Source organism: Pongo pygmaeus, chromosome 11, assembly GCF_028885625.2.
Source record: "Pongo pygmaeus isolate AG05252 chromosome 11, NHGRI_mPonPyg2-v2.0_pri, whole genome shotgun sequence".
NCBI classification, from domain to species: Eukaryota; Metazoa; Chordata; class Mammalia; order Primates; family Hominidae; genus Pongo; species Pongo pygmaeus.
In genome coordinates this window covers 116,856,576-117,000,754 of record NC_072384.2, presented here as the reverse complement: position 1 = coordinate 117,000,754, position 144,179 = coordinate 116,856,576, and the positions used below count along the sequence as shown (strand labels likewise).

General features: G+C 43.7%; 2 protein-coding genes across 7 annotated transcripts; both read right to left on the bottom strand.

Annotated features, from left to right (window-relative positions):
* Positions 1-49,953: 49,953 nt before the first annotated feature.
* On the bottom strand, positions 49,954-52,689 carry RPL37A (ribosomal protein L37a). The gene is made up of 4 exons (XM_054478793.2): positions 52,546-52,689; positions 52,022-52,150; positions 51,390-51,472; positions 49,954-50,080 (listed from the first exon to the last, which is right to left on the bottom strand). The coding sequence occupies exons 1-4, from the start codon at positions 52,546-52,548 to the stop codon at positions 50,017-50,019; spliced, it is 279 nt and encodes a 92-aa protein (XP_054334768.1). The 5' UTR covers positions 52,549-52,689; the 3' UTR covers positions 49,954-50,016.
* Positions 52,690-66,324: 13,635 nt separating this feature from the next.
* SMARCAL1 (SWI/SNF related, matrix associated, actin dependent regulator of chromatin, subfamily a like 1) lies at positions 66,325-136,456 on the bottom strand. Of its 6 annotated transcripts, none has more exons than XM_054478399.2 (18): positions 136,260-136,456; positions 135,024-135,060; positions 133,466-134,334; positions 132,678-132,728; positions 128,416-128,649; positions 125,256-125,306; positions 120,126-120,312; positions 116,015-116,165; positions 113,395-113,553; positions 110,429-110,494; positions 101,763-101,903; positions 97,885-98,103; positions 84,693-84,763; positions 81,326-81,428; positions 73,929-74,111; positions 72,174-72,274; positions 71,084-71,180; positions 66,325-66,640 (listed from the first exon to the last, which is right to left on the bottom strand). In XM_054478399.2, the coding sequence occupies exons 3-18, from the start codon at positions 134,274-134,276 to the stop codon at positions 66,401-66,403; spliced, it is 2,865 nt and encodes a 954-aa protein (XP_054334374.1). In that variant the 5' UTR covers positions 134,277-134,334; positions 135,024-135,060; positions 136,260-136,456; the 3' UTR covers positions 66,325-66,400. The 6 variants fall into 6 exon arrangements, with proteins under 6 accessions (XP_054334374.1, XP_054334373.1, XP_054334375.1 ...); XM_054478398.2 differs by having other exon boundaries at positions 136,305-136,456; XM_054478400.2 differs by having other exon boundaries at positions 136,110-136,418.
* Positions 136,457-144,179: the final 7,723 nt, after the last annotated feature.

Genomic DNA, 144,179 nt, shown 5'->3' with positions numbered 1-144,179 from the left:
ACAATCTAATCCTATGTATGGGCAGGAACATTTTCTGCTGCAGCACCAGCCTTGAAAGAGACATATTACCAGCTATCACAACCTCCTCCCTGGTCACCCAGTTCAAAGACAACACACACACCCCTAGGCCTCTTCCTACCAAGCAAAATTTTTAGACAAACCATGCTTGCAGAAAAATAAATAAGACATTTTCAAAGAGACATCAATCTTAAAACTTGCTCTTAGCTTCTTTAAAAAGAAAAAAGAGTGTTAGAGTAGATCAGTCTGAGATTTAAGCTTTCAGGTTGTGATATAAAAAAAACATGTATGAGTTCAATGCTAGCAATGATATTAAACATATAACAGCTTTGTGCGTCGAATTTTTTTTTTCTGATTCAATGCATTTATGAGTACCCTACACCCCACTTTGGAACAGAGGCATGGAATAGTGAAAGATGCTTCACCATAAGCAGCCCTACTTTCAAATCCTAACTCAGCCACTTAGTGGCTGTGTATGCAAAACTATTTCTCCAAGCTTCAGTTTCCTCATCTATAAAATAGAGACAAAAAATATCCAACTCTTAGGGTTGAAAGAATTCAATGAGATAAAGTCTTAAAGCTCTCAACAAATGTTAATTTCTCCCATATGCACAGCCTTCCATTGTGTGCAGTTAAGAGAGGCTGTAAACAGGCATTACCAGACCCTTACCATCAAAAAGATCACAACCTGTAGAAAGATGACATTTAGCAGTATATAATAAACTGCAGAATTGGTGCTAGGTTGGAAATAGTCAACACGGAAACAGTCAGGGCAGAAAGGAGATGGCCCCTATCAGCAGGGCTTCTGGGAAGCCTATCAGGAAGGCTGCAAAGACATGGTCCATGAAGGGTGGGGAGGCTGGCACTTCAGGCTCAAGTGTGGAGGGAGAAATAGATTCCCATGTTTGTGGGAGCACAGGAAGATCAGACAAGATTGACCCTAAAAGGTGGGGATGATGTGACAGGGAAGGGGCAGCGTCATGGTGTGGGGACACACTGGAAAGCCAGGCAGAGGCAGGTGGCCATGATTTCATTTGAAATGGTATTCATTGTCAGCTTTGACACTGTAAGATCAGAGCTTTATGGAATGGAATGCTAAAGGCCTCCCCTCTCCCCAGACAGGAGGCAACCAGTGGGAGAAGGAGGAGCCAGTGGGAGGGGCATCCACAAAAGAGGGAGGGTGGTGGAGTCCACCCACTGCTCAGATGCAGCGGATAAAAGGGGAGAGGAATCACAGATGCCTCTTGGTTTGCATCAGGAAAGCAAGCAAAATATGCTAACAACACTGGAGGCCCAGAAGTTAGAAAAGGGAGTTGCCTGAAGAAGAAAGAGCCATTTGGTTCATTTTGGACAAGTTTATGTGAGATGCCTGAACAAGAGCGCTGCGTGTGTGTGTCCTCCGGAGAGTGTGTACCCCTTAGCGGGAGGGCCTGCTTCCCCTTCTATTCCATTCTACCCACTCCTCTCACTGTATTCCAGATTCATGTTTCTTAAAAACTCAGCTGAATTCATAGCTAGGTGTGCCTGGAGGGAGGAGGTTATGCAAGCTGTCCCGAGGAAACCAGAGGTGTGTTCGACCTCTGTGTTTCCTGAGTGTTAGTTGGATTCCTGAAGCCATCAGTTAGTGGTTCCCAAATGTTGTGTTCAGGTTCTCCCACCTTTTTTGAAGGAGAATAAGCGTTTCTAGAAAGGATCTGACTCCAAACCAGGCAAAGTCTCATGTCTTAGAGGGAGTCAATACCTTAGAGAATATTAAAATTATTGGGCCCAAAGGTAACTTGGAGATATTCTTTAGATGCCCTTAAGAATATTGTTCCTGGATTATGTATATTCCAAATATCTTCTGTGATTCGTCTCTTCACTTTCTTTAAGGAACTCTTTGATAAATCATCATAGGTACCATGGATGGGTCCTCCTGCGCATGCATTCTGCCTCCAGGGAAGCCCACCCTTCTCTGCTGATGTAGTTCAGCATGGCTTTGGCTGGCAAAGTTGTGTTGGCTTCTGGGCACCAGAATAGCAAGCAGGCCCGAGGCAGCCAGCATCAGGAATCGAGAAAGGGAGTTCCAGATGGAAGCGGCAGAGTGTGAAGATGCTTGACTGCAGTCCAGCCCCATGGTGGGGGGAGAGGTGTGGGGGTTTGGAATGCCCTAAAAGGTTCCAGACCAGTGGCAAAGCTGCTAGAAAAGGCTGAGCCCAGACCCAAAGGAAAGCCTTGTATCCAACCCCTATGTTAAGATATGGGGAATTACAGAACCCCCAGGACTGAAATCACCCTCCCTCTAAGAACATCATGTCCACTGTTCAGCCGTCTGCCAAGATTACCAAAGCAGAATTGTTTTTAACCAAGATGGTAATCCGCCACAACTCCCATGGGTCATTCATTCAGACCCCCTGCCTTCCACTGCCTTCTATGCAATGTTAAGAAAGGAAAGAAGTCCAACTTCAGATTTTTCTGGACAATTTGAAGAAACAAACACAGAGGAAACGGTTTACATCAATGAAATGGATAAAAGCTGGAGAACAGAAAGAACTTCTCAGGAGTCTGAGAAAGTGTGAGAGAACAATCACAGTCTGAACAGTGAGTCTCGGTATTCTTTTGTGAGAGAGCCAACTACACTAGGCCTCAGTTTCCCCACCTATAAAATGGAAAGACCATTCGTTGCTTTGCCTTACTTGACATTGCAAAGAGTAAAGCCCATTTGAGATGTTAAAGGCCTTGGCATGTTGAAAGGAAGTGTCTGCTGAGAGGTTATCCAGCCATGGAGATGGGAAAATGAGGACTGTTCACCCTAGAACATCTTCCAGAGGGACCTAATGAGTAATGGGCCAGAGTCATTTGTAATGTGCCACCGGACTGTGCTCATCCTCTTGGCTGCCAACACTCCTCCTGCTTTCAGATGATAGCCCACTTTTTTCCATCAAAGGAACCATGACTTGACTACTCCCAAGGCTTGGTGATCCCAAGCATTCCAAGACCACCTCCTACAAGCCTCCATCAGAGCTATCAAGCAGCAACTGCAGACTCCTCCTGGAGGCAGGAAACAGTCACAGGCCCAGAGGGAGGTGAAGAGAGAACACTGAGGCACTAGCTTAAAGCCTAGGAAGCGTGAAGCACCATCTCAACATGTAGGTTTCAACTGCAGCCTCAGTGAGCCCTGGAATCCCACTGGGGTGTCTTGGTCAGAGATTGGAGGAGGCCAGAAATGGTTCCGCATCTCCCACCCCTGCCTCAACCACAGCATCTCTGATGTTATTGGTCTTAAATATTGGGATGTTTTGTTTGCAAAAAGAGTTCTATGACTCTAAAAATGTTTATGAAACACTTGTCTGCACTAGTAAATTTTATTTAAAAAAACAAAGCATACAGAAGAAAAACTAATTTCACTTAAGACCTTAGAATCATATATCACATCCAACAGAAGAATTCTACTAGGAAAAATGCCCAAGCTGTTGCCCCCAAACTAATGTAACATGCTCATAAATGGCATCTGCCTTTATATTCTTGCTGTTTCTTTATTTAGCTTTCCCAATTCTCTCAATTCCTAAGTACTCCTAGAACAGGTAGAGATGCTGCTATTTAGGAAAATAGTCCCTGAATATCCTCCTCTAGGCCACTGCAGACCCTTCTCGCAGTTCTGTTTTGTGCATCTTCCATACTTAACACTTGGTACTGCAGGTAGATCTAGACTATGAACACCTTGAGGACAGGGATCATGTCTAATTCCATCAATCTATGTGGCCCATGTTTAAGCACAGTGCCAGTAACTCAGGAGGAGTTTGAGAGACCTGAATGAACGAATGAATGAATGAATGAAGACACTTCTGCACAAATATATAATTTCCTGGTTTCTCTTCTGTAAGTAAGTTAACATCTTCTATGTTTTGTTTTTTTTTCTTCTAGGTCACAGAGGGCTAATGCTGTAAATTCTCTCTCGGGGGAAAGCTGGGCAGACGCACTTGGGAACATTTAAAAAACTAGGTTGGCATTGGAGAGGAAACAGCCAATATATTTAGCCACCCATGGCATGCCAAGGCCTTATCGAGACAGAAATAGGCACTGTAGGAGGAATCTCAATTAAATATTTTTCTAAGCAGTCAGCTCTGGGCTTTGCCTGAACATGGATAGAGAGCTGGGGTGAAGCATAGGACAGAAAGCCAAGAAGATCTCAGTGGGGCTTTTGAATCATCCTGGGGCTTAGCTGCTAGCAATGTAAAACTGGTGACCCCAGGGGGCAGGGGTGCTGGCCTACCTTCCATGTCCAAGGAGCAGGACACCCTCCCTGCAGGCACTTTCCAGAATCCCACACATTTGGGGGACCCATCCTCTCCGCCATACCTACTCTTAAGTGGCGGCAAGTATCCGGAATATTCTTCCTGTGAGCTTTACCCAACTATTTCCAATAGTCAACACTCCCTAAGAATCCGTCTTACCCAGAAAGTATTCCTGGAATGACTTGAGGAGAAACACAATGATACTTTGAGCATAGAATTCCACCCTGCAGCCTGGTTATCTTTTCTTTGTTAAAATATGTAGCACTTCAATCCAGAGACACAGGGACAACTGCCCTGAATTGACTGGGGTATGAGGATGGGCTCCAGTGCTGGGCAGGGTGAGAGTGGGAGGGGGTACCTGGCGGGGGCGCAGACAGTCCAGTGCAGAATGCACGTATGAATAATAACAAATCTCTCTTTTTTTCATATGTGGGCTTTTCCAAATATGGAAAACAGCTTTTCCCACTTAAAAATGTATCATCAACTTTTTCCCATGTCATTGCGTGTTCTTTTACAATGTGATTGTTAACATCTATATGGCATGCCCTCATTTGGAAGTCATTTTATTTAGCCCATCTCCAGCTGTTAAGCATTTAGATTGTTTCCTGTTATTATCACACTATGATGAACACGCTCAGGGTGACCGTTGTGTTAATTTCTAATCATTTCAAGAAGCAGGCCAGCTGGGGGTTAAGAACAAGGGTCTTGCAGCTGTTCTTCCCGATCTCAATCCCAGTGTCATGACTTGTTCCTTGTTAGACCTTGCTCACATGACTTGGTCTCCACATGCCTCATTTTCTTCACAGTAAAAAGTATCTATTAATACTTACTTTATAGGGTTGTCTTAGGGATTAAATATGTTAATAAATATTAGTGCTTAAAACAATGCCACTTTTACACTGTTTATGGTTGAGAAAGTACTCAGTAAACTTTAATTATGATATCTTTGGATTATATTCCTTGAAGAATTTCTGGGTCAGCAAATTTGCATATTTTAAGGTCTTTGAAACATATTGCCCAACTGGATTAGGCCAATTTACATTCCCGTAAGCAATCTATAAACACATCGGGTTGTTCACAGTCTTCTAAACCTCTTCTTTTAAAATACCCAAAACATTTACTGTAAGCAACCTGGACTTCTCTGTAGTGGTAGGATTTAGCACTATTGATCCCTTTTTCTTGAAACTCTCGACTCCCTAGTTTTCTTCCCCTGCCTTCTGGGTTCCCCTTTTACATCTCTGATCTTCTCTCCACTTCGTTGCCTCCCATTTCCTGAGACCTCAAGATGCTGGATGTTTCCTGAGGTCCAGATCACAGCGGTCTTCTCTCCTTTCTCTACAACCCATTTCTCGGAGGTCTTATCCATTCCAGCCATCCCCTCAGCTTCCTGACACCTCTGGTTCTCATTCATCACAAGTGTTGCAACCCTAGTCTCCAATTACTAATTAATTCCATGTGACTGTCCCATGGTTTCAAATCTCCAAATCCAACACCAAATCTACCACATCTGGTTCCCTCCCTCCACCTTCACAGGCAAGCTCCCAGTTTCCATATTCCCATTACCAAAGCTTGAAACTTCAAAGTCACCTTGGATGCCACTCTCTGACATCTAAGCAGTCATCAGATCCAACATGTTATTTTTTCTCAGTATCTCCTGGGCTGTTTCTTCCTTTCCACTTCTAATACTGTCGCCCTTATTCACACTTTTATCATAAGGTAAGTCCTCTTGCCAACCAGCTCTCCCTGGCACACTCCTTCCTTTGATGGGCTTGAAGATGGATCTCTATAAATGCCCCACCACTTCCCTACTCAAGGCTCCTCTGCAGACCTCATCACCTGAACAAAGCCCATACTCCTCCCTCTGGCATCAAGAACTTCAAAGACCTGACCCCATTCTATATTTCCAGCCCTATCTTCTGGACCTGACCTGTATTTCTCTTAGCCTGTAATGTCCATTCGCTCTAAATCCTATCTATTCTCCAAATAGTTCTCCTCCCAGAAGGTTTTTCTGGCCACTCCCACTTACAATAACCAGTTGTACTTAGGACAGTTGGGCTACAAATAATAGTCTGAGAAACACTCAAATTGGCCTCAACCATACGGATATTTGTTAGCTCGCATCACAGAAAATCTACACACAGAAGAGCTGAAGGGCGAGGCTATAGCAAACACTACTGCTCAACAGCATTTATTTTCCCCTTCTTCTTTCCTAACGGAAGTTCAGTTTTGCTCAAATCTCCCACTCCTCTTTTTGTTCAAGTCTACATAGTCTCGTGCTTCTGGGAGGCTGACCTCATTCTTAGCTCTAGTGAGTACTTAAGGGCTTGGGTGCTGGAGCCTGAGTTCAAAACTTAGTTCTGCCACTTCCTAGCTGTGTGGTCCCTGGGCAAATTATTTAAACTCTGTGCATCCCAGCACTTTGGGAGGCCAAAGCAGGAAGGTCACTTGAGCTCAGGAGTTCAAGACTAGCCTGGGCAACATAGTGAAACCTCATCTCTGCTAAAAAAAATTTTTTTAATTAGTCAGGTGTAGCGGTGCACACCTGTAGTCCCAGCTACTCTGGAGGTTGAGGTGAGAGGATTGCTTGAGCTGGAGAGATCAAGGCTGCAGTGAGCTATGATCGCACCACTGCACTCCAGCCTGAGTGACAGAGTGAGACCTTGTCTCTCTAAAAAAGCAAGCAAACGGCTGGGCACAATGGCTCACACCTGTAATCCCAGCACTTTGGGAGGCCAAGGTAGGTGGATCACTTAAGCTCTGCAGTTCAAGACCAGCCTCGGCAATGTGGTAAAACTCTGTCCCTACTAAAAATAGAAAAATTAGCCAGGTGTGGTGGTGCACTCCTGTAATCGCAACTACTCAGGAAGCTGAGGCACAAGAATCACTTGAGGCCGGGCGCGGTGGCTCACATCTGTAATCCCAGCACTTCGGGAGGCCGAGACGGGTAGATCATGAGGTCGGGAGATCAGACCATCCTGGCTAGCATGGTGAAACCCCGTCTATACTAAAAATAAAAAAAAATTTAAAAAAAAGAAAAGAAAAATTAGCTGGGCGTGGTGGTGGGCGCCTGTGGTCCCAACTACTCGGGAGGCTAAGGCAGGAGAATGGCGTGAACCTGGGAGGCGGAGCATGCAGTGAGCCGAGATCGCATCCCCGCGCTCCAACCCGGGACATAGAGTGAGACTCTGTCTCCAAAAAAAAAAAAAAAAAAAAAAAAAAGAATCACTTGAACCCAGGAGGAAGTGGTAGCAGTGAGCCGAGATCACACCACTGCACTCCAGCCTGGGTGACAGAGTGAGGCTCCGTCTCAAACAAACAAACAAAAACTGTGCTTCAATTTTCTCATGTATAAAATGAGGATATTAGCAGTACTCCCAGAGCATTAAGGTTGTTAAGCGAGATAATACATGTAAAGCACTTAGAACAGTGCCTGGCACATAATAACAGTTGTGTTTACAGGGCACTTGCTGTTTTTACCCGGACTGGGGTAAAACAATAATGGCACTCCCATGCTCTTCGCTATTGCCTGGTTTGGAGTAGCCATGGGATCCAGAGCTGGCCAGAAAGCCATGAGGGGAGTCCACTGGGGACCTTCTGAGGATATTGTCTTAACTCTTAAGGAGACTTGAGATTGTCTGACCCTTTTATTTTCCATACTGTGCCATGTCGGAAGTCTGAGCATATTGCCTGGCCCATGCAGCCTGGACAGCTGGGGCCTCAGTGTTGGCTGGGTGATGCCATCAGAGACCTGGATGCTCATCTCCTTGTGCATCCCTCTTCCGTGTGCTGGCTTCTTCCAAGCGGCAAGTTGGCGACAGCAGTCCCAGTCCTCATGTTCTAGGCACAACAATCAGAGAAGGAGACACTGCCCTTTCCTGTGGCTCTCTTTAGAAGCGAGAGAGGCTTTCCTATAGGCTCTTCAGCAGACCCCATTCTTACCTTATCAGATATAACTGTGTCATGTGGCCTTTCTTAAAATGAGTGCCAAAGTAAATAGAGTTTTGTATAGTCCAGTCAGGGCAAGCCTAGAGTTGTGATGGGGTCACATCCCCGGAGACAACAAGGCAACTTCTAGCAGCATCTCTACTGGTTCCTTTGTCCATGGACAGTTGTGTCAAGATAAAGGATTTCCATGTAGGACTCAAGAGACCTAGGTTCCGGCCTTGGCACTGCTGCTAGCCAGCTGGGTGACTTTGAGCAAGTCACTTAACTTCTCTGAGTCAGTGTTTTCATCTAAAGTGAGAATGATAACTTTGCCTTCATATTGTAAGAATCCAATGAGAAGATGAGGCAGCACCTTGCAAGCTGGAAGCTGCTGTGCAAATGGAAGATGCTATGGATTTTAAGGGCTGCTTTCCTCCTTTAGGAATCCACTTTTAGGCAACTGAACTCTAAAGCCAGCAGCCAACCAGCAAAGTGAGTCAAGAATCTTCATCTCCTTCCTCTGGACTGCTCTTTTGGGCTGCCGCATCTCAAAGCCTACTCTTGGGTCAGCAGCCCCACCACAGGTCCTCTGTCCCTCTCCACACCCCGTAACCACAGGCCTCTTTTGGACTGAAGAATTTTCAGGAAGAAAAATGCCTCACTTCCTTGAGATGCCCACACCTACCTGCCTCAAGACTCACTGTCAGGAGAGCTGGGATGTTGCATTTTTATCTAGAAATTCAAGGCCATCTATGTATCTTTTTTTTTTTTTTTTTTAAGATAGAGTCTCATTCTCTTGCCCAGGCTGGAGTGCAGTGGCATGATATCAGCTCACTGCAACCTCCGCCTCCCAGGTTCAAGCGATTTTCCTGCCTCAGCCTCCTGAGTAGCTGGGATTACAGGCGTATGCCACCACGCCTGGCTAATTTTTCTATTTTTGGTAGAGACAGGGTTTCACCACGTTTGCCAGGCTGATCTTGAACTCCTGACCTCAGTGATCCACCTGCCTCGGCCTCCCAAAGTGCTGGGGTAACAGGCATGAGCCACCGTGCCTGGCCAAGGCCATCTATCTTTTGACCCAGACTCTTGAGATCTGTAAAGGCCAGGTAAGACAGGTTTTAGAAAATTATTGTTAAAAGCTTGAGCTCCAGAATGAGTCTCTGCATTAGAATCTGGGCCTCATTGCTCAGTGGCTGGTTGATCCAAGGCAAATCATTTAGCCTGTGAACCTCGGTTTCCCCATCATTAAGGTGGAGATAAGGATGTCTACTTCATAAGGCTACTCTGAGATAAGATAAACCATGTAAACTACTTAACGCTATGCCTGACATAGAGCAAGAACCCACCAAGCAGAAGTTAGGCAATCTATCACATTTATAACACCTGTTGGGTGTTATGAAATTGGCCTAATTCTAGCTCCTCTCCAGCCCTTGAGGGGCTGAGAGCCTTGGAAAGAGAACAGGAGACCTGGGTTCCAGTCCTGGTGCTACCACCATGAGCTGTGTGGTCTTGGTCACCTCTAAGATTCCGCTTTCTTGTCTATAAAGTGGTAAGGCTGCATAAGGTGGTTTCTGAGGCCCCCCCCATACTAACAAGCTCATGTTTGTGGCGTCCCAGTTCTTCCATGACAACACTTCCAGAGTCTCCTCCTGTCTATCTGCTTTGCAGAAGTGGCTCCTGGAACTGTTCATGTCCAGGCATTTACTCCAGGGGACTCCTGGTCATTTTCAGGCATAGACACTGCATCTCCACATCTGTCCTGCTGCTGCCCTTTCCCTTTCATCTGGGGGTCCTCCTGGACTTCTGGGAATGCCATCCCTCCCTGCCCCCATCGTACTCCCCCAAGGCATCTGTGTCCTCTCACTTTCTTGTCTTCTACCCAAATTCCTAGCTCCCTAAGCCAGGTAAAAAAGCGGTTTAGTTCGACCTAAACTGGCACTTTCTCAGAACCTCCCCTGCCTCTGGCACATTCCTTGTGTTTCGGCAGGACCCAGAGAGCTGGAGAATTCCTCTCCCTCCTTAGCGTGGGTCCCCGTGTTGGCATGCCAACAGCCCCAAATATTTAAAGCAATCATGAAAATGAGCTCAGAGTCCCATGCCAGAGCCTTGAAAGGAATTAGGCTAAAAACAGGACAAAGGAAGAGGTGAGGCCAAACAGAAAATGCCATGAAAGGCACTACCCAGCATGGCCGGATCCCAGAGCCCTCCTCTCTGGCTTCACTCACCTATAGCCAGGCACTGTGCTAGGCACTGGGGATGCAAAGTTGAATGAATCATCCCTGCCCTTGAGGAGCTCCCAGGCCAGCTGAGAAAGCTATACAAATGGACAATCACAGTACAGTATGGTAAGTACAGACAAGATGCCACCAAAGGCACAAGGGAGCCATCAAAGCAGAGGGTCCTGGCTGTGCCTGGGGTCAGTGATGCATCTCCTAGAGCGTTGATCTAGGCCTTAGGACAGGCATTCACCCAGGGACAAGGCAGAAGAGGTGCTTCCAGAGAAATGCAGATGCAAAGGCACAGAAGCATGAAACAGGATGAAGGAGGGAGAGAAAGCGCACAAGTGTGACTGCTTGGTAAACTTGGTAATGATCCAGCCTCTCCATTGGGCATGTTTATGTATATGTAATGTACGGAGAATGAAATTAGACTCAGCCTTATAATTGAAGATTTTTTAAAAATGTTAAACTAGATGAACACATGGACGCTTGTGGGTACAAGGAAATTATTGGGCAGAATGCCTTTATCGGAAGGTGCCTGGAGTGCATGCTGAGCACGGATGTGTATAGCGAGAGGGTGACATAGCTATGTGCCCACAGCACCTTTCCTGTGATCAGTCCCAGGAGACTCCCTGCTGGAGGGGAGATGGGGTTTCCCCAGTCATTTGAGTGAAGGAAGAGAATCAGCTTGGCAGGCTGGGAGAGCTGGCAGTGCCCCAGGCACCTGGCACAATGCAGGGGAAGGTGTCAGGTCAAAAACGATGCCTGAGTTGTGACTAACCGAGCCCCAGGGCTTCCTGGTTACCAAGAGGACATGGGAGTGGTGGGCAGGCCCCGGGCCTCTCCTGCCAGAGCGCTTTCAAATCCTCACAGCAGGCACAGAGAGTGGCTTTGGCTTGAGTCTTGGGGAGCTGGGCAGCCGCACTCAAGCCTCTTTTGGAAAGAAAGAAGTAAAATGAAAGTGACACAAGCAAAATGATCATCAGGTGCTATTGAAAGAAATTCGTTATGACTAAGACATCTGCAAATAATAGTGGTGCTCATTTTCATCATCATCACCATCATTATCATCACCATTTTTATTTACTTAAATGGTTCTAACATTTACTAAGCACTTACGAGCCAGGCTATATTAAACTTCACATGCACTTAACCTTCATAACAATTGGAAGAGATCAGTATTCTTGCTCACATGTTACAGAAGAGGAAATATCCCCTAGGAAGGCTATATTAAGGTTCAGAGTGCCCTAAAACCAGGCAGTATGTATTTAAAAAGCAGAAAATGTTATGGGTTGAACTGCGTTTTCCCCCAAAAATTCTTATGTTGAAGTTCTAACCTCCAGCACTTCAGAATGTGAATGTATTTAGAGATAGGGTCTTTGAAGAGGTGATTAAGTTAAAATGAGGTCATTATGGTGGCTTTTAACCCACTATGACTGGTGTCCTTGTAAGAAGAGGGAATTTGGACACAGACATGTATAGAGGAAAAGACCATGTGAAGACACAGGGAGAAGACAGCCATCTATAAAGCAGGGAGGGGAGGCCTCAGAAGAAACCAACCCTACTGACACCTTGATCTCGGACTTCCAGCCTCCAGAACTGTGAGAAAATAAATTTCTGTTGTTCGGCCCCCAGTCCATGGTGCTTTATTATGGCAGTCCTCGCAAATAAATCGAGAGAGCAATGACCCAGGAGTGCCTTAGAGAAACTAGGAGAAACAAGGCTGCAGGGACCGCATGGCACCCATGCGGGGGAGCTGACTGCCTGCACGCCTTTGCCTTGCCCTCAGCTGTAGGACACCTGAGGACCCCTTAGCATCCTCAGCTCAGCTCTGAGAGCGATAAGCCCCAGAAGGTTTGGAGTTGTACAACAACAGTGCAATTGACGGTGTCTTCCTTGACAAGATCAGGACTTGACAGCATCAGGATTAAAAACTGGGGTTTAAAGAGATTAAAACACAAAACCTAAAACAAAGCAAAGCCAGCATAATCTTTCTACTCTATAGACCTTTAACCACCAAGCCACTATGAGAAGTAGGGTCAAGGGGGTAGGCCAATATTTCCACCTGGCTTGAGAAGCAAAACCAGTGCCCAAAAGGAGTTCACTTTCTCACACGAAATGGGCCAGAGCCCGGAGGATGAACCTCTGGGAGAGGCGTCATTAGGATGGGTCAGTAACTAGGTCAGCAGTCACTGTGTCTGGGTTCTCTTGGATTCCTCGAAGCAAGTTAATTATTAAAGGGAACAGGTGAAAATATAGTCTTGAGGTTTGATTAAACTAAAATCGGTCTAGTCAGAGAGTGGGGTGGGGAAGAGGGTTTCAAGAATTCCAATCAGCCCCCGATGATACTGCGGAGACCCAAGTTGCCTTGGAATCTGCAATCAATACGGAAATCACCAGAAGTATAGAGGAGTGATGGCTCCAGGCTCCAGTGCAGCAGGGCCTAGAGAACGAGAAAGGCATCCTGAAACTTTAAGAAAGTTGCATCTCTGTGTTGACAGCAGACTTTAAAACAGGTACAGGCCACTAGGGCAAATAGAAGGCTGGCCAAAGATGGAGAAAATAAGGAGGACTTTCTGGAGGAGGTGCTCTGGAGGAGGAAGGAAATAGAGCTCAAAGGACACAGGAGAGTGCTTTGTCCCATGGAAAGTATGAAAGAGAAACTCCAGTGGCTGGGCGCGGTGGCTCATGCTTGTAATCCCAGCACTTTGGGGGGCAGAGGTGGGTGGATCACCTGAGGTCAGGAGTTCGAGACCAGCCTGGCCAACATGGTGAAAACCCATCTCTACTAAATACACAAAAATTAGCCAGGCATGGTGGCACTCACCTGTAATCCCAGCTACTCAGGAGGCTGAGGCAGAAGAATCGCTTGAAGCTGGGAGGCAGAGGTTGCAGTGAACCAAGATAACACCACTGTGTTCCAGCCTGGGTGGCAGAGCACAGTCTCAAAAAAAAAAAAAAAAAGAAAGAAAGAAAAGAAAGAGAAACTCTAAAGGTTCAGTGGAGAGCAGAAAGTTCTCCATGAAGAGTTTAAAGCTAGAACGGGAGTCCTGCGTAGCACTTAAAAGGCATGTGTGTTTGTGTGGGGGGGATGTATGTGTGGTGTGTGTGTGCGCATACATGCAGGTATGATGTATGTATGTGTGGTATATGTGGTATGTGTGCATGCATGTGTGTGGTGGGTGATGCATGTAATTTTGTATGTGCATGCATGTATATGGTGTGTGGTGTGTGATGTATAGTATGCATGTGGTATGTGCTTATGTATATGCATGTGTGTGTGTGCAGTGTGTCCATGTACAGGTGTGGCATGTGCATATGTGTGCACACGTGTGGTGCATGTGTGTGTGATATGTGTGCACATATGTGATGTGTGGTGTGTGTGCACTTATGTGCACGCATGTGTGTGGTGTATATGTGGTGTGTGTGTGTGTGCTCGTGCACACACATCCTGGGGCTTTAATGGTAAGGATCATCTGGCCGAATATCTCTGGTGAGGAGAAAGCAGGTGGCCCAGGCCAGAGCTAACAATAGCAGGATTTAGGGAGAACTGGGCAAGTTTGTCAGGCGCCTCCTGAAGCAAACGAGGAGCCACAGTAAAGGGTCTTGAAAGGCCTGCTGGATTTTCAATCAGACCTGCAGTGTCAAGTTTCAGCTCAAGTGATATCCAAATGTCTCGTATTTCATCATTTCCATATTTTCAGTGAGCAGAGCTTACCATCTGCACACTGTTGGGCCAAAGAAATAAAAACCAAGAGGAAATTGCACTACAGTGCGGCATAATCAGTCTGATCCGCCTGGGATGTTAGTGGAGACATGTGTGTCTTCACTCATCTGAGTATTAATGTCCTGACTGTTTCTAAGCAGGAAGTTTCCCATTTGGCCAGGCTGAAAGGCAGCTCCAAAATGGAGCGGCAGTTTTCTGTTCTCCATGAGCTCCCCTCCCCTGCTCCTAAATCACGTCACTCCCCAGTCGCTGCAAATGATTCTCATGTGTTGACAGGTTACACAGTTCAAGACAAGACATCAGCAGGAGTCTGGGTTGCAGCAAGAACCAAATAGCAGAGCGGGGAGGCCATGTGAGCTGGCTATTAGGTGACAGGGGCAGGCAGTGACCTGCCCGCTCTTTCCAGCCTCTCCCTCCTGGGCCCTGCTGACGTGTCTGGTTGTCTTCTGCAGCCTAGTCCGTGGCACATCTCAGACAAGGCATGTCAACTCTTCAATCCTTCATTTCTTCATATGAAAAGCAGGCTCATAACACCTACCTTGTAAGGCAGCAGGGAAGAGTGCTATGTTTCATAGAAAAAGCTCCTAACAGAGCATCCAGCACACACTATTACTTAAAATATGCTTCAAATATAACAATAATAGTACACACTTATATCATGCTTACTACATGCCATGAGTGGTTTTAAGCACTTGATATTTTATTATGTGTGTGTGTGTGCACACATGAACTAATTTAATCCTCACAACCCTGTAAGGCAGATTCTACTGTTAACCCTGTCTTACAGAAGAAGAAACTAAGGCACAGAGAGGTTCTGTAACTTGACCATGGTCACAGAGCTGGTAGAGCCAGGATTCAAACTCAGGCAGTCTGGCTCCAGGGACTAGGTGTAGATAAATAAATGAATTCATTAAAAGTTGATGTGTTGGTGGATGGATGGGCAAAGAATATGGATTCCCATGAACTCCAGTAAGGAGCAAGTTCTCTAAGCAGCACATTGACAAGTTAAAGGCTCAAAATTCTAATCCCAGCCCCCACCAAGTCCAGGAACTGCAGTTGTTTAATGTTGCTACAAAGTGGCATCACCTACTCTAAGCTAGAGGTGAAGGCTGCTTCCCTTACTGAGACAGGCTTAGTATGCCATAATTTGGAAGGTTATCACTGGAAAGAACTCAGGTATCATCTAACTCCTAATTTTATGTTTGCAGGAACTGAGGCAAGAGAGGGAAAGTGACCAGCCTAGGGTCACACAGTGCCTGTTCAGACACGTGCCACTTCTATGCCCAGCGCTGTTTTTATGACATAATTTGGCATCTCCTTCACACTAGGAAAGCTGCATCCGGAAGTTGGGGGAGGAGTTATGGACGGAAAAGCAAGATTGAAGAGTTGAATACACTGCCTGGCAAATTGTTTTAAAATGAGAAAGTCATACTTCGTTGCAAGGAAGTTCCTGTTTATGTAAGTCTGGTGAAGTCATCAGACCTTTGCCTTTCCCCCGCCCCTCCCTGAGGCATCCGGAGGTCCACGGAGGGAAAGGACACTGGTACGGAATGCACCCTACACTCCCACGCTGCTTGCTGTTCCCCCAACACGCCTGAGAGCATTCCACATTCCCACCACAGCATATTTGCTCACGCTGTTCTGGGACTGAATCCTCCCACCCCTACTCCCGTCCATGCCTGGGGTAACCCTCCCCAGGCTTCAGAGACAGCTTGAAAGCCCCCTCTGTGACACTTTCCCAGCCGTCAGAGCCAGGATGGACTTCCTGAGCTCCAGGGGCACTTGAAGCCAGTGGGGAAAGTTTTGGCTCCTGCATCAGCCAGGTCTGGATCTCTGTTCTGATTCTCTGTTCTCTGCTCGCTTAAGTGTGACCTTTGGCAAGGACCTTCATGATCTCCCTGTCTCCATTCTCCCACTTATCAAATGGGAATAATAACAGTCCCCTCCTCATGAGGTTATATAATAAGATCAACATATATAAAGAAAGCATTTAGTAAATGGGAGACATGATTGCCACTCTTGGAGGTCTTATTCCACATGCTTTTTTGATTTATGGTTGTTTGGATTTGTATCTTATCTCCCCTTCTAGAGAGATACCTATCTTTTGGCAGGAACTGTGTCAAGTTCAACTTTCCAATCCTGCTGCACTCTGAGCCTTGTGCAAAGTTGTGCTTTGTGAGCATGTGTTAAGTTGAAGTGAATTGGAACAAAAAAGATGAGTTAATTGTGGCAAAAAGCAGGGCATTACAGTTTTTGTAAAAAGCCTGTGATGACTGCCTTTATAAATAGACTTCAGAGGTTCTGGGTAGATATGCAGAGTAGAATATTGCTTTCAGCTCTCATTACTAGTGTTCATAAGGATGAGGTTGAGAGGAGCAATAATAATAACATCCTCCTATCAAGGACTTCAAATGGTCCATGTTAGGTTCTTTGTAACTTCATTTATTACCTACTAACAACCTCTAAGGTAGATGTTATTATCCCTATATATGGATAGGAAATTGTCCCTATATATGGATAGATTCAGAGAGATTAAGTCACCCAACAAGGTTGGATAGCAAGTATAGAGCTGAGGCCGGGTTTGAATCCAAGCCTGTCTGACTCCCAAGGCCATGCTGTACCCTGAGCAGGTCTGCAGACCGCCTTCTGCCATCTGACCTAGGGCTTGTTTTGGTATGGCCATCAAGCCAAGGTGGGTTTTTACACTTCTAAATAGTTGAAAAAAATGAAAAGATTAATATTTTGTGACACATGAAAGTTATATGGAATTTAAATTTTAGTGTCCATAAATAAAGTTCTACTGGAACACAGCCACATCTGTTCATCTATACATTATATAATGTATAGTCCTGCCAACTATACATTGGCTGCTATAACAGAAGTGCTGAAATATTTGCAGGAGACACTGCATGCCCCTTAAAGCCTATATTCCCTACCTAATTTTTTCAGAAAAAGTTTGCTAGCCCCTGCTCTAGGTCATACTGACCCTTACAGACAAACTTAATGCAAAGAAAACTGCCCTTTCCATAAAAGTCATGCTAGAAAAAGGGCACCCATCTCTGCAGCAATAAATCTTGGTCTCCAGATTCTGACTTGCCTTTATGCGTGCTGAGCCGCCTTGGTTCTTGCTTTCATCCAGCTCGCAATGTGATTTGAAATGAGAGCAGCCACCAGACTCTGCCGGGCAGAGACAACAGGCCACAGCAAGCCTAGAAGCAAAGCGAAAGGAATTTAGAGCCAGAAGTCAGCTCAGCTTCATTAATGCCTTCACCCCCTTGATTCAGGGTTTCCTGCCACATCTTGTTCAGCTGTGAACGTGCCCAGGCCCCAAGCAGGGGCAGGAGGCTGGAAATGATGAAAGCACAGGGTCTTCAGGCTCCCTGATTCTTTATCCAGCCTCCACCCTGACCACTGGGCAGAGGCCTGGCTCAGCATATCTCCCTGGGAAGCCTCAGGCAATCCCTCTCCCTGAAGAGTACTCAGTCTGAATGTAAAATGAGCGCTTGGCCCAGCTGTTCCATTGCCCATCTGCCTCACTCACCTGTTTTCCTTCTCCTTCACACTGCACAAACACCTTTTGCCCCTCCGTTGTCTCCCTATGGGGTGAGCTTTGTGGCATTCCTTCATCCAGCAAGGGCTTTTGAACATCTGTTGTGTGTCCAGTTTTGTAGAGACACAAAGGAAGTAAAAGTAACCCGGGAGGTTTCTATTTGTTTCAGGATACCAGGTATACACATGGGAAGCCACAGAATGATCCTTGAAGAAATGCTGAGCACCAGTTATGTGCTTGGTATGCTCCAGGTGCCTTCATAACCATGCTTTTGCTGAAGCCATAAAACACACCTGTGGCCCAGGCATCCTTATTCCCATTTCACAGATAAGAAAACTGAGAATCTGAGAGATTGCCTGGAGATCAGACGGCTGTTAAGGGATGGAGCTAGGCTTTCAATTCAGGTCTCACTGGTCCAAAATGCATGCATCTTTGAAAAACTGGGCTGCTCCCTCTACCAGCATGTCATTGGGTGCCTCGGGGCTACAGGTTGGGGATTTTAAGACAAATTTCTTAGGGAAAACAATCTTAAGTCCTTACACAGCAGCAGAAAGCGCACTGGAACACCAATAAAGAAATTCTAGACACAGACTGGCCAATCCTATAGTTAAAAAAAAAAAATTCTTCTAGACCCAACTCTTCCTTTAATGAGTTTCATGAGTTATATGTCTCTGGGTATGATTTCTTCCCTTCCCTGGGTCTTAGTTTCCACATCTGTAAAACTAAAGTAGATAGTCTGGACATAGTGATCTCAAAGCATTGCCCACCTTCACTGCTTCTCTCTGTTCCTGCTTCACAAATGCAATGCTTGGGCACAGGATTCAAAGTTCAGCTCTGGCCCTGAGTCACAAAACTTAATCCAGGTGCCTCCATCTGAACCTTGAAAAGACAAAAAAAAAAAAAAAAGCCCTAATAAAACTGATAGTCTGGCTATCTGGGTTCAAACCACAAAACTAAATTTTAAAAAAATGGAGACAAAAGATATTATATAGCTGCTATATTCCTTTCTAAATTCCTTCCTGCTTGGTTTTCATGGAACTGTTTCCAAGAATAAATCAGGCTTCTGTTGCATTTGCATTGCTGGAGCCTCCTGAAGCAGGAGATAAGAGGCAGCAATGTCAAAAAGGAAGCTGGGGTGGTAGGGTGGGAGGTGGTGGCAGAAGGAGGCCTGAAGCTTGAAGGACAGGAAGGATTTAAACAAAGTGAGGACAAATCTTAAAAAACAAACAAACAAAAAGAGTAAAACCCCAAGGCCTTTTGGGGAAACTGTGAGGTGACCAGTTAGTTTTAATAGGAATTATCAGGGAATTAAGGAGAGACTAGAAATATAGGCAATCTTAAATGTTTTCAGCAAATTAAAAATGTGACTTAACATCCCAGTAGCTATAAGTACACTTAGCATCCAGATCTTGGTTTCTAGTAACACTGTTCAATATAAAAAGAACTAGCATTCTTTGAAGAAATGTCTGATTCTAGTAGGACTGTAGCAAGAAATATACAAAATGAGTTTGGAATATCTTGAAATACCAGAAAATAAGGAAGTGATCAAAAATGAATTTTTTAAAAAACCTACAATACAGCTGGGCACAGTGGTACATGCTTGTAATCCCAGCACTTTGGGAGGCCAAGGTGGGAGGACCATTTAAGCCCAGGAGTTTGAGATCTGCTGGGCAACATAGCAAGACCACACTAAATTATGTATAATTTACCCCCTGCAATTTTCTTTTTTTTGTTTTTGTTTTTGAGACAGGGTCTCACTCTGTTACCCAGGCTGGAGAGCGGTGGCTGAATCTCAGCTCACTGCAACATCTGCCTCCTAAGCTCAAGCAATCCTCCCACCTCAGCCTCCCAAGTAGCTGGTACTATAGGGATGTGCCACCATGCCTGGCTAATTTTTTTGTATTTTGGGTAGAGACAAGGTTTTGTCATGTTGCCCAGGCTGGTCTCATTCCTGGTCTCAAGTGATCCATCTTCTTTGGCCTCCCAAAGTTCTGGATTATAGGCATAAGCCGCCATGCCCGGCCCCCAATTTTTTTTGTAATTAGCCAGGTGTGGTGGTGCATGCCTGTAGTCCCAGCTACTCGGGAGGCTGAGGAAGGAGGGTTCACTTGAGCACAGGAGTTTGAGGTTGCAGTGAGCTATGACTGTGCCACTGCATTTCAGCCTGGGCAACAGATGTATGCTGTCTTAAAAAACAAAACAAAATGGGCCAGCCGCTCTGGCTCACACCTATAATCCCAACACTTTGGGAGGCCAAGGTGGGCGGATCATGAGGTCAGGAGATCGAGACCATCCTGGCTAACATGGTGAAACCCCTTCTCTACTAAAAACACAAAAAATTAGCCAGGCATGGTGGCACTCACCTGTAGTCCCAGCTATTTGGGAGGCTGAGGCAGGAGAATGACGTGAACCCGGGAGGCGGAGCTTGCGGTGAGCCAAGATTACGCCACTGCACTCCAGCCTGGGCAACAGAGCGAGACTCTGTCTCAAAAAAAAAAAAAAAAATCGTACCATAATGGGGATAAGTCAAAGGGACGCAGGAGCCAACTGAAAGAGCTACCAATGAACAAAGCTGGAAAAAATTAAGCAATAAAATGAAGTAGTGTTGATTTGTAACCCAAAAATAATGTAAAATAAATATCCACAAATCCATACTGATATAAGTAACTGAATAAATGGAAAGAGACAAAATACACCCTATAGGAGAATCCCAAATAATTGATGTAGATATTGTACCCTCCAGAAGAGGGAACATAACTCTCCATTCCTTATGTGTGGGCTGGGCAGAGTGACTTCCTTCTAAAGAGTAGGAAAGCGGGGAAAGAGTACCTTAACAGTGGAGAAACCAGATAAACACTGCTGAACCAGGTGATCAAGGTCAACAGTAACAGTGATAAATCATGTTGGTAATGTGTGCCTTTGATATGATATCGTTAGAATGGCACTTTACCTCTGTGGTCCTCTTCCCAAAAACCCAAAACCCCAGGCTAATCATGAAACAAAACATCAGACTAATTCCCATAAAGGGGCTTCCTACAAAATACCCGGTCAGTGCTACTCAAAACTGTCAAGATCATTAAAACCAAGAAAAGTCTGAGAAACTGTCACAGCCAAGAGGAATCTGAGGAGGCACCGCAAGTCAATGTACTGTGGTACCCTGGATGAGATCCTCAAACAGAAATAGACATCAGGTAGAAACTATCAACTTTAGTACATAATAATGTTATCAATATTGGTTCATTGATTATAAAAATTGAGCACACGAATGTAAAATGTTAATAATACGGAACATTATGTATATATGGAGGGCACATGGGAACTCTCTGTGCTATCTGCTCAAATTTTCCTTAAATCTAAAACTATTCTAAAAAATAAAGTCCACTAATTTTTTAAAAGTCTAAAAAATGTGACTTAGGAAACTACCATTAGCAGGCACTTGGTCAGAAACTAGGGTAAAACTCCTGCTCCAGAACCTTCCTCCCTGGGAAAATACAAGAGGCAGGCACCTTTCTCCTTACTGGGACATGGCCAACATGTGGTGAGCCTCAGGGACCTGCTCACTTTTACCCAGTGAGCCAGTAAGCAGGATCAAGCCTTCCTTGTGCCCATCCAGACAGCGATGTGTGTTGCCAAACTAAACTGGGTCTGTTTGACTGCATGCAATGAAAAGCCAAACATGGCTGGGCGTGGTAGCTCACGCCTGTAATCCCAGCACTTTGGCAGGCCAAGGTGGGAGAACTGACCAAGATGGAGTTCAAGACCAGCCTGGGCAACTAGTGATACTCTGTCTTTCCAAAAGAATTTTTTAAAATTAGCCAGGCCTAGTGGCATGCACCTGTAGTCCCAGCTACTTAGGAGGCTGAGGCAGGAGGATTGCTTGAGCCCCAGAGTTCAAGGCTACAGTGAGCCGTGATCGTGCCACTGCACCCCAGCCTAGGTTACAGAGCAAGACCCTGTATTTAAAAAAAAAAAAAAAAAAAAGTTCCAAACACCAAAGCACTGGGTTTTTGTAGAAAGAAAAGTTTATTGCAAGGCTGCAGAGAAAGACAGGAGCCTGGCTCAAATCCGTCTCCTAGAGCTGGGGGATGGGGCAGGTTTTATAGGCAGAAGGTAATGAGGCATGATCTTGGATCCTGCAATGAGGTGATGCCAAGAAGTGTAATCTAACTGGATCTTGCCATGGGATGATCTTTCCAGGGCTCAATCTGATTGGATCATGCCATGTGGTATCCACTCTTATTTCAGTCCCCATTCCTTGATCTGAGCACTTAGATTCCATCAGCGTTGCATTTGGTCCATTTGGGTTTACTTAGGTTACCTGCAACATGGAGGTAACTGAAAAGTAACCATTTTATAACACAAAGTTGAACCAGATTGGGCTGGTTTTGCAGTTATGCATGTAGAACCACCTAGCTGATGGCTCCCTTGGCTTACCTAACACATTATAGCCTCAGCCACACAACAGCAGATTGGGCGGGATGGCAGAAGGTAAGAGACTGTGGGACCACAGTCAGAGTGATTTCCACTGTTGGATTACATCAACAAGAAGCCTCAGTTTCAACCTGTCATTAACATCCCTTTAAACTTCCTGATTTCTCTTTTTAACAAGAAAGAACACATCTCAGACTCAGACCTTTCTATAGGCAACAACATCCAGCACAAATTTAATACTATTTTTTGTTTTTATTTTGACAGTTACATTCAATATGTGAAAAATATGCTAGTATTCAATTTACAATAGTAATAGAGTTATTTCCTTGGTAAATAAGATAGGTTAAGAATATAAAATAATCACTTTCACCTTTCAGTTTAGGGGAAAAAACTAAGTTTGAAAACAATTTGATGGTGAAGCTGTGGGTAAACATGCACTACTGTATACTGCTGAAGGGAATTAAAGTGGGTATCCCTTTCATTCAGTAATTTGGCAACACCTATCAAATTTGTAAATGCATTCACCTCCTGACCTAGTAATTCCATGTTTCTATTTCTGGCAATTTTAGCCTTCAGATATGCTTACTGTACTAGTAAGCTCAGGCTACCATAACAAAATACCAAACACTGGGTGACTTAAACAACAGAAATTTATTCCTTACAGTTCTGGATGCCAGAAAGTTCAAGATGAAGGTGCTGGCTGATTTGGTTCCTGGTAAAGTATGTCTTCCTGGCTTACAGACAGCCACTTTTTTACTGTGTTCTCACATGGCAGAGAAAGATCTCTGATGTCTCTTGCTCTTCTTATAAGGGTACCAGGTATAATGGGTCAGGGCCCCACCATTATGCCCTCATTTAACTTTTATTACCTCCTCACAGGCCCTATCTCCAAATAGAGTCATATTGGGAGTTAGGGCTTCAGCATATTTGATGGGGGAACACAAATACTCAGTCTATAACACATGTATAAACAAAATGACATATGTTCAATCTTATAGACTGAAAAATTAAATCATAAAAGAAAACAGAAAGATTATTCACAGACTTTTATATATATATCTATATAAATCATATTTATATAGATATATATATAAAATAGCACTATTCGTAATAGCAAAGATGTGCAGGTTAAAGCAACTCCATCTTACATGCTAATCCACCATGTTGACTTCTGATTAATCCCAGTTCAGGGAATACCTCTAAGATTTCTATTTTATCTACTGTTCCTTGTGTAAGAGCAAGTACTTACCATAAATCCTGCACTTAGATCAAAACAACCTTGACCATAAATCCTGCCCTTAGGCAGATTCACATAGCATTCTTGCCTTTCCCTAAGGGGCCAACTTCAATTATCCTACACATTCCTTCTCTAGGGTATAGAAGCCCTGGGTCTGGGGGGTAATGGCCCAGGATCTACTATCTCCTGCTGAGATGATGGCTTCTGTTCATAAATCCCTATTAAATGTGAGACACTGGATTTATCAGCCTCTTTGGTCTGTCAGCTTTCTCAGCCTTTAGGAATACATTTACATAAGATCTGCCCACCGTGCAACAAAATAATAGTAACAAACCTAAGTATTCATTAATAGAATGTCTGGTTTAAATAAATTCTGGTAGAAGCATACAATGAAAATTCTGGCCGAGTGCAGTGGCTACACCTGTAATACCAGCACTTTGGGAGGCTGAGGCAGGCGGATTGGTTTGCTTGAACCCAGGAGTTCAAGACCAGCCTGGGCAATGTGGTGAAACCCTGTCTCTAAAAAAAAAAAAAAAAAGAAAAAATTAGCCAGGTGTGGTGGTGCATACCTATCCTATAGTCCCAGCTCTCTGGGGACCAGGCTGAGGTGGGAGGATGGCCTGAATGTAGGAGGTAGAGGCTGCAGTGCAGTGAGTTGTGATCACACCATGGCACTGTAGCCTGGGTGACCAAGTGAGGAGGAAAGAAAGAGAGAAAGAGAGAAACAGAGAAACAGAGAGAGAGAGAGAGAAAGAGAGAGAGAAAGAGAAAGAGAGAGGAAAGGTAAGGAAAGGAAAGGAAAGGGAAGGGAAGGGAAGGGAAGGAAAGGAAAGGAAAGGGGCAAGAGGAAAGAAAGAAAGAGAGAGAGAGAGAGGGAGGGAGCAAGGGATGGAGGGAGGGAGGACAAAACAAAGAAAGAAAAGGAAAAAAATTCTATGCAGCTAGTAAAAACCAAGAATGAACATGCTCTGTATGGAACACTATGGAAATATCTCCAAGGTATATGGTTAAGTAAAACAAGTAGGTCCATATCTATTTAACCTGCAAAACTTTTGTGTAAAGAAAGATGAGAGCTGGAGATAAGAATATTTGCATGGGCCAGGAGTAGTGGCCCTTTGGGAGGCCAAGGCAGAAGGATTGCTTGAGTCTAGGAGTTTAAGATCAGCATGGTAACACAGTGAGACCACTTCTCTACAAAAAAACTTAAAAAGTAGCCAGGGTGGTGCACACCTGTAGTCCCAGCTACTCTGGAGGCTGAGAGGGGAGGATCACTTGAGCCCAGGAACTGCAAGCTGTTGCCAACCGGACCTGTTTTCAATAAAACAGCACAGCAGCTTTCCTGCAGCCTCATTTTCATTTAAGATTAAGGTGGGGGAGGAGGAGCACATTGGAGTAGGGGTTTGGTGCTGAGAATATACATACACTTCCAGGACTGGAAGTGGCCACATGGCCAGTATGAAAAGCTTTACAGTCAGAGTCACTCCTCTTTCCCTTGAGGGACCCAAGAGAGGACTGTGAGGCAAAACAGAGTCTAATTCTGTCTGTTTTACAGGATGTGGCAGCACATGGACTCCTGTGTGACTGGCCCTACCCCTACCTCACAGACAGCACACAGAAACAGAACAATCCAATCAGATCTGTATTTGCCTGTCTATGGTATGTACAAGTGTCAATGCATTATTCATTGATTGCATTGGTTTATCAACTTAATTAATTCTTCCACTTGCTCAGTGCCTAGCCTGTGCCTTTCAGGCCCCTCCAGCACAGGCCCTGTGACCACCCAGAAAAGCACTGACCTCAGCTTAGTCCATGCAGTCAAATATAGTAATAAAAACAGCAGCTAACACTCATGGACTTCTTTCTTGTGCCAAGTATTTTGCTAAGCACTCCACTCTTGTCTTATTTAATTTTCAGAGAAATTTCTTGAGATAGAGATTGTTATTATCTCCATTTTACAAACAGGGAAACTGAGGTTTGGAGAAGTTAAATGTCTTCCCAGAGTCACATAGCTAGGGAGAGCCAGAGTCAAGAAGACCGAGGTAGTCTGGCTGAAGCCCACCCTCTGAACCAGTCCCCTCTACTGCCTTATTAGCTTCTGATGGCTATGACAGCTTAGCTGGTGACCCTTGCTCATGTTCATGGCAAGATGATCCAGTGGAAATCCTCCACTGGACTCAGAGCTGTCACTCATAAAGACCTGTCCTCAGGGGCTGCACACCTCCATTCTGACTCTGCACAAGTCCCCCAGGAACCTTCCATGCTGGGCAGCTGGCACTAATTCACCTCTGCACAGCTTCTCCTTTGAGTATCATAGACACTCTCAGAGGTGGACAGGGCGGGCCTTTCTATATCCACTCAACAAATGGGGGAACTGGGCCTAACACGGGTAAAGAGACTTGTCAAGGTGACTGCAAGTGTTTGGTGGAGCTGGGATGCTAGCCCAGTTTTCTAAAGCCAAAGCCATCTTCTATTGCTGGTACCACAACAAAGAACTAACACAGAAGGTACATAACAAAGAAAAGGAAGGAGACTCTCTAGGGTCTTTGGTTTTTTTCCTCCTTTCACCAGAGGTCTGAAAATAGTTGTCTGGAATTCTCCCTGCTATGGTCAGAATGTTTGTGGCACTGCAAAATTTCTGTGTTGAAATCCTAAACCGCAAGGTGATGTTTTTGGAGGTAGGGACTTCAGGAGGGGAATTAGGTCATGAGAATGGAGCCATCATTAATGGAGTTAGTGCCCTTATAAGAGGCCCTAGAGCCAGGCATGGTGGCTCATGCTTGTAATCCCAACACTTTGGGAGGCCGAGGTGGGCGGATCACGAGGTCAAGAGATTGAGACCATCCTGGCCAACATAGTGAAACCCCGTCTCTACTAAAAATACAAAAATTAGCTGGGCGTGAGTGGCGCACGCCTGTAGTCCCAGCTACTCGGGAGGCTGAGGCAGGAGAATCGCTTGAATCCAGGAGACGAAGGTTGCAGTGAGCCATGATCGTGCCATTGCACTCCAGCCTGGCAACAGAGCAAGACTCCATCTCAAAAAAAAAAAAAAAAAAAGAAAAAGAAAGAAAAAAGAAAAAAAGAAAAAGAAGCCCTAGAGAGCTAGCTGACCATTTGCATCATGTGAGAACATAGCTAGAAGGCACCATCATCTACGAACCAGAAAGCAGGCCCTCACTAGGCATCAAATCTGCCTTGTTCTTGAACTTCCCAGCCTCCAGAGCTGTGAGAAATACATTTCTGTTGTTTATGAGCACCTAGTTTATGATATTTTGTTACGGCAGCCTGAATGGACTAAAACACTCCCTAATGACAGACAACAGAGAGATTCCTTCCCAGCCAAGACTCTCCTCCTAATCATCTGTTCCTTAGGGTTATACAGCTCCCAAAATTGGCCTTGTGTTCAAAGCAAAAATATGCCCCTGAGTAACACACGAGCTCCCTAATTTTTTCACTTTGAGAGAGTGCACAGTCCCATTGGGACAGAAAGAACACCAAGCTAAAAGTTAGGCAAGGGGCCAGAGGTGAAGGAGACAGTTGAGAGGAGATGAAGAGGACTGCAAACCACATAAAACTTCTTTTTGGTTTTCCTAAAGTTCATCTCATGGGCTATAGACAGCCTGCTGGGTTTAGGGAGTGAGAGGAGGCCTCCATCTTCTAACCCTTCGTTTGGTCTTTTCTGCCTTCTCTCCCTCACACTCACCTAGACCACCACAGTGTTAAGGGCTGCCAGAACAAGGGGGGGATCAAGTGATAGGTGTGGGATTCATGGAGCTTTTTTGTAGGAGTGAATTCTCTGCCAGAGGTAGTCTGGGTACAAATGAGGCCAACTGCTCATTCAGAGTTATTAGAGATGATGGAATAGTCCCAAAGACAGTTCTCAACAAAGCCCATCTCAGCATGGCTAGTTTATCAGTCACCTTATATGACCTTGGGTAGGTTGCCTATCCCCTCCAAATCCAGTTTCCTCAACTGAAAAATGAAGCTAATAAGAACACCTATCCCCATGGTATTGGTAAATCAAATGAGACAGGATGGGTGCTGTGGCTCACAACTATAGTCCCAGCATTTTGGGAGACCAAGGCAGGAGGATTGCTTGAGGCCAAGAGTTCAAGACCAGCCTGGACAACATAGCAAGATCCCATCTCTACAAAAATTTAAAATACTAGCCAGGCATGGTGGTATGCATCAGTAGTCCTAGCTACTCATGAGGCTGAGTAGAAGGATTGCTTGAGCTCAGGAGTTTGAGGATGCAGTGAGCTATGATTGTGCCACTGCCCTCCAGCCTGAGCAACAGAGGGAGACCCTCTTAAAAAAAAAAAGATGGAGACCAATCTAAGTTCTTTGTAAACTGTAAGCCAACAGAGAGATGTCATTAGTCCTTATTCATTAATCACCTTTCCCTCTAATTGGCTGTTGTACACAAAGTGGGTACCAGATTCTGCCATAAAATTGTTTTATTGGAAGAGGTAAAAGGCAACAGAATTTTTTTTAAAAAAAAAAAAAAGAAAGAAAGAAACATGTTAGCACAAGAAAGCAGTTTTGAAGAGATGGTCCTGAACTGAAGTCAACAGCAGCCTTGAAAAAGAAATGCCAAGTTCTCTAACCTTTACGCCACACTTCAAAGGGCATTGGCCTCTGACTCACAGGTAACACAAATATTTTTTACTCCAATGTATTTCTTTGTTCAATAAGCTCAACCCATTTTTCCCTGGGCCCTCTCTACATGCATCAATATTATGGCTATCTTTTGAGCAGTAACCTTCAAACTTCAAGTGTGATCAAAGTATCATAGGCACTTGTTTGAAATGTCAATTTCTGGGTCCCACATCCAGAAAATCTAGGGTAGAACCCACAAGTCTGCATTATGAACAAGCTCCCTGGGAGATTCACCTTTTCTTTAAGACTTATTCTGGTCTTCAAGAAAGACCCATTCTTTGAGACCCTCTGCTTACTTAAGTCCCAAAAGGCATGGACTGTGTCATTTAACTGCCTAGCACATTGCCAATGCCCAATACTCAGAAAAGATGCTCGATAATAAATAAAAAATACTAGGAACCCTAAATACTTGCTTCTAAAAAGATGTAAATGTTTGTCTCCAACATCATCATGATGATGACCAGTTGCATAATTCTCACACCTTCTTAGAATGAAATTCCAGCAACCTCAGCTTTCCCATGCCAAACTTTTCTGACATTCCCAGTCTAGATTAGGTGACTCTCCTTTGTGGTTCCACAGCCTTCAGCCCATACCAGCACTTACAATATATTCTATGTATTGACTTTACTATTAGTCTCCCCCCACTGGAGGGAAGTTTTCCTCCTTTCTTAAAGATAAGTTAAGTGCCCCCTTCTCTTGTGTTTCTACCATCTAGACCAGTGATTAGCACCAAATCATCAGACGTTAATGGAATGAAATGCAAAAGGGAATGAAATAGGATGGGATAGGTTGGAAACACTTTAAGAGGGGAGAGGGGAGGTGAACCCTCTGTGATGTTCTGGTATAAGGACATCCTAGGGTGAGCCACACGACAGTGTGATTAATATTCAGTAAGTGGAAGTTTTTATTTTGTCTGTGGTTTGGGGATTTTGAGAAATTTTTTCAAGGAGTGGGCATCAATAGATGTTCCTGTTAATGCTGCAGAAGGGTCTTCTAGTTTCGCATACCAATTTTGATATCTTGGGGCAGGTGTTTCAATTGGTTAATGCCAGGGGATAGCTCACACTAAGATCATCTTTGCTTAGATAGCAGATGGTCATAAATTATATTATTCTTCACCAATATCTGGTTACCTCCCTGTAAGAAGATTATGCTTACCCACACTGTTGAACTCCCATATGCCATGTGGCTTGCTTTGTTCATGAAATGTAGGCAGAAGTTATCTGAGTCACTTCCAAAGGGCTGGCCGTGTACTTCATCTACCTTGGTCCTGAAACAAGAACAGTAATAGGACCTAGTAGAGCCTACAGCTGACCCACAGTGGACATGGAATGTAGGCAGGAAGTTTGGGAGTTATTACTGCAATATAACCTGGCCTTTCCTGGCTTATGTCCCCTTATTTCCAATCAATGGAAATGTTCACATACAATTAGTTTGCCTTTGTGACTTTAAGAAACATTACCTCTTAGGGCCTTAGTTTCAATGTCTATGAAGTGAAGAGGATAACATAGTGATAAAAAATATCAAACATAAATTGATTGCTTATCATGTGTCTGGCTAAGCATTTTAGAAAAATTATCTCATTTTATCCTTATAACAACCTATGAGGTTGGTATTATTATTATCCTCATTTTATAGACCAGGAAACAGAGGCCTCGAGAGGTTAGGAAACTTGCCCAGTGGGTACTAAGAGTACTTAGATACTAAGAATAATCTAAGATACTAAGAATAATTACTGATAGAATGCTAATGGCCTGACACCAGAGCCCAGCCTCTTAATCTCCGTGTTGTACCAGGTCATCTCTAAGACCTCATCTGGCTGGGATACACCAAGAATCTGTGACATCACCATGTGGTAACGATTGCTCTAGTCGTCAATTTTTAAACCAAGACCTGTTTTCACTACTGCCCTACTCTTGAGGGGTGAAGACAACTCCTTCCTCAGCCTCTCAAGTAGCTGGGACTACAGGTATGAGCTACTGTGCCCGGCTAAGTTGGATTCTTGAGCTTCATTCCCAAGAGATAGATCATCAAGAGAGGGCCATGGAGAATGAGAATGTCCCCTTGAAAATATTTTGGGCTTCTGTCTGCCAAAAGAAGGGCAATAATATGGAAGGATGCACGAGGGTCTGTTTGTTGCGTGGTCTACCTGGGCACAGGATATGGGAAGTTTGGGTGTGTTCCACCAATGCTGTTCCATAAAAGGCGTAGGACTTCCATTCCTGGGACCATTATTGTTCCTTGCTCCTGTCTTAGGGGGCTGATGGGCTCCTGTTGTGAGGCTTAGTAGGATAAAATGAACAAAATTCCCCGGGACCACAGCCTGCAAATCTGAGTATAGAGCCACATCATGAACCCAGCTTTACCTACCTTCCAGCAATATCCAACTCTCCTCCTGTCCACACTACTAGTGTGTACAACCTGTGGATGAGCAAATACAGAAGGAGGGCAGCCGATGCCATCAGCCACTGAGGATGAAAACTCAGCAGCTCCAGCAAAAGGACAGGGTTGAACTGCTGTTGGGATGTATCTGAGAATTTCACTTACCTGCCTTTTCCTTGTCTTCCATTAGCAGAGTTCATGGAGATTTGGTTCCATTTTGGCATCTCTAGAAGAGTAGAGTTGAAGCACAAAAGAGACAAGACTGGGGGTTTTTTTTTAGGGCCCTAGGCAATGACTTGAGTAAGCTCTTGTGTTTTACTACAGGAAAGTGCTCCATCAAGAGCCAATGGTCAACAACATCAGCAGGTCAGAGAGGGTCCTCCTCTGACCACCTCCCCCAGTGCCATCCCTTCAGATGCTCCTGGCTATACCTTCCTTTAGGGCCACTAAATTCTTACTCCAATCCCACAATTTCCTGCAGTACTCCCCACTCCCCGCAGCTGATTTTGGCCCTGACTCATTGGTGCTGACTCAACAAAGAAAAGCAGACCCCTTAGGCAGCTGGACAGTGGACCAGGGCCAGAGCCTGCAGGAGTGGGCGAGAGGGCAGGCAAGGCGAGAATCCATCAATCAGCCTGTCACCAAGTCTTTGCTGAGCCCCCCTGAAGACTTGGACCCATGCCGAGCTACGCAGTGGGGGTCCCAGAAAAAGGAAAGAAGACAGGAGCCTTTATTTTGTGGCAACTATGGATGTGGAATTGGAGCTCCTTCGTTTTGAGGGTCTCTAAGCACACACAGCCTGGCCCAACCCACCATCACTCACCAGAGGGAGGCTGAGTGCTGCCAGGAAAGGCCAGCCACAGTGGAGCTTAGGGAAGGTTGGGAGGTGGCAGCCAGGAAGGGTTTTGAAGCTGTATTTGCAAAGCTTTTGACATAAGATTCAGATAATGTCAGTTTTTTATAAGAGACCAGGTGGGGGTGGTGGTAAATGGAAATTATGGGGGTATTTTAAAGCCCCCATATCCACATCCTGGATACTGCCATTGCCACCAGCCTCCACATTTCTTTTCCCACAAGCCTGCTGGGTGTGGGGTACCTCCCTTGAGTTAATACATTGTGTTTCTGAAATGTCCCTGCTAAAATGAACCTACTATGTTACTCTGAGAGTGTCTTTCTAACCCCCTTTGCATTTGCAGAGGGGGAAAAACGACCATAGATGTGAGGGCACAGAACAGTGACTTTGGCATGAGGATTCACTTAGAATCCCAGAGCCCTAAGAATTGGAATCCTGATTCAATTATGTACCAGTTGTGTAACTCAACTTGGGGCAGTTCTCTGAGCCTTACTTTCTTCATATTGTAAAGAGGAAGGAATAGAGCAGCACACTCACAGAGAATTGTGAGGACAGGCATAATTGCTAGCACATCATGGCCACTTCTGTTAGGAAATAATATACAACCATTATTGTAAAGAAGTAAAGATATAGTGGGGAGAAATAAGCTCATGGTCTGAGAGCACCAGGGAAAATGTCACTCTCCATCTTCTTATCTTGATGGTCAAAACTCATCAAGGGCTCCCTCTGCTGTCCATTCTCTGCACTCATTTTCCTATATAGAAAGTGACACACTCATATTCCTGTTTGGGGCACAGAATGTGCACATGCCCTAATTTAATCAGTGGAATCCTGTTTGTTCTTTATTAACATTATCTTTCAAAAACATTCTTTCCAGGCTGGGCAAGGTGGCTCACGCCCATAATCCCAGCACTTTCGGGGGCCAAGGTGGGAGGATCACCTGAGATCAGGAATTCGAGACCAGACTGGGAAACAGTAAGACCTTGTCTCTACTAAAAAATAAAAAATTGTAAACAGCCGAGTGTGGTGGTATGTGCTTGTCATCTCAGCTACTCAGGAGGGCTGAGGCAGGAGGATCCTTTGAGCCCAGGAGGTTGAGGCTGTGGTGAGACATGATCACACCACTTCACTCCAGCCTGGGAAACAGAGCAAGGCTCTGTCTCAATAAATAAATAAATAAATAAATAAATAAATAAATAAATAAATAAATAAATAATAAAAGTAAAAGACAAAAGAGAAAACATGCTTTCCTTTCCATTCTGTTGTTCTTCCCTTAATTTTATCCCTTTGTCTCATGCCTGGGTTGGCCCTCCCAATCACCAAAATCTGTCTCAATCTGCCACTCTGCATCTGTTTCTTATACTCTCTGAGGTTTTTTGTTTGTTTGTTTGTTTTTGAGACAGAGTCTTGCTCTGTTGTCCAGGCTGGAGTGCAATGGCGTGGTATCGGCTCACTGCAAACTCCGCCTCCCGGGTTCAAGCAATTCTCCTGCCTCAGCTTCCTGAGTAGCTGGGATTACAGGCATGCACCACCACACCCAGCTAATTTTTGTATTTTTAGTAGAGACGGGGTTTCACCATGTTGATCAGGCTGGTCTCGAACTCCTGACCTTGTGATCCCCCTGCCTCGGCCTCCCAGATTGCTGGGATTACAGGCGTGAGCCACCGCACCTGTCCTCGCTGAGGTTTAAGCTAGTAAATGGCAGAGCTGAAGTTGGATAACATAACTTCTAGGTCCAAAGCTCATCCTTTTCCCACATTATTATCCCTTTCTGAAGTGTATAATCGAGACATGACATTTAACTTACCTAAGCTTCTTTTCCTCATCTGTAAAATGGGGGAAACAATCATATTAATCCATGAGTTTCAGGAAAAGAGAAGGGGAGACAGTGCAGGGGGAGACACACTTGCCAACAGAAAGCGTACAATAAATACTAGCTACAGTATTCAGGCATGGTTTGTTCAAGTAACTCAAAGAAGTTCAGTACTGCTGGTGCTTAGAGTGGAAACAGGACGTGACAATAGATGCAGCTGGCAAGGCAAGCAGGGGTCAAGTCATTAAGAGCTTTGTAAAATATGGTCCCACAGCTACCCAGGGCAGAGCTGTCATGAGGATTAAATGAGTTTATATAGCTCAAGTCCTTGGAATGCAGCCTGGCTCACAGCAAGGTGCATGTGTTAGGTATTCCTGATAAAACCCTCCCTTTGCTAATCATGACTTAGAGACCAAAGAAGAGAAGCATATAAACAGAACAGCCTTGAGTTGAAAGAATAGTTATTTTGGGGAGGGGTGTGCAAAAGACTTTCAGAAGAACACCAGGAAAGAGAAGAGCCACATCACCCCTATAATATTGGTCTTCAACATTAACAAATTACATCATTTCATGTGTGAAGGTGAGGCATGCACCTTAGAGTGCCCACTTGACAGAAAGGAATGCCTCTCCTCCTGGCTCCCCTCCAAGTTATGCTTCCACTGAGCATCCCATTGGCTCTGCCCTGTGGCAGTGCCATCAGGATGTCTCCCTCCATCAGTGTAACCTTTTGACCCACTTGCCAGGGTCTGGGCTCTCACTTAGCTTCCCTCGTCAGTTCATGTCTCCATTGGTCTACTCAACTACAAAGTCCAGTGTTTATGATGGTGTATTTAATACTGTCCTCCTATACCAGTTTTCCTTTTTAAAGGAAAAAAATTCTTGAAGACCCTGAAAATGAGGCCAGAGACCTAAAACACTGTAATTTGAGAAACACCTGATAAAGTCTTGGTTAATGAAATATATTTTAATGATACATTGTCACTGAAGTTTTGCTTTTATATCTGATAATTTTTAATATAATCAACAAAATAAAAACACTAAATTCAACTTTTCTAATGAGCAGATCATAGAAAATATACCCAAGTTCATCTTCATTATGTATTCGTGGGTGGTTTGTCCCAGAAGACTATACTTATTAACTCCTTTTGGTCTTTTTTTAAAAGCTTGGTCGTATTATGTTAATTTAAAAAGAACTTGGTATTTACTAAACTGTAATTTTATACAGGCTCGTATCCATTTTATATATGCTCTCAAGATGGATCTTCCAAACCTTACATTTAATTCTTGTCAGGCTATTCTCCTTCCTCTGGCTATGTTCTATCACCCCCTAGTGTTATATATGATGCTTACACAGTGAATACATGTTGACAAATTTCTCTGCTTTGTTGAAGGAATGAGTATCTGCAGATAAGTACTTTCTTGGTTTACAGGTTAGGTTCCCCAAAAATGTATGAAAATGAAGTAAGTTCCAAGGCTAAAGTGCACTATGTAAATCTTCAAAAACTAGAGGACCTATTGACTATACTGTGACACCTAGGTCAGTACACAAAACAAATTGTGAATATGGTGATATACATGCAACAGTAACTATTGTATTTCCCTCTTGACATTGTTATGAATAGCCAGGCACGGTGCCTCATGCCTGTAATCCCAGCACTTTGGAAGGCTGAGGCAGGAGGATCGCTCAAGCTCAGGAGTTTGAGACCAGCTTGGGAAACATAGTGAGACTTTGTCTCTACGAAAAATAAAAAAATTAGCCAGGCATGATGGCGCATGCCTGTAGTCCCAGTTACTCAGAAAGCCAAGGCAGGAGGATCACTTGAGACCAGGAGTTTGAGGCTGCAGTAAGCCGTGATCGTGCCACTGCACTCCAGCCTGGGCAACAGAGCAAAACCCTGTCTCAAAAACAAAAGAGACATTTTTAGGAATACATCAATGTTTAATGGAACAGGCAGGCTTCAGGAACAGAAAACAAATCACAAAGATGTTGGTTCTTGCACAGTGTGAAAAGTCAATTTTTTAAAAAACAGATTAGCATTGGACAGGCGTGGTGGCTCATGCCTGTAATACCAGCACTTTGGGAGGCCGAGGCAGGTGGCTCACTTGAGGTCAGGAGTTCAAGACCAGCCTGACTAACATGATGAAACCTCATCTCTACTAAAAGTACAAAAAAAAAAAAAATTAGCTGGGTATAGTGGTGCATGCCTGTAATCTCCTGTAATTGAGAGGCTGAGACAGGAGAATCACTTGAACCCAGGAGGCAAAAATTATAGTGAGCCAAGATCACGCCATTGCACTCCAGCCTGGGTGACAGAGCAAGACTCCATCTCAAAAAAAAAAAAAAAAAAAAAAGATGGTTAGCATCTATTACTGCTATCTCTTGAGTGTTGAAACATTTCTTAACATTTTAAGTTTTGCTTGATAGAGATTTCTATTATTTAGAAATTAACAAATTCACGTTTTCCAGCTTATGATGATTCCAACTTGCTGGGTCGTCTTGTTCATTGCCATTGCTTTTTTTTTTTCAGATAGGATCTGGCTCTGTCGCCTAGGCTGGAGTGCAGTGGTGAGATCTCGGCTCAGCTCACTCCAATCTTTGCTTCACGGGCTCAAGCCATCCTCCCACCTCAGCCTCCCAAGTAGCTGGGACCACAGGCACATGCCAGCACACCTGGTTAATTTTTCTATTTTTTGTACAGACAGGGTTTTGCCATGTTGCCCAAGCTGGTTTTGAACTCCTGGGCTCAAGCAATCTGCTCACCTCCGCCTCTCAAAGTGCTTGGATTACAGGTGTGAGCCACCATAGCCGGCCCCTTGATTTTCTCTAGTCAGTGTTTCTCTTAAGTTCTTCAATTAATTGTTCAATTTGCACCTCAAGAATATTTTCAGAGCCATTGCCACCTACTTATCTAGTGTTTCATATCTTTATCAATGCCCCAGAATTGCTGAAAAATCATGCACACGTTTTCCATATGTTTAACAATATATATGTCCTTCTTTGTCTCTAGTAATGCTTTTTTGCCTTTAAGTCCACATTGTCAGATATTAACACACCTTTCATTTCATGGATCATTATTTCTTAAATGCCTGTTATATCTTTTTCCATCCTTTTACTTTCACTCTTTCGGTATCTTTATAACTTTGGTGAATCTGTTTCCTTATATTTTACTTTTATATCTGATTCCTTATGCTTTAGGCTTTTCTTTAATCCTTATAATACTTTGGGTATGTAATCCAATTAGACTATATCTTTTAATTGACACACTTAGTCTATTTGTATGCAAAGTTATTACTGGCACATTTATATATATAATACGTATATTATATATGTGTGTATATATACATGTGTACACAGGTATGTTATATACAATATGTAATATTGTAATACATATGTAATATGTACTATATTATATATATTACAAATGTATAAATGTATTTATATATATAAATGTGCCAATAATATATATATGTGTGTATGTGTATATATACATGCGTGCACAGGTTATGTTTAAATCCACCTTACTAGGTACTACTTGTCTTACAAATTCTTTTTCTCTCTCCTCTGTTTTTCAATTCTATTTCCATTGTATTGTTAGTTATATATTACTTTCTATTCTTTTCATGATTATCAGAGATTGCAACATATACTAACTTTGTAGTTTGACTTCTTCCTGAACAATGCAAGAACCTTCGAATATTTTAACACTATTTACCCTTTCCCAATTTATATGCTGCTCTAATACATTTTCGTATCACTCCCCAAAGTTGTTGCTGCTACTATTCATGTGGTCTAAATTCGCTTGTATTTACTGACATAGTTGCCATTTGTTGACTGCCACTCCTTCCTTCAAGTCTCATCCATGGATTTATTTGCCTTCTGTGTGATGTGTGGGTGTGCTAGTGATCAATTCTGTCAGTATTTTATTGTTGGTGGTGGCAGAGGAAACTGTCTTTGTTTCACCTTCAGATTCTGATGATATAATTGCTGAGTACAGAACTTGAAGCACTTTCAAAGTATAACTCTATTGTCTTCTAGATTCTATGGTTGTTAAGAAGTTAACTGTTAGTGTTACACCTTTTTTGCTACTAGCTGCTTTTATTATGCTATTTTTGTCTTTGGTATTCAGTAATACTATGACATTCTTAGGTGTAACTTTAAAATTTTTATTTTGTGTAAGTTTACAGGGATACTTTAATCTGTGGCTTGGTATCTTTCATTGGTTTTGGGGGGGAAAAAAGCCATTATCATCTCTCCTTTCTCCTGTGGGATTCCAATTATATACTATAACTGAGGCCAGGCATGGCGGCTCCCACCTGTAATCTCAGCACTTTGGGAGGCTGAGGAGGATCGCTTTAGACCAGGAATTTGAAACCAGCCTGGGCAATATAGCAAGAAACCAGCCCAGGCAACATGGCAAGATTCAATCTCTACTACTACTACTACTAATAATAATAATAACAATAAGCCGGGCGTCACACACACCTGTTGGCCTAGCTACTCAGGGGGCTGAGGCCAGAAGACCACTTGAGCCCAGGAGTCCCAGGCTGCAGTGAGCTCTGATTGTGTCACTGCACTCTTGCCTGGGCAACAGAGGAGACTGTCTCTAAAAGGAAAAGAACTCTTAACTAGCTCCTATGTCTTGTACACGTATTTGTTCTTTTCCTTTTTTGGTGCTTCTTTCTGGATATTTTCTTTTGATAGGGCAAGGTATCTGAAGTACAGAGCTGAAATTGGATGGTAAAGGTGATACGAGTATCTGGAGAGACCACCTTTTCCACCTGCTGGTTCAGCAGTAGAATGAGCTCAAAGTGATCAGAGAACTGACTCAAGATTTCAATTTAAATGGAACCAAGGTTGAATTCCCTGAGAGAAACATTACTTCCTTAGGAACTAGGACCTCCAAAGTCACCAAACTCAAAAGCAGGTCAAAAGCAGGGGAAATAAAAATGCTTTCAGTGGGTTAACTGGCAGAATTTTCAATGTAGTAAGTTCCACCTCCATCACTTGATTTCTTGACCTATCCATTCTGGCTATGGAAGAGACAGCACTATATACTGATAGATTTAAGGTATAAACTACATCTTGTAGGACAGTATCTTAACCTCTATATGGTATGGGATATCACACTGATGGATAAGGCATTCTGCAAGCTCATGAATGGTAATGCTGGTAGATATACTGTAGGCAAGAAAGACAACTCCGTACCCATAATACATGTCTATCCCTGGGATGACAAACTGCTGCCCTTTGCACGATGGGAGACATCTAACATACACTTAGGGAATAGTGTCACATTAGCTGCTCAGCATAGGCCTCTTTTGTTGCAGTTCTATCTACATATCTATGCTTGAAACATCCTTGTGTTCAACCTTGAAGAAGTATCCAGCCTTCCATTCCTGTTCCTTCCAAATCTCTGGCCAGCTGGTACGAACCCAATAGCCATTTCAAGGTAATGTGAATATCTGGAGACACCACCCTTTTCTGCCTGCTCATCAATCAATATAAGTCTTTACTTCAGACCAACTCTTCTTGCATGCAAAGGGGATTAAGTTCTGCCCACTGGGAGGACTTCCCTTTACCACTGTCTTCCCTCTACCTCTGTCCGCTTTCAACTGATGCCACAACAGGATGTAGTTCTATCCATGATGCACTTTTCCCTCTTCCATTAGCTGACATAACAAACTCCCCAAGAAGACAACTGATTACAGGAGAAACATTGAGGCAGTAAGAGAACACACCTAAATATACTCCATGGGAATCTAAGAGTCCATGGGAATCTAAGCTTCATGTTTAAACAGCATACTTGTATTTTCTGGATATTCTTTGGTCCAATTTTGTATAAACCATTTCCATTTTGGAATGGAATGCTGTTGCACACATCTAATTTTATAATTTTATAGATCAGATAACATCAAGTTTATAATAAACAGATTCAGTTGCAAAGAAACGTGATGTTCCATGCTCAGGTATTCTACCAGGGTCTAGTAGCAAACCAGACCTAATTTTTAAATAGATAACAGATGTCAGCAGAAGAGGTCATTAATTTCAAATCCCTAGTGCACTACGATTTTTTCTTTTGCGGCATCATAGGACATCTCTGCCACTAACACCTTGAATCTACTTAGATTTGCTAGGTCATACAGACCAAGTGCCAGAACAACTTGGGACTACAACTTGGATCTGCTGCCAAGTCTGTTCTTTCTCCAGGCTCTACTGAAAAATCTGACAGACTCCACTCAAGTCTTACAGGTTACTCAGTGAATGGGACAGAGAAGCACAATCAATGTGACTTATTTTGCAACCATCCCCCTCAATCCAAACGGACCCAATAAAGATTATGTCTCTTAGTTGGGAGTAGTCTAAAGTGCAGCAACTTGTCTATCACTTTAGTAGGAAATCCCCAAGATACCTAAACACCATATTCATGCCGTACTGGGTATATCGTTCTCAACACTTCCTGATCTCTTTAGGTCCACTTGTTATGTCATCAGTATAATGGATTAGTATCTTCCCTAAGACACGAAAATGATCAAGATCTTTCTGGATTATATTATAATAGTATATGAGGCCGGGCACAGTGGCTCATGCCTGTAATCCCAGCACTTCAGGAGGCTGAGGCAGGCAGATCACCTGAGTTCAGGAGTTTGAGACCAGCCTGGTTTCAGCATGATGAAACCCTGTCTCTATTAAAAATACAAAAAAACTAGTCGGGCATGGTGGTGCATGCCTGTAATCCCAGCTACTCAGGAAGCCGAGGCAAGAGAATTGCTTGAACCCAGGAGGCAGAGGTTGCAAAGCTGAGATCGCACCATTGTACTCCAGCCTGGGCAACAGAGTGAAACTGTCTCAAAAACACAAGAAGGAATTAATACTGGGAATTTTAAAAAAACATTTATTTACCAATTCATTTAAAAATAACAATAACACCGTTACACGTTAACATCAATAACATATATGAGTTGTATATGAGTATATGAGTTGATAGCCCTGAAGTAAAACAGTGAAGTATACTGCTGTCCCTGCAAGTGAAGATAAACTAGTTTTGACTACTTTGCAGATAGGGATGAAAGGAAAAAATACATTGTTAGGTTAATAGCAGCAGTATGTCATGGCCAGGAGATATGTTGATTTCCTCCAATATAGATTTATACCCAGAATCATAGCTGAGGTTAGTTATGATCATAAGATCATTATTCATGAAAATTTCAGATGTTTGGATAAGCCATTTATCTGTGATTCACCCAGGGATTCCTTTTGTTTTACTGTGTGTAGGAGAAGCAACCCTAGAGGTTTGCACTTGATTTTCCAACCCTAATAGCCCTCCCTCCATGGGCCATGGGTCAAATAAAGGAGTTTCACCATTCTGGAAATAGGGTAAAAACAAAGGACGGAGCCACCATTCCACATTACCCACTGTGAGATATTCAATCCAAGACATCATCTACCATCTGACCTCCAAAAGCTCCTACTCTGACCACAGTGAGTGGTCTCAGGTTCTCATGCGGAAGAGTTTGGGGGACTTTGCCCCCCAACTTGTATACCTGTGGCTCTGTTGTAGTGTTCTTCCATGAGTTGAGGGACAAAATCCAAGGGTCATTACCTTATAATTAGATGGTTCATAAAAGAGTAAGTAATACAAATACAACCTAAATGGTAATTCAAGCTTCATGTGAAGAACATTTGCCCTCCTAAAATTATGGATAATCTCTAATTTCCTATTAGAGATTTATCTCTCCTCTGCCATCTGTAGTCCTGGTGGGACTGCCAACTAAGGTGCCAAGGGACAGAAGTATGGCCCCCAACTAGGCCACTGGACTCTTCTGTTCAGGTTTTTGACTCCTGAATAGTGTCAAGACATAAAACAGACCAGAAGCTCAGCTCCCTACTGGGGATTCTTCTTTCACTCCTCCCTTTGATATTTGTGAGAACGTCCTATTTTCTTCCCCTTATAAACCTGATCCTTTAGGTTTTTTTCAATCCTGTGAAGCACTCTATTACCCTCCAATAAATACTTTTTCTGCTTTAGTTACCTGCAGTCAGTCTTTATTGCATGCAACCAAACACTCCGACTGGGACAGGACTGGGGCAGTGTTGTGATCCTGGCAGCAGGAGTCATGCACTTTTCCCAAAGCTTAATGCTCTGCCTTAGTTTAATTCAGCTGCTGTGTCATTTGATCCAAATTCTCTAAAGATGATTGATTGGTTCCATTTACTCTATCAGTTGTCCATCCTGGGTCCAATCAACTGAGCATATTGAGAGTGTTCAGTTATGAGAAACAGAGTACCAAAGGCTGTAGATGACAGTAGTTATTTTTATTTTTTTTTAAGACAGAGTCTCACTCCGTCACCCAGGCTGCAGTGCAGTGAAGCGATCTCAGCTCACTGAAACCTCCACCTCCTGAGTTCAAGTGATTCTCCTGCCTCAGCCTCCTGAGTAGCTGGGATTACAGGCGCGTGCCATCATGCCCAGGTAACTATTGTATTTTTTTAGTAGAGACAGGATTTCACCATGTTGATCAGGCCGGTCACAAACTCCTGATCTCACATGACCTGCCTGCCTCGGCCTCTCAAAGTGCTGGGATTACAGGCATGAGCCACCACACCTGGCTAATTATTATAGTTTTTTTAGTGGAGACACGGTTTCACCATTTTGGTCAGGCTAGTCACAAACTCCTGACCTCATGTGATCCACCTGCCTCGGCCTCCCAAAGTGCTGGGATTACAGGTGTTGAGACACTGCACCCAGACATCATTATGATGGAATCTCTAATGCATTCTACATGCCCCTTTCCTTATATGCAATTCCAAAGATGCCCCAAAGTATCACATGTGGAACCAAAAAAGCATTCATCCCTTCACTAATCAACCCAAATTCCCAATTAGCTACCATACCAAGATGTGATACCTTTGTAAGCTGCTTCTCAATCCTCACAACTCTGCAAAATATGGAGAGTTGATTGGCCCAAGGATAGGCAAAACTTCATGTATCAAAAGGAGTAGGTAATCTGATCATCAGAAACGTATCAAGACTAGCTAACAGAAATAGGAAGTATGATGTTACTAAAGGGAGAACATGAACAAGTCACTAAACACTAACCAGGTAACCGGCAAAATGAAGAGAGACACTAGTTTACATTCTTGTGACCATAAAATTGAAATGAGCCAAGACAAAAGTTGGAATACGATACAGATGGCTCAACACACCCCTTTCAGTAGTAGCAACAATTGTGCTTCCTCTGAATGCCTAAGACATTATAATAAAAGTTTTACAAATACTTTAAAATAAGTAGGCTGGGGGCAGTGGCTCATGCCTGTAATCTCAGCACTTTAGGAGGCCAAGGTAGGCCTATCACTTGAGCCCAGGAGTTCAAGACCAGCCTGGGCAACCTGGCAAAACCCCGTCTCTACAAAAAATAAAAAAAAATTAGCCGGGCATGGTGGCACCTGCCTATAGTCTCAGTTACTCAGGAGGCTGAGGTGGGAGGATCGCTTGAGCCTAGGAGGCAGAGGTTGCTGTGAGCCCAGATCATGCCACTGCACTCCAACCTGGGTGAGTGAGACCCCATCTAAATTAATCACCAAAAAAGTAAATTGTAATAGGATATGGGGACCACAAAATGGTCAGACCTTTTCAGGACATTTAAAATCTCCTTTCTAGTACTGTCATTTATTAAATCATAAAATAACAGAGGACCCATTTTATCCCAGACCCTATTATGGGGAGTAGATTGCAAAAATGGCCATAATTCTGTATCTACACCCTTTATAATTTGTAGCTTGTTGCATCAAGAAATAGAGTGTATCTTCTTACACCTTAAATCTGGATTCGCCTTGAGACTGACTTCTTTGTACTATAATGCAGAACAAGTAATGATGTGTGAGCTTCAATTACCCTGCCACTGCCCTGTGAGCCAACCCAGGCTAGCTGCTGTATGACAGACACATGACCCAGTCACACTTACTGCTCCAAATGCCAGCCACCTATCAGCCAAATACATGAGTGAGGCCATGCTAGACCAATCAGTTCCCCACTGACCTAACAGCTGACCACAGATGCAAGAGCAAGCCAAACCCAGAATGACCCAGATTATCAGAATGATTTTTGAGTAATATTAATGCTTACTGTTTTCAGTTCTTGAGTTCTGAGGTGGTTTGGATTTAGCAGTAGCTAATACAAGAGGACATAAAGAATTAAACCTGGTCCCTACCCACAAGGACTGCACAATGACAACCTATTGAAGTTGAAAATCTTCAACAGATCCACCTCTGATCTTAATAGAATGCAGAGCCCTAACAGATGGTATGCTTGACATTTTTCACGTCTCTCTGGTGCCATCCTCTTCTCTTCTCTATCTTGATCTCTGCTCCAGGAGGCTGACCTCTATGTACTATGTGAATGGGTTCTTTTGCCTACTGGTTGGGCTTGCTCACTGGAGAACAGTAGCAGATAAGGAGAATGAGGCTGGGATATTCATCCCCTTGGGTCACTCTCTGCATGGCCGTATTTCATTGGTTGAATCACTCTAAGGTCACCCTTCCCACAGGGCTTACCTTAACAATTTCCAGTAACTACTCACTCTCCCTTTCAGGACACTCTACTATCTCCTATGGTTTTTCCAGCATCCTGCACACACTTTTGTAAATGTCTTTATAAAAATCTTGAATTTTTGTAATTTGAATGTGTCATCTGTTCCCTGCTAGGACACTGACTGACATATTACCCAACCAGGAAAATAGCTGGGGAGTCTGGGAGGAGTTCAGGTATGCCAAAAATAATATCATAAAAAGAAACTTTAGTTGTTGATATGGTTTGGATCTGTGTTCCCACTCAAATCTGACGTTCAACTGAAATCTCCAATGTTGGAGGTTGGGCCTGGTGGGAGGTAAATGGATCATGGGGACAGTTTCTCATGGTTTAGTACCACCCCACTAGTGCTGTTCTTGTGGGAGTTCTCACAAGATCTGGTTGTTTTTAGTGTGTAGTACCCCCTCCTACCCACTCCCCCACCCCTACTCTTCCTCCTGCTCTAGGCTCCAGCCACGTGAATTCCTGGTCTGGCTTTGCCTACCACGGTAAAAGCTCCCTGAGGCCTCCCCAGCCATGCCTCCTGTGTAGTCCGTGGAACTGTAAGCCAATTAAATCTCTTTATAAATTATCCAGTCTCAGGTATTTCTTTATAGCAATTCAAGAATGGACCAATACGGTTGTGTATAAAAATATTGGCTGGGTGTGGTGGCTCATGCCTGTAATCTCAACACCCTGTGAGACCACTCACTTTAAGTCAGGAGTTTGAGTCCAGCCTGGCAAAGATGGTGAAACCCAGTCTTTATACAAAACTTAGCTGGGCATGGTGCCACATGCTTGTAATTCCAGCTACTCAGGAGGCTGAGGATGATCACTTGAACCCAGGAGGCAGAGGTTATAACGAGCTGAGATCACACCACTGCACTCCAGCCTGGGCGAGAGCAAGACTCCATCTCAAAAAAAAAAAAAAAAAAGTGTTACCCTTTTGCTCACATGCCCCAAACTCCAGCTTACTCTGGTCTAGTGGGTGTAGATAATAAATCATGTAGCTGTAGATCCATGTAGTTGGTTTCCTACTTTTTTCACTGATTATTGCCTGGAAGGAACCATGAGGCACAGAGGTAGAAACTCGCTCTTCTAATGCTCTTGTAAATGGGCCTAAGATGGAAGTGATGTTGGCATCTTGCTGCTTACAGCATTCTCCCAGTCACTGCAGGTCCCAACCTTCTATATCTGGAAAGACTGGGTGCAGCCAACTCAATGCGAAAGCAGAACAGAGAAGCTACAGGAACCAGCTCTCAGCCACCAGGAATTAAACCTGTCCTCAGTTCTTGTGGTTTCTTTTTTCAAAATGGCTTTTTCTATCTCCAGTCAATGCCCTCTAAGCAAATGACACCATCCTTTTCCCATAGTACTTGGAACAATCCTTTTGTGGTTCCTGTGCAAATGCAGCCAATACATCTCATTTTCTCTACAGCCTGAAGTACATCAGAGACTAAGTAATCAAAAATTACACTAAAATACTTAAGTGAAGCCCCTGAGAAAATAGGGTATTATTTGATCCTTAGCACAAATGTGCTAGAATTTAACCCATGACAAACAGGCCCATACAACAACTTCCCAGACAATATAAACAGCAAAGACAGATCCGATGGAAAAGAGGAAAATAAGCCTTCCTCTTATAAGGAATATCCTAAGATTCCAAAGAGATTTGAACCTCAAGTGTTTCATATTCTGGGCACGGTGGCTCATGCCAGTAATCTCAGTACTATGGGAGGCTGCAGCAGGTGGACTGCTTGAGCTCAGGAGTCTTGAGACCAGCATGGGTAACATGGTGAAACCTGTCTCTATGAAAAATACAAAAGGTAGCCAGGTGAGGTGGTGCACACCTGTAGTCCCAGCTACTGGGGAGGATGAGGTGGGAGGACAGCTTGAGCCTGGGAGGCAGAGGTTGCAGTGAGCTGAGACCACACCACTGCACTCTAGCTGGGCAACAGAACCAGACCCTAACTCAAAAAATAAAAATAAAAAATAAAACAAATCAGGTGTGTATGCACATACACACACACAAAATGACTTCAAAGTATTTTCAAAGATCTTATTGAAGTTCCTTGGGCCAAAAACAGAAAGGCTTCCTTGGCCTGAACCCTGTCTCTCCCTTTCCCTGACATAACTCATGCTTTCGCCATAGGCAGTTTCCCTCCTGATTCCTTCTCCTTTGGCCTGATAGCACCAACACCCACCCACCACCCTATCTTTGAAAAACAGCATTATGTCCAAAGTGTTATTTGTCTTTCCAAGATCTACAGTTCCTGAACCTGTGAGTGTTCTAGACCCAAATTCAACTAATTTGTTCTGTTTGAGAGGAAAACTATTATATCCATCTTACAGATGAAAAGATTAGGTGGCACGGTGGCTCATGCCTGTAATCCCAGCACTTTGGGAGGCCAAAGTGGGTGGATCACCTGAGGCCAGGAGTTCAAGACCAGACTGGCCAACATGGTGAAACCCCGTCTCTACTAACTAGCCAGGCGTGGTGGCGTACGCCTGTAATTCCAGCTACTTGGGAGGCTGAGGAAGGAGAATCACTTGAATTCAGTAAGCAGAGGTTGCAGTGAGCCAAGATCATGACACTGCACTCCAGCCTGGCAACAGAGCAAGACTCTGTCTCAGGAAAAAAAAAAAAAGATTGAAGTTCGGGAGAGGATTAAATAATTCCTCCAAGGTCACACAGCTAGTATAGTAGAACAACCAAATAACTCCTGCTTGACTCTATAATCCACATTTTTTTTTTTTTTTTTTGGTTGAGACGAGTCTCGCTCTGTCGCCCAGGCTGGAGTGCAGTCTCGGCACACGCCATTCTCCTGCCTCAGCCTCCACATTCTTAACCATTATGCTGGAGACAGTTCTTGTCCTTTCCAACTGTTGTTTATATTCCTGAATAAATTTGAGAAATATTTTGCACAGCTCTGGGGTTAAAAAGAAAGATTAGCATTCTGATTGGAATTGGCATGTATATATACATAATTACTTTAGGAGGAAATAACACTTTCACCACAGTTTTCTAACTCAGAGTTTATAATTAAGCTTAATTAAGCATACTGTTTCCCCCCTGCTATAGTGGGACTTCAGGATGATGATCATGCCCTGTCCATACTGCAGGGAGTGGTCAACAAAGGCTGGTTTAATGAACAGTCTCTACCCTCAACTAAGCCTCTGCTTCATTAAGTGAACCCATAAAAATACCTGTGGGTCTTTGTGTCAACCATACCATCCACTCTCCCGACACTACTCTGCTCTCAAGGGCCCTGACATACAGGGTTGATTGTGGCATGACATTAACTTGACCGTCAACTTATCTTGATGTAACCCAAAGCATGTAAACAATGTTTCCAGTCCCTGTTGATGAATTCTGACCTGAAGTGCTATCAACAAAATGGCTTTTAGTTTCCCAGAGGAAGACAGCCAACAGCAAAAACGTTGTACAGATTGCTTGGTTCTAGTTGCTTACATTCCCAAGTTGATGTATTATTTCCAATCTTAATAAAACAGATCCTCCCCAAACCCCTTCAGTCCCAGTTCTCCACACCTCACCTGTTGCTGACAAAACAAAGCTCAAGCTTCCCCATGTCTCAACTTCATACCCAAAAGAAAACCTGGAATTAGACGTGCTTCTGTATTGGCTAATCTGTACATTTATCACAGCCACCCACACAGTTAGGATACAATGAAATGGCCTGGTGAAAAACACAAGCCTAACTTACTTTTTATATCACAACACAATGTTCAATTAGATGACTTAGAGTCAAAGGCTCAGAAAACCACTGTGAAAACAAGCCAGGGGATGAAGCTGCTTAAATAACAAAAGGAAGGTGGGCTTCTTTAGTATGGGAGGAGGCAGGTAAGGAATACTGAGCCCATAAAATAGAAGGCAGACTAGTACAGTAGGAAATCACAGTTAGGAGCCAGAAACCTAATTTTCAACCCTACCTACATCACCTGCCTCCCTATCATCTTGGGAAAATCACTATTTCCTTAGGTATAAAAATATTTATCTCAACACTTTCACTGGTCTGTAAACTGTCCCCTGCCCTTTCCTCTTTAACTGTCATAAAAAAGCAATACATGGCTGGGTGAGGTGGCTTACAGAATCCCAGCACTTTGAAAGGCCAAGGCTGACGTAATCAGTTGAGCCTGGGAGTTTGAGACCAGCATGGTCAACATGGCGAAAGCCCATCTCTACTAAAAATACAAAAACTAGCCAGGCTTCGTGGCATAAGCCTGTAATCCCAGCTACTTCGGAGGCTGAGGCACAAAAACTGCTTGAACCCAGGAGGTGGAGGCTGCATGAGCTGAGATCATGCCACTGCACTTCAGCATGGGTGACAGAGACTGTCTCAGAAAACAAACAAAAAGCAGTACTTCACTGACTACAAAAACTGAAGTTTTCCATGCCTAATCATGTAACACAGCAGCTTTGCAAGACTCCAAATTAGTAATCCTAACACCCATCATATACTACTACCACAAATTATACAGGAAACTCAAGCAGAGAGGTTAAGTCACGTAACCCAAGTCACCCAACTACCTAGGCAGTTTGGCTAAGTTGGTGTTCTTAACCACAGCATTAGACCATCTAATGCTCATTCAATTCCCTACGCTTACATGAAATCCTGGTCACTCACCTGGAGATCCTATGGAGAGTTCTCCAGGAGATTCACCTGGAGAGCTGTGTCATTCCTATGAAGCCTGAAAATCCTGACTTGTCACTCCTGGTCCTACCCCTACTGACCCACAGTACTTGCTTCACATTACAGAATCAGTAGGAGTACCATTTTGTGACACAAATGAGACCCACAGATGACCAGTTACTGCTATGGATCTAGCAAACGCTTGACCCAGTGAAGTATTCTCCTGGGGTAGCGACGTTTCTGCCAGAGGCAATGCAGGAGGTACAGGTGAAGGGAGACATCAGTGCAAAGGCCAGTAATGGGCAAAAAAACAAGTTATAGAAGATAGGGGTCAGACCAAGTGAAATAAAGGTTTTTACTCTGTCCTAAAGATGAAGTAAATCCACATTCTTATCGAATTAAATTTGCATCCTTAAAGGATTACTGACTCTGGAATAGATAAAAGACATACCAATTAGGAGGACTGAGAAGTCCATACCACAGATGGATGAGTTAGTCTAAATTGGCAGTGAATTAAGTGCATTAAAGTGTCAAAGGCAGGCCTAAAATAACTCGAATTCTCCAAGGCAATTCATTTTTTTGTTACTACAACCATCTGTCAATCTGAAATCAATCCTACGAATCCTTACTTGCAAACTAAAAACTGGAGAATCGCAGACGTTTGCAACATTTAATGTGAAATTAGTTTCATACTGTTTCCTGAAGATGCTGGTACAGTGTAGGTCAAATGAAACATCATAGAAGAGGCAGTATATGTATATCCTTTAGTATATCTTTTACCTTCAGAAACTTTTTTTTGGAGACAGAGTGTTGTCCCGGCTAAATAAAGTGCAGTGGCACGATCCTGGCTCACTGCAACCTCCGCCTCCTAGGTTCAGGTGATTCTGGTGCCTGAGCCTCCCAAGTAACTGGGATTACAGGCATGTGCCACCATACCAAGCTATTTTTTGTATTTTTTGTCGAGACGGTTTTTGCTATGTTGGCCACACTGGTCTCAATTTCCTGGCCTCAAGTAATCCACCTGCCTCAGCCACCCAAAGTGCTAGGATTTCAGGCATGAGTCACCGCACCCAGCCTAGACAGGTTATAAAAATATTAAATTTAAGGCTGGGCGTGGTGGCTCATGCCTGTAATCCCAGCACCCTGGGAGGCCGAGGCAGGTGGATCACTTGAGGTCAGTTCAAGAACAGCCTGGCCAATGTGGTGAAAACCCCATCTCTACCCAAAATACAAAAATTAGCCAGGCATGGTGGCACGTGCCTGTAATCCCAGCTACTCAGGAGGCTGAGGCAGGAGAATCGCTTGAACCTAAGAGGTGGAGGTTGCAGTGGGCCAAGATCAGTATACTGCACTCCAGCCTGGGTAACAAACACTCTGCCTCAAAAACAAACAAAAAAAATTGACTGTAATTTAAAAACTGAAGTTTACAGTTGGCTCCAATGTATCTCAAAGTCAAACTGGCAGGAGCAGACTTATAAAAAGCTAATACACATATCTAACTTGGAAGACTTATATTCTTATGCTGCATTTTACCATTTGACTACTAAAAGACACTGAATTACAATAATCCATCTTGGCATGCTTTTCCAATACAATAGTATTTACACAATGCAAACAGCAGAATGTCTAATAAAGTTAACAAGCCAACGCAATTTTGTTACATAAATTAACTCATTTATTATAGGCCAGTCATGTCTCAAAGAGTAGATGAGCGTCTACTGGTCTTTCAACTCCTTCAGTCTTCTGATGGCGGACTTTACTGTGACAGCGGAAGTGGTACTGGAAAGAAAGATTCAGTTTCCAACATAATTAAGCATGTTAACATAGAAAATGGCAAATAAGTAAATCTGCCTCGTTTTTGTGTTAAAGTCTCTTCCCAAATTTTCCTAGAAAGAATTATACTGAGATAGACTGCTCTACCAATACTTTGCCGCAGTCAATCCAAAGATCTAACCAACATTAGGTTACTCCTTGGATATTAGTGGCTTCTAAACTACATGATGGCATCCTTTAAGAGCCATGCCTTCAGGATCTTGCAGAATTAGACATACAATCTCATGCATCTGATTTCTCAACCAGAGTTGTTTTTTTTTTTTTAAGTAACTCAGTTGTGGACAAGCTAGCTTTAACTCCCCCTACCCCATCCCATGAAAAAGAAATGGTTCTAAGAGGCTGACCTAAACTTATTAAAAGGGAATGGACAGATTACAAGAAATCAATAAATTACAAGATGGTACAGTGAGAACAATGATTAAGGAAACAGAGCGGACACTAAAGTGCCTTTGGGAAAGACAGCTATTGAAATGACTACAAAAGTTTTACCACAAAATTCAGGAACTATATCTGAAAATCACCATCCTATATGGTGAGTATATAAATGCTAATTCACTTTCCTATCAGAACCAAGAAAGCACTCTAGTTCCCATTTTCCATTCTGCCCTAATAAAAACCCCCACAAGGAATATATATATATTTCAACATTTTCCACTGCTTCGGTTTAAGTTTAAATTGACTGAAACTTTAAAATCCAATTATTTAATTACACTAGCCATATATGTGCTTAGTGTACTGGACAACACAGGTCTAGACACTAGTTTGTAGTATAGTGTTTGTAGTATCGCCCTGTCAGGTGATATTGAGTTGCAGATTCACAAACCTGCAGCAGTCTAATACTGTTCAGAAAGATGAAACTGTGGTGGTCCTTATGGCCTCAAGTTTTCAAATACAGTTTGGAACTAACTGACCTCTTCACCTATTTTTATCAAAATTTGCAGTGCCAATCAACGTTCAGTAGATTCAGCCCCACTAATGGACCTGCACAGTATCATGACAATGTTCACAACGATGTGCCCAGTGACCATCAAATTCTAAAGTAGTCTGTGAATTAGATTTCCGACTTCTATTTTGGTAGTTTTGTGTTTACTCTTTCAATAACTGAAAATAAACCACCACGGAGGAATTCTGAAAATACAAAGACATCCTTATTCTCTCAGTCCTGAGAAAGTGTTAAAACTTGCCCATCCAGCAACAACCTGAAATCTGGGCCTATGTGGTCCACACACTTCCAAATACAAGGAAACAGACTCACTTGTACGTCCAGGCACCGCCAGCCACTGTCTTCATGCAGGAACCACAGTGCCAGATCCCCACAGCTCGTCTCTTCATCTTGGTCTATAAAAGAGAACCAATTTTCACTATGAACCAAGTAAGTATTTTCTCTTACAAGCATCCAGAAGTCTAAATTTGGATTCACCTTATTGTAAGGGATGTGAAAGCCTCCCTTTCTCTCTCAGAAACAAAGCAAGGATTGCTATAATGCAGTACTTTGCACATAAACGTTCAAACCTTTATCAAACAAAAATCCCTCGCAGAACAAGTAGAATGGTATTAGATGCACAGACATCTTGGGAGTTGGTGCAGAAACATCAGTAGACAAAACTGATGGAATCATTTCCCACAAAGCAGGTTTGGCTTAGGCTGGGGGCGCTCTGTCAAATGATTATTTTACCCATTAACTTTCAAGTGGTTTTCTTTAAATGAAAAACATTTCACAAAATAAAGTTACCATCAACACTTTTATCTTAAAACTCATAATCAACGGTATGAGTAGTTCTAACTGCTCACCAGCACACGGCTTACAAAATACCTTGAAGTCAGGCCTCACTTGGGTTAAGAAACCTGCCCTCCCTCTCCCCTCACCGGAGACTTTGCCTTACTTACTTTGCCACAAAAAGAGCAAGTGTACTTGGCGTGCTGGCTGATTTCAATCTTCTTCACCATTTTCCGGAGGGAGGCCCCATAGCGGGTCCCGTATTTACCGACGATCCCGACTTTCTTGGTACGTTTGGCCTGTTCAGAGTGAAGTGAGAAACCAGTGATAGTTAAACCTGGAACCCAGGCAGGCCCCGGGGCCTCCACACACCGTTCCTTCACCTCACTGACGTGTGACCGACATGTGAATTACATGTGACCTAGTTTTCCCTAAATTCAACCCAACAAAACCAGTGCCCAGAGCTGGCCGCGCGCTCCGAAAGCCCAGCGTTAACCTGGCCGGAGCGCGCCAGGCCCAGCCAAGGCGCCCCCGCCCCTCCGCCTTGGGCAGCTTCCGATAATGATGTCTCCCGCGAAGGCATGGAGACAGGAGAGAACACGGGGCAAGCAGGTGAGGAGACGGGTGCGGGAGAAGAAAACAAGGACAGATGCAGGTAGATACAGATCTAGGCCGCACAGTAACCCACACTCACCATGTCGCCGCGATGTAGGTCCGAGCCCAGAAAGGAAGAGACGCGGTGCGCAGGCGCGGTATTAGGCGGACGAGCGGAAGTGGCTGGTAGAGGCCTAGCTAGGAACTGAGCTCTATGGTTTGGGCGTTTTCCGGCGGCCTCCTGAGAAATGTTTGCAATTGTAAGGTGTCTCTCTCACCCAGGTTTACCCAGATTTACAAACTGACGACAAACAACCATAGCAGAAGTATGTCCAGATTATTTCACATATATCACAAAATCCTGCAAAGGTACGAGTTCCTCCATTCGATGCACAGCACTTGGCTTGGAGAAGTGCATAAATCTTACATTTGTGGGGCCGGGCGCGGTGGCTCACGCTTGTGATTCTAACACTTTGGGAGGCGGAGCGGGTCAGGAGTTCGAGACCAGCTTGGCCAGCAGGGTGAAACCCCGTCTCTGTTCCAAATCTCATTTATTTCCCCTCTGCTAATTATGCTTGCTAAAAGTGGCTGACTGTGCAGGATGCTAGCGACAGTGGTGACTAAAATCCAAGGTTCCACTCCCAGAACAAGTTGCAGGCCAGCTGCAAACGATCATATAGCCACATTAAGAAGTTAAAAAGTTTCAAACTGATCAGAGCTCTGAAGGAAAGGACGATGGTTCTGCCCGCGACTAATTCAGAAGAGCCTGGTGTTTCCTGAGGAAAGCCTGAGATTGGAAGGCTCGGGAACAGTTAACAGTCACCTTGGAGTTTTGTGTTCCAGCTGCTCCATCTCAGTGCGGATGGCCTGCCTTCCACTTCATTTCAGAACCCACTCCCATGGCCCCACACTAGGCTGTTAGACAGCTTCCTGGTCCAGGCCTGAACCCTTAAACTCCAACATCTTACCCTTTACCCACCATCAATTCTCTGTCCCTCCAGGTCTCTCAAAGGGGTCAGCAGGGAAGAATTGGATTTCTGGTTGAGGCCCGGGGTAGGGAGGGTGTGTTCTGGGACTAGACACATGATCTTTCTTCACGTAGAACACACGCACTAGGAAATTTGGCTGCCTTTTTTCAGGGGATTTATAACCCAAGTGTAAAATAAATATCCATGGGTCCATGTGGATATAAATAAATGATAGACTAAATAAATGAAAGACAAGAGGAAACTCTCTTTTGCAGAAGAATTTCTTTTTTTTTCTTTTTTTTGAGACCGAGTCTTGCTCTGTCGCCCAGGCTGGAGTGCAGTGGTATGATCTTGGCTCACTGCAACCTCTGCCTCCTGGGTTCAAGCGATTCTCCTGCCTCAGCCACCTAAGCAGCTGGGACTACAGGCGTGCACCACCACACCCAGCTAATTTTTGTATTTTTAGTAGACACGGGGCTTCACCATATTGGCCAGGCTGGTCTTGAACTCCTGACCTCGTGATCCACCCGCCTCAACCTCCCAAAGTGATGGGATTACAGGTGTGTGCCACTGCACCCGACCAAGAAGAATTTCAAATAATTTATGTGGATATTCTGCCCTCAAGGTGGGTGAGTATAACTCCCCACTCCCTAAGTGTGGGCTGCACAGAATGACTTCCTTCCAAAGAGCACAGTATAGAAAGGGGAAAAAAGAGTAACTTTATAGCCAACACGACCTCAGCCAAGGTGATGAAGGTCAACATCAACAGTGATAATCTTGTTACTATGTCCTCTTGATGTGGAATGAAAATGGCACTTTGCCTTTGTGATCTTTCTCCCAAAACCCATAACCTCGGTCTAATCATGGGAACAATAGACAAATTCGAAAAGAGGGACATCCTTCAATATACCTGACCAGGGCTCCTTAAAACTGTCAAACCAGGAAAGCCTGAGAAACTGTCACAGCCAAGAGGAGCGTAAGGTGACATGATGACTAAATGTAACATGATATCTTAGAACAAAAAAAAAGACAATACATTAAAAACTAGGAAGATCCGAATAAACTATAGACTTTAGGTCATAATAATGTATTAATCTTGCTTTATGAATTGTAACCAATTTACCATACTAATGTTAAGATGTTGCTGGGTGCAGTGGGTCACGCCTGTAATCCCAGCACTTTGAGAAGCCGAGGTGGGCAGATCATGAGGTCAGGAGATTGAGACCATCCTGGCTAACACAGTGAAACCCCATGTCTACTAAAAATACAAAAAATTAGCCAGGCATGGTGGCACGTGCCTATAATCCCAGCTACTCGGGAGGCTGAGGCAGGAGAATCGCTTGAACCTGGGAGGTGGAGGTGGAGTGAGTTGAGATCGTGTCACTGCACTCCAGCCTGCGCGACAGAGCAAGACTTCATCTCAAAAAAAAAAAAAAAAAATGTTAACAACAGAGAAAATTGGGTAAGGGTGTACAAAAACTACTCTCTCCTCAATTTTTTTTATATAACTATAAAACTGTTATACACAATAAAGTCTATTTTAAAACAACCACCACTACCACCCAAGGAGGTCACCACAAGTCAATTCCATGAGGACAGGGCTTGTGTTGTTCACCTCTGCATCCCAGGACCTATACAAGAGCCTGACGTGTCAGCGGTAATATCTGTTGAATGGGGGATTGTTACCTTGCATGGTATAATGGTGATGGGTATATGAAGTGTTTTATATGTTTGGGTTTCTCTGCTTTATAAAGTCAGTCCAGTTATGTCAGAACTGAAAAAGGCTTTAGAGATAATGTAGCCCAAACTGGAAACTGAGGCCCAGGGAGGTCAAATGACTTGCCCAAGGTCACATAGCCATTAAGTGACACCTAGACGTGTGTTCTCTCCACTGTATCACATGATTCAAGTCTCTAAGTCTCTTTCCACAGCTGCAAAATGAGTATACTGTACAATAAAGGGTCTCAGGAGGATAAAATAACTTCCATGAAGTGTCTAGTGGACATTTTAAAATAGTGGCCAGTGTGTTTGTTGAGATGCTGCTGCTGCTGCTACCTGATTTCAACATCTCTTTCTGCCCTTTCAATCCTCTCTCCTCTTCTGCCATACTCAAGGAACTACAGAAGATCTTCCTTCTTCTTTCCCTTAAAAATATGCCCATCTCTTTTCTCCTTAATTTCTTTAGCTTGGACACAATGAAACCACTACAATCATGGTAACTGATGCCGCTTGAGGCCCACAAAGGGAGTGAGATGTGCCCAAGATGTTTCTCTTCCACCACAGGCCTCATGCACCCTCTGCCCCCATAGGTTAGGGTGGAAGATGGCAAGGGGCCAAGGGAACAAGTCCCTCTTCCCTCAGAAGGGAAATGCACTGCATTTCAGTGATGTTGTCTGGAAAGCTCTCCACCCAAACAATGTCTGCCTCCAGAAAACTATGAATTAAAACAAAAACATATCCATGTTGGTACAAACAAAGGAGACTAGTAGAAGGAGTCTTAAACAAACGCTCACCACGTTCCTCCCTTTTCAGACTGTGCCTCTTGGCCACGCAGGATGGTGCTGAATTGACCTGGGGAGTGGGTGAGTCAGCTTCATGCTGGGGCAGTCCAGGCAGAGCTGAGGTGAGCCATCCTGGGCTGGCACTACAGCCTAATTCAGATCATCATTTAGCAAATGTGCTGCCTCCCCCACGCCCTCCGCTGCAGAGCCTCCTACGTCTCTGGCCTTCAGGGGGTCTGAGAGAGAGAGAGCAAGAGGGAATGCATGAGTAGGAATGCAATAAGCAGCTGAAAATGAGACACTCCATAATAGGAGGAAATTGTTCATGTTCAGAGCAATTTTGTCAAAACTGAACAATTCTCTTTAAATAGCAAGCCTGAGGATGTACAAATAGCACTCATGAAATCAGCTCTGAGTGACTTCAGAGAATTGGCCCTCTCCTAAAGTCTCATTTTGTCTTTTCTGTGGGCTCATAAATTTCTGTCCCTATTAGAGGACCATCCGGTGTGGAGAATGTTAACTGTAATGTGTCCCCATAAAAGACTCAGTAAAAATAATTGCTGACTCACCTCTGCTCTTAAGGAGCCCTCAACATTCACTCTTTGCCTTTAGAAAAATAAATAAGTTAAAAGTCACCTCTAGAGAGGAGTTCTTGTAGCTGTTAACCAGTTCTCTTGGGGCATATGGAACGTTTTATTCTTGAAAGAAATCTGAGGTGCAAGCATCATTCCAAATTCATCTTGTGCTGGAGACAGAAAGGGTTTATTGGGGCGTTGTTCCTTCACTTCATGCCTCAAGAGAGCCTGCTCTCCACAAAGCCCCTGGTGGCCACAGGCAAGAGTGGGGCCCTCACAGCATTGTTGAGAGTCCCGTGAGCCCAGAACCACAGGCAAGAGCTGGCCCAGCAGGAGAGGTTAGGCCCTCCAAGGCAGTCCTGGATGCCCCGAAAGAATAAGAGTGTGGGAATTGACTCGGGCAACCCTTCTTTCCTTTCCTGCTTCTCCCCTCAAATTCCATTTAAACTCGTTCTAGTTATTAATGGACCCATCACAAAGCATTTACACAGGAAGTGCACACATAAAGACTGGAGTAGTTACTTGGCAATTCTTAAGTGGGATAAGGTATGTTAAAAGAAAAACTTTCAACAAATTAAATTTAACAGAGTTTAATTAAGCAAAGAATGATTTGTGAATTGGACAGCCCCCACAACCAGAAGATGTTCAGAGCAGCTCCAGGGTTGCCACATGGTTGGTTCACATTTATGGACAGAACAAAGAAAGTAACATACAGAAAAGGGAAGTGAGGACAGAAAGAGCTGGATTGGTTGCACATTTGCCTTATTTGAACACAGTGTGAACGGTTGGCCACCTGTGATTGGCTGAAATGTGGCTGCAGTAATTACCTAAGACTTGGCTACTTGTTACAAGAGTGGGTCCCAGTCTGTTTACCAATCCAGTTGGGTTACAGTTCACTCTGTACAGAGAAACCTTTAGGTGGACTTTAAAATATGTAAGGAGGCAGCACTGGGTTAAGCTTAATTTAACGAGTAGCAGGAGGCGGAGGTTGCAATGAGCTGAGATCGCACCATTGCACTCAAGCCTGGGCGACAGAGAGAGACTCTGTCTCAATGAATAAATAAATAAATAATAATTTAACGGGTAGATCAATATGAAACAATGGCCAAGTACATCATGTGAAGTTAGTCATTTTCAGTATGAAGAATTTGATACAATTTTTGTAAAAACAGATTCTATGTGTATTTTTACATATATTTGTATGCATAGAGATAAATTACAAATGGCTTTATCTCAAATTATTTAGTTATTACTTCTAGGAGGTAGGGCTGAGGGAGGGAGGGAGGAGAATGCAGGACTCTTATTTTTGAGCTTGTACTTTTCTAGATGATTTTTTTTTTTTTAAGACAGAGTCTCTGTCTGTTGCCCAGGTTGGAGTACGGTGTCACGATCTCGGCTCACTGCAACCTCCGCCTTCCGGGTCCAAGCAATTCTCCTGCCTCAGCCTCCTGAGTAGCTGGGATTACAGGCGCCCATCACCATGCCCAGCTAATTTTTTTGCATTTTTAGTAGAGATGGGTTTTCACCATGTTGGCCAGGCTGGTCTCAAACTCCTGACTTCAGGTCATCCGCCGCCTTGGCCTCGCAAGGTGCTGGGATTACAGGCGTGAGCCACTGCACCCGGCCTTAGATGTATTTTTACATCAAGTTCATAATATTGAAAAGAAGGCACTGCAGAGCAGTAGGTGGAAGGACCGCCTTTTCTATAAGTGGTGCCAAGCTAACTGCATATTCATATGGAAAAAATTAACCTTGGCCTTACCTCGCCCCATATACAAAAATAAACTGCAGGTGGATTATAGATCTAAACATTAAAGGCAAAACACAAAAGCTCCTGCAACATACTATTTTCTTTTTCTTTCTTTCTTTCTTTTTTTTTTTTGAGACGGAGTCTTGCTCTGTCGCCCAGGCAGTCTCGCCCTGTCACCCAGGCTAGAGTGCAGTGGCACGATCTCGGGTCACTGCAACCTCTGCCTCCCGGGTTCAAGTGATTCTTCTGCCTCAGCCTCCCAAGTAGCTGGGACTATAGGCGTGCACCACCACACCCAGCTAATTTTTGTATTTTTTTTTTTTTTTTTAGTAGAGATGGGGTTTCACCGTGTTGGTCAGGCTGGTCTCGAACTCCCGACCTCATGTGATCCACTTGCCTTGGCCTCCCAAAGTGCTGGGATTACAGGCGTGAGCCACCACACCCAGCTAATTTTTGTATTTTTTTTTTTTTTAGTAGAGATGGGGTTTCACCGTGTTGGTCAGGCTGGTCTCGAACTCCCGACCTCATGTGATCCACTTGCCTCGGCCTCCCAAAGTGCTGGGATTACAGGCGTGAGCCACCACACCCAGCCTCACAACATACTATTTTCATAACCTTGGGGTTATGGTTACATGGATGTGTATTTTAAGATATTTTGTTAAACTGTAAATTGTTTTATGAACTTTTCTGTATATTGTATTTTGTCCCCAAAAAGAGGAGTTAAAAAAGAGAAAAAGAGCCTCAAAATCTGTTGAATAGGGGGTGGGAGAGAAATGTGTGCAGAGGATCTTGCAAAATCAGATAACTGTTGATTGTCATAATGCCCAAAAGACTGTGACTCACAGGCTTCTTAATGCTTTCTGCTATGGTCAGGAATTCATTTCCTTCACTGAGACCTCACAGGAAAACACAAAACCAAAACAAAACACAGGTAGAAGAGACTTCTCCAATTAACCCTCTTTAAACTTCCAAGCCACTTTTTATGTTGGTAATTCTGAACTTAGTGAGAAGTGGGAGGATGGAGTAAATATAAGGTTGAACTTCATTCTCTCCCCTTTGCAAAAAAGAGGATAGAACTTCAAAAAGCACTGAGGTTCTAACAGACGAGAATGAACAGACACGGCAACACCTCAGAGCCAGTGGTGTGGGGATGACACCTCCTGCTCAATTTCTCAGCTCTCCCACTGATCTAGAAAAAGGCTCCTCCGAAGCCAAGAAGGAAAAAGACATGATTAATTCAAGCACAAGTGGATCAAGACTAACAGGATCCTTTGCTGCCTCTTAGAGGCTTCCTTGATGCCAGCCCTAGAGGCAGAAATCAACCAGGATCACTCAGGAAACAAGATACCACTTAGTGACCCTGGTGAGGGAAGGCAGAGAGCAGCTCCATGGGCCAGAGGGGACTTCTAGTAAAATCCTGTAAGGGTACAATTGATGGCAGGGACAGGAGTGGGAGGAGATGGGCCTAGATTTTCTTCATTTCAGTTGACGCTTCCAGAAAACACAGTTCTGGGGGTCTGGACTGTGCTGTGAAATGAAGGAGGAAAAGGAGTTAGTGTGGAAATATTAATACCACTTTAAACCCAGTGGTATTCACTCTCTATATAAATAAGTCCAAGTGTCTTTTGCTGAATTATACAGAACTGGTTAGGTGACTCTTAACAAATTTCAGAGTACATATGGGATGGTCTAACTTAAAATAGATAGGCTACATGGTATAAATAAAATTTGCTTTGGAGGACCTCAGGGACATCTCAAAGAGAGAGTTCGTTTTTCTCCAGAACAGCTAAAACTGAGGTTCAACTAGAGGCCTCAGATGGAGGCCATATTTACTAAGACTACAGACGAATAATGGTTTTAGATATGAGCACTAGGTTGGGTGTGGTGGCTCACGCCTGTAATGCCAGCACTTTGGGAGGCCAAGGTGGGTGGATCACCTAGGGTTAGGACTTCAAAACCACTCTGGCCAACATGGTGAAACCCCATCTCTACCAAAAATACAAAAATTAGCCAGACGTGGTGGCGGGTGCCTGTAATCCCAGCTACTCGGGAGGCTGAGGCAGGAGAATTCCTTGAACCCAGGGGGTGGAGGTTGCACTGAGCCGAGATTGCCCCACTGCACTCCAGCCTGGGTGACAGAGTGGGATTCTGCCTCAAATAAATAAATAAATAAATAAATAAATAAGAGCACCAAATTGCAAGGAACGAGAGCAAGGCCTCCCATTGGCAGCCACTAACCTGACTTCTTGCAGTATCATGAGAGCCACTCTGTGCTGCAGGTCCCGGGGTGAATACAACAGGAATTTAGTAATTTAATGATGATCAGTGATTCTCCATAGCAACACTGGGTATAAATGTCTCTAAAATCACCTGTACATTCACTTTTATTTTCAAAGCATAACCATTGTATTTACACCCCACATACCCCTTGTATCCTAACCACCTTCCTAGAGGAGAAACTGTTAATGGAAATAGAGAATGAGATCCTAAGAGATCCAAGTCCATAGAGCCCACAGAAAAGCTGCACCAAAACTCTGATGGGGGCTGAGTGAATAGCAGACAGGTGGAAGCATCTTGGGAGATGTCCATAGGGCCCTGGGTGAGGGCTCCTTCATGTTTCTCAAGCCGTGTGATTCAGATACACAGAGCAGAGGCTTTGGATGGGCACTGGGGCAGGCGAGGAAGAAATATTCCTTCCTGAAGTTCTCTCAAGATCTGCCTGTGATCCAAAATCCTTTCTACTTCCTGGGCCTTGACTCATTCCAAAGATTTTTCCTTAATGAAGCGACTGTGTTGTTTTGATTGACAAGACCCCTAAGACTGCAAAAATCCATGCAAACAACATGTGGGCAAAATTTATGTACAATTTCAGCATTTCTTTTCATACAGGGTCTGTCCCTATTTGGACCACCTCCCATCACGCCACACAGGATGTGAATGTCTATGTGCTTCTCCATACCTGCATTGATCTCTGGGTCCATTGCCAATTATAAACCTCCAAGGGCAATAGCCATGAGGTGATGTACTGTCATGCATCACTTAATAACCAGGATACATTCTGAGAAATTCGTCGTTAGGCAATTTTGTCATTGCACGAACCTCACAGAGTGTACTTACACTAACCTAGATAGTAGCATCCAGTAAACACCTGGGCTATATGGTCCAGCCTATTGCTCCTAGGCTACAAACCTGTATAGCATGTTACTGTACTGAATATGTAGGCACTTGTAACACAATGGTGTTTCTGTATCTAAACATATCTAAACATAGGAGAGGTAATGCATTGTGCTACGGCATTACAAGGGCTATGACAGACACTAGGCAAGAGGAATTTTCCAGCTCCATTATAATCTTAAGGGACCACCATGATACATGCAGTCCATTGTTGACCAAAAGTTGTTATGTGGTGAATGACTATAATTGGCTTTTCAGAGCAACCACTCACAAGGGGGTGTAGTATAGCTTACTAGATGAAACTGCAGCCGCTGCTCTGTTTATTGCTCTTAGAAAACTGAGTGCCTGATTTGGACAAAATCATAGTAAAATTTAGATAGAGCCAACATTTGTCCTCTGCAAGCTTCTGACAAGATACAAGTCACTGTTATAATAGTCAAATGTCAAAGTGGTATATCTAACAAAATTAAAACAGAGAGCTAGGATTGAGAAGATTTAAGAAAATTCAGGTGGCCCAAAGGAAAGTCAAGACGAGACATTCTCTCCTGGCCTTTGGGCCTGGATTTTCATTTCAGCAGGTAACGAGGAGACCAAAGGCCTAGTTATTTATGGAGATCTGGGGCCACAGCAGAGCTCCTCATGGCAAGATAAGCCAGTGGAAAGCAGACTCAACAGCTAACCCCACAGTCCTCCTCAGCAAGCTGGGAGAAGCAACTGATGCCACTTAGATGCTTAGACTGGGCCTTCTGGAAGAGATCTGGCCCAAGGAGCAGCCGGCAGCTTGACACAGTGACCAGTTGGAAGCACAGCAGCCACACGCCATGAAACAAGGTGATCATCTTCACTCATTTCCTGAGGCCAGAGCCTTTCTTACACAGGACATGGATACCCCAGTCCCAGCTGTGCTGAAGTGTCATGAAGCCTCCCCTGACCCCACCCTGAACAACAGTGAGGGGGGTTAGGTGGCCTCAAAAGATCTACTCTGTCAACTGGAGCTGTTGAGAAACTCAGGAAAGGAACTAAAAAGGATAAGAAAGTGGTGCATTCCGGTGTCTTCTTGTTCTCTGTTGCAGAGAGCCAGCTGGTGGACCGCAGAGACAGACTTCCAGCCAGGGCCAAGCCCTTCAGGAAGGAAGCTATGTACCAAACTCAGCTAACAGACCACCAGGGCACCACTGGGCCTCCTGCTGGGGAACAGCACACCTATGGGTGGGCTCTAGGGGTGGGGTGGCCTGGTTGCCGGTTCTGCTCTGCCACTTCTTAGCTGGACTTGAGCAATTTGTAACATTTCTTGGCTCAGTTTCTCCACCTGCACAATCAAAATATCACTACCTTCCTCCAAGATTGCATTCAATGTGACAATTTATGTAAAGCACTTAGTCCAGTGCCTGGCACCTAGTAAGTACTGAATAGTGAAAACAATTTAAGTCTAACAAATCCACACACAATGACGTCAGACAAATTAGGCATCTTTCATTGCTGCTGTGAAAATTGTGCTAACTCTAAACTCTAACGTACATCTGGCTCACTGTCTTTCTGTAAGACCAGTTAGAGCAGCAGCTCCTTCCTTGGTAAAAGACTTTAAAAAACTCCCATTCCTGGCTGGGCACGGGGGCTCATGTCTGTAATCCCAGTAGTTTGGGAGGCTGAGGTGGGCAAATCACTTGAGGTCAGGAGTTCGAGACTAGCCTGGCTAACATGGTGAAACCCCATCTCTACTAAAAATACAAAATTAGCCGAGCGTGGTGGCAGGCACCTGTAATCCCAGCTACTTGGGAGCCTGAGGCAGAAGAATCGCCTGGAGGTGGAGGATGCAGTGAGCCGAGATCGCGCCACTGCACTCCAGCCTGTGCAATAGAGTGAGACTCTGTCTCAAAAAGCAAACAAACAAAAAACCCCAAAAACTCCCATTCCTGGGCACCCATTCTGGTTTTCTTCCTCATTTACTTCCCTGCTCAGTTGTCGTCTCTGTGTTGCAGTTTGTGGGGGTCAGTCAGAACTGCTTTTCTTCAGAAGCCACTCTTACCCGCTCAGTGACCTCATTCAGCCCATGCTAGGGCAGAATCTACAGCTCTTTCTCTGACCTTTCCATGGTGTGAAGACTCACACATCCAACTGCCTGCAGAACATCTCCACTTGGATCTTGCTAGATTGTGTGGGTTTTCCAGAAACAGACACCAAGACAGAGTTTGGGGCACAAGATAATACATTAGGGATTAACACCTGTGAAAGGAAGGGGATGGAGGCCTGTTTGGCAGGGGGAAGAGGTGAACTGTGATATAGGCCTGCGGGAACCTTAGACAATCCAGCAGGGAGCAGGGGGAAGGGAGCAGGGAGCTCTGCAGCAAATACTGCCCAGGACATAGTGCCTGGGCTATATGGTCTAGCCTATTGCTCCTAGGCTACAAACCTGTATAGCATGTTACTGTACTGAATATGCAGGCACTTGTAACACAATGTTAAGTATTTCATCAGAGCTGCCCTGCATCAGGCCAAAGTGGCCCAGCCTTTGTGCCCTGCCTTGCTCAGTCATGGATGCAAGCTGCCTTAAGAAGGGTGTGACCTCAGACAAAGTGGCTTTCTGCAGACCAGTTGTGGCCAGGTGGAAGCCATCTACCAACTTCACTCCCCGCAGCCGAGCAAGTCCCTCCTTGAAAGGGATCTGGGTGGGGTGTCTCTAAGTTTGCTAGATTATCTCCCAGCCATTTCAAACTCAACAAGTCCATAACCAAACCCTTGATTTTACCTGGCTCCCCAACCTCCCCTTCCCACTCTTTCTTCTCTTACCACTTTGCTCAGGCCAAAACCAAAGTCCCAGCCTCTCTTCCACAAATGCCCCTTGGTCAATCTATCTACACATATCCTTCCATCGCTCCCTTCAGAATACGTCCAGAACCCAACCACTTCTCATCTCCTCCATGGTTCGACCCATACTCAGCCACACCCCAGCACCAACCCCACGGATAGTCGCAGGAGCTCCATAGCTTCCTACCTAAGCGTTCCCTCTGCCCACTTTTCTTGCTCTATTTTCTGCACATGCATTGGCGTGAAATATTTTTTATTTTATGTTATTAAATAGAGACAGGGTGTTGCTATGGTGGGCCTGATTATATTTTTAAAAAATAAAAAAGGGCCAGGCGCAGTGGCTCACACCTGTAGTCCCAGCACTTTGGGAGGCCAAGGTGGTAGGATCACTTGAGGCCAGGAATTTGAGACCAGTCTGGGCAACATAATGAGATGCTGTGTCTCTATTTAAAAGATACATATATTATTTTATAAGTTTAAAAAATATTTTTATTTATATACAATCAGATTGCCTCATATGTCTGCTCAAAGCCATTTGGTGGCTTCCATTCATACTCAGAATTAAACCCAGATTCCTCACTGTGGCCTATGAGCCCTGCATCATTCTGTCCCTCTCCTCAACATTATCAACTATTGCTCTTCCCCACATGACATCCTACTCCCTCATCACTCTCTAAACCAGAGCTGCCCAACACAGGAGCCACCAGTCTCATATGGCTACTGAGCATGTGAAACCTGTGGCTAGTCCAAATTGAGATGCTGCCTGTATCAAATACATTGTTTCAGACTTAGTTCAGAAAAGAGAATGTAAAATTTCTTTGTCATTTTTTTGAGACAGTCTCGCTCTGTTGCCCAGGCTAGATTGCAGTGGCACGATCTTGGCTCACTGTAACCTCCGCCTCCTAGGTTCAAGTGATTCTCATGCCTCAGCCTCCTGAGTAACTGGGATTACAGGCATGTGCCACCACACCTGGCTAATTTTTGTATTTTTAGTAGAAATGGGGTTTCTCCATGTTGGTCAGGCTGGTCTCGGACTCCTCACCTCAAGTGATCCGTTCACCTTGGCCTCCCAAAGTGCTGGGATTACAGGCATGAGCCACTGCGCCCAGCCCAAGAATGTAAAATTTCCCATTAATAATTTTTAAATATTGCTTGTAAATTGAAATAATATATTTAATATATTGGGTTAAATACATTATTAACCTTTTTTTTTTTTTTTTTGAAACGGAGTTTCGCTCTTGGCTGGAGTGCAATGGCGTAATCTCGGCTCACCGCAACCTCCACCTCGCGGGTTCAAGTGATTCTCCTGCCTCAGCTTCCTGGGTAGCTGGAATTACAGGCATGCGCCACCATACCAGACTAATTTTATAATTTTAGTAGAAATGGGGTTTTTCCATGTTGGTCAGGCTGGTCCTGAACTCCCGACCTCGGGTGATCCTCCTGCCTCAGCCTCCCTATATTATTAATCTTAAGTCTAAATGTTCTATTAGAAAAGTTACAGTCACATATGCAGCTTGCATTACATTGCTAATGGACCACACTGCTCTAAACCAGGGGTTGGCAAACTATGGGCAGTGGACAACTTCCAGCCCACTGTCTGTTTCTGTACGGCTGGTAAACAAGGAATGGTTTTCACATTTTTAAATGGCAGAAAAAAGATAATTTGTGATACATGAACATTGATAAAATTCAAATTTCAGTATCCATGAAGAGTTTTATTGGAAAAGAGAACCTACAACCATTGCCTCTCCCACTGCGTAAGTTCTGCAAAGGCTCACGCTTTGTCTTTTGTTGGATGAATGACTACCAGCACCTAGGACAGTGCCTGCACAAATTAGGTGCCCTATAAATATTTGTTGAGTCACTAAATTTTAAAATTCTAGATTATGGGGACTGTGTAGGAAGGACCTCATTATTTAGAGAATATGAATTACCCACTATTACAACTCACTGTGTCCATCCCTAAGCCAGAAGAGCGAAGGTTAAGACCCCAAGCAAGCCCACACGTAATGACACAGGAATGGAAAGCTGATGCTCGGCGTGGTCTCCTGCTGAGCCTGGACACAAGCATAGGCACTGCTGCAATGGCAAGAGAAGCGCAAAAAGTTTTAAAACAAAATACATTATTTTATTTTAATTCCATGATTTTAAAATGCTTTTTATTTTTTTCTTTTTGCCCCTTTTACAGGGGAGAGGTAAAGCTGTCCCAGTTATCAAAAAATTCAAATCTCCTTTTCTTCTGTGGACTGGCTGTCAATGAGCTTTCATCCAGGGTGTCTTCCATGTTCTGAGAACTACTTCCAGATGTTCCTGAAGCACTTCCTGGGTCAAAGGACTCTGCTGCTTCCAGGAGCTCCATATCACTTCCTTCTTTCTCAAAGGACTTCTGGAATAGGTCATAGATCTTCTGCTGCTTTGGGTCCTTCATCAGAGAAAGAAAACAAAAGATAAAAGGAAGAACCCAGGCTCCAACCTGACTCTCCTCCACTAGGGCTGATGGGAGAATATAAAGATGAGAGACCACACATTTTATGGTGTCAGGGAGCTACGTGATGGCAAGTGCACATCATCTCAGCAAACCATCACTAAAGCAGCCTCATTGTTTTACTGTCTGATATCTTACCCTCTCTGCACTCATAGGGTTAGGAAAAAGAAATGGTTGTGAGTGCAACAAAGAAGCTGCTCTCACGCTATAATTTACATTGGAAATGTTTTCTCCCTTTGAACTTTCCAAATCATTATTTCAATACTGAAATAGCACCCAAGATCTCACTTCCTCCAAAGCCTTTCTCTACTAAGGGTCAGTTAAGGTGTAATTCAACTTCTAAATCTCTATTTTTAAATTTATTTTTATTTTTATAATTTTTTAAGAGATGGGATCTCACTAAATGTTGCCCAGGCTGGTCTCGAACTCCTGAGCTCAAACGATCTGCCCACCTCAGCTACCCAAAATGTTGGGATTACAGGTGTGAGCCACCATATGCCCAGCCCCCTAGACTTCCAAATCTCTGTGTTCAGCCATGGCTTATACCTAATTTTCAAAGTGGTTGAAAAAACATACACACATTTAACATATTCATAAGTAGATATGTATACCTATTCTAATTACCTTAAATTACAAATAATCAAAATACCTACCAACTGCATCTATACATTGATGACAATGGTGTAGTGTTAAAACCATGCCCAGTGGATACAACCACAACACACGATCACTATCACCCCTCTGCCGATTTTTCCAACATCTAAATTTCCAACCTTGACCATTTTTCAATCCAGAGGTAGATTTTCCATATCTCCACTGACATCCCACAGTTTCATAAAACTAAACTGGTTTAAAATCAAATGATCTTTTGGCTGGGCACAGTGGCTCTCACCTGTAATCCCAGCACTTTAGGAGGCTGAGGCGGATGGATCGCCTGAGGTCAGGAGTTCGAGACCAGCCTGGCCAATGTGGTGAAACCCCATCTCTACTAAAAATACAAAAAATTAGCCAGACATGGTGGTGCGTGCCTGTAGTCCCAGCTATTTGGGAGGCTGAGGCACAAGAATCGCTTGAACCCACAAGGCAGAGGTTGCAGTGAGCCATCATCACGCCACTGCACTCCAGCCTGGGTGACAGAGTGAGACTGTCTCAAAAAAAAAATAAATAAATAAAAATAAGGCTGCTGCGAGGGCTCACGCCTGTAATCCCAGCACTTTGGGAGGCCGAGGCGGGGGGATCATCTAAGCTCAGGAATTAGAGACCAGCCTGGGCAACATGGCAAAACCCCATCTCTATAAAAAATACAGAAAATTGGCCGGGTGTTGGCAGCGTGCGCCTGTAGTTCCAGCTACTCGGGAGGCTGAGATGGGGGGATCACTTGAGCCTGGGAGGCGGAGGTTGCAGTGAGCCGGGATAGTGCCACTGTACTCCAGCCTGGGTGACAGAGTGAGACCCTGTCTCTAAATAAATAAATAAATATAAAAAATCGAATGGTCTCTCATCTCACTCCTATACTCTCAAAGCAGCTTCTCTTCCCATAAGTTTATTTTTTATAGTCTACCTGCATTCTCGTAGTCTCCCAGGTGGAAATCATCCAGGCAAACAGAGTCCTCGGCTCATGCAAGTTTCTTCCCCCCTTCAGTTCCCTCCTGTCTCCTTCAGGCACCATCTTTACTTGGGCCACATCACTTGGTACTGCATGGATTTGCAACAGCTCAACTGTGCTCCTGCCTCAGGCTTCTTCCCATTTCAAACAGCCTACAGATCTTTGCCAGCTGATTTTTACCCCCAGGCTCTCCTTTAAAGATTTTTTTTTTTTGTCATGTCTTTGGGCTCCCCTGTCCCTACCTCATCAAGTCTAAAGTTGCTCCCCTGGCTTTTCAGGCCTTTATAGAATTAGGTCTCAACCTACCTGGCCACTGTTCTTCACTATTCCTTAACCAAATCCCTCCACATTGGTGAAGTAGAGCTCCTTGAAAATTGATCATGACAGTCTGTCATGTAAGAACTCCAGATTATTCAATTAACCTGCACCCGAAATCTCCTAGCCTTTCAGGATCCCAGCCTTGCAGAGAGGGAAATGATATGAAAGATCATCAAGGCTGACCCCCAAATAACCCACATGTCCTCCTCCAGGATGCCCTCATCAGCCTCTTTCTGAATGATTGCAATGTCAAGGAAACGCCACCCTGCAAGGCAGCCTATTCCAAGTAGAAAAAGCTGCTAATGTGCATTTGATTATGATGATGGCAACACTGTATGCTAACTCGGGGCATGCATAATTAATTGGAAGCCAGTTCCAAGATCAGATTAATATTTCATTTCCCCTCTCAGAAGGAAGGCTATCTCAGTGAGATATAACCTCTTCTGCTTTTGTCTCCTATATTGGAAGCAACATTTTCTTTTTCTAGGAGTTGATAAAATTTTCAGCCCCACCTTAATTAAAAAATAAATTGATATAGTTATTGATCAAAATAAATATTGATAAAACTAATTTATATTACCTTGTACTTACATTTTAGGTAGAAATTCTGAACTAATTTAGAGTAAGAGAAAGGCAAGGAGGAATAAATGAGTTCAAGTGAGAATCCTTTAAAAATAGGCTTTCTTTTTTTTCTTTTTTGAGACAAGGTCTAGCTCTGTTGCCTAGGCTGAAATGCAGTGGTGTGATCTTGGCTCACTGCAACCTCTGCCTGCCAGGTTCAGGGAATCCTCCTGCCTCAGTCTCCTGAGTAGCTGGGAATATAGGCATGTGCCATCATGCCTGGCTAATTTTTGTATTTTTTGTAGAGATGGGGGTTTCACCATGTTGCCCAGGCTGGTCTCAAACTCCTGGGCTCAAGCCATCTGCCCGCCTCAGCCTGGGATTAGAGGCTTGAGCCACTATGCCTGCTCAGACTCTTTCTTTTCAAAAGGCTTATAATAACCTAGGCTCTGTTACCATTTACCATTCAGCTGAACTGGAGAGTTCTTTAAAAAGCTTAAAAATAAGGTTGTTTTAAAATTGGCTTATTAACTATATATGTCTGAAAGGATAATTTGCAGTCTGCAGTTTAAAAACATGATCTGAGTCTTTTTATCCCAATATTTAGCAAATAAATTCTTGCAAAGAAAGAATTTATTTGCTAAATAAATGTAAGTGAATGAGCAGATCCACAGAGTCTTAAGTCTTGGTGTCAACAATAAGATTTAACTCAACTTCTTATTTATTTAAACTTTTTTCTTTCTTTCTTTTTTTTTTTTGAGGCAGGCTCTTGCTGTGTTGCCCAGTCGGGAGTACAGTGACCTTCATGGCTAACTACAGCCTTGACCTCCTAGGCTCAAGTGATCCTCACCTTTTCCTCCCGAGTAGCTGGGACTATACGTGTGCACCACCACGCTTGGCCTAACTCAATTTCTGATGGTGATTTCACAGGAAGGAGGAGGTGCTTCACTTTCCTGATAAGCTACCGTAAGGCCCCTTTCTGCATGAGGCTCAGACCTGGTTCAAACTCTCCTGGCAGAAACAATTCAACCATGAGCTGTGCTCGAGGAGGGCATACTCCTAGTTTTCACCTTCTGGCCAACAATCCAAGCTGGGGAAGGAAAACAAGCTTTCGGAAGGCTCTGGGTCTCTTGCTCCCTCCATTGTGTTTCACTGAAATGGGGGGGGAAGAGTCTGTGGCAGCCACTGGGCTGGAGCACTGAGGCCAGGCAGGCATGATGGGCCCAGGGCTGTCCTGTCCAGAGGCAACAGCCTTCCCCCTCAGCACCTTTGACAAGGCCTGCCTGCTCATGTAGGGATGCCTCTTATACTCCTTTACAACAAGGGGCTGAGCTCAAAGGAGGAATGCTGGGCCAAGTCAGGAAGCCTTCTTCCTTGGGCTGGCTTCACATGCCCTGTGACTTTGTGCAAACCTACTACACTGCCATGTCTCAGTTTACCCCTCTATCAAGTGGGGAGACACTGAGAATAAATAAAATGACAGAAGGGAAAATATATTCTATGAAGCCAGTACCCTATTTTAAACACTCCCCATTCTGTGCTGGGGACGCATTCCTGTGGCAGCCCTCTGTGTGGTGTTGCTGTGTACTTTTTGAAACAATTCAACATTTGCCATGGGGAATTTTGTCAGCTTCTAATGGCCTGCTGGAAGAGGCAGCATTCAGAGCCTGTGCGGGAATGTCAGCAGCTGTAGGAGCTAATGCCATCACTTCCCCATAAAGCGATGCATGCATGGTTCAACTGAGAATGACTGCAGGCCATTGTTTTCAGCTCTGGGGCTGGAGGAGGTCCCTAGGAGTGATTCACATCCTCCTACTCAGGACCCAAAGACTTGGCAGACAGCTTAATGCCTCCCTCTGCTCCAGGGGTGAAGAGCAGCCATGTGCTGGCATTACCTGGTAGAGGTAATCAGTGGATTCTGTCATTTCTGAAAAATTGGTCTCAGAAAGCCCGGCTTCCGCCAGAACTTTAATCTTCTCTTGAATCAGGGGCCTGTTGGGGAGAAATGAGCTGCAGTGAATACAACCTGCACAGAACCACCAGACTAATGAAAATGAGGCCACCCTCCTTGTTCTTATGGGACAACGGCTTGTTTATGGTTTCACATCTTTGCATCTCTCAAGGTGCAAACACACATCTTGAAAAATTTTCCCCCTCTCATTTGTAAAAACTCCAATTTAGGGCTAACAATATCATCAGGTTCAATATTCTTTCTAATGGAAGATGTGTAGGAAATAAATGCTGCCTCATTACAACACAATTTTGAATCTGGTGGTGTTATGAGCTGACCAATTAACAAATCCACTAAACAGAGGGAAGTGGGAGTGACCCACACACATTGCAAAGGGAAGACTCTTTAGTCATAAGGCTGGAAACAGAGACAAGCAGTGGAAACGAATGAGATAATCAATAAATTTAATATCAGGAAGGGGGAGATAGGGGGAAGAAGCTTTTTGAGATTTTTCACTTAGGTAACAGACAGAAAACCCCAGGGTTGAAAATCTTACTCCAGCTCTGCTAACTAAGTACACTACATGGTCCAGGGTAAGCCACTTTCTCCCTGTGGTCCAGCAGCAGCAATGTAAGATGTGCCCACCAGATAAATGCACATCATAAAACGTAAAAGACTGTCACCCTGTCCTAAACAAATGCCTTCACAGCTGGGAACAGGGTGTTTTACAAACTAAGTTCCATCTACATTTTGTCATAATCGGCACCTCTCCCTGCCTCAGACCAGCAGCAAAAGGAGCCACAACCCTTATTGCTATAAGATTCCGCACGCACCCTGCAAGCCACCAGTGAATGCTAGTGAGGGAGGCCAAATATGGTCATGATGAAAGCAGGAGAGCATTACTAGTCAATTTTCTATAGATCCTTAAAGACCTTATTTAGCAAAATCAGAAGCACTTTGGGAGCAAAGTAAACATATCATCAGTTTCCACCCTTGCTCAACTCCAACTGCCAGGCCAACCAGCCAAGCCATACCAAAGGTAGTCATCAGCTGTGCCCTTTGCCACGAGGTAGTGAATGCCCACGGAGCTGGTCTGTCCAATGCGGTGCACGCGGTCCTCAGCCTGGATCAGCACCTGTGTGTCCAGGAATTGAGACAGGCAGGTAAAGGCCTGAAGCAGTTCCATCCACCATAGCAGGTAGCCTCTCCACCCCATTTCCAGCCCCACCACAACCCTCCCTCTCAAAGCACATCACTGTCTCAGACCTAGAAATAACCTGCACTTCACCATCTCAGACCTACAAATGACCTGCCACTTTAACAAAAGAGAGAACCCAAAACAGCCCTGGTTGGGGAACTGGAATCTGAAGCAGAAGATCTGCGGGCAGCTGTTCAGTGCTGGGCACCGAGCTAGGTGCTGCGAATGAAGAGGCACAGGCTCTGCCATCAGGCTGCATGGGGAGGGACTGGTGATGGAGGCCTGCACACTTCCATTTCTTCTCTGTGTGAAATAAAAAGTTATCTTCTAAATAAATAAAAACATCACACACAAGGGAGAGGCTATCCATGATTTGGGTGTAGGGTGGTGGTTTAATATAGTGGTAAGCCTTATAATAAATACTTAAGGGCTGGGCGTGGTGGCTCACGCCTGTAATCTCAGCACTTTGGGAGGCCGAGGCAGGCAGATTGCTTGAGCCCAGGAGTTCTAGAACAGCTTGAGCAACATGGTGAAACCCCATCTCTACAAAAAATACAAAAAATTAGTCAGGCATGGAGGCGTGCAACTGTAGTCCCCTGCTACTCAGGAGGCTGAGGTGGAAGGATCACCTGAGCTTGGGAAATCAAGGCTGCAGTGAGCCAGTAAGTCCCTGCAGTCCAGCCTGGGTGACAGAGCAAGACTCTGCCTCAAAAAAGGAAAAGAAAAAAACCCCACCTAACATCATGAGCATTATTTATTGTATAAAATGGCTTCACCCTCAAGGTCTACCCATTATTAATGTAGTCCCTTATGTGTAGCCAACAAAAGCCACAATATTATTAAATATTATATAAATATTAAAGGGGATATAACTTTTCTGGAGATTACCAGAAAAATTTAAGAGTTCAAACAAATGTCTTATCTCTGCCCTCAGCTGGTCAGGTGAGGCCAATGGTGGTGTCCAGGAAACCCTCACTGCTGTCACTCTGCGTGAAGTCCATTGTTAAAGCAGCTCACAATGATGGCTACTAAAGGGGGCACCGGCTGGAACGTGAAGCCTGGGCTGCAACCTGGTGCCACCACATGCCCTTCTTCAGTTATGGCAGTGCAGTCCTGCCTCACCCCTTGAGCTCTCGGTGCCCTAACTTCCTCCTATGAGACATGAAGTCAAGATTCCTTCTAGCCCTGGAAGACTTCAACCTTCCCGTTGAAAAATGGAGTCTATAATCCTACAGGTTGCTGTGAAAATCTAGAAACCAGCCAATCGCCTGGCGCGGTGGCTCACACCTGTAATCCCAGCTACTTGGGAGGCTGAGGCAGGGGAATCGCTTGAACCCAGGAGGCGGAGGTTGCAGTGAGCTGAGATCACGCCACTGCACTCCAGCCTGGGTGATAAGAGACTCTGTCTCAAAAAAAGAAAAAAAGAAACTAGCCAATCAACATAGAAGTGCTTAAAGGAAGTGAAAACTGACTTGTGGGAAGTATAATGAATGGATAAAAAGGAAACCACTTTCCCCGACCGACACTCGCTGCTTCCTGCCCACAGCCATGAGCATGCCTGGGGGGTATCTCAGTCTTCTGCGTCTCTTACCCCTGGGTTCCAAAACAGCTCAGCAAACACCACCAGGTCAGCCGAGGAGAAGGTGAGGCCCATATTGGCAGCGGTGATGGACAGCACAGCCACGGCATGCCTCTCTGACAGTTGGAACTGCTGGCACAGGTCCTCCCGCTCAGCTGATGAGGTGGAGCCATCGATGCGGATGTGCTGCACGTGCTGCAGGAACAAGGGGCAGAAGCAAGGTGGGCAACAGCCCCAGGGGCTTCTCAGCAAACCATACCCAGCCACAGCTCAAGCACAGAACCAGGTTCCAGCTCAGCAGAGGCCCCTGCCTTCAGAGCTTTTCTTTTCAAATTGAAATTGGTATTGAGATGACTGCTTATACTCAGGTGCCATTGTATGAAATAATACAGAGATCCCTCTGAGGCCTTTGCCCAGTTTCATGCAATGGTAACATTCTATAAAAACTATAGTATAATACCGCAGCCAGGATGCTGACTTCTATACAATCCACTGATCTTCAGATTTCTTGTTTTACTTGTATGTGTGTGTTCTACACAATTTTATCACCTGTGTAGGTTTTCATATATTTACCTCCAATGTTAAGATACTCAACAATTCCAACACTGCAAGGATCCTTTTACCTCCCTCCTCTTTCCACGGTCCTTAGCTCCTGATAGCCACTAATCTGACCTGAATTTCTTAAAAAATTTTCTTTTTCTTTTTCTTTTTTAAGATGAAGTTTCACTCTTGTCACTCAGGCTGGAGTGCAGTGGCGTGATCTTGGCTCACGGCAACCTCCGCCCCCTGGGGTTCAAGCGATTCTCCTGCCTCAGCCTCCCAACTAGGTGGGATTACAGGCGTACACCACCACATCTGGCTAATTTTTGTACTTTTAGTAGAGGCGGGGTTCCACGATGTTGGCCAGGCTGGTCTCAAACTCCTGATTTCAGGTGATCCACCTGCCTTGGACTCCCAAAGTGCTGGGATTACAGGCATGAGCCACTGCACCTGGCCAATTTTTTTTTTTTCCCAAGAATGCACTATAGGCCAGGCACAGTGGCTCACGCCTGTAATCCCAGCACTCTGGGAGGTCAAGGCAGGTGGATCACCTGAGGTCAGGAGTTCGAGACCAGCCTGGCCAACATGGTGGAACCCCACCTCTACTAAAAATACAAAAATTGGCCAGATGTGGTGGTGTGCGCCTGTAATCCTGGCTACTCGGGAGGCCGAGGCAGGAGAATCACTTGAACCCGGAAGGCAGAGGTTGCAGTGAGCCAAGATGGCACCACTGCACTCCTGCCTGGGTGACAGAGCGAGACTCTGTCTCAAAAAAAAAAAAAAAAAAAAAAAAAAAGAATGCTATACAAATGTTATATAAATTGCACAGCATATAACCTTTTGGAATGGGCCTTTGCATTCAGCACCCTCTGGAGATTCATCCAAGTTGTTACCTGTATCAATAATTTTCTCCTTTTTATTGTTGAGAAATAGCCCACGGTATGGATATACCATAGTTTCACCATCCATCTGTTGAAGGACATCTGAGTTGATTCCAGTTTGGGGCTACTACAAATAAAGCTGCTATGAACATTTGTGTACAAGTTTTTCTGTTAACCTAAGTTTTCATTTCCCAAAGAAAAATGCTCGAAAGTCAATTGTTGTGTTGTATGGTCACTGCATGTTTAGTTTAGCTATTTTCTTTTAAATGGCATTTATTTATTCTTGCTAGTGATAAACATGATAAGGAAAATAAAAACATTTAGTAATCTAACCAATCTACTTTTTCCTATCTCTTTTTTTGATGTGTATGGTATATATATCTTTTAAATAAAAAGTTTTATATCCTGTTTTCCCCCAGTAAAATGTATTGTAAGTAAAACTGTAATATTAAGTGTTCTAAAATATCATTTTTAATGGCCCTTTGTCATTATGCAGCAACAGCATAATTTTACCATTCTATTTCTGCAGATTTAGGGGTCTCAAATTTTTCCTAAAAGGATATGCTGGTAAATGTCCATCAACAAGTGAACAGACGATGTACAATGGGATGTTATTCAGCACTAAAAGGGAGTGAACATCCGCAGGTCTAGATAACCAAAAAAGAAAAAAAAAAAGGAAAACCAAGGAGTGAACACTAAAAAGGAACGAGACACACAACAACATGGATAAATCTCAAAAAAACAAAAAAAAAAAGTACATCCTGAATGTCCTTTTCTCCACATTTATATTCCATTATATTCCATATTTATATAAAATTCTAAAAAACTGCAAACTAATCATCAGTGACAGACAGTAGACCAGAGGTTGCCTGAGGATGGGAGGGTGAGGGAAGGGGCAGGAGGGCGTGATTACAAAGGGACATGAGAAAACTCTGGGGGCAGGGGCAGCGGGTGGCAGATATGTTTCCTATCTTGATTCTTATAAAATTGTACACATTATGTGCAGTTTACTGCATGTCAATTATACCTCAATAATGCTATTAAAATGGAAAGTTTTTAAGAAGATGCCAATTTTTGGTGATTTTCTTTGATTGGACTACAAACCAAAGTACGATAGCAAAAAGAAAAAACTTAATTTAAGGCTCCTGATATTATTGCCAAATTGCTTTCCAATAACTAATGTATTAGCATGTCCATCTTGGTACACTTTCATCAACAGTGAGCACCGCACATTTTTAAAACTTCTACTGACTTGATGGGGTAAAAAAAAAATCTTTATTTTTCACTAACTTGATTACTAGTGAAATTGGGTGTTTTCGTATCTTTTAATTGGCTATTGGTGTCATTTCTTTGATGAACTATCTATTTATACAGGTTGCCCATTTTTTTTCCTACTGGGAGTTAGGAAATACCTTTACATGTAAAAACCATTATTTGTATGTCACAGAGGTGGCCAATAGTTTCCCTAGCTTATTTCCTTCTATTACTTTTCTGTTGTTTTCTAAATGCTCCTTTATTTTTAAAAACGTAATTTTTCTTATTATAAAAATAATACACACTCATTGCAAAAATACAGAAAAACTAAAAAGATAATGATGACTATTTAGAGATAATCATCATTAACGTACTGGTATATATTAATCAGGCTTTTTTCTATGGATGACTATTTTATTTATTTTATTTTATTTATCTTATTTTTGAGACAGAGTCTTGTCTCTCACCCAGGCTGGAGTACAGTGGCAGGATCTCGGCTCACTGCAGCCGCTGCCTCCCAGGTTCAAGCAATTCTCGTGTCTCAGCCTCCTGACTAGCTGAGATTACAGGCATGCACCACTATGCCCGGCTAATTTTTGTATTTTTAGTAGAGATGGAGTTCCGCCATGTTGTCCAGGCTGGTCTAGAATTCCTAACCTCAGGTGATCTGCCCGCCTCAGTCTCCCAAAGTGCTGGGATTACAGGCGTCAGCCACTGCGCCCGGACAACATGACAATTTTTAAAAATTATTATACATACAACAGCTTTTTGTCCATAGTATGGGCATCTTCCGATAGCAATATATACTAACCAGATACCAAGACCTTCAATTTTGGAGTTTCTTCAGGTTCTTATAGGGTTCAATGATCTCCAAAGTTAGGAACCACTGATCAACATTATATTTTATGGCTGAATGGACTATAATTTATTTAATAGTATATCTGTTGATAAAAACTTAGATTTTTAATTACTGAATATTATAAGCAGCATGCCTAATATTCTCATTTATAAATCTGACTAGTCTGATGATTTCCTTAGGATAAATTCCTAGAAGTGAAATTTGAAAAACTGAGTGCATACCCTAAGTTACTGTCAAACTGCCCTCCAAAAATGTACAAATGTACAAGAGAATCATAACCACTGTGGGCCAGGCATGGTGGCTCATGCCTGTAATCTTAGCACTTTGGGAGGCCGAGGTGGGTGGATCACCAGAGGCCAAGAGTTTGAGACCAGCCTGGCCAACACAGTGAAACCGTGTCTCTACTAAAAATACAAAGATTAGCTGGGCGTGGTAGCAGGCACCTGTAGTCCCAGCTACTTGGGAAGCTGAGGCAGGAGAATTGCTTGAAGCCAGGAGGCGAAGGTTGCAGTCAGCTGAGATTGCACCATTGCACTCCAGCCTGAGCGAGAGAGCAAAAACTCCACCTCAAAAAACAAAAAAATTTTTTTAATCACTGTGTATGTGTCACAGAAAAAATCCACGTGTTTAGGTAATTCAAATCAATTTTTCCTTTGTAATTTCTTTGTTTTTATGCTTAGAAAGTCATTCTCCACCCAGTGATCAGCTATTGTTCGTTGGTATTTTCTTCTAATACTTTATGGTTTCAAGGATCTTTGATTCACCTGGAATTTAATATAGCAAACAGTGAGGTAAAGTTTCATCTACCCTCCCCACCCCCCAATTATTTAGGCAATTACCCAAACTTTGTTGAAGAAATTGAAAACGAATTTGTGACAATTCCTTGATCATGTATTTGCTTTCCTTTATGGTAAAGGGCCATGTATTCTATTCTACCATCTGGCCATCTCTCTGGAGCCAGCATGGCTGAATTTTAATTATTGGTGTTTTATAATAGATTTTAATATTTAATATCTGAAGGGACAAGTCTTCCAACATTGCTCTTCTTTTTCATAGTTGTTTAGATATCACTCCTGCTTTTTTTTTTTTTTTTTGAGATGTTCTTGGGAGTAACAGTATAAAGTTCCCTTTATGGAGGCTGAGTGTGGTGGCTAATGCCTGTAATCCCAGCACTTTGGTAGGCTGAGGCAAAAGAATTGCTTGAGCCCAGTTCTAGACAAGCCTGGGCAACATGGCAAGTCCCTGCCTCTACAGAAAAGTTAAAAAATTTGCAAGGTGTGGTGGTACATTTCTGAGGTCCCAGCTACTGGGGAGGCTCAGGCAGGAGGATCACTTGAGCCTGAGAGGTTGAGGCTTCAGTGAGCAGTGTTTGTGCCACTGAACTCCAGTGTGGGAGATAGAGTGAGACTCTGCCTCAAAAAAAAAAAAATATCTAGTTGGAGTTTTTATTAGAATTCAATTTAACCAGCTGGGCCTGGTGGCTCACGCCTGTCATCCCAGCATTTGAGAGGCCAAAGCGGGTGGATCACTTGAGGCCAGGAGTTCGAGACTAACCTGGCCAACATGGTGAAACCCCGTCTCTACTAAAAAAATGCAAAAAAATTAGCTGGGTGTGGTGGTGTGCACCAGTAATCCCAGCTATTCGGGAGGCTGAGGCATGAGAATCTCTTGAACCCAGGAGGTGGAGGCTATAGTGAGCTAAGATGAAGCCACTGCACTCCAGCCCGGGCAATGGAGCGAGACCCCCCTCCCCAACAAAATTAATTTAAAAGATAAAAAGATAACTGATAAAACATTAATATCCAGAATTTATAAAGAATTTTCCTAAATCAATAAGAAAAAAACAATCCAACAGAAAAACAGGCAAAGGATACAAACAGAATATTCACAGGAGACAGCTAAAATGGCCATAAATAAATAAATAAATAAAATGATACACATTTTACTGGTAGTCAGGGAAATGCAAATTAGAGCAAGAATGAGCTATTTCATTTCTCTGGATTGGTAAAATTAAAAAGTCGGATAATACCAGTGTTAATGGGCACACAGAACAGCAGGAACCCTTATATGTTGTTAGTGAGATTATAAATGTGAATGACCACCTTGGAGAGCAATTTGACACCACTTAGTATGAAGATGAGCCTATTTAATAACCATGCAAGAGCATGCCTGAATACGCCTCCCCTACACAAAGCACATACACAAGCCATAAAGAAATGCATAGATACAAACATACACCTACTATAATATTCACACGATAGCAACCATCAGCAGGAGAATGGATAAACTGCAGTATAGCTATCCAATGAGATACAATTCCACAGTTACAGTGAATGAACTACACGTGTAATGCAGTACAAAGAAATCTCCATTGGGAGGCCGAGGTGGGCGGATCATGAGATCAGGAGATCGAGACCATCCTGGCTAACACACGGTGAAACCCTGTCTCTACTAAAAATACAAAAAAATTAGCCGGGCATGGTGGCGGGCACCTGTAATCCCAGCTTCTCGGGAGGCTGAGACAGAATAGCTTGAACCCGGGAGGTGGAGCTTGCAGTGAGCCAAGATCGCGCTACTGCACTCCAGCCTGGGTGACAGAGCAAGACTGTCTCAAAAAAAAAAAAAAAAAAAGAAATCTCTAAAACAATGCTGAGAAAAAAGTAAGTTGCAGGATAATTACACCATGCTGTCATTTATTTTAAATTTTTAAAAATATGCAAAAAGGAGACGATAAATTGCTTATGGATACATACTCCTAGAATATAGTATGACAACATGGAGGGCAACGATACCCATTGCCTTCATAATAGTGATGTTATTGCTGGAGAGATGGAAGGGGAATAGAGTTAGAATACTGAGGGGACCTAAGTATTTTATTATTAAAAAAATAAACCTTCAGGCCGGGTGTGGTGGCTCATGCCTGTAATCCAAGCACTCTGGGAGGCCGAGGTAGGTGGATCACTTGAGGCCAGGAGTTCAAGACCAGCCTGGGCAACATGGTGAAACCCCGTCTCTACTAAAAATACAAAAATTAGCTGGGTGAGGTGGTGTAGCCCCAGCTACTTGGGAGGCTGAGGCACGAGAATCACTTGAACCTGAGAAGCCAAGGCTACAGTGAGCTGAGATCCTGCCACCACACTCCAGCATGGGCAACACAGCAAGACTCTGCCTCAAAATAAAAAACTAAAAAAACCTTGAAATAAATTCATTTATTAAATCTGGGTGGGAGACACATGGGTGTTTGCTGGATATTTCTCTGTACTCTTAAAGTACATTCAAATATTATATAAATATAAACGATGAGGGAAGACAAAGAGCAATTTACAGCCTTAAATTTAACCAAAAATGAAAAGGGGATGAAATGTGTTCAGTTTTCATAAACATCCTTGGAAATCCTTCTAGATCCCTTTCGTTCAATTTCAGGAGAGCCATAAAACTCTCTACTAACATCTGCACACTGCCATGTGCAATTAATAAAAGTGCTTTGACAGTGCTGAGGAGGAATGAAAGGAAGGAAAAGAGGAAAACATTCATATAAATACTTGTCTCCATACAAAAGGACAATTTTGCTATCTCCTCTCTTGCCAACTTTGTAATTATTTATGCAGAATAATGGAACAGCCCCTGGGAGATGTTCCTAAAGCAAGACTCCTGGGATATCTATTTGGAGCATGGAGGAAGTTAAAATGACATGGCTGGGGAAACATTTTGACCCCACTGTGGTTCTATAAGCAAGAAGAACTCTTCTTCAGAAAGTCTTCAGCAATGCTTCTGGAAGCCATCGGTCTCACTTTGCTTGGATCTGACCTAAGCCTGCTCCGAACAACTTGGGACATGGCAAAAGTAGCCCATGGTGAATTTCAAGGGGAGCTCACCTTTCTCCCAAGCTCTTGCGTAATTGCGTCCAGGACCACCTTATGGTGTGCAAACACTAAAAACTTCTCTCTTCCACTTTCCAGTAGGTCCAAGATATATTCACTGCATTTGACAATGACAACAAAACAGATTAAACATATACTCCTTATGTTTTATGTGTCTCTGGTATGTTACTGAAACATTCTTATTATCTGGGATCATAGAAGATGATCAACAGTTTTCACTTTACCTCCGACTATCATTATAATGTGTTTTAAATACAAATTAGAGTGTCCTCTGTAGATCTGAAAGCACTTAGGGAGGGGACTAAGGAATTAATGACAGTACACAAATTTCTAGAAGCTAAATATTGAGACATACATAATACTAAAGAGACATTCCAGGAAGGATCTCAAGCTCCTCCCACTTTAGACCTCAAATGACAGGGCCAGTAGTTAAGTCAGTTAATTCTCTTCCAAGGCAGAGGACTATGGAGAAATGGAGTGAAGGTTCTCATTTGTTTGGCCTCCCTTTAATTTACATCTCTCTTCCATCCACTGTGTTTTTTCTTAGCTTCCCACCTTTTTTTTGAGACTGAGTTTCGCTCTGTCGCCCAGGCTGGAGTGCAGTGCTGAAATATCGGCTCACTGCAACCTCCACCTCCTGGGTTCAAGCAATTCTCTTGCCTCAGCCTCCTGAGTAGCTGGGATAACAGGTGTGTACCACACGCCCAGCTAATTTTTGTATTTTTAGTAGAGACGGGGTTTCACCATGTTGGCCAGGCTGGTCTCAAACTCCTGACCTCAAGTGATTTGCCTGCCTTGGCCTCCCAAAGTGCTGAGATTACAGGCGTGAGCCACCGCACCCGGCAAGCTTCCCACCTCTTATCTTTCGCTTGGCCTTAAGGTGGCTACCCTCAGGGAGCAGTGGGGTGGGAAGTCACCAGGTTAACTGGCTAGGTCCCCCCTCCCCTGGTAGCTCCCTGAAGAGGGATCACAATCCCAAAGAAGAGGTAAGCCCAGTACAGGCAAGTGAGCTCCTTCACTGAGGCTATCGCCAGCCATGGGTGCATCTGGACAGGGAACAGACTCTGCCTTCCTTAAAGAAGGATATGTCTCAGGTGGGGGAAAGGTACGTGGACTGCTCTGTAAACATCCAAGAGTCATTTCAAACAACACTATGACTGACCAGGGCACCAGATTTGAGTTCAATTTGTGAATTGTTGATACTAATAGAATTTACTTTAATTATTTTGAGAGACATAAAATTTGCCATGATATAAGCAAAAAAAGTTTACGGCTACAGCATCAAAAAGTCACAAGGCCACAAAATCCACTTGGTGAGCTCATAAAAACCACAGGCCCCAATTTTCCTAATGCCTCTTTCCCCTCTATATCTCATACACAGCTTTGTTGTTCTATAACCTTCTACAAGTTCCTAGGCTAGAAATATCTGCCTACCACAATAACCTTGGCTTTATATTAAAAGATGCCCATTAAAATGAAAAAGCAAACAACAGCAAAAAAAGAAAAGAAAAACAACTAGCCGAGGAAATTGGGGTTTTGAAGACGTACAATCTAATTTCCACTTACTAGCTGTGTGACTCTGAGGTCCAGAGAGTCATAGATTTACTCAGTGTTTGCTTTTTTAAAAATGGAGCCAGTGTGACTTACATGATCTCTCAAAGATGCTGTAAATGTGAAATGAGTTCACAGGTGTAAAAAATGTTTGGAAACTACAAAGCACTATACAATTTATTGTATAACAGAATTTTGAGAAAGTATGTATAAGGTATGACCAATATTTATTTATGAGGTGGTAGAAAGACTTAAAGTTTCTAAGGGAAATGGGTGGCTCTGGGTGCAGCATCTGAAGAGAGAGGCACCTGGTGTACTCTGAATTTTGCAGGTCCTGAGCTGAGGGAGCAAGGGAGAAATGCACATCCTTGCCATCTGTTATTCCACAGCACATGAGAAATGGGTCAGCGGGGGCAACTCAGATGTGTTTCTGGGAGAAAAGTTTCCAGGCCATAAAAACCACATCTGGAGTTCATTAGCTCCGTAACAGGGTCATAAATGAAAAGGGCAGTGTCCAGGAAGTGAAGGGGAGAGGGCAGCACTGGGCAGTCTTTCCAGGGGGCATTGCAGATCGAGTAATGTGGGGAACTGTCTTGCCACAGTAGAGGGTGAGGAGAGGTAGGTGGGCCAAGTACGAGGACGGAGCAGATATGTTTCTTAATCTATCTCCAGATCTCAGTCCCCACAGCCAGTCTGGCACCACTCAGTCCTAAGGAATCCATTCTCATTGTAATTTCATCAGTTGGACCATTATCCTGCCAGAGCATCACATGAATGTTAAACAAAAAAAAAAAATCAGGCAAACTACACGTCATTAGAATTGCCAGGTTTCTATCCCAGTGATATTTAAATAGGAGTGGGTTTTTAAGAAAGGCATACAATTGAGATTTTGTCATGAATAATTCTAAGAATAGAAATTATTACTTTAGCTTTAGTTTATAAGGTGGAAATAGAACTAGGCATGACAATGGCCATATGCCCATATCTTTTGAACAAACTTTGACATTCGTCTTTTTATTTAGGTAAGTAATGGATGACAATTCCTGACCTTGGGGAAGACCCAAGTATCCCCATAAGGCAGCTTTTCCTTCTAATATTTTTTCCCTAAAGGCAAATGATCACAGTTCTCCTAGAAAAACTCTCCCTTTTGGTGTTGGGGACAACCCCACCCTCCTTTTAAGGAGCAGCAGCTCCAGCCTACTTGGCTCAAGACAGGATCTCTTAGAGACCCAGGTACATCCTAGTAGTCACTCCAGTTACCGGCTAACTTATGCCTTGTGTGTAATTAAGGGCAGGGTACCCCTAAACTTTTACTTTTTTCATTTTTCCCTTGAGACAGGGTTTTAGTCTCTTGCTTAGGCTGGAGTGCAGTGGCACCAACTTAGCTCACTGCAGCCTCGACCGTCCTCCCTCCCAAGCAATCCTCCCTCCTCAGCCTCCTGAGTAGTTGGGACCACAGGTGCATGCCACCATGCCCAGCTAATTCTGTTCATTTTTTGTAGAAATGGGGTCTCACTATGTCGTCCAGGCTGGTCTCAAACTCCTGGACTCAAGCAATCCTCCCACCTTGGCCTCCCAAAGTGCTGGGATTACAGGCGTGAGCCTGGCCCCTAAACTTTATTTTCAAGGCAGCTATAATTCTACTCTCTGATCACCTGTTTTATTTTTTCCTTCCTCAACAAAAGGCACATTTAATAATCTCTGGTCATTTCTTAGAAGCAGTAAAATCATTCAGGCAGAATAAAGTAATAAGTTTTTTTTTTTTTAAAGATGAGAGAGAGAGAGAGGTCGACACTTCGTGACCACTTACATGACAGATGGGATTTTAGCTCCAGCTGTTCTGTTGAAGAAGAGAATGAGGGCGTCTTTCTGCTGCTGTTTCTGTTGAAAGACAAGTTAAGAGTGTTAAGTGCCCCAGTCTGAGAACTCTGGGATGAGTGGATCTAATTATTGCTCCTATGCGCTTTACAAATCTCAACCGCCCGTCACCAGAGTCAGGAGACCTTGGTGCTGACAATGATTCCCCTTTCACTTTGGCCAAGTCAGAAGAACTGCCTGGGTTGGGTTTTGTCCTCAGAGACGGCATTAGAGCTACTCTGCCATTGTCCAAGAACCGTTGCAAGAATCCAAGAGGCAAGGAACACAAAAGCTCTTTGGAGAAGCATTTCAGGTAGGGCTTCACCATACACACCAAACCCATGTGACCCACTGAAATGTGGCCTTGGCTAAGCATACCTATTTACTACAGCCTGGTGACAACTTACATGTGACATTTCTCCAACTTGCTTTTTGCTTCCCTCTTTTCTTCTGCCAAGCTGTGACTATACCTGACTTACAGAGCTTACCTCTGTCCAAGATTTACTGAATCAATTCCAATGGACCCTGACTAGTCTATTTTACTATCATTTTATTTTATATTATTTTTTATTTTTTTGAGACAAAGTCTCGCTCTGTCTCGCCCAGGCTGGAGTGCAGTGGCGCAATCTTGGTTCACTGCAGCCTCTGCCTCCCAGGTTCAAGTGATTCTCCCGTCTCAGCCTCCGAGCAGCTGGGACTACAGGCATGTGCCACCATGCCCAGCTAATTTTGTATTTTTAGTAGAGACAGGGTTTCACCATGTTGGCCAGGCTGGTCTCGAACTTCTGACCTCCGGTGTTCCACCCACCTCGCCCTCCCAAAGTGCTGGGATTACAGGCGTGAGTCATCGCGCCTGGCCCATTTTAGTATCATTTTAAAACCATCATTCAGGTGTTCTTGGTCTACCTCCCACATAAGGTAATTAACTTCCCAGAAGAAGAAACAATGTTTTCTTTATGGTTTACATTTAAGTGACTCCTAATAAAGAATGCTAACACAGGAGATGCTCAAATCGTTTCATAATAATGTGAGATAACATTTACTATCGCTCTGGCCTCCCAGAGATCATACTCTTACCATCATTGGTAAGAGTGTCCCCCCAAAATTCATAATCTGAAACTTAATTTCCAGTGCAGTGGTGGTGGGAAGTGGGGCATCTGGGAGATGCTTAGGTTATAAGGACAGAGAGCCTGTTTGTTCCTTCTGCCCTCTTTGAAACAGAAACTGGGCCCTCACTAGACACTGAATCTGCTGGCCACTTGATCTTGAACTTCCCAGCCCCTAAAACTGTGAGCAATGCATTTCTGTTTATAGATGACTCAGTCTAAAGTATTTTGTTACAGCACAAATGGACTAAGACAGGTGGCCATCTCCTTTCACCAGCAAGCATAGTTTTCCAGGTGCACCTCCCTTCTTGTGCCTGGCCTCTGTAAGATCTGTGACTGACAGGACAGCTTCCCCAGAGAACAAAGACGTGATTCAACAGCAATAACATCTATAGCCTTGAACCTGTCATTCTTGAGATCTTGATAACTCAGGAAAGCAACCACAGCCAGACTGTACCTAAAACTAATAACCATGGATGGAGGAAAAAGCTGTCTGGTTAAAACAGCTTCTTGGCTTTGGGGTTGTTTTTATTGTTTTTGAGACAGGGTCATGCTCTGTCACCCAGGCTGGACTCGATCATGGCTCACTGCAGCCTCAGCCTCTCAGGCTCAAGCAATCCTCCCACCTCAGCCTCCCAAGTAACTGGGACAAAAGGTATGCACCACCACACCAGCTTTTTTTTTTTTATTTTTTGTAGAGACAGGATCTCACTATGTTGTCCAGGTCGGTCTCAAACTCTTAGGCTCAAGTAATCCTCCCATCTCGGCCTCCTACAGTGCTGGGATTACAGGCATGAGCCACTGCATCTGGCCAGCTTCTTAGCTTTGAATGGTGTCTTTCCTCCAGGACTTTATGGGAAAAAAGAAAGATGCTGAGGAACCACAGGAAGCTGTGGGGTCACTGATTAGACTGTAAATGCCTTTCATATCCTACATGTGTCTTGGCAGTGGCAGCCACCTACCCTCCTATTTTGTATCAGGCTCTGGAAACATACACAACTTTTCACCTGTGGCTAGTGAGCTCAGACTTCATGAAATCCATTCATGGACCTCTAACAGTCCCCAGGAGCAGGCTAGGTCCTCCAACCCAATGCAGTTTCTAGTAGCCAAAGGGGCAGGGCAGGCTTACATATGATGACCTCACTCGCAGCATGTGTGCCTCCATCAGACTGCACCCCAGTTGGCCCCCATCTACAGTTTTACTCCTGTGTCCTTCAGAGATAGCCTACCCCTCCCACCTACACTCACTCATGCCACACTCCCTAATAAGAAAGAAAGAGGGCAAAACAAACAGATGGAAAACTGCTGAGAAGCACTTTCAGGAATTTTGCCCTAACATTTAGCACCTAGAGTTGATGAGAGTGTGAAGAAACAAACACTTTAATTATACATGACTGGTGGGATGGTACACTGGGCTAGCCCTTTTGGGGATGATGCAGCAAAATGTACCAACCCCCTTTAAAATATGCCAAAACCCTATCATCCAGCAACTTACTCCTTAAAACTGATTCTTATTATAAAATCGCATGTGCACAAATTTCCATGTAAGCTACTTTTTCAGTACAGTATTACTCAGAATAGTGAGCAATTGAAAGTAACTTAAAGGCCCAACAAAAACGATTAGCAAAATTATAGCCGTGTGAAAAACCACTATGCAGTCTTTAAATATTATGGTTTTTTGTTTGTTTTCTTTTGAGACAAGGTCTCTCTCTGTCAGACTGGAATGCAGTGGCACAATCACAGCTCACCTCAGCCCCAAACTCCCAGGCTCAGGTGATCTTCCCACCTCAGCCTTCTACCCAAGTAGCTGGGACTACAGGTACACACTACCATGCCCAGCTAATTTTTTTGTATTTTTTGTAGAGACAGGGTTTTGCCATGTTGTCCAGGCTGGTATCAACCTCAAGTGATCCTCCCGCCTTGGCCTCCCAAAATGTTGGGATTACAGGAGTGAGCCAGCACACCTGGCTAAATATTATGTTCTAAGAGAATATTTAACAACATGGAAAAGTCTTCATAAGACAGTAACCTGTTTTCCTTCCCACTTGACGTGTTTGTATGATCCCAGTTCTGCTTTTAAAATATATGTACTGCTTATTGCATATATATTTTATATTTATATGCAGATATATAAAAATATATCTTAAAGCAACATATACACACATAATTATAGAAAAATACTCAAATTATATATGCCAAAATTATGGTTGTATAAAAGATGATTTTTTTAATATATATATTTTTATTATACTTTAAGTTCTAGGGTACATGTGCACAACGTGCAGGTTTGTTACATATGTATACATATGCCATGTTGGTGTGCTGCACCCGTTAACTCGTCATTTACATTAGGTATATCTCCTAATGCTATCCCTCCACCCTCCCCCCACCCCACAACAGGCTCCGGTGTGTGATGTTCCCCTTCCTGTGTCCAAGTGTTCTCATTGTTCAATTCCCACCTATGAGTGAGAACACGCAGTGTTTGGTTTTTTGTCCTTGCGATAGTATGCTGAGAATGATGGTTTCCAGCTTCATCCATGTCCCTACAAAGGACATGAACTCATCATTTCTCATGGCTGCATAGTATTCCATGGTGTATATGTGCCACATTTTCTTAATCCAGTCTATCATTGTTGGACATTCATGCTGGTTCCAAGTCTTTGCTATTGTGAATAGTGCTGCAATAAACATACGTATGCATGTGTCTTTATAGCAGCATTATTTATAATCCTTTGGGTATATACCCAGTAATGGGATGGCTGGGTCAAATGGTATTTCTAGTTCTACATCCCTGAGGAATCGCCACACTGACTTCCACAATGGTTGAACTAGTTTACAGTCCCACCAACAGTGTAAAAGTGTTCCTATTTCTCCACATCCTCTCTAGCACCTGTTGTTTCCTGACTTTTTAATGATCGCCATTCTAACTGGTGTGAGATGGTATCTCATTGTGGTTTTGATTTGCATTTCTCTGATGGCCAGTGATGATGAGCATTTTTTCATGTGTCTGTTGGCTGCATAAATGTCTTCTTTTGAGAAGTATCTGTTCATATCCTTTGCCCACTTGTTGATGGGGTTGTTTTTTTCTCGTAAATTTGTTTGAGTTCTTTGTAGATTCTGGATATTAGCCCTTTGTCAGATGAGTAGATTGCAAAAATTTTCTCCCATTCTGTAGGTTGCCTGTTCACTCTGATGGTAGTTTCTTTTGCTGTGCAGAAGCTCTTTACTTTAATTAGATCCCATTTGTCCATTTTGGCTTTTGTTGCCATTGCTTTTGGTGTTTTAGACATGAAGTCCTTGCCCATGCCTATGTCCTGAATGGTATTGCCTAGGTTTTCTTCTAGGGTTTTTATGGTTTTAGGTCTAACATTTAAGTCTTTAATCCATCTTGAATTAATTTTTGTATAAGGTGTAAGGAAGGGATCCAGTTTCAGCTTTCTACATATGGCTAGCCAGTTTTCCCAGCACCATTTGTTAAATAGGGAATCCTTTCCCCATTTCTTGTTTTTGTCAGGTTTGTCAAGGATCAGATAGTTGTAAATGTGTGGTATTGTTTCTGAGGGCTCTGTTCTGTTCCATTGGTCTATATCTCTGTTTTGGTACCAGTACCATGCTGTTTTGGTTACTGTAGCCTTGTAGTATAGTTTGAAGTCAGGTAGCGTGACGCCTCCAGCTTTGTTCTTTTGGCTTAGGATTAACTTGGCAATGTGGGCTCTTTTTTGGTTCCATATGAACTTTAAAGTAATCTTTTTCCAATTCTGTGAAGAAAGTCATGGGTAGCTTGATGGGGATGGCACTGAATCTATAAATTACCTTGGGCAGTATGGCCATTTTCACAATATCGATTCTTCCTATTCAGGAGTATGGAATGTTCTTCCATTTGTTTGTATCCTCTTTTATTTCGTTGAGCCAGTGGTTTGTAGTTCTCCTTGAAGAGGTCCTTCACATCCCTTGTTAGTTGGATTCCTAGGTATTTTATTTTCTTTGAAGCAATTGTGAATGGGAGTTCACTCATGATTTGGCTCTCTGTTTGTCTGTTATTGGTGTATAAGAATGCTTGTGATTTTTGCACATTGATTTTGTATCCTGAGACTTTGCTGAAGTTGCTTATCAGCTTAAGGAGATTTGGGGCTGAGACGATGGGGTTTTCTAGATATACAATCATGTCATCTGCAAACAGGGACAATTTGACTTCCTCTTTTCCTAACTGAATACCATTTATTTCTTTCTCTTGCCTGATTGCCCTGGACAGAACTTCCAACACTATGCTGAATAGGAGTGGTGAGAGAGGGCATCCCTGTCTTGTGCCAGTTTTCAAAGGGAATGCTTCCAGTTTTTGCCCATTCAGTATGATATTGGCTGTGGGTTTGTCATAAATAGCTCTTATTATTTTGAGATATGTCCTATCAATACCTAATTTACTGGGAGTTTTTAGCATGAAGGGCTGCTAAATTTTGTCAAAGGCCTTTTCTGCATCTATTGAGATAATCATGTGGTTTTTGTCTTTGGTTCTGTTTATATGCTGGATTATGTTTATTGATTTGTGTATGTTGAACCAGCCTTGCATCCCAGGGATGAAGCCCACTTGATCATGGTGGATAAGCTTTTTGATGTGCTGCTGGATTCAGTTTGCCAGTATTTTACTGAGGATTTTTGCATCGATGTTCATCAGGGATATTGGTCTAAAATTCTCTTTTTTTGTTGTGTCTCTGCCAGGCTTTGGTATCAGGATGATGCTGGCCTCATAAAATGAGTTAGGGAGGATTCCCTCTTTTTCTATTGATTGGAATAGTTTCAGAAGGAATGGTACCAGCTCCTCCTTGTACCTCTGGGTAGAATTAGGCTGTGAATCCATCTGGTCCTGGACTTTTTTTGGTTGGTAAGCTATTAATTATTGCCTCAATTTCAGAGCCTGTTATTGGTCTATTCAGAGATTCAACTTCTTCCTGGTTTAGTCTTGGGAGGGTGTATGTGTCGAGGAATTTATCCATTTCTTCTAGATTTTCTAGTTTATTTGTGTAGAAGTGTTTATAATATTCTCTGATGGTAGTTTGTATTTCTGTGGGATCAGTGGTGACACCCCTTTATCATTTTTTATTGCATCTATTTGATTCTTCTCTCTTTTCTTCTTTATTAATCTTGCTAGCGGTCTATCAATTTTGTTGATCTTTTCAAAAAACCAGCTCCTGGATTCATTGATTTTTTGAAGGGTTTTTTATGTCTCTATCTCCTTCAGTTCTTCTTTGATCTTAGTTATTTCTTGCCTTCTGCTGGCTGTTGAATGTGTTTGCTCTTGCTTCTCTAGTTCTTTTAATTGTGATGTTAGGGTGTCAATTTTAGATCTTTCCTTATTTCTTTTGTGGGCATTTAGTGCTATAAATTTCCCTCTACACACTGCTTTAAATGTGTCCCAGAGATTCTGGTATGTTCTGTCTTTGTTCTCGTTGGTTTCAAAGAACACCTTTATTTCTGCCTTCATTTCGTTATGTACCCAGTAGTCATTCAGGAGCAGGTTGTTCAGTTTCCATGTAGTTGAGCAGTTTTGAGTGAGTTTCTTAATCCTGAGTTCTAGTTAGATTGCACTGTGGTCTGAGAGACAGTTCGTTATAATTTCTGTTCTTTTACATTTGCTGAGGAGTGCTTTACTTCCAACTATGTGGTCAATTTTGGAATAAGTATGGTGTGGTGCTGAGAAGAATGTATATTCTGTTGATTTGGGGTGGAGAGTTCTGTAGATGTCTATTAGGTCCGCTTGGTGTAGAGCTGAGTTCAATTCCTGGATATCCTTGTTAACTTTCTGTCTTGTTGATCTGTCTAATGTTGACAGTGGGGTGTTAAAGTCTCCCATTATTATTGTGTGGGAGTCTAACTCTCTTCGTAGGTCTCTAAGGACTTGCTTTATGAATCTGAGTGCTCCTGTATTGGGTGCATATATATTTAGGATAGTTAGCTCTTCTTGTTGAATTGATCCCTTTACCATTATGTAATGGCCTTCTTTGTCTCTTCTGATCTTTGTTGGTTTAAAGTCTGTTTTATCAGAGACTAGGATTGCAACCCCTGCCTTTTTTTGTTTTCTATTTGCTTGGTAGATCTTCCTCCATCCCTTTATTTTGAGCCTATGTGTGTCTCTGCATGTGAGATGGGTTTCCTGAATACAGAACACTGATGGGTCCTGACTCCCTATCCAATTTGCCAGTCTGTGCCTTTTAACTGGAGCATTTAGCCCATCTACATTTAAGGTTAATATTGTTATGTGTGAATTTGATCCTGTCATTATGATGTTAGCTGGTTATTTTGCTCGTTAGTTGATGCAGTTTCTTCCTAGCATTGATGGTCTTTACAATTTGGCATGTTTTTGCAGTGGCTGCTACCGGTTGTTCCTTTCCATGTTTAGTGTTTCCTTCAGGAGCTCTTGTAGGGCAGGCCTGGTGGTGACAAAATCTCTCAGCATTTGCTTGTCTGTAAAGGATTTTGTTTCTCCTTCATTTATGAAGCTTAGTTTGGCTGGATATGAAATTCTGGGTTGAAAATTCTTTTCTTTAAGAATGTTGAATATTGGCCCCCACTCTCTTCTGGTTTGTAGAGTTTCTGCCGAGATATCAGCTGTTAGTCTGATGGGCTTCCCTTTGTGGGTAACCCGACCTTTCTCTCTGGCTGCCCTTAACATTTTTTCCTTCATTTCAACTTTGGTGAATCTGACAATTATGTCTTGGAGTTGGTCTTCTCAAGGAGTATCTTTGTGGCATTCTCTCTATTTACTGAATTTGAATGTTGGCCTGCCTTGCTAGGTTGGGGAAGTTCTCCTGGATAATATCCTGCAGAGTGTTTTCCAACTTGGTTCCATTCTCCCCGTCACTTTCAGGTACACCAATCAGACGTCCATTTGGTCTTTTCACATAGTCCCATATTTCTTGGAGACTTTGTTCATTTCTTTTTATTCTTTTTTCTCTAAACTTCTCTTCTTGCTTCATTTCATTCATTTGATCTTCAATCACTGATACCCTTTCTTCCAGTTGATCGAATTGGCTACTGAAGCTTGTGCATTCGTCACGTAGTTCTCGTGGCATGGTTTTCAGCTCCATCAGGTCCTTTAAGGACTTCTCTGCATTGGTTATTCTAGTTAGCCATTCGTCTAATCTTTTTTCAAGGTTTTTAACTTCTTTGCAATGGGTTCGAACTTCCTCCTTTAGCTCAGAGAAGTTTGATCGTCTGAAGCCTTCTTCTCTCAACTCGTCAAAGTCATTCTCCGTCCAGCTTTGTTCCATTGCTGGTGAAGAGCTGCATTCCTTTGGAGGAGGAGAGGCTCTATGATTTTCAGAATTTTCAGTTTTTCTGCTCTGTTTTTTCCCCATCTTTGTGGTTTTATCTACCTTTGATCTTTGATGATGGTGACGTACAGATAGGGTTTTGGTGCGGATGTCCTTTCTGTTTGTTAGTTTTCCTTCTAACAGTCAGGACTCTCAGCTGCAGGTCTGTTGGAGTTTGCTGGAAGACCACTCCAGACCCTGTTTGCCTTGGTATCAGCAACGGAGGCTGCAGAACAGCGAATATTGCTGAACAGCAGATGTTGCTGCCTGATCGTTCCTCCGGAAGTTTCATTTCAGAGGGGTACCTGGCCGTGTGAGGTGTCAGTCTGCCCCTACTCGGGGGTGCCTCCCAGTTAGGCAACTCGGGGATCAGGGACCCACTTGAGGAGGCAGTCTGTCCGTTCTCAGATCTCAAACTCCGTGCTGGAAGAGCCACTACTCTCTTCAAAGCTGTCAGACAGGGACATTTAAGTCTGCAGAGGTTTCTGCTGCCTTTTGTTTGGCTATGCCCTGCCTCCAGAGGTGGAGTCTACAGAGGCAGGCAGGCCTCCTTCAGCTGCAGTGGGCTCCACCCAGTTCAAGCTCCCGGCCACTTTGTTTACCTACTTAAGGCTCAGCAATGGCGGGCACCCCTCCCCGAGCCTTGCTGCTGCCTTGCAGTTCGATCTCAGACTGCTGTGCTAGCAATGAGTGAGGCTCCATGGGCGTGGGACCCTGCGAGCCAGGTGCGGGATACAATCTCCTGGTGTGCCATTTGCTAAGACCATTCGAAAAGCGCAGTATTAGGGTGGGAGTGACTCGATTTTCCAGGCGCTGTCTGTCACAGCTTCGCTTGGCTAGCAAAGGGAATTCCCTGACCCCTTGCACTTCCCAGGTGAGGCGATGCCTCGCCCTGCTTTGGCTCATGCTTAGTGCGCTGCACCCACTGTCCTGCAAACACTGTCCGACAAGCCCCAGTGAGATGAACCCGGTACCTCAGTTGGAAATGCAGAAATCACCCATCTTCTGTGTTGCTCACGCTGGGAGCTGTAGACTGGAGCTGTTCCTATTCAGCCATCTTGGGAACTGCCCCAAGATGATTCTTTTTTATAGTATAGTAATAAAAATAACAACTAACTCTCATATACCACTTATTACAGGCCAAGCAGTGTTCTAAGAACTAAATATGCATTAACTCATTTAATAATCAGCATTGCTATGAGGGAGGCACTATTATCACCACTGCGCAGATTAGGAAACTGAGGCAAAAAAAGTCAAGTGAGTATACTTGTCACACTGCTACTAAACGGTAGAACCAGAATTTGTAGCACTTAAAAGTGCAGGCTCTGAGGCTCAAATATCTGGGCTGATGGTGAGAATTTAATGACCCAATACACGTAAAGCACCATGCCCAGCACAGAGCAAGTATTCAATAAATGTTACTGATTGTAAGTATTTTTCTTTATTTTTCAGATTTTATACAATAGATATCTATTTTAATGTGGGAGAAATCAATAGTTTTGGCTTTAAAAAAACTCCCCCAAACTGTGCAGACATAATACTCTCTATTAATGATCTTACTTCTTTTGCCAGCTACTGGCCAGGAAATTTTAAATAACCTGCATTCTTTGTTCCTGACTAGACCTTAATTAAATTAGATCCAATGGAGTTTTTAAATTTTTCTACATTGGAAATTTGAGTGGATTGTCAAATGGCAAGGGTGAACTGATATTGTTACCAGGAAATCTGTATAGACTTGTTCCATTTCTCTGTTACTGGTCTTGAGGATGAAAAAATGGCTTTAGACAAAAGATGATTACAGTCAGCTTTCCTTTGCCTGTGAAGCGATATCCATTATTTCAGCTGAAAAAATGAGAAAAGTCTTTGATTATACATTATATTCTATAAATTGGCTCCTTCACCTTGGCTCCTGTGATATAAAGCTTTTTAAAAAATGTATTCTTCCAGATGGAAAGGTGTGAAGGAACAAAGAAAGAATCAATTCTTGACAGGCAGGTCAGCAGTGCTTGGCTGGAGTCACCATGATTTGCAAAATTGCAAGGAAACTTGGGACTAAAAAGTAACTTAAAAAACTGGTGGCAGTGGAGAGGGGACTTTCTATAGATCCACAGGGCCTCCTTATTCGACTAAAACCATAAAAAAAATACGTCCCCATTTTAACCCTTCCAACTCAGGATTTCAGAGCTGGCCAGAGTCTGGAAGACATGCCTATGGTCATCTAGTCCAGCCTCCAGATGATGCTGACTCCCTTCCTGAATTAAGTTAGAGCAATGCTCCTGATCAGATCCATGGTTTAGAAATGCACTAAATCAATGGCTTTAGAAATCCAAAGGTTCTGATGGCCCAAAGCACAAACACACAAATCTGTTTTCTACTTGGATTTTCCATTATAAAAATTGATTTCTATTAAGACACAAAAAGGCATCAAGTTCTTAAGGAATTATTATCTGAAAGAATTTAGTGTCTGACTTCAGCCATCACACTGATGGTAATCTGTACCAACTCAATTTCTATCTTTCAGGGATAAACGTTTAATTTTCCTAAGACTCCAAGGAAGCAGACAGCAACTCTCAGGTGCTGGACTGAGAAGAGCTCCGGGCTCTTTCTCAGCTGGATTCTTGAAGAATGACACTGCAATTTAGGCTTCATTTTCATCATCTGCAAAATGGAGTTAACACTGTGGTGTTTACAAAGCAAAGAGGATAATCACCCAATAGGCAGGATTCTGGGCAACTGGCACTATCCTTATGTACTTTTCCACAACCGAAAGGGAGTTGTGGCTCCATTTATAAGCAAGAAAATACAAAAATATCCTCAAAAATACTGGATTTGTATAGCTACCTAAAGTTATAAAACACCCAACATTCCTAAATTCCATAGTACCTCCTAGTTAATTTCATAGCATCACCAACAAGCTCAGAAATCAAACTCTCAGGTGGCATCTGAAATCATCTTTGAAAAGAGCCACTCCCTTTACTTGAAGAACTATACAAGTTGGCAGAAGGTTATAAAATGCTTTCAGATCTTGTTGCACTAAGCACAAAATTTCTACTGCTTTTCTTTTTTTCTTTTTGGCCATACTACACAATTCACAGTTGTGTTTCAACAAGTTAATGTGCTTTTCCTCCTTAATTCAAATGCCCACTAATTGCTTTTTCAGGTGTCTACCTTGGCTGTTCTGAAACTGGTTCAGGAGATGAACCAGGTATTGGTGAGGGTGTTCTCTGGGGAATCTCACAAAACACTAACAGACTTACTTCCATCTCACACACACAAGGAACAACTTTGCTGGCAAAAAAACATAACATTTTATAAATATTCAGCTCTTTGCATCTAAGAATATTGCATGTCTGAATTTTTCCATTAATATTATATTTGCTATACCAGTTCACTGGTTTTCTTGTCTGGTAGAGTTCACCAGTAGACGAAAGTTATTAAGAAAAAGTTATAAGAAAAAACTTCAAATTGAGAAAAAATATTCTACTCATTGCATTTTTATCTCTAAAACTAAACAAAAGACCACCAAGATTGATTTTAGTGACAAAGCTTCCTGGTTTTACTTATGGTTCCACTGAAATATAATCTGAGAACACTGGTCTATATGTCTACATCAGTGTTGTTTAACTTTGAAAACTCTACAATAAAGAGATGATGCCTGCTCACTTACTCCAAACCATCCAGATTATTATATGTAATACAGCATAAATTCAATACAGCTTGAAAATTTGCCAGTGCATCCTCTATCCTGCCATTTCTTAAAAGTTATCAATGAATCTTGCTCATCACATAGTAAAATACCATGAAAAACATGCATTCTGTCTCTTGTCATTCTTATTTATTTTGTAACCTCCCAGAAAGCTGAGATCTATATCTAAGTATCTTTATACAGGGTAATATCAAGCCCAGATAATGCTTCATGATGTTGAAAAATATCAATAACTGTTATTTTCTTAGTAATGGGAATTACAAGGTTTTATCTAAGAGGACAGAGACAGAGCTGGTGTAGATTATAGCACTTAGCACAGTATGACACTAAAGACAGAAATAAAATAAAAGTGTTTGAAAAGATAAAACCATCATAGCGAAAAGAGTCCTAAAATACAGGGGCAAGAGGCTTGGTGCTAGCCTCAGCTCTATGGTGGAGCAGCTGAGAGACCCTGGGCAAACTGCAATCTCTGTGAGCCTCAGTTTCCCTCTCTGTAAAAGGGGGATGCCAACTTCCTGCCAACCATAAATGCCGGTAATAGGGATTTAAAAGGTTAGGAGGGTTTGAAAACTCTATTTTGTTATATGAATGTCGACTTGTTATTTTGACTAACACAAATGACACAGTATGGTTAAAGGATTAACATATGTATCAAACATGTTAGGACTAATTTTCTAACAACTGTTACTAGACTGATGCATTCGCAATATATAGTAGACATAATTTCCACATTCTTTGAGGGATTCGGAATATTGATCACCACCCTGCTGTTGCCTGTGCTTATCTTTATGGCCATCCATCAACAGCAATCTATACAAGTATAAAACCATAAATTAATAAAGAGATTTTTCAAAACTGACTAGGTAGGCTGAGGAATGAAATGGACTTGCTCTTCTTGCCTAGGGAAGAGGGAAAAGATTACAGAAAGGAAAGCTGAGAGAATGCCAGGTCATTTTCAAGGGCCCCTCGTGGAAAGGAACACCTAGACACATCTGCTTCCAAATCTGTCTCCAGCCCTGGACTCACAGTTTTGTCCTTGGTGGTCATTTCCTTGGCTGCAGCATCCAGGGCAGCTCTGGTCCTGGCATTGATCCGTCCTGGGGCAATCACCACTATCTTGCGCTGCTTGGCAGGCAGCTGGGAAAGGACGTCCGACTTGAGGCGCCGCAGCATGACCGCTTCCTCCAGCAGGAGCTTCAGCTCTCCCAGGTTGGAGGACCCTGAGTAGTCCCACCCCCAAGGCATCTGCAGAGAACAAGACAGTGACAGCCCCATGAGGCTCCTTTCAGGCCCAGTCCAACAGGGACTTGGGATCCTGGGAGGTCCCTCTTCTCACAACCACCCCTGGCTTAGCTCAGAAAACTTCAAGTGACTTACAGGGACAAATAAACCCCCAATAAAACAAATGAGAAATGGAAACGAAAAGAGAGAAAAAAGTCAGGAATGAGATGAACAAAAAACACCTATCATGGCATTCTACAATTTGGCAGTGAGCTTTCTTTTCCAACAGCAAATGCCAGAAGTCAAGCAATTGGGTGTCCATTTTATTAAAAAACAAACAAAAAACTTGGCTTGTCAGACTATTCCTGTACACTAAATACTAAATCTTCCCTATGGCTTATCCTACAGAGTCCGTTGCACAATGTAATAAAATAATGTCAGTAACATCTTTATTTGATGAGACTTACAGGGATTTTAAAAACTGTTGTTCCGCAGTATGGATTACACCAGCACAAACAAGTACAATATAATAAAAGTAACTGCAGTGTTGTTGTGGATGGCAGCTGGGGTTGGCAGGAGGAGCCCACCACATAGGCTTCTGGCAGTCTGGCTAAGTGCCTAAGCAGTTCTTCATAAACATGGCTCCCTCGTTGAGTAGCTCACAGGAGGCAGTGAGCTCAAATGTTCATTCCCCATCACACAGCTAGAGAAGCCGTTACCGGCCAGGCCCAGTGGCTCACGCCTGTAATCCCAGCACTTTGGGAGGCGGAGGCAGGAGGATCACTTGAGATCAGGAGTTAGAGACCAGCCTGGCCAACATGGCAAAACCCTATCTCTACTAAACATACAAAAATTAGTCGGTGTGGTAGCGTGCACCTGTAATCCCAGTTACTAGGGAGGCTGAGGCAGGAGAACTGCTTGAACCCAGGAGGCAGAGGCTGCAGTGAGCCGAGATGGTGTCACTGCACTCCAACCTGGGCAACAGAGCAAGATTCTGTCTCAAAAAAAAAAGAAGCCGTTACCATTAAAAACCCTATCCCTCACCAACAATCTTACTGGAAATGGAACTGATTTCTACAATCTAGTAGAAAATCAGGGAGCCAGTGTGCCTGCTACTTTGTATTTTAAAGAGCTCATCTCCCCTCCTGGCTGATGAGCTAGCTACCTGAGGGTAGGGGCTAGGTTTTTCCATTATGGAGGGCTAGAGAGCCTAGCATAATAGTGGAGACAGAATAGGGGTCTCATAAACCTTTGCTCAATTGAGAGAAGGAAGAGATGGTCAAAGGTGGAGGAATAAAATGTTGTAAAGCTGTTTCTTCTTTTTAAAAAATACTCTGAAATCAACTGGAAGTTCTCAGCAAATGCTTTCAGATAGTTAGTGGTTTGCAAATGAACTCAGCATGAGGTTCTCTTTTCAGTGGTTTCTTAATGCATGAAGCTGGCAAAAAAAAAAAGAAAAAAAAAGGCAGCCCTGGCTTACGGATTGTATTAAATAAAAACCATGCTGAGAACAAGTGGATATCATAATTAATTTGGATATTGCTATGGCTTAAATGTGTCTCCCAAATTTCACATGTTAGAAAAGTAATCCCCAAATTCATATGTTGATTGAAGGTGGGGCCTTTGGGAGGTAGATAAGGTCATCATGGTGGGTCCCCCATGTTGGGACTGGTAGCTTTATAAGAAAAGGACCAGAGACCTGAGCTGACAGATATGCTCTTGCCCTCTTCTCCATATGATGACTTCTGCCATGTTATGAAGCAGCAAGAAGGCCCTCACTAGATGCCAGTGCCATGCTCTTGAACTTCCCAGTCTCCAGAACCATGAGCTAAATAAACCTCTATTCTTTGTAAGTTACTTAGTCTGTGGTATTTAGTTACAGCAACAGAAAACAGACTAAGACAGATAGCATGCTCCTAGGTTCTAATATTGTTAGCTCTTAACCTTGTAGGTTAAAACTTAGTAACACCAAGTAATTTGTTACCTTTTTTTTTTTTTTTTTTTTGAGACAGAGTCTTACTCTATTGCCCAGGCTGGAGTGCAGTGGCATGATCTTAGCTCACTACAACCTCCATCTCCTGGGTTGAAGCGATTCTCGTGCCTCAGCCTGCAGAGTAGCTGGGACTACAGGTGTGTACTACTGCATGTGGCAAAAATTTTAAACTTGACTTTGGGATAGTCACAATCCAACAAGCTTTAACTGAAAAATTACCACATATCAGGCACTGGGTTAGGTGGAAAGAAGGATGTGAAGATGAGGAAGGCATTCTTTGTTTTATTGGGGAGGTGTATCAAGAAGGCAGGAAAAGGAGAATTCAAAGACAATGCCTTAGTTTCTGGCAGGAGAAACTGCTGAGATGCTGGCCTAAGATGGGGAACATAGGAAGGGACAGTTTGGGGAGGAAAGGCAATGAATTTTATCTTTAGCCCCTTTCATCACTAGCTGAACATTATTATGCCATGGGCCCATATAGTCAAGAAAGAGAAGATCCTTTTTAGAAAGTGGACTGTTTGCAAATAGGACAGAAATCCAAATCATACATGAAGAGTTTTGAGGGACCATGAAAACTATATAGCATCAATCTAATCTGGATTGATCTACAGGGAAAATGAACTAAATATATGATTAAAGAAGTGTATGGCTTTTAAATACATTTAATAATTGGGAAATTTCCTGCCTCAATAACCAGCTAAAAATGGTTTGCAATTAACTATGCTAAGCACTACAATTTACATTATAAGTACTTTGTTTGAATGTAAGTGGATATTTTTAAAGTACTTGAAAAATTTTTTTCTTCTTTTAAAAATTTAAAAAATAAGGCAAACACTCTTATTTATATCATGTACTTGCACAGCAAGGCTTTTCCCTCATAGATGGCTTGTAGGGTAAGTTGCAGCCATTTCCCCAAAGTGTCAGTACATTTGTGATTTGATCACAAAACAAGAATCCCTAAGGTCTGAATTAATGTGGTTTTAAAAACAAGGGTTCCATGGCAATGCATTGGTGTTTACAGGGCTTCCCTGCCATTTTGGGAGAGCATTTCTGGAGTGCTGACTGTAGGTCCTGAGGTGCCTGCGCCATTGGCACTGCACTCACAGAGCCCACCCAAGGCAGTTTGGGATCAGGCTCCCCAATCTACCTTTATCTTTTTTTTTTTTTTTCTTTTTTTTGCACAGGGAGGAATTTCCCATCTTTACTTCATATTCCTCCCATGCCAGGAGGAAGCCCTTACCCCCTCACCCACTTCTTCCCTCTGCCTGGGGGCCTCAGCCTCACTCCTAGCTCACCTCAGTGCCAGCATCTTCTCTAGGGCCAGCACTTGATATGGACTTTCCTTTTATAGCTCCAGCACTGTGCCTCATGCAGAGCTGTGACCCTGGGCAAGGGGGCAGCCGGCTCTCAGAGCTCCACACACCTACACATCAGCCACTGGTCCCTTTACTGGAAAACGGTGACTTGGGATAACCATAACCATTAAAACTAGATTTAAAGGGTAAGATGACCATTTTCATCTTACCCCTGAGGACATTCCAAGGCCATAGTAAGAGACAGAAAGACTAACAGCCATTCCCCTGGCCAGTGCTCTTCTGAACATATCATGGCCAGAGAGAAGGAAGAGAAAGATAAGTGTCAAAATCAGGGTGAGAAATGGGTGGGCTGGGAGGGAAGAGACAATACATACCCGCTTGGCATCACAGTAGCGAAGTCCAAAGGCATGAAACTGGGGGAAGAAAGTTGGCTTGACTGCAATGATCTGCGTGTAGAGCTCTGCGGGCCGGGACATGGCTGGTGTACCCGACAACAGGATCACCCTCTTGGCAACCTAAAAGACAAACAGCCAAAGGTGCTCTGAACACAGGGAGGAGCACACAGGAAATGTTCAAAATGCCCCAGTGAGGGAGGAGCTGGATGCCCCCAGAAAAAAAGACCGTGCGCGTGTTGCGAGAACCTAATGGCATTGCCAATGCAAGCAGTTAGACGGCATCTCCTTTTCTTTAAATCTCTCTGCCTGCCCTCTGCTGAGCTCTATCCTAGTACTTAACATATTACATTGAATTATAACTTTTCTATCTCCCTTGTCAGACTGCAAGCCTCTTGAGATCAACGACTGGGCTGTATTCACCTTTATTTTCTGTAGCATATGCCTGACACCAAGTATCCAATAAATGTTCACCGTATGCTGCAAAAAAATTCACAAGGAAGCTAATTAGCATCCTGGAGAACACAGAGTAAACTCAAAGAATCCAGCATTGGACAGGAAGTGGGAGAAGACAGTGGCAGGTCTGAACTTCCTCTAGAGTGGATCTGTGACATGCAAGTTGAACTCAGATAATGACAATTACAATCAGCCCTCTCCCTTCCCAAGAGGAAGTGTCAGGGGTTGCCAATGTATACGTCTCCATGTGACTTTCTTTAAAGGAAAATAAGGCCTTTACTAACTCAGCTTCACAATGCTTCAAGCCTACAGATCCTGACTCAGGCTCATTTTGCAGTTATTAACAATAAGAACCTTAAAAGGTGATACCTGGTTCCATTTTCCCTAAACTCAGCCCAGATCTGCAGCAGCCTGCTTAGCATGGGCAAGATGGGAAAAAATAGTTGGTCAACAGCAATGACAGATTCCAAGTTCCTCACTACCCAGACACCAACCTGACCCATGGGGATCAGACCCAAAGATCCCACCTCCTATTATTAAGATGGGAAAGAGGGTAAGAAAAAAAAAAAAAAGGAGACACTTCCTACTGTATTAGAACACAGAATCACTACAAATTACTGGAGGTAAAATTCACTTCAGCTCTGGGAACGGACCCTACCATGGAGCTCAGTTGTCTAGAAACAGCTTGTTAACCACTGTAACCTTGAGTTAATGACAGTAATACAAGGCAATTGCATGTAATAAATCACTTAGGAGAATAAATTAGGTTTACAGATGGATACACTGCCTCATAAAAATAAATAAATAAAGGTGCAACAGTGAAAAGAAAAATCATTCTTTATAAATATACAATATATACAATTATCAAAACGCATTTGTGCCCTCACAGCAATCGCCAATATCTAATGCCATTATGACGGGAGAGCTATGAATGTCTCCAGCTATAATTTTCCACAGTTCAATTACCTAGGCCTTCTAATTTCCTGCACGGTTTAATGCAGACTCATTAAAATAACAATGAGCTGACGTTGGTAGCATCTCTTGCCTTGGCTTTAAGATCATTTCAATGAAAGAGGGAAAATGAAAAGTTTTATCAAAAAGAGAAAATCTCCCCATCACCCTAACCTATTCTTCATGTCGCTGTGCTGGCCTGAGGATGGAGCCAGGGCAAAAACAGTTCATGAATCAGATGATAGAAATTAACTCCAGGGTCTTCTGTCAGATATTTATAGGATGTAGTTAGTATTGAATCGCTTCTCCCATACACTCCCCAGACTAGAGAGTGACAGGAGCATTGCAAATGGGTGTTTGTGGGCATCAAAAAGGCAGAGGCAGCATTACAAAAAAGAAAAAGACCAGCTTTGAAAAGAAACCAGAATGGCATCTCGTCTGTAATGGGGTGATTAGGCCTGCTCCCTGCTCAGCCCCAACATGTGTGTATGTCATCACTATCACCCATAAGGGCCTTAACACATGCCCAGCTGCAAAGGTGTGTCATATGTCACCCTCCACTTCTGGAAACTTCCAAATCTAGGAAAACATAAATCTATAAAACTACATAAATCAACACTAAATTGAACAGTTTACAGTGAACTCCCCCACCTAAGGGAGAAAAGCAACACCCAAGAAATCGATGATAGAACAATATAAAAAAATACTTTCTGTGTGGTGTTAGAAAGATAACGTGATTCACATGTACAGACACTGTTGGGATCAGATGACCCTCAAAGACAGGCTTAGTTTCTTCATGGGTTGGGGGTGGGAAAGCCCTGCAGAATAGGTTGAGTTCGTGTATATATAATTCGCCATGGAGAATTCAATGTAGTAACTGAAAGTGGATAACCTATACATAGTTTTAAAATTAAGAGTTGGCTGGGCGTGATGGCTCACGCCTGTAATCTCAGCACTTTGGGAGGCTGAGGCAGGTGGATCACCTGAGGTCAGGAGTTCGAGACCAGCCTGGCCAACATGGTGAAACCCTGCCTCTATTAAAAATACAAAATTAGCTGGGTGCAGTGGTGCACACCTGTAATCCCACTACTTGGGAGGCTGAGGCAGGACAATCGCTTGAACAGGGGAGGCAGAGGTTGCAGTGAGCTGAGATCATGCCATTGCACTCCAGCCTGGGTGACAAGAGTGAAAGTCCATCTCAAAAAAATAAAATAAAATAAAAAATAAAATTAAGAGCCAAGAGAATGTTCTACTGTAGAGAAAAGAGCTGAAGTCTTAAGTTTATATAAGAAGCAGTTCAGAAATTCTTCATCACTTTATGTTATCTCTTTTTTCCAACTGAGCAAGTAACTTGCTTTACTGAATTATTCTGATGGGCTGTAATATATTTTGCCAAAACCCCAGACTAGGAAAAAAATCATGCTCTCCAAAGCTCTGTCCAGTCTTATACCCAGAATTATTCCTAATGGTACTCTAAATAAATTTACACAATACCATATATTCAATTTAGAAATAAGACATGAAGAAGGCAGGTAACATCAAAGGGAAGGTCAAGTCCACACTGCTGAGAAGTCTCCATACTCAGTAACCCTGATGTGGCAGGGACGTTGAAGCTGTGTTTTAATTAGTTCAGAGGTCATGATACAATCTTCAAAAATAAGGATAGTGGCAAGCATAGCTTGAGGACAAGTGACCAAAAGTACACAGATCAAGAATAAACGTGGGATCACAGTTACTATCCAAGGAGCTACAAAAGAGACGCTTGTAGTTAAATTGAAAGCCTAAGAGCAAAAAGAAAAGCTCAACATTCAGAAGAAAGCCAGTGCTTGGAGTCGGGGAGTATTCTTTACTCTGCTCCTGAGTGGTGCCCCCCCAAAACAAACCAGGCCAAACCAAGAAAACAGCATAATTATGGCCACTGCTGACCAGAGGCTGCCCTAAGTATTGGCAGAGGGCCACCTACCACTCAGTGATACTTTATACATGGCCTTTGAATCTCTGGTTAGGTCAGCTTATTTCACATAAATGGTTCCCTCTAGGTTCTAGCCTATGTTCCAAAAAAGACAAAGTTCCAGTCACAAATCTGAATAGTACTAATCTTAACTAAACTGATTTGCTATGATAACCATAATGCCTTCAAGCTAAGTGAGTATTGCTGCTGTAACATAAATCAAATTATCATGTCACATATAAAGCAGTTCTTGGGTAAGAACAGACAGAATGAAGACAGTGACTGCATGTATATTGGTTCAAAAATACCAAAATATTATAATGAGAATACACGGAATGGTGTAATTATAGCTGATTAAAGGTATGCCATTCCAAGCTTTTTTTTTTTTTTGAGACAGAGTGTCACTCTGTCACCCAGGCTGGAGTGCAGTGACATGATCTCGGCTCACTGCAACCTCCACCTCCCAGGTTCAAGTGACCCTCCTGCCTCAGTCTCCCATAAAGCTGGGATTATAGGCGCACACCACCATTCTCAGTTAATTTTGTAGAGATGGGTTCCACCATGTTGGCCAAGCCGGTCTCGAACTCTTGAACTCAAGTGATCTGCCCACCTCAGCTTCCCAAAGTGGTGGGATTACAGACATGAGCCATTGTGCCCGGCCTAAGGTAGATTTTTTTACTCTGGAAAAGACAGTCTATTTTACCATAGGTTTCAAACTTTAATAATTTCCTTTTTAAGTCTGATTATGTAATGAAAGTGAGGAAATAAATGAGAATGGCAGGACCCCAGGGGACTTCTATAGCCTCATCACACTAGGGGAGAAAACAGAATCTGCCAGCTGACACTGCTCTCCTCTCTGGCCTGATAGGCAAAAAGCCATCTCAGACACAGACGGATTGCATTTTCTACTCCCCACTTCTCTATCATATGAAAAAATGGTCATTGCAGTGTTGCATGTAATAGCTGCAATATGGTTACAAATCCATCAAAAGAGAACAGATAATACATATTATGATAAATTTATTCAATAAAATGCTATTTGCAAGAATGCGGTAGAAGTCATTTGGAACAATATGGAATGATTTTCAAGATACATTATTAAGGGGATAAAGGCAAGTGTAAAACAATGGTTGTAAAACTCTCTAAGGAGGCAGAAAGGAAACACACACATTCGTACTTCCATAGGGGCAGGCTATTTTATGGAAGTAAACCTGAAAACTGGTAACTATAGCTGCCTTTGGGGAAAGAGACTGGGGACTAGGGATCCAGAGGGGTTGAAAGACTTATTTTTCACTGTCCATCCTTTTGTATCGTTTGAATTTTTTTTTTTTTTTTGGAGACAGAGTCTAGCTCTGTTGCTCAGGCTGGAGTGCAGTGGTGCGATCTCGGCTCAGGGCAACCTCCGCCTCCCAGGTTCAAGTGATTCTCCCACCTCAGCCTCCCGAGTAGCTGGGATTACAGGCACGTGCCACCACGCCCGGCTAATTTTTGTATTTTTAGTAGAGATGGGGTTTCACCATGTTGGCCAGGCTGGTCTCAAACTCCTGACCTCAGGTGATCCTCCTGCTTCAGGCCTCCCTAAGTGTTAGGATTACAGGCATGAGCCACCGCGCCCGACACCATTTGAATTTATCATCTATTTAAACTACTTTAATAACAAAGGAAAAAGAAAAAAACCTTATACATTTTAGCTACTATCTCTTCCAGCCAATCAACAGAGATACAAAAAGTACTCTCTACTTACAGAAAAAGAGAAACAGCTGCTTCTTAGGAAAGACTGGTAGGATTCTGGGGGCCTTTCCCTTTAAAAAATTTTTAATTTTGTTATTACACTAGTTTAACAATAAAAGCCAGTGTAGACAAAATACAACTAAACTAAACCAAAAAACCCCAAACACACACCTCACTGTTCAAAAGAGTACCGATAATCCTGAGGGCAGAGTCATGTGGGGAAAAAAAGCCTCTGATTGAAGACTGAATGGGAGTGAAGATTGTTATGCCTGGTCAGACTGGACTTCAGAGGCCTCCCCCAAAAAGGTCAAATGAAAACTGGCCTGGCAATCCTGATTGTAGGAATTTGTCCTAATAGGATAAATATGCAAGGTACAGATAGATGATGTTCACTTGCAGAATTATTTATAATAGCAAAAATGGAAAACAACCACATGTCTGATACTGAGGATTAAATTATGGGATGTGTCTCTACTATGTAAATGCTCCATAGTTATTGAAAAATGATGAGCTTGCTCAATAACTGACATGCTGGAAAAATAAGCTGTTAACAGTGGCTTTTTCTGTTGGAGGGATTAAAGGTAATTTTAACTTTGTTCTTTTTAGCTTCTATCTTGTCTACTTTCATATATTTATATATAAAAATAGATCTACCTCATTTAGGATTAGTAGCCCCAGCAAATAGTGCCGTGGGGGAAGAAAAATGTCACATTTCCCAGGGGACAGTGACACCAGTTTCTTACAATCTAACACATCTTCTCTCTGCTGACTGCTATTGCCATTTACAAAAGCCACATTTTTCAGGACACGATCTGGCCCTGCTATCCAATGAACTGTATGATTTAATCTAAATACCTCATTATGCCTATTTGCTGAAAATATGCTTGTAATATTAATTATCAGAATATAGTTCTAAGAGATGTTCACATTAGAGGAACAATCAAGTGGTATTAAATTAGGTCTTTATATGGCTTTTCAAAGACATATTTTACTTTTTCCCAACAATCTTATTATTCCAAAAACATTTAGATTCATTTCCTTATTTAGATTGGTGGTTCTCCATGGGATTGGGGAAGGCCAAGGTGGGTAGAGAGTGATTTGTCCTCCCTCAGAGGACATTCGGTAGCATCTGGAGACAATTTTGGTTGTCATGACTGGGGAGGAACTGTTGGCATCTAGTGGGTAGAGGCCACGGATGCTGCTAAACATCCTAAAATGCACACGACAGCCCCCCAACAACAGAGTCATCCAGCCCAAAATGTCAACAGTACCAAGGTTGAGAGACTCCAATCTAGACGAAAATACAATAGACAGAGATGAAAGGTTCGGTTAATAGAATAGCACAGAATGCTCCATCCCACTCCTTCACCCCAATCCTGCCACAGTCCAGCATTATATGAAGTCAACGTTGCAGAAGAGCGTGGCCTCAAGACACCTTCATAAACACAGGCCATGTTCATGAGGCTTATTTTAAAATATTAATTCATCCATGTTCTACAGCAAATGCAGAGTAGTACATATTAGTTAGCAGTTTAAAGATTTCTTTTAAACATGTCACTTTGAAACACACTCAAGATATTAAAGAGGTATATGCTGCTTCCAAAGGTCTGGCTGAGAAGCACACATTTCAGAAACCACTATCTGGCTCAGCTTGCCCGGCCAGGCAATGACTACATTAACAAGTGGTTGCTAGAAGCTTTCACATTATATCTTTAATGATAGAATCTATCTACTGTGCAATTTCTTTTGTCTAAACAATCAGGAGTAAAGATATAATTTAGTTATGGCTGAAATACTAAAACCATAATACCAAACCCTATTGTTTTCCTATGGAAAGCATATTAAAGCCTCCCAAAAGAAGGGTCACCAACCTAGGAAAAACATTTTATTTAAATGTGTCCATCAATGGCTATCGACATACAAATCTTTATAGGTAATACTGGCAGAGCATCAAGCTTTTTTTTTTTTTTTTTTTTTTTTTGAGACAGAGTCTTGCTCTGTCACCCAGGCTGGAGTGCAGTGGCGCGATCTCGGCTCACTGCAACCTCCGCCTCCCAGGTTCAAGCGATTCTCCTACCTCAGCTTCCTGAGTAGCTGGGATTACAGGTGTGCACCACCATGCCTGGCTCATTTTTGTATTTTTAGTACAGATGGGATTTCATCATGTTGCTCAGACTGGTCTCAAACTCCTGGCCTCAAGTGACCCACATGCCTCGGCCTCCCAAAGTGCTGGGATTACAGGCGTGAGCCACCACCCCAGCAAAACCAAGCTTTTGCAGTAAAAGACTTTTATTCTTTGGTTTGGCACATGACATGACCCTGCCTTGGGAGATGTTATCATATTCCGTTATTCCTAAACACATGAAAACTTGAAATGAGTGGACACATGTGTGTTTTGTGAGGAACTGTTAAGATTAATGTTCAAATGCCAAGCTTCATTAACATTTAGCATATTTGTTTTCCCTAGTTTAGGTAAAAGTTAAAGCTTCTTTAATCAATAAAAGCCATAGTTTTAAAATGCTGGTACAACACAAAGGTTGCTTTGAGCACAAGAAAAACACACACTTTGGTTTGCTCAGTCTACACAAACCAAAGTGGATACCTCCAAAGTCATCTGTGAGAAACTTCTAACTTGTTACAAGAGAAAAGGCTACTTTTCTAATTGTACTTCTCCTTCCCTCTTCCAATAATAGGAAAAAAATCATCCCCCCACAAAACGGAAGGAAATTTGGAGGCCTACCCTCTGTTGGGATGGGGGACTAAGAAACCAAACACAGACAGAAGAGAGAGAGAGATGAAATACAGAACCTATATTGCACATCAGAACATGCTTAAAGACTAGAATCTGTATCACATACCCACGCCTGCCTGCTGTGAAGCCAGAACTCACACCCACCAAAGCACTCAGAAATGAGTTTAGGCCACCACAGGGAGGAATGGGGATGGCTGCCCCTTCTGTCAACCAAAGAAGCTCAGGGTAGCCACAGAAAACTGTATCAGCTTTTAAAGCCCATCTTGGCTTTGCCAGTGTATCTCGCTGACCCCACCAGCCCTTGCTCAGTTCTGTTTGTATTAGGGTTGATGCAAAAGTAATTGTGTTTTTTTGCCATTACTTTCATTAATACAACTCATCTTCCCTGATTTCCAGCATCTAGACAGCTTTGCCACTACAAGTGACTTAGAAGACAGGCAGTTTTTTCTAAGTTAATTAGTGGACAAGCTGCTAGAGGCTCTCCCTTGTCTAAGTAGGAAACCAGAGGAGGATTCTGGAGTCCAATGCCCACCCAGCCTCAACAGTCTTGACCTTCGAGAGACAAAGGCAGCACTACTGACTACTAGTACTGACTACTAGTTCCTCAGCAGGATGTTAGGAAGAAAGATGAAATTGGTACCACAGCCCTAAGGAGAGAGAGAGAGACACCCTAAGTCAATGCCAAGTCATGACCATGGCCCACAGGTCTGTACTTGCAACCCCTGCTGGACTAGGATGACATGCAAGCCTGAGCAAAATATTATGGGATGCCAATGCTCAGTGGGCTTGGTTCTCAGAAGTACTCACCTTTAGGACCGGCATAGCTGCTCGACAGCGGGCAGTCCTACTGTTTTTGAGGAAGTGAGATTCATCCTGAAAAGAAGTAGCCACATAAGTGAACAAGGTCCAATCCTGAGTGGACAGAAACACGTGCCACTTTAGGCGTGACCTTGGCATGGCAAGTGCAAAGTGGACGCTCCCTTAGCACTTTCTCATTCAAGGAGATGGCTCAGTGGGCCTAGGTCAGGACCCAGGGTTCTGGTGGCAGCTTCTCTACTGCATTCTGAGCAAGTTGCTTCAGCTCTCTGGGGACAATTTTCCATCTATAAAGTGGGATTCATGAATCCCTGCTCCGCTCACCTCAGAGGCTGCTCAAAGAAACCACTAGAAGGTGGTTTGCTGCTTTGTAAGAGGCACCTCCCACCTGTGGAGCACTAGACCAAGTGCCCCATAGTGGGCCCTGCACTGGTGCAAAGCTCTGGGGTGTCCGGCCCCTGCCCTCAGGGGCTCAGGGTGCAGGAAGGATGCCAGACACACTGACAACCGATCAGGCTATATTATCAGTACTGCCACTGAGGCGAGTGTAAACAAAGTGCTGGGGAAACTGAGAAACGGAAAGAAGACGATATGATTCCTATTCTCAAGGAACTGCTACGTTTAGAACATGAAGTCTGATTAACCACTCTGTATCTGTGCATAAGCAAATACATATATATATAGTTTGTTTTTCTTTATTCTTTTTTTCTTTTTGTTGCATAAGCAAATATAGAGTTGATCATATTTTGTAAAGCCAAATGAGTAACTAATACATGAGTATTTGAGTGGAAATTTTCTAGTTTGGTACAGAGTCAAATTCCTTGCTGCGTGACTCTGAGCAACCACCTCTCTGAAATGCCAGTTTTGCTGTTTGTAAAATGGGTATCATAGTTCCTTACGTATTAGGTTGCCGTGAGTCTTAAATGAGCTAACACATGTCAAGTCCTTAGCACAGCCCTGTTACTCAGTAAGCACTCAATGGTATCAGCCTTCCTATAGCTGGGATACCAGTGAGATCTCAACGCTGTCGTTAAAGATGATCTATAAGAAATCCCTTAACCATTTCAGCTATCACGAGCAAAAAGGGCCACAAAAGCACAGCAGAGGGGAGTGTGAAATAACCCTCAAAATGTCAAGACAGTATCCTGTCCAGAAAGCTGGAGTGTTATGGTCATATGCCTTTCTGATCATGAGACCTCATTACAGTCAAGAAAAAAGTATTTATGGAGAAAAACACAGAAAGTACAGAGGATATGGAAGAGAATGGGCCCTTTCAACCAATGGGTAAAAATGTGCCAATACTGGAACAAATCTCAAAGAATGGCTTGAAACTGAAGCCGCTTCTGAAAAGTGTGACACTTCAGAGCCATCAGTCTATTCTTTCCTACAACATTTCTCTGAAAGCAAGAGGACAGAGCTCTCACTTAACTGAAGAACAAACCAACAATGGTGCTAAGTGGCTTGCCAAAAATCATACGGCAGGTTAAGTGATGGGCCAGAAAGAGAAGAACATGAATTCTGAAGGCAGACGCAACCCAGCTTTAATCAATAACCTCCAACTTGCTAGCTTTGTGCCTATGGGCAAATTTATGTACTCACTCTCACTGCCAGTTTCATCAGCTGTGAAATGGATAATTCACAAGGATAAAAGATAAAGCCTGCTCAGGGGCCACTGGGAAAATAGATGATTATATGTCAGTACCTAACACAAGGCAACACTCAAGAATTGAAAGCATTATTCTTCCCACACACTCTAGAGCCATCCCCATCATCCTGGGAAACTTCTTGTAATGTTTTCATTTCACATGTATGCTGACATCTTTTCAAAGCCACACTTGAATTTGTGCCGAACCAAAAATGACTCCCCCAAAGACTCATTACCTATATCACTTTGCAAAACTATCAACACTCAAGTTTGCTTATGCTAAGAACACAGTGTGGTTCTCATGTCCAAAACAGAATAATAGATCCCCTGAGGTCAGTAACGGTATCTTCTCCTTCCTTTCTCTAAGCTCCCACAGTATTTGTGTGAGTTATGTAAATATACTCAGTACTGACAGAGATGGCTGGGTACCAAGTCTGTCTAGACTTTCCTTAGGAAGTATGTGAGGAGTTAAAAGTAGGAAAGCCTGCAATTGAAAGATATGTTGTCAAATCTGGAAGCAGATCCAGTCAGACCTTCTTTAAAAAACAATTAGAGGCCGGGCAAGGTGGCTCATGCCTGTAATCCCAGCACTTTGGGAGGCCAAGGTGGGTGGATCACCTGAGGTCAGGAGTTTGAGACTAGCTTGGCCAACATGGTAAAACTCCGTTTCTACTAAAAATACAAAACTTAGCCGGGTGTGGTGGCAAGTGCCTGTAATCCCAGCTACTTAAGGAGCTGAGGCAGGAGAATTGCTTGAACCCGGGAGGCGGAGGTTGCAGTGAGCCGAGATCACGCCACTGCACTCCAGTCTGGGTGACAAGAGTGAAACTCTGTCTCAAAAAAAACCTCCAAAAAACAATTAGAGTAAAAAGTGCTTTTGTGGGGTGGGGGTGTATCTTCACATTGGCTGGAAGAAAACTCAATTGTTTGAGTAAGATGGCACCAGATGTAGGCACACCCCCTTGCCGTCCAGGTTGTAGTCCCCAGAGCCCCAGGTGGCCTGGGGTCCACATGATGGCCTCCATCCATGAGTCACGCTGGGAAAGAGATGAGCTAGAAATCCCCAGCAAAGACTAATTAAATCACAATTTCAAAAAAAGCTCCCTAGGAGATTCTAGTACATAGCCAGGGTTGAGAATGGCTATTTGAGGGGAAAGAATTTCCAGTTCCCCACAAAATAAAGACAGTGATTTCTATTCTTCTAGAAACTAAATGGGGCTCAAGGAGATTATAGACATGAAAGTTCTCAGAGCTTTTACAAAGAAAGTTTCCAGAGAGATAAAGTACTTAGAGACTTTGCCAAGTTTCTTACAATGATGACAACTTTAAAAGGGGTTTTTAGCTGTTTTTCCAACTTGCTAAGAAGGTCAAAGCTGACAATGTTGATCAGGCCAGCTGTCAGGCGGTCCTTCCCAGTCACCACGACGTTGATGCAATCTGGGCTCAGAGATGGCAGCCACCGAAGGAAAGCCTGTGGACGACAGGAGGGAACAAAGCTACAATGACCACCCAGCACAGCAGTTGTTGGTTGTGACAGCAGCAGTCTCATGCCCATGAACAGCCATCACCTCTACCTTCCTCTCACCCACTTGCGCCCCTTCACTTGCCACTGACAGGACACTCCCTTTTTTTTTTTAAGAGTTGGGGGAGCCGGGTGCGGTCACTCACACCTGTAATCCCAGCACTTTGGGAGGCCGAGGAGGGCGGATCACCTGAGATCGAGAGTTTGAGACCAGCCTGACCAACATGGAGAAATCCCATCTCTACTAAAAATACAAAATTAGCTGGGCAAGGTGGTGCATGCCTATAATCCCAGCTACTCAGAAGGCTGAGGCAGGAGAATCGCTTGAACCCAAGAAGTGGAGGTTGTGGTGAGCCGAGATCGTGCCATTGCACTCCGGCCTGGGCAACAAGAGAGAAAACTTGGGTCTCAAAAAAAAAAAAAAAAAAAAGAGACAGTTGTGTTGGTCTCACTTTGTTGCCCAGGCTGGAGTACAGTGGCACCATCACAGCTTACTGCAGCCTCAAACTCCTAGGCTCAAGTGATCCTCCTGCCTCAGCCTCCCAAGTTGCTGGGACTACAGGTGCACACCACCATACTCGGCTAATTTCTTTCTTTCTTTCTTTTTTTTTTTTTTAAAGAGATGGGTCTCAGTACATTGTTCAGACTGGTCTTGAACTACTGGCCTCAAGCAATCCTCCTGCCACAGCTTCCCAAGTTGCTGAAACTCCAGGCCTGAACCACCATGCCTGGCTATCTCCCTGCCTTTGTTAACAGTCACTTCACAGTGTCTGGGTTTCATCTCTGCGATCTCTAACTAGATGGTAAGTTTCTGCAGGGAAAGAATGCGACTCTTTTTAAGAGGAATTTTATAAACGACTTAGCAGAGCCTGGTACACTGAAGGCAAATCATAAACATTTATTGATGATGATGAGACTATTTATGTCAATACTTCTACAAATCCACCTTCTCTCTCTGGCAATCCAAGCATCTCTAGCCAAACCCACCCAGGCATCTGGGTGCTCACCTGCCTCACATGGGGTGACACTGTTCGATACAGGGAGGGCTAGCCTTTTCTCTAACCTCAGGCTGGTCACCATCTGGCTGACTCTTCCTAGAATTTCTGAGGGTGCCGTGGGAACCTAACACACATGAAATATGTACTGAAGATTACTTTCTACAGGCACTGGCAGAATTCACAAGACTTGGGAGGCCAAGGCAGAAGGATCACTTGACCTCAGGAGTTCAAGACCAGCCTGGGCAACATAATGAGACCCTGTCTCATTAAAAAATAAAAAATTAAAATTAAAAAAAAAGAACTCAGATCACCAGGACAGAAAAAGAACAAGCTGCACATTTTTTAGGTTTTTTTTTTTTTTTTTTGCCATCTCTTCGGTCGGAATAGCATGTCTGGGCCTTGGACTGACCGGCAGCGGGAGGAGCTGCCTCCTCTGCATGAATGGCTCGTGGAGGCCTCAGAAAGAAGCCCCAGGCTGACGTCAGTGGCATAAAGCTAGAAAAAGCTGCGGACGATGGACCAGGTCTTCCTTCTTCACTGAGTTTGTTCACGGGCCTTTTATTCATTTCACAAAAGCACTCTGATTCCTGGATTTACAGTAGAAGAAGCTCAAGGGTGAGTGATACAGTTTTCTTGTCAGGCTCTGCATCCATAAAGCTACCTGGCAGACAGCGAACATCCCACTCACTCCCCTCTCTACAGAGTGCAAAACCCCTGAGTTGGGAAGTCAGGAGATGCCACATCAAGATCCGCCAGGGCTCCTCATTAAGAGGAAGCATGGAGCTTAACCTCTGAGATTCCATTTTCTCATCTATAAATGGGGTTACTATCTATTGTACCTACCGCACAGGACTGTCATGGGATTGAGGAAAATATAGGAGGTAAAAATATTTTAAAAATTAAGTGTGGGCTGGGCACAGTGGCTCCTGTAATCCCAGCACTTTGGGAGGCCAAGACAGGTGGATCACTTGAAGTTTGGGACCAGCCTGGGCAACATGGCAAAACCTCATCTTTACAAAAAGTACAAAAACTAGCCAGTCTCATAATCCAGTTTCAAAATAAATCAAAATTTTAAAAAACAATAAAGAAGAAAAATAAAAAAAAATTAAGTGTGGTACAGATGAAAAGTATTATTAGCAGGGCACAGAGGTCCCAGAAGTGCCTGCTGACAGATGAACACAAGTCTCTAAGCCGGTTTCTCCTTGGCTTTCTTCCCTCAAGGTGTAACCTGATTCTAATAGAGAAAACCCCCAGCCTGCCCTCAGGTGGCATCTCATCTCTCTTCCTGCCTTTGCCTTTACTTGAGACAGGATCCTTAAAAAGCCCTAGGCCCTGTCTGCAAACCACTATTTTATGACTCTAACACTGAAGAAAACCTTCTCTGTGAAAACTGCAATTTGAAGAGCATTAACCTGCTCCCAGGTGAAGCGCACGGAGGATGGCACCACCACCAGGAGCGGCCACTCCTTCCGGTAAAAGGCTGCGATGCAGATGGCTTGGATGGTCTTCCCCAGGCCCATGTCGTCAGCGAGCAGCAGGCGGCCTCCTTTGGCTATGGCAAAACTGAAGGCAGACAAGGTGAGGATGGCACATTTCCCGAGGCATGAGTTCATCTGCCCTCACGTCCGGTGGGTCAGCACTGCTGGGTGAAGGCCACTGCACTGGCCAGCCCGAGCCCAGCCCACCACCAGACTTGCTCCCCAGAAGGAAAGGAGCATGGGCCAAATAGGGAGCAGAATAAAAAAGAGAGAGAGAGAGAAAGCCCAAAAAGGAAAAATGTGGAATGTGGTCAAAAAGTAGGGAGAAGATCTGGAAGATGATTAGGTTGTGGAGGCCAAAGAAGGAAGTTTCCAATGAGAGGAGTTGCCTCAGCCCACTGTAGGCAGGGCGCAGGGGATGTACATGGAGGAGGGTGGTGGGAGTCCAGGACTAGCACTGAGGAGGGCATGCTTACTCACTCCAGAGTCTGCCTTGAAAGGAAGGAAAGGGTCTGGCGCGGTGGCTCATGCCTGTAATCCCAGCACTTTGAGAGGCTGAGGGGGGCGGATCACCTGAGGTCAGGAGTTTGACACCAGCCTGACCAACATGGTGAAACCACATCTCTACAGGCACATGCCCGTAGTCCCAGCTACTCGGGAGGCTGAGGCAGGAGAATTGCTTGGACCTGGGAGGCAGAGGTCCTGGGAGGCAGAGGTTGCAGTGAGCCAAGATCACACAGTTGCACTCCAGCAAGATCACACTGGGCAACAAAAGCGAAACTCTATCTCAAAAAAAAAAAAAAAAAGAAAGGAAGGAAGGAAAGAAGAGCTGGTGGGGTGAAAAGAAGGCTTTCTGAAGATCAGAGAGCACTCAGTATGCATAAAGGCAGAGAAAGGGGCTGGCAAAGACAGAAGATGCTGCTAACGAGGAGAGAGGCGGAGAAAAGGATGGGAAGAAGGGTGCTTGTCCAACAGGGAGCACCAACCTCAGCATTGAGTTTTTCACTATGGCAGCCTCCAGGACCCTAAAGCCCTTAAGTGCAGCATCCCTTGCTAATAGTTGATGAATAAAGGTGTATTCCACTATTTCGGAGCCAGATTGGCTGGGGTTGGAGCCCCAATTCCATCACTCAGCAGCTGTACACCTTCATGCACATGATTTAACCTCCCTATGCCTCAGCCCCCTCAGCAGTAAGAAGGGAGTAATAACAGTACCTATCTCATGGAGCTGTGGGAGGGTTAATAAAGCTAATACTGAAAACAGTGGTTGGCAACATCATAAGTGCTAAGGAAGTGCTTCTATCATAACTACTATTCCACAAAAAGAAAAAGAATCAAAACACAAACAGTAAAAATGACTTGCTCGTGTCGCATGATGAAACAGTGAAAAGCTAAAAGGATCCCAAGTGCCAGATGTCTGGTCCTCTGTGCCAAATACGAGTCTTCTTTCATCTAATCTCTGAAAAATAGATCATTTGCTCAGAATCCTGATAATAAGCCACTGGGATAGTTCTTTCTCTTTCCTTCTCACACAGTGAAAACAGAGAATGTCACCTCTTCTAATCAGCAGCTAGCAGGGCTGACAAGAAGTCTAGGCTGCACTTGCCCTTTCTGAATTGCCAGGAAACACCGTTTCCAAAGATGGAAAACTGGGCAGCAAATCGCCAGGCAGCCCAAGGCCAGTAGAGTGTGGGGACAACAGGCATCATGGCATGGCACCCTTCTGTTCTCCCTGCAGCCTGGGTGGGGCCCTGCCTGGGAGAGGGGGCAGCCCTTCCCAAAGCCCAGCTTTGGCGGCCTCACCCTCCACTGGGGAGGAACGGAGCCGAGCAGTGGGCTGCCTCACCTCTCCAGAACAGGCGCAGCCTCCTCCCTGTACACCCACTTCTATGAAATCTTCTGGACCATTTCTGGGATCAACCCACAACACAGACAGATGGGGGGAGGGCAGGTGTGAAAAGATGTATTTTTTACCTCACTTTCTGATTTACAAAATTGGTGGCCAGCGAGGACATGCAGTACCTAAGCAACGGAATCCATGGAGAGCCCCACGCCCTTTGAGCGTCTTTTGTTTCAGCCTCCTCAGCTTTACCATCTATAATTTCCAGAAGTTTGGTCTATCCGCATCCTTAGAGCAGAATGGACCCCCAGAATTTCACATTCTCTCCTTTTTCCCCTGCCTAGAGGGAGCCCAACTAAGGAACAAAGTGGTCAAAAAATGACAACAAAGACAGACAAAGCCTGGATAAGAGGAACAATAACACAATTAAATGTCATCCTCCACAGGGTAGTTGAATATAATAGAAAAAAATGCCATACTCAGAAATTAATCAATCAGAAAACACAGATTTAAGCCCCAACTCCACTTTTGGCAGCTGAATAACTTTAGGCAACTAACTGTCTTTCTAAGCCTCAATTCATTTACCTGCTGAAGAGGGTGACTTGGATATTAGAAGATGCTGATATTTCTAAGAGATTTTGCTTTATAAATTAAAGGGTGTGTTCAATTATAGTTCTTGCATTAAAGAAAACAAAACAAAACATGGAATTGACAGCCTTCCTCCCCCAATGCCAAACCCCCACCTCTTCAGAGTATGAAAGTTAAAATCTGAGTTTATTTAGAAAATTCTGAAGAAAGATTACAAGTACTTTAGAGCCACAGAGAGAGGAACAGATCTGCCCTGGGGCGCCTCACACACAGAGCCTCTCTCAGGGGTAATGGGGTAACTGGTAAGACCAGCATCCACCAGGTGGGCCCAAGGATGGCTAACAGTGCCACGAAGAACTTGGATGCTGAAGGCAGGGGCTGCCCAGGGGGTGGGGCTGGGCAACCTCTACTGCAGCTTTAATAAAGAGGCCCAGAGAAAGAAAGATGAAAGGAAAAAACCACCCTGAGCCTGGTTAAAACAAGGCCCAAAGGACATCTCCCCAGCTGGAGAATTGGAATGGCAATGCCAGAGGAGGTTTTGCAGAGTGTGCTATTTAAGAGAGATGGAAGGAAATGAAGAAAAGAATTAGGGGGAAGGGCTGGGGCCAGGTAATGTAATAAAGTGCATTGTGCCCAAACAGCACACCGCGACCCAAATCCTGCCAGAGACGGTAGCCAAGCTTTCACCAAAATACCACAATCAGGCTTCAAGCAGGCAGGCTGTTGTGGTTTGTCAGCGCCATTGTTAATTTAGGTTCCTTCCCTTGCACAGGGCTCTATGTCCAACTACACTGTCTAATAACAGCTTCTTATTTCTAGACAGACTATCAAGACTTCCTCTTTCTTCTCCTTGAACTCCCATATTTTTAAGAGAAGGCTAGTTCAAATACGGCATTTTGCTTCTCCCAAGAAACTCTGGAAAAAAAGGAAAGATCAGGATGTAGGTTTATCTTTTTTCTTCCTCTAGTAAGAGCACCTTGACTTTCTTTTGGAGAACTGCCACCTCCCACTTTCAATCCAAGTAATTTAGGTGGGCAGGCCTTACCCTCTGGTTCTAGGGATAGGCCTATCACCAAGTCTGATCAACAAGACCTCAAGCCTCCAAGGCCACAATGACTGGCTCCAACATTGGTACCAGACTTAAGCCATTGCAGTGTTAGCCCCATTAGAAAAAAGGTGCTTCTGTGTGTTGCTAAGCTGAGAATGCAAGCTCCAAGCCCCTGGCTGCCCGAGCTGCCACACTTGAGTAACACCTGCTTGGGAACAGAGCAAACAAACAGAAAGCAGATCTGAGAGAGGAGAGCAGCCTGATGAGATCTTTAGAGATGCTGGATTTTCTCTTACAGGCACTGAGAAATCTCTTTCCTTAAGCTAATTTGAAATGGGTTTCTGCATAGCTGCAATTCAGAGTCTTGATTAACCCATGGAATTTGAAATCAATGGTTACAATAAAGCTTTGGTAACAGCACACCTGGCTGTTTAATGCCTAGACTCTTCTAAATTTTCATCTATCCATGGAAAATAAAAGTTCATAAAACAGGAAGCATCTGAATGTGGTCTGTGGTGAGTAATGAAATTTGAGCAAGAGAGGAAGAGAGAGGAAGATCAAGAACCTACTTGACTCCAGCTCTCTGAAAGGGCATCAGATTAGACACGAGCTTGGGGTCCACTTCAGAAAGGTCTGCCTCTGGGACATCTGGAGTGAGACTGAGAGATGTCTTCTTGAGCTGAGAAGCAAACGCCAGCGTGAGAGTCGTGGGCAGAGGGTCCAGCTGAACTTGTGGGAGGCAGCGCACCTTTGCAACTGAAAAGAAGAACAGAAGCATATGAGCTGGAGTGTTCATGCCCAAAAGATGTGGAGAAAGAAGAGCTTTGGGATATATATATTTCCTTCCAATGATGCTGGTCCTAGGTCCCTAGATAATGGGTGGAGAAATCTCTTCTAGTCAGGACCATTAACCTAAATGGGAAAAATAAATTACTTGGGATCTACAAGGAAATGAAAGCAAATGAATTGCACTGACCTTGCTTTTTGAAAGAATGTAGTCTCACCTGATTTTAAACTTCAAAAAAGAGGGGGAAAAAAAACCCTTTATTCAATAGAGAAACAGAAAAAGAATAAACCGGAGAGATAAATAAAACACATAATTCTTGGGAGAAGGAGGCTGAATTACAAATTAAAAATGCAGAGAAAAAATGACAGACCTAGAGACCCCTGGCAGTGGAACTACCGTTAAATCACTAACCACAGCCTGCTGTCCTGCAGGCTGTCACTTTCAGGATGGTCTTCCCTTTTATAATTTTCCTTTGAAAAATCTAATTAGAAGAGTAGCCATTATTTACAGATCGTCAATTGCTCTTTATCCTTTACCTTTTCAAGGGCACCCTGGGAGTCAGAGTAACCCACCAAGAGGCTAATTGTCCTCCGGTATCCAGTAAAGGAAACTATAAAGAGAAACTGGGTATTATTTTACTTCTATCCAATATTATTTGAAATTCTAAGGCTGGTTCTCTATTTCATACACATACATAAAACATGTGTGATCATATGTTTTCTTAGTACCCTCACAAGTGATTCCAAAAGTCTTTTGCCACAACCATCAATTGGTTACCACTGTAAATACTGATGTGAATGTGCAGGGCTGAGCCATCTACTGCTACCTCCAATTGCTTTGTATTTTCAATATATTTAAGTCCATTTCTCTCCTCCACTAAATATAAGTACCAGTTATTTCTGGAAACAGTTTCCACAAAAGTAATAACCATGAGAGGAAATTAGGTAAGGTTGATGGCTTTAATACAAAACAGACTGTCCATATTGATGCAGAAATACATTTTATACCTCCAAATTAAATCTGAGCATGTTGATTTCTGCACACTTCAGGAGGCTGAGCACTCCTTGTGCTTTCAGAAACCATTTTCATTTTAATTCTAGTGATCTTCAGAACTCAAATACCTGATGAAAGCTAAGAAAGGGCTGATGAACTGGCTGGTAGAAAATGCAGGGCTTTGTAAGCATTATGTTCCTTTGGCCATTTAAGAGGAATAAAACCAACATCTACTCTGTCTCCTACCAACTACTGTCTCCAAAGTCCTATGCTGCTAGTTCAGCCATCTCAGTGTTCCTGAGAAAGCCACCATTCCCTGACAACGACTGTCTCTACTGTCCTTTCCCTGGTACTAGGAGATGACAGACGTGCTGTCTGGCTTCGTGAGTCATCTTGAAGTCATTTTTCTGTAAAATAGCTCTTTGCCAGAATGCTACTAGCCACATAGCAGAGATGCTAATGTTTTCAAATAGCAGCTGACAAGACAAGATTGTTGAGAACCCTTCTGGACTGACATCAAGGGGAAAACAAAAGGACTTATGCCAATTTCACTGGGGGCAAAAGGCCTGAGTCACTTAGAAAAGAGAGAGGAGGAAAGCTTAGATTCTCCTTACTAGAGAAAATAACTCCCACTGCTTCACCAATGAGCATTCACGTACTCAGGTCTTATTGTCATTTCTTCATCAGTTTCCTATGCACATGTTCACTAACTCAGGGTCATCGATCTAATTTCACTCATGAGGAAAGAGAGCATGGGGTGAGGAGGGAGGCGCATTCCCCAGGTTCACAGTACTGGCGGAGAAATCGGAACTAAATTGGAACTGGGCTCTATTCTCACCGCTTCCCCTCCCAGCTTCTTCGTTTAGCTGGCTTCTAAATTCCATAATGGGTCATTTTACAAAGGCAGATGGCAATTTTAGTCGTATTTCTGTCACTGACTTTACTGTAACCCTGCAATGCTCCCAGTAAGGAAAGCCACTGTTTCCCTTCTCTGGGCCCAACCTTTTCTCAGTCTATGAAATAGGAAGATCAGTCTTATCTTCCATGAGACACTGACATGATGAGATAGCAGGTAAAAACTCTAAATCTAGAATCTTCACTCAGGATCCGTGGAATCATCTTTATCAAGTGCAAAATCTTATTTGTGGCCATTATGTGCATTTTTTTCTGGGTGAAGAATCCATTCTTTTCATCAGATATTTCAAGGAGTCTGTTGTCTGCAAAAGATCAGGAACCACTCTACAATGCTATGTGAGTCACAAGTCATGGTTTTTCAACACTACATTTATCTACTAATGCTGTAAGTGTCCTGCTTTTTGTTGTTCCATAAAAATGAAAGACTTTATAGCTAACATACGTGTGTTTCCTGGTTGAAAGACGAAGGCGAGAAGGAAAGAACTCACTTCTATTTTTCTTCAAAAATTCAGCTTTTGTGGCCGGGCACGATGGCTCATGCCAGTAATCCCAGCACTTTGGGAAGCCAAGGTGGGAGGATCACTTGAGGCCAGGAGTTCGAGACCAGCCTGGCCAACACGGCGAAACCCCATCTCTACTAAAAATAGAAAAATTAGCCGGGCGTGGGGATATGTGCCTATAATTCCAGCTGATAACAGCAGGAGGCAGACAACTTCCTAGGCAGACAGGGGTGGGTTCGCAGTGAAACCCAACCTTTAAGCCAAAGACAGACTGAAACCTGAAAACCAGGCTGTCAGTTCCAGGTGGAGTCCACAACCCAGAATGAGAACTTCCCCAATGCCTTTTAGCCAATCGAATGGTGCTTTTTCTAGGCCTGCCCATGGACCAATCAGCACACACACTCCCATTCTGAGCCCATAAAAACCCTGGACTCAGCCACATGTTGGGACTACCCACTTTGGGTCCCCTCTCCACTAAGAGCTGTTCTGTCGCCCACTAAAACCCTTCTCTGCCTTGCTCACTCTCCAGTTGTTCATGTAACCTCATTCTTCTTGGATGCAGGACAAGAATCTGGGACCTGCTGAATGGCAGGTGAGAAAAGGGCTATAACACATTCCTGGTCTGCTCACCAAGCTGCAGGCAGTGACATGCTCCTGTTTGCCGAACCACAGGAGTGAAGAGTGGCAACCTTTCTGGGAGCCCAGACCTTGGGACTCACTGAGCCAGAGCTGTGACATGCTGTAACACCCCCATGGGGCTCCATGGTTGCTGGTGTCTTCAAGTTTTTGGGTGCCAGCACATTCCCAACATCCAGATGCTGGTGCCCAAAGCAGAAGCTGCTTGTGGTATGCCTAGTCCAGCTGCAGCCTCATACAGAGCTGGTGCCTGTGCCACAGTCTGGAGCTGCCTGCTCTGCTGCAGCAGCTGGCGCACCTGGCTGTGTGCTGTGGCCAGACCCTACACTCACTCATTCACAAACCCTCTGCTGCTCCATGCCTAGCTCGCCCTCAGTGGGTGTGGAATCTGGACGGGTAGTGTGAGCCGAGCGCAGCCTGCCAGGTCGAGTGGGCAGAGCAAGCTCAGCAGCAAGCCCAGCTGGCAAAGTGGCACCAAAAGGATTCTGTGTAACAGCTACTTGGGAGGCTGAGACACGACAATCGCTTAAGCCTGGGAGGCAGAGGTTGCAGTGAGCTGAGATCATGCCACTGCACTCCAGCCTGGGTGACAGTGAGACCCTGTCTCAAAAAGAAAAAAAAATTCAGCTTTTGCCAAATAATTCCCTCTAAATCACAAGTTCCAAATAGTAGCAGCCAGAGAGTCTCAAGATCACCGTGAGCCATGCTTTCTGCTTCAGCCAGCATTTATTAAGTTACCATCTCATATTTAAACCTAATCATGTAGTTCACAGCAAGTTTTGCTCAAGGAACCAAAGGCTCTTCCTTTATATTTAATTCCTACGTCAGGAGAGCAGACAGAGATTAAAGACCACCCCTTTTTTTTACTAAAGGGACAATGGGACCCAGAATGTTTAATTATTTACCCAATGTCACACAATAAGTCACATAAGAAGGAGACAAAAGGAAGTAACCCAGTTTTTCCCTCACATTGAAGCCCTAGCCTGCCAGGCAAGATGGCCAATGACTCAGAGCTCCCAGGGTTGGCTCGTGTCTGTCCTGGCCTGACTGGTACCCACAAATGACTCCATCCTTGGTGTGGGAGGCCCAACAGGCCGTCAGGATTAGGAGTAAAGCAGAGGAACATAAGCCATGCTAGCTGCAAACCCAATGTGGAATTGTTACAGCCAGATAGATAAGGGACTGGTATTCCGGTACAGTCTGAGATATGACCATATTTCCTTTTTCCAGGCATATTAGAATTTATTGCCCCATCTAAGCAAAACACAGAGAAGAAAAATGATAAACCCAAACTGGCTTCTTCTTCTTGCACTTATGCTGTCTGTACACATATCCCTTTTCCTTGGTCAGTCTGTAAAGTGCTTGTTAAAATGCCTAAGTCCCTGGCCTTGACTTCTGCCTCAAACAGAACTCTACTATGAAGTCCATTCCCAGTGAGACTCTCCTATCCTTCTTGATCATCCAGTTCTAGAAGTACACTGAGAGCGTATTCTTAGAAGTAATCTATGGTCACTTCCACCTAAGCTAAGCAATCCTAGCTCACTTCTGATTCCTAAAGTCTATGTACCCATGCTTCTAGCACTTCTATGACAGCAGGAAGGTTTCACAGGCCTGGAAAATTTCACTACTGCCACCTCACCCTTACGGCAGAAGAGGCCCCGAATTTGCCACCTCACCCTTATGACAGAGGAGGCCCACCATGTCCGTGGAGGTGGATAAGGCTGCATCCTCACCTTTACTTACCCTGTACTCAAGCATCCCACCACAGCAAAGAGAGGAGAAGATTCTTCGAAAATACATCAAATTTAAGGTGAATTATTAAAGCTTAACAATAGCATGATATAAAACAAGTAAGGAAGGCTTCTCACTTAGTTTATTGTGCTCTTCCAAGAGAAAGCTCCACTTCCTGGTCTTGACATCTGCAATGACAAGAAACAAATAAGCAAATAGGACACCCTGCCCTCCTGCTACATGATCACACTTACTCATTTATTCCTTGGCTTCATAAACTTCCATCAAGCTTAGACAACATGGCAGCTGGTCCTGTACCTAGCACTGTGGATACAGAAATTAGGAGAGTACTTTCCCTGGAGGTTTCCCCAGTATACTGGGAGGAAAAAGAGGCAGAGATGCTGACAACACTGGGTTGTAAGGGTTGCGACAAAAGGTGCCACAGGATACACGGCTGGGGAGGGTCTAGCAGGTCAGAAATGCCCTGAGTGACAGGGGTGGTAACTGTAGCTCACACCTAAGCAGCATTCACGTTCAGCCCGGCACTGTGCCAACACTCAGTGGCACCCTCTCATCTGCTCCTCCCAAGTCTGTAAGGTGGGCTGTTGTTAACTCCATTTTACACATGGGAAACAAGTTGCATGTGGTCAGTGGTCAAACTGCCAAAGTTTCAATTTCGGCTCCGCCTCTTGCTAGCTATGTCACCTTGGGCAAGTCACTGTAACACCTCTCCCTCAGTTTCCACATCTGAAAAATAAAGATACTACAGCCCCTACCTCATGGGTTACTGTGAGGATTACATGAAATTAAAGTAAAATGCTTATAAAAGTATGACTGGAAAACAATGAGCACCCCAAAAGCCAGTTATTATGAATTATTGTTAGTGGGATTATTACATCATCCGCTAATCAGCATAGTGTAGTATAAATTACACACAATATCAGCTAAGAAAGGTGAGCACCTTTCTACCCAATGGTGGCTCATTCTTTAAATAGAGGAATTTCTCTACTAATCTGTCTCTTGAAAAATCAAGAAAGCTTGGTCTCAGTAAATGCTATCTGGGCAGCAAAAGTTCATTCTTCACTGTATGATTCCTTCAAAAGCAAGGGGGTCAGAAAAAGGCATCATGGACACAGAGTCAGTTTCAGGAAAAAGCGAGGTCGTCCAGGTACAACCTGATGGAAGGAACAAAGCAGACAGACTAATCGTAAATGCAGAACTAGAAGAGGAAGGCCCTTCCTGACAACTTGATTCTCACAGTGGCACAGCAGCAAACAGGAAAAGCTGTGAACAACAGCTAAGGCAAAGGAACCAATCATGGTTTTTGGACACCTGGGTGTGAGCAGGATCAGTATCAATACCTTCATGGTACCCACTCCCAGAATGCAGACCATGTCAGGAGTGTGATCTCACAGGCTAGTGATAGACACATATCACTGTATTTGCCGTTTTTATTTTTGAGATTGTCACCCAGGCTGGAGTGCAGTGGTGCGATCTAGGCTCACTGCAACCTCTGCATCCTGGGCTCAAGCGAGTCTCCTGCCTCAGCCTCCTGAGTAGTTGGGATTCCAGGCTGGCACCACCATGACTGGCTAGTTTTTATATTTTTAGTAGACAGGGTTTCACCATGTTGGCCAGGCTGGTCTCGAACTCCTGTGACCTCAGGTGATCCACCCACCTCAGCCTCCCAAACTGCTGGGATTATAGGCCACCACACCCGGCCTGTAGTTGCCTTTTAAGGGCCACCCCAAGCTGAAGCCAAACATCCGAGGGGGCAGGAAAGGTAAAGGATCTAGACTGTCGTGGAGCAGCTCATCTCACGACCTGCCTGGGCCTCACACAACTCCCCTGTGCCCTGCTCACCAGCCTGCCCTCATCGGTCCAAACTCCATCCAAGGATGATGATGTAGCAACCAGCATCAGCCTCCTCCAGAACCCAAACCCTGATGAAAGCTCTTGTTAAGCAAGCAATTCTAGAGGCTTCTTCCAGGACGATGCTTGAATGTGAGGTTTCAAAGGCATGAGGTTTTAAGTATTTGAGTTCTACTTGATTAAGAACAAGATTAAACCAATTCAAGAATGGGGAAACACTGATCCATAAAAACAACATAGTTTTTAAAAAACAATGTGGCCCAAGCTGAGAATGACACCCAGGAGTCCAGAATCTATAGCTGCTCCTCTCCTATTCTGACAGGGGAGCTTTTGAAGAACCTCACAAAAAAATTAAACAAAACGGCCAGGCGCGGTGGCTCATACCTGTAATTAATCCCAGCACTTCGGGAGGCCAAGGTGGGAGAAGAAGTTCGAGACCAGCCTGGCCAACATGAGGAAACCCTACCTCTACTAAAAATACAAAAATTAGCCCAGTGTGGTGGCAGGTGCCTGTAGTCCCTGCTACTCGGGAGGCTGAGGCAGGAAAATCGCTTGAACCCAGAAGGCAGAGGTTGCGGTGAGCCAAGATTGCACCACTGCACTCCAGCCTGGGCAACAGAGTGAAACTCCATCTCAAAAATAAATAAAATAAAATAAAATACAGCAAAACTATTCTGCTGTGGCCAGTATATTTCAAGACTGGCTTATAATTAGGCTCATCTGAAGATTAAAAAAACCAAAACAAACAAAAAACACCCCAACAAGTCCAAGCCCCACCTCCGACAAAATAAACAACATCTCTGGGGCAGAACGAGGCATTGGTGCTTTTGAAGTGGCCCCGTGATGCTGATGGGCAGGCCGAGAGCAGAACTACCAGCATTTTCAAACTGTGGCACCATCACCAGCAGCAGCACCAGCTCAGGGAACTTGTGAGAAACACAAATTTTTGGCTCCACACTCAAGTTCCAGAATCAGAAACTCTGGTAGTGGGGCCCAGCTAGCTGCGTTTTAACAACCCCTGCAGGCCGTTCCCTGCATGCTCAAGTTTGAAAACCACTAAGTCTGCAGATGGAAAAGCATTTATTTTTATGGCAACCACCTGTTTTTCTGCTCTGCAAAGGCCAAAATAAAAACAGATGGGTTTTAAATGACTGAAGCAGGAATTTACCTGCTTCTACCAAGAAGATATTGACCAGAGGGAAATTATGAGGTCTTCTCTTTGGGAGGCCTTATGACAAAACAGCCACCACTGTATGTTTACTATCTGGAATAATTAACGTGTCATCTTTCTATAGGAAGAGGAGCAGAACAGGAAGTCTTTCGCAAGAAAGTAATTTTTGAATATTCAAGGTAGAGAAAAACACCCTATGTTGAGATCACAGACCACTACACGTTCTGGGAATCAGACAAAGACCAATTACTTGCCATATCTTCTGGAATCCATCTGTTTAAAAAGTGCAATCAGGTCCTGTGAATAACTGATGTCTGCCTCGAAGTAGGCCCTGGAGATGAGCATGCATCGCCCTTTGACAAACGAAAGGGATGGAGCTGATGGAAGGCCGGCCTGTCCCTCACTGCTGGTGGAGGGTGACTCGCTGATGCCATAGGCCCATTCCAGAGGCTGCAGGTTGACCGTGGGGAGGCTCTGGGCTGCTTTCACTGCCAAAGAAGAAGAATTGAACAGAAGTGATAAAGCAGGGGACTATCATGTGGCTTTGAAATACAGGCAAGGGAAGAGGGAGAAAGTGGGGAAGGGACATGGTCAAGAGGCACTAGGTTTGGCAGGAAGGCAAGAAAAGGCACTGTTAGATTAGGAAGACTTGAAAGTGTTTTTTAGTTGGGGCTTTGGGAATTTCAATATTTGTTGAATGTAACTTTCCATCTCCTTAAGTTTTTTTCTTTTTTTTTTTTTTTTTTGAGACAGGGTCTTGCTCTGTCACCCAGGCTGGAGTGCAGTGCCATGATCATGGCTCACTGCAGCCTCAACCTCCCTGGCTCACTGCAGCCTCAACCTCCCTGGCTCACTGCAGCCTCAACCTCCCTGGCTCAAGCCATCCTCCACCTCAGACTCCCCAGTAGCTGGGACTACAGGCGTGCACCACCACATGCGGTTAGTTTTTGTATTTTTTGTAGAGACAGGGTTTCGCTATGTTGCCCAGGCTGGTATCAAATTCCTAAGCTCAAGCCATCTACCCACCTTAGCCTCCTGAAGTGCTGGTATTACAGGCATGAGGCACCATACCTGGCCTCCCTACATTTTTCACACCAAAACATTTAAAATTCAGAAATTAACAAGGGGAACAGGAAGCTCACCAGGATGAATAAACTTATTAGATAATTTCTGGCACGGTGTTGGAGAAGCCACTGAAGTCAGCACACCACAAATCACCCAGTTAAACCCACTCCTAGGTCGCTACTCGGTCTACTGCTCAGAGAACAAAGGAGTGAGGACCAGGATCACCAGGTCACAAACACATAGTTCTGAACATTATTTCATCTACTACAGATGCATTTTATAATGAACAAATTCAACCATATAATACTAAGCTGTCAACAGACACACACTGAAGTGAAAGGAAAAAAACCCTGAGTAAAGAAATATAAAAAGAACTCATGCTTTAAAAAAGTACTAAGACCACAAAAGAAGAGGATAGAGATGTAGCCAATTCAAAACAGGAGGAAAAAGACTAAGAAACATTTGAAGAAATGTTCACCTTCACAAATAATCAGAAAAATAAGATACTTTTTTACTTCTCAAACTTGCAGGATGAGAAACAATTAGACATCCATATTGCTAGTTGGGAATAAAACCTTCTGGAAAACAATTTGGCAATTATAGCAAGAGCTCTAAGAATAATGATTCAACTTCTGGGAATCTATCCCAACTACCAATTGAAAATACAGACAAAAACTTAGGTACAAAAGTGTTCCTCTACAGCTTTAAAACTGGAAAAACTGGCAGCAAATTAAAATCAAGCAGGAAAAAATAAACAACAACAATTTAAGCAATGTATGACACATTCATAAGACAGAATGTTATACAGCTATCAAAATTTATTTCGTACTAAAAATTCTGGAAAAGACAAAAGTAGTTCAACAACATGAAACCATTTCTTGAAGGTCAAAATGGCCCATTATGATAATGGACACATTTTCATCACTTAGAATTAACTGTTAACATTCAGTAAAATAAATATGTTTTATGCTGGAGCATTAAATTAAAAGGGCAAAATACAAATTATATGCATATATAAAACTTTATATTTTAACGCATAGAAAAAAGGCTGGAGGGAATGAAACCAAAATGTTAATAATGGTTAGTTGAGTGGGGAGATTACGGGGGATAGTTTTTCTTCTTCACACGTCAAAATACGTTCTACAGTGAGTATGTGGTAGGGTTAATGAAGCCAAATCCAGAGGATACACCTAAAGCAAAATGACAGAAAGACTGACACAGAGACAATTTTATATGTTATACCAATAAAAAGCCAATCATGACACACAATCATGAACCTATCTGAAACTTAGAAATACAAGGAGAAATTCACAAATCCATAATTTTGGCAAGGAATTTCAAGGTTTATCTCAGCAGGCAAAAGCTCAAGTGTGTAACACATTGGTAAAGATGCAGAGGAGCCAAACAATTAGAAAAATTCATCTAAAAGCTATATGGAGAATTTTTTTTCTCTTCTGTGAGCTTCATTGAGAAGTATATATGGAGAATTTTGTACCCAATAAACATGGTTTTCAAAACATGTGGAGCATAACACAAAGCAATGATAGTCGGGGACAGTGTCTCACACCTATAATCCCAGCAGTTTTAGAGGCTGAGGCAGGTAGATCACCTGAGGTCAGGGGTTGAAGACCAGCCTGGCCAACATGGAGGAAGCCCCACCTCTACTAAAAATATAAAAATTAGCCGGGCGTGGTGGTACACGCCTGAAATCCCAGCTACTCAGGAGGCTGAGGCAGGAGAATCACTTGAACCCGGAAGCCAGAGGTTGCAGGGAGCCAAGATCGCGCCACTGCACCCCAGCCTGGGCGACCGAGTGAGACTCTGTCTCAAAAAAAAAAAGTAACGATATCACACAAAAAACCTAAATGAATCTGCAAAAGCAGGAGTCATCTAAGTCACCATGCACCGTGGTCAGAACAAGAGTAAAAAGACAAAACAACCGCAACAGTGGAAACCACTGGTTTAAAATCACCAGCAATGAGAATACCAGGTGTCAAAATCTGCAATCTTTATCCAGAGCCTTGGGTCTCCCCGTTCCAACACCAAACAAATCGATTAAAAAATAAGCCCTCGCTAGACGGAGCTAGCAGCAGCAGTGTTATGGGTTGAATTGTGTCCCTCCAAAATTCATGTTAAACACACAGCACAGGACCTCAGAATGTGATTGTATATGGAGACAGGGCCTTTACAGAGGTTAATAAGTTAAATGAGGTCACCAAGGTGGGCGATAATCCAATGACTGGTGTTCTTCTAAGAAAAGGGAGAGACGCTAGGGATTTGCACACACAAAGGAAAATCCACACAAGGACACAGAGAGAAGACAGCCACCTGCAGGGCATGGAGAGAGGCCTCTGAAGAAACCAACCCTACCAATCTCAGGCTTCCAGCCTCCAGGACTGTGAAAAAATAAATTTCTATTGTTTAAGCCACCCAGTCAGCGGTACTTTGTCACGGCAGCCCTCGCAAACTAACACACTAGCAGCTACCAAAGAAAGATATCGCCTCATGTACACATTTCAAGAATTGGAGGCCAAGGAGAAAACCAGGAAATTCTACAGGGAGCTGTCCCATCACCGGCCCAAACCACCCTTCCCAGAAACTGTACTGGTGCCTCCAGATAATCCTACCTCATACCCCAAATCTGCAAAGTGACCTAAGGATACATCCTTATCTTTTCCCTTCTTAAGCTGGGGGGAGGAAGAGAGGGTGTAGAAACGGCAGCTGGGGGAGAAGAGTAAAATAAATGGAAGATGAAAACACATGGGGCTGACACTTTGACATAGGTGTGCAAGCTCCATGTACCAGGATCAAGTGACAAAAACTTTAGTGTATGACAGTTTTCTCAGAAGACAGAGGGACGTAACCAGGTGCTGACTATGACCAGACACTGCATTAGCTGGAACTTGCCTGGCCAATGCCCCCTCCTTGCATTTTTGAGTAGTTAGCTGCACAGAGGATCTGTGCTGTTTGCTGAACTGTTACCTTCCTGGGAGCGGGGGCTGGCAGGCTGCCTGAGCTGCCTGTCACTGCTGGGGCCAGCATAGTCTGGTGGGAATGTGTAGTCTGAAGTCAGACTGTCAGGGCTTGAATCCCAGTTGTACAACTTATTGGCTATGTGACCCTGTGTTACTGACTCATCCTCCCTGGGCCTCAGTTTCCCCATCTGTAAAATAGTCATTATAAGGAATAAAAGTTAGTATAAGGGGCTTAGAATAGCCTAATGCATAGCAAGCATCATTTAGTGCTAGCTTTTGTTAATATTACCTATGGCCTTCACCCACAGAGCTGCCTCATTAGGCTAGATAGAGTGGGAAGGAGTGTGGGGGGGGTGCCCTGAAAGCTTTCACCACCTGTAAAGCCATGCACACCATAAGCTAGACTACATGTGATACTCTAAAGATTTTCAGCGCCAGTGTCGCCCTCCATGAGAGACAACCATGTGTCTACTTACTCAGGGCACTATAGTCATTCATGCTGAAGTTCCACGTCTTGGTGTCAGGATCTGAAACAAAACAGGGAGCTGATGACTGTTGACAATTTGTACTTAGGCACTCAACACAAGCTTGTCTTCTAAATGAATGAATGAAGGACGCCAAGTTCAAAACAGCAAGCCCCCACTGATCTATAAAAATCTCCATAGAGGACAAATAGTAAATATAGATAATTCTTTTACTCCATGTAGTGGAATCCAACTCAGGCCCTGGGAAGTTATGAACTTCACCTAAGAGGACTGAGGGCAGAGTTAGGACTAGAATCCAAGTTCTCCAGGACGTAATGTGGTCAGGCAAAGCAGTATGAGGAGTAATGGCTCTGGGCTGTAATTGAGCTAGTCACATCCTGATGCTGTCTTTCCAGACCAATGAAACTTGGCCTGTCACTTAATCTTGCTGAGCCAGTTCCATCACCTTAAAAACTAAAATAACATCTACTTATTTCAAAAAAACTGCTGTTAAGCTTAAGTGCTACAATGCATATAAAGCACCTGGCAGAGGAAGCGTCTTCTCAATAACATTCAACCGTTCTCCAGATGGCCATGTGACAACCATCAAGTTTGGCAGCTGTTTGAGGGAATGACTATTATGAAGGGAAACACAAGCTAAAATTGAAAAATTTTTAACAACTGGATGGACAGAATGTGCCAATGCACTCTCTTAATATTTATGAGAAACTGTTAGATTAAAAGAGACTCCAAAAATAAGAAAAAAAAAAAAAAAACCAGCTGAAGAACAAAGACATTACCATAATTCTTGCTGGGCAGGCTCTTAAACACTGCAATGAGTTCCGCATTGTACCCAATCAACACCTGGAAACGATCGCCGTTCCTTATGCACTTTCCCTTCTGAGAGTTCACTCCTTTTTGGACTGAGGACCCTGACTTCTGTTGGAGTCTTCCTTCTGTCCTGGGCGTTACACTCTCTGAGCTAGAATGGATATAAGAAATGTTCTGCCCCGAGGTGGAGGCTTTTGCTGTCTTGGCCTCTAACTTAGCATCCCTGGGAGGCTGTCCAGAGGAATGAGCTGGTGTCTCTTGGGAACTCTTTGCTTTGGCCAGAGGCTCATGAGTTGGGTTAGCAAAGGGTGTGAACCTGATCTCAGGTGAAGCCTGAGCATGACCGTGGCCTAACTCATAACTCAAGAGCTGTTGTTTAGGGACCTCTGGAGGACTTTGTGCCAAGGGAGGAGAGATTCCAGTGAGAGCCATTTGACTACGTGGATGGTGGCCTGGGCAGGCTGTGGGCATTTCTTCTGGCTTTTTCCATATTCCCTTTGCCTGAAAACTGTGGGAATCATGAGGTCTTTGGTCAGCATTAGATGAGCTACTGAGATTCTGTTGTTTGAAAATGACACCATGGCTCACTGGCTTACAAGACTCCCTTGGGAAATTTTGGGATGGGCCTTGCTTGGCCTGGAATGGGTTGCCAGCAATGGAGGTGCCCGAGCTAGTCCTCTGATGCTGTTCTGCCAATAACTTCTCAGCTCTGCGGGCCAGAGCCTTTTGTCGATTCTCTTCAATCTTTTTCCTCTGCTCCTCTGTAAGAGGCAAGGACATTTTCACAGAGAAATACTTATGCAGGAATGTCAACCTTTAATTGGAAAGTTGGCAAAAGCTGTGGAAGAAAGTAAGAAGAATGAAATGAACATTACATGTATTAATTGCCATACTCCAACCATGATTTTAACAAGCTTTTGTCCCGGAAAATGCATAATGAGCACAACTAAAGGATGTATTAAAGTTTCTTTTATAATTGCACACACACTGAAATAGTAGGCAGCATATGCTAAAATAAAGATCCTGATCAAAAAGCAAAAAGCAAGTAGGGTGTAATCCCAGCACTTTGGGAAACTGAGGCAGGTGGATCACTTGAGGTCAGCAGTTTGAGACCAGCCTGGCCAACATGGTGAAACCCCATCTCTACTAAAAATACAAAATTAGCCAGGCGTGGTGGTGCACACCTGTAATCCCAGCTACTAGGGAGGCTGAGGCAGGAGAATTGCTTGAACCTGGGAGGCAGAGGTTGCAGTAAGCCAAGATCGTGCCACTGCACTCCAGCCTGGGCAACAAGAACAAAACTCTCAAGGAAAAAAAAAAAAAGCAAAAAGCAAATCCAAAGCTAAAAAGGCATTTCAGAGGCAATATTTCTCTCCTTCCCATGGCCCAGCCAAGGTGAGTTGTCAGAACCTAAGAAAGTTATGCAGTGCAACGTAGCAACGTAAATCCATCAGATAATGAGAAAGCTGACATTTTTAACCAGAAAGCATAATAGATTAGACTGAAATAGACCAACCAACCACATACCATGGCGTGACACTTGCTAAAATAGTCTCTTTCCAACCTAGAAGAAAGAAAAAAGCATTAGCCTCCCATAGACTGCACACTAAATTCTCCCCTCACATTCACCCCTTTTTATCATTCCTGGCAAATCAGTCTGCCTGTAGCTCAATGCAAGCCAGAGCAGCCAGCCTTAGTACCTGACTTCCAAAACACAACACACGGAGCAACTGACTGACTCTCCTGGGAAAATAAGGGGCAGAAAAAAAAAGTATGTGTTCACTGTGCAAATTAAGATGCTACCTAAAGATGTAAACAAAAAAAGAATAAAATTACTCTGTAATCTTATCAGCCATCAATAACCACAGTTGAAATTAATAATTTAGAGTATATAGTTCGGATTTTTTTTCATTCATAACCAAATGGCACATATTTAGGAGACATAAGAATTTATTATAAAGTAGCATCATTGTAAACATTCCATGTTGCACCCTGATGATTTTTTTCCATGAATTTACCCGGAACATTTATTTTCCTATGAGCTGAGACATTTTTACAACATTTTAGAAGGAGGGGGCAGGACACACCAATTTGTCTGGCTTGGTTCAGACTAAATAGCCTGCATCTAATGTAATGCTGTGTAACGGTTAGAATGATGATGTAAGGGTACTCCAGTAGCATTGCTTAGGCCTCTGGGCAGCTATAGGGTTCAAAGGTTTCCTTCTCTGCTGGGGCTCCCTTTGGCCAGAACTCAACCCACCTCCCCGCTCCCCCACCACGAAGTATCTATCCCCAGAGAACTTCCACCTTCTCCAACCATTAGCAGTTAGGAAGGGGTGAAGAGGTTAGGGAAATGTTTTGGAGGTGCACAGAAGTCCTCAGTCTCTCTGGGTAACACACTCCTGCCTAAGTTTCCAACCAGGGATCTCCTGCACCTCCAAACTCCCCAGATCCCGGGCCTGGTAAGCTGTCTCCACTAACCAGGGAGACTCGGCCATAAGACCCACTGATCAGCCCCGAACCATAAATCCATTCCGCCACATGGACGCCCCTCTTCCTCTCTAGGTAGGGACCTCTGCCCCCCCACCCCCGGCATTTTGGGGCGCGCCTCACCCGGCCTCAAGGTAAGCGGGCGCCACGCCCCACTCCCACCCCTACGATCTCCACTTGGATTCACCCTTCCCATTGGCCCACTTCCTCCTCCAGGCTGGCATTGGTCTCGTCTGCCTCCGCCGCCTTCCTGCCAGTCTAGCACTTTCTCACCCAGGGAGGCCTAGAACGCGAGCCGCATTCGCCCCCAGCCCTGACCCCAGGCGCGACTCCAGAGCCTCCCGAGTGGGGCCGGTCTTCCGAGTGGACGGTTAGGCCACGGGTATTCAAGCGCTGCGAGTTCGCCCGCCTTATTGCAGCGGCCAGGCCTAAAGGGCTCGGCCACCGCTGAACTACATTTCCCAGCAGGCAACGCGGCCTCAGTTTCGCTTCCAAAAGTAGGAATGATGAGACGAGAACGCGAGCGGGCTGCAGGGTCTTCTGGGATTTGTAGTTCGGGCCGGGAGCCTGACGAGAAACGGGAGCTGCAACGTCATGGGCGGGGCGAAAGTGATGCACCCTGGAAGTTGTAGTTCTCCAGAGGTTTGTTTAGCCAAACGCTAGGTCCTGAAAGCCTGGGCCATTAAGGTTTCCAAACCCGGAGTCTCCCGTCTCCAGAGAGCATCCCAGACAGCCATACTAACTTGGCAGCTCTTAATAAAAAGTATCTCCCCGGGGCGTCCATTCCTGGTATTGCTGTACTTGCAATTTAAGCCCCACCCGCTGCGCCCGGCTGCCATCATCGTCATCATTGTAGTCATCAGTCATTGTGTGTAGCATAAATATGAGTTACCTCATTTAACCGCACTACAACCTATGGAACACATTCTTGTCCCCATTTTACAGAGGGGAAAACTGAGACAGCTATTTGATAATATTTCTCAAGGCTTTATTAAGCTAGCTTGTGATTCTGATTCCATAGCCCCTCCTCTTGAGAGAAGATTAGTCATGAGACTTTAAGAGTCACTTTACCCCATCCTGAGCACCAACATCCTGAGCCATCCTAAGCACCATTGGTGATAAATATAATATTTCTCTATCAGTGTGCATATGAATGTTGCTATTGTTCTATTTTCAAACATGGCTCATTTAAAAACAAACAAGTCTACTAAAGGATTTGGAAAAAATGGACCAGACATGCTAAGAAAAAGGAAGCACAGCAATGTGTGTAGTTTGATTTTTTTTTTTTAATCCTTACCTGTACATGTATGTAAACTCATAAAAGTCTGGGAAGGAAACTTAAAAAGTCACCAAACTGTTCAGGAGCAGAGTGGCATGGAATACACTTTTCAGCTTTTTAATCTCTATTTTTCAGAATGATTTGAATTTTCTAAAATAATAATGTAGAATTTGTGTGACTTTTGAAGCAATAAATAATCTCCCTTCTTCCCTCCTTGCTTTTTTTTTTTTTTTTTTTGAGACAGAGTCTCACTCTGTTGCCTAGACTGAGTGTAGTGGTGTGATCTTGGCTCACTTCAGCCTCCTACTCCTGGGTTCAAATGATTCTCCTGCCTCAGCCTCCCAAATAGCTGGAATTATGGATGCGCACCGCCATGCCTGGCTAATTTTTGTATTTTTAGTAGAGACAGATTTTTACCATGTTGTCCAGGCTGGTCTCGAACTCTTGACCTCAAGTGATCCACCTGCCTCAGCCTCCCAAAGTGCTGGAATTACAGGTGTGAGCCACTGCGCCCGGCCCGTTTTTCTTAAATGATAAATACATTGCCTGTCTTAGGGGATCTGTGTGAGGTTTAGTAGTAGAAAGTATTCAAATCTCAGCTCTACCCCTTTTATCGACCTGACATACCCAGTGATTGTGCCTCCATTTTCTCATCTGTAAAGTAAATGTAGAAAACAATACCACCTTGGTAAATCTTGTTATTAGAATCAAAGCAAGGTATTATGAGGGGAAGTGCTTAGTGAACTGTGAAATCCCAGAACAGGTAATAGAGGGATGTTGTTATTATTTGAGGTAAATCTCTTATATCGTCCGTTTCTCTATACCTAGCGCTCATTTCCTACTGTATAGTGTGAACAGAAACTAGTTAATGAACACCTGTCCCTGCCCTTCCTGTCTCCCAACAGAGTCAGTTAATTTGCTAAGAAAGCTGGGTGCTGTGCACTTGACTCATGTCTGTCACTGATTCATATGGCCATCACTTCGCTTTCCTGGGCCTCAGTCGTCTCACCTGTAAAATGATATCCTGCTTTGACATGTGCTAAGAGGGCCTGTGGACCAGTGGATCCTAATGTTAGATCCTAGAATTCTTATAGATTCACAGATCTTACCCCAGAAATTCCAATTCAGTAAGTCTGGAATTGAGTTAGAAGATGTGATTACCTTTCTAGCTCTAACATTCTAAAATTCTAAGAATAGGAAATTAAAATATGCCTTTGAGGCTGGGTGTGGTGGCTCACGCCTATAATCCCAGCACTTTGGGAGGCCAAGGCAGGCAGATCACCTGAGGTCAGGAGTTCGAGACTAGCCTAGCCAATATGGTGAAACCCAATCTCTACAAAACCCCATCTAATACAAAAAGTAGCTGGGCGTGGTGGTGCACGCCTGTAATTCCAGCTACTCAGGAGGCTGAGGCAGGAGAATCACTTGAACCCTGGGGGCGGAGGTTGCAGTGAGCTGAGATCATGCCATTGCACTTCAGCCTGGGCAACAAGAGTGAAACTCCATCTCAACAACAACAAAAAATGCATTTGGGGGGAATAATCATCTTCAGAAAGTAAACTAATTAGATCCCACTCAATAGTTGCACCTTTTGCTTTGTCAATAGCATCGTTTACTGAGGTCTTATTGTATGCAAGGCTTTTTAAAAAACTATATTTCACCAGTTCTTAAGGTAGATTATAATGAAAATTCATTTAGTAAAAAAAGTTTAAAGGCCCGGAAGAAAACACAGGAAACAAGGAGTGAAAGGAGAGGAGAAGACAGCTGTAGCAGTCAAGCTCCAATTTGACTTTGAGCTTCCTAGCAGATAAGCAAAAATGTCCAGAAGTCATGTAAGACCTTCAACCAAACACAGCACAGCTGAAGCTCCCAAACACTGGTCACCTGAGCAGTGCCAAAATGGTTCGAAGCATCACCTGGTTGCTCAGAAACAAGCAAACAAAAGGACAATGTAATGAATATGTTGTAAAACTAAATTTTTACAATTAATTATAAAATCCTGAGAGTCTATTTAATAGGTTTTAAAGTTTAACTGTTTTTTCTTTAGTAAAGTGATGCTTATTATAAGTACCTTTATTGGGCAAAATAAAAATTTGTTTTTTCTTCCAAAACTTAATCCAATAATGTTTAGTCAGTGAAATCCAAAAAGCTGGCAGACACCACCATAAGGGAATCCAAAGATGAGTAAGGTCCAGTTTTTCTCCCTCCAAAAGGTTACAGTATTTGGAGAACAGAAGACAAATAACTAGAACAGCCAGATTTAACAAATGTCTCAAATATTTGTCCCAAATATTGTGTGGGACATACTTACACTAAAAATGGATTTAAACATATCTGAAATTCAAATGTAACTGTGCATACTGTATTTTACTCGACAGCCTCCTATTATTAGTAGCTCAGGACTTAGTTGAGCAGCAAGCAAATATGCATTGATAGATGATTCATGGATATATTGACACATTGCATTTTAAAGCTAGAAGGAGCTTTAGAGACCATCTGGTTTCATAGGTGAGGGAATAGAGGCCAGACTGGCTGCCAGTCCATATGGCACCTGTGTTAGTCTGCTCAGGCTACAAAAAAACAAAACAAAAAAAAGCACCACCATAGACCGGGTGGCTTAAACAACAGAAATTTATCTTCTCACAATTCTGGAGGCTGCAGAGTCCAAGATCGAGGTGCCAGCCATTGATTTATGGTGAGGACTCTCTTCCTCTCTATGTCCTCATGCAGTGGAGAGGGAGAGAGCACAGCCCCCTGTTGTGTCCCTTCTTAGGACGTTGATCCTGTCATATCAGAGTCTCTCCCTCAGGACCTCACTGAATCGTCATTCCCTCCTTGCAGGTCTTGTCTCCAAATATGGTCACAGTACGGGTCAGGGCTTCAATATATGAATCTCGGGGGGATGCAGTTCAGTCCATAGCAGCACCTTTGTGTGTTGTTAAAACACACCCCTTTCTCCCAGGAAAGCAGCCTGGCTCCAGGACCCACTGCAAGCGGAGCATTGCCAGCCCCCAGCGGGGTGCCCCGGCCAAGTGACAGTCTTGCTGCTTCCCCAGAAGAATGCCTCGATTTTGCCAAAGCTACTTCCTCAGGTGGAAGAACATTGATTTCCCATCTCTCTGGAGTGATCATCCCTCCCCAATTCATGCAGACTTGGAAGAGTGTTAATCAGGGGGCCTCATCCTCGGGGAAGGCAGTGGATGCAAGATACGAGGGAAAACACCAGACCCCCTCCTTCTGGGAACTTAATCTACGAGGATATGATACAATGAGAAAAAGACAACTGAACTGATATAGCCCAGCAGTAGCTTTGAATGGAGCCAGTTCCTTAGTTCCTGTCACCCAGCTTCGAGAGTCACCCTAACCCTGTTATTCCTGAGCCTTGATTTTGATTTTGCTATTCTGTGAACTGCCCTTAGCCTTCCAGTGAATTCTTTATTTTTATTTTTGGAGTGGGGAGACTCTAATTAACCAAAGTCAGTCTTTGTTGCTTGCATCCAAAGAACCCCGACTTCCTTTTTTTTTTTTTTTTTTTGAGACAGAGTCTCGCTTTGTCACCCAGGCTGGAGTGCAGTGGCACGATCTTGGTTCATTTCAACCTCCGCCTTCTGGATTCAAGCAATTCTCCTGCCTCAGCCTCCTGAGTAGCTGGGATTACAGATGAAAACCACCATGCCCAGCTAAATTTTGTATTTTTAGTAGAGACGGGGTGTCACCATGTTGGACAGGCTGGTCTTGAACTCCTGGGCTCAAGTGATCCACCTGCCTCAGCCTCCCAAACTGCTAAGATTACAGTAGAGTGAGCCACTGTGCCTGGCCAAGAACCCTGACTTCTAACTCTCAAGTCAAAGGAGTTTTATCATCCCTCCCTCCATTTTCCTTCCTTCTTTTCATCCTCCCCTGAAATATGCTGAACTCTCAATAAGCTGAAAGTTTACTGTAAAATACAGGTGCAAAAAGGCAACATTTACAAAAGGATCCAAATTATGTGAATTTGTCATTCTCAGGTTCAACCAAAGTCCCTTAGGATTCCACAACATCATCTCTAGATTATCTTGGATTCTTGGTCCCTTGAGGACAAGAGTTGCATCTGAGACATATTCTTTCCAGTCTATAACTCTTAATTATCCACCTTGTGTACTCTAGGGTCCTCAAAGTGTAATAGCATCGTTATGAATACATTTCCAGAGAATCTATCTCATTTTCTTTTCTTAACCCATAAAATGAGATTTAGAAAGGACCTTAGAGAGCATTAATCTCTCTTTAGAGCTAAAGAAATGGAAGCCCAGAGAAGTTAGCTATGCCTGATGTCATAGACCAGGCACAGGCCAGGCTAGAGTGAGGCACCTCAGTCCCCTAGTAGGGCTCTTTCTAGATACTAATTAAATGTACAGATAGTGATTGCATGCTTGCCCTTGCCTGACAGTGTATGTCTGGGCATCTAAAGCAGTTTCAAGTCCCTCTCTCTGGAGCTTACCTGCTAGTGATGTAAGTACTGGGCTTCCCCCTTCCCTCAGCAAGGATTCCCTAGAGAGCGCTTGACAGCCCTTTGGGGAGAGCTTTTTTGACAGCCACCCCTAGGGCATGTCATCGCTCAGGTTAATTACACCTAGAGTGCTGTGATGAGATTCAGGAGCAGATGCAATACTTTGGGTGGAAAAGGAGGCTATTCCCTCTCAGATGCTGCCAGTTGGCAAAGACATTTGCATATCCAAAGCACAGAGGAGTAATGTAAAGGTTTATAAGCCAAGAAATTCACCTTCCTTAGCGGTTGTTCCGTTCTGATGGACTTAATTGCTTGGAGTCTGAGAGTTCCGTTTTTCTTCCTCCTCTTCTCTGCCTCCCTCTAGCCCTCCTTCTCCCTCGACTCTAAATGTCTTATGAAGACAGAATCTCCATGTAATTTCTTTACACCACACATTCCATGGCTTGGTATGAGGTTCTCCTAGTGTCTTAATTTCTCTAACTGGTCTTGGTGGCTGTGATTACTTCACAAGCCTCTCTCTCAAACCTGGCACATTTTCTGCTGGGATGGCTTTGTCCATCCTTTGCTAAAAGCACCCACCAAGACACGCTGCTCCAGTGTTTATAGACTTAGGAAATTTTACTTTTTCTGTTCCTTCAATATTGCAAATTCCACTTTGTTCATATTCATCCATTCATTCTTTTTTCAACCATTCATTCATTCTTCTTCTTCTTTTTTTTTTTTAGACAGGGTCTGAATCTGTCACTCAGGTTGGAGTGCAGTGGTGTGACCTTGTCTCACTGCAAACTCTGTCTCCTGGGCTCATATGATCCTCCCACCTCAGCCTCCCAAGTAGCTGGGATCACAGTTGTGCACCAGCATGCCCGGCTACTTTTTGTATTTTTAGTAGAGATGGGCTTTTGCCATATTGCTCAGGCTGGTCTTGAACTCCTGGCCTCAAGCGATCCACCCGCTCATCCTCCCAAAGTGATCCCCCAAAGGGATTACATGTGTGAGCCACCACGCCCGGCCTTCATCCATTGATCTTATATTCACTTAACAAAAATTTAAGGACCTACTGTGGGCCGCACGTTGTGCAGAAGCACCAGGGCTGCAATACTGATGTCACCCTTTTTAAAATAAAGCTTACGGTTTAGTTAGGGAGGCAGATCCCCCCCACACAAAAGAAACAAAAATAAACAAATCAGCTAAATGATAAGTGCTGTGAGGGACCTAAACAGAGAGCCCAAGTGGACACTTAAGAGGGAACTATTTCAGAGTGGTCAGGAAAGGTGTCCCCAGGGGAGACCTGAAGGAGGAGAGGAGGCAGCCATGCGGAGCTCAGAGGGAAGCGGGTTCTGAATGAGCTGCAGGGGCAAGCAACATCTAGCCCAGGCAAGGAAGAGCTGAGCTGGGCATGTTTGAGAAGTGGAAGCGAGGCCAGCTTGGCTGGAGGAGGTGCAAGAGGATGAAAAGGACACAAGATGGGGCTGGGGAGAGAAATAGGACAGATAACGTCCAGGTTCTTCAGTACCATGCAAAGACATTGGGAATTTGTTCTGAGAGCAGCAGGAGGCCCCTAATAAGATGCACACCAGAATGGAGTAACTTGTGTGTCTCAGGAAGCTTCTTGCTGTTGTGTGCAAAAAGCCCCGGAGAAGGGCAGAGTGGGGATAGGAGGACCTCTTAGGAAGCCGTTGCAGGAGTCTAGGGAAGAGATGATGGTGATGGAACTGGATGGACAGGTCAGAAAGCTATTTGGAGGTAGCTCCAGCACCATCTCTCTATCTCAGGAAGCCTGAATGTCTGAGTCTAGCACATGCACGTGCAGGGCTCCACTGTTCACCTCCTGTTGGCCACAATAGACATGAAGTTGGCTTAGAAATTCGAGTTTGGCTAGGTGTGGTGGCTCATGCCTGTAATCCCAGCACTTTAGGAGGCGAGGCGGGCGGATCACTTGAGGTCAGGAGTTTGAGACCAGCCTGGCCAACATGGTGAAACCCCATCTCTACTAAAAATACAAAAAAAATTAGCTGGGTGTGGTGGTGCATGCCTGTAATCCCAGCTACTCAGGAGGCCGAGGCAGGAGGATCGCTTGAACTCGGGAAGTGGAGATTGCAGTGAGCCGAGATCGTGCCACTGCACTCCAGCCTGGGTGACAGAGTGAGATTCCCCCCAACCCCCCCCCCAAAAAAGAAAGAAAACAAAAGAAAAAGAAATTCAAGGTCATACACTAAACTTCCTTTTTCTTTTTTTATTTTTTTGAGACATGGTCTTGCTCTATCACCCCAGGCTGGAATGCAGTGACATGATCATAGCTCACTGCAACCTTGAACTTCTAGCTGAAGGGATCCTCTCACCTCAGCCTGTTGAGTATCTGAAATTACAGGCACATGTCACCAAGCCCGACTAACTTTTAAAATTATTTTTTGTAGAGATGGGGTCTCAC

Excerpts from the sequence above, each read along its gene's own strand:
- RPL37A (XM_054478793.2), bottom strand. Across the intron at positions 51,473-52,021 it reads CTTGCTCTTTTTGTGGCAAA|ACCAAGATGAAGAGACGAGC; the intron begins GTAAGTAAGGCA and ends TCTCTTTTATAG. Across the intron at positions 50,081-51,389 it reads GGCGGTGCCTGGACGTACAA|TACCACTTCCGCTGTCACAG; the intron begins GTGAGTCTGTTT and ends CTTTCTTTCCAG.
- SMARCAL1 (XM_054478399.2), bottom strand. The coding sequence starts at position 134,276 with ATGTCCTTGCCTCTTACAGAGGAGCAGAGGAAAAAGATTGAAGAGAAT. Across the intron at positions 128,650-132,677 it reads GAATGACTATAGTGCCCTGA|TGAAAGCAGCCCAGAGCCTC; the intron begins GTAAGTAGACAC and ends CTTCTTTGGCAG. Across the intron at positions 81,429-84,692 it reads GCTAAAATCCCATCTGTCAT|TGAATATATCTTGGACCTAC; the intron begins GTAAGTGGTCAC and ends TGTCAAATGCAG.